The sequence below is a fragment of the Lissotriton helveticus genome, chromosome 7, assembly GCF_964261635.1.
Source record: "Lissotriton helveticus chromosome 7, aLisHel1.1, whole genome shotgun sequence".
Classification (NCBI taxonomy): Eukaryota; Metazoa; Chordata; class Amphibia; order Caudata; family Salamandridae; genus Lissotriton; species Lissotriton helveticus.
Genome location: NC_136068.1, coordinates 1,819,260,375 through 1,819,404,553, shown reverse-complemented (window position 1 = coordinate 1,819,404,553; position 144,179 = coordinate 1,819,260,375). Strand labels below are relative to the sequence as shown.

Genomic DNA, 144,179 nt, shown 5'->3' with positions numbered 1-144,179 from the left:
TCTTCGTTTGTTTCTTCTCTGCCTGTTAATTGTCTTCGTTGCCTCGGTCGTAAGGTTTGTAATCTTTCTTCCACGATAAAATCCATCTCCTGTTGTAGATTGAGTTTTGTCAATCCTTGTACACTGGAGGATGCGGAGTCCAAACTGGAATCACTTGTTAGAGAAACAGAATCTGAGCTGGGCTGATCTTCATCATCGTACTCTTCATTGGCTGGTTTATTTCTGTTTGTATCCCCCAATGTGTTGGATGCAGATACAGAGGCAATATTTGCGCTTTTTTTTACTGTATTCTTGTCTTTTAGCCGTGTTGTACTTTCGAGCAAAGGTGAAGATTTGTCCATTGTTATAGTCATCTACATCACGTACAAACTTATGGGCTTTGCGCAATTTAATTTTTTCCTCATGTTTTTGTAGATGATCATTCATTGTATCAGTTAGCTTTTTTATTTCTTCATTTTTAGTTCGTGTTTGTATTTCTGTTACAATTTCTTGGATTATCTCCAGAGTGTTTTTACGATCAATGGCCGCATACTTAATTAAAATGTGCACTAAGTTCATCGAAGCGGCCAAGTTGCTTTCTCCCCATTCCTTCAGCATGGCCGGGTTTGGCTTATCAAAGCTAGGCGCCAGGAGAATACGCAACCCTCGTGGTACTCTGCCTACTTCCGCGTATTTACTCAATGACCTGTGTTCCCACCATTTAGTAACTTCAAATTGTTTATTCTTCTCCAAATCTTTGAATATATTTTTCAAGCTTTTCAATTGCCCTGTACTTTCATTTTCATTTCATGCTTTCTTCGCATTTCTCATAGATGTCGATGATTTGCTAAATAACTCTTTGGCTGCTTCTTCGCGCATTTTTACTGTTTCGTCTGACATTGTAAACTTCTGTGCTTAACTTGATTCTTACTCAGAGGTGATGGTGAGGCCTCTGTTTATTACGCTGCCCGATTACTTCCCCACCAGGATGTGTGCTTTCATTTTTTCACTCACCGCACGTTGCAAAGCTGCTCCGTATGTAGGTCCTCCGACCCGATCATTCATCACAATTGCGCCTCGGTTTTAGTAAATCTCAGCAATCCTGGGGGCAGCCGCCGTAACTTCCACCACGAACAGAACAGGAAACGTCGGTTTGAAAGCGGCCGCCTACTTCAAAGGGAAGCGGTCCGTTACGGAAGCAAACCAACTTCCGTTACGATATATCCAAATCAGCTCCTCTCAGCTTTTCAGCAGCAGGCAGGCATATGTGCCGGCCCAACAACGAAGGAGACGGACCACCAGGTACAGCAAGATGTTATTTATTGCGTTAACACAGCAAAACAGCTACGCGTTTCGGGCAAAGTCGCGCTTGTTCACACTGCAACGTCAATAAAGTTAATTGCATTTTTTATATGCTTGAAGTGAACCACACCTTCAACCGTGACATCAGTGATCACATGATCATAAAGATAGAAGACATACATAAACATTTTTGTAACGGTGAGTTGATATGTATTACAGGATGAATCCTGATATTGATTCTTTTTTTATAGTTTATATTTCGCCACTTCAAGAGAAGATATATGTTTTATAACATCCTCTGTAATGTGTAAAAAATATTAAGACAGCAGATTTGGATAAATTATATATATATGTATGTATATATATGCACTGGAAAACTAATCACCCACTTCCCTTACAAAGAAATGGAAAGTTCGCATCTCTGCAGCCTCTCTTATTTTTCACCTTATTCATCTTCCGCTCATTCGACACAACATCCACAAATACACACACCTACTTGCTGCCTTTCTTGCCTGAGCTTATAAATTATTCTTCTTTAATTCAAATTCAAAGTGCAGGCCCTTTATTCAGCCTTCTTGGTAACTACTACCCGTGAAAAGCAGGGGGTAATTTGCACACTTCTGTCCTTTCTTGCGTCTTTTCTACCACACGCTGGGGCAGATTTACAAGCCTCTTGCGCCACATTTTTCCCATGGGCTTGTAAATCTGCCCAACTGTGTGTACTTTATTCACTAGCTTTCTTCCTTAGATGTGGTACTCATTTCTCTTGCTCCCACTGCGGAATCCAACACCCTATCTGTGTAATGAGCTGGAAATCCAAAGATCCACTTCACTGACAATGCAGTGGGGAGTTTGCGTCTCTCCTGCCTTTCTTATTTTTCACGTTTTTCATCTTCCACTCAATCAACACATCATCCACACATACACAAATCTACCTGCTGCATTCCTTAGGTGTGATTATCAACTATTCTTCTATTTTATATTCATATTCAAAGGGCACGCCCTTTATCGAACCTTTTTGTTGTAATTACTGTTCCAGGAATTCTGCTCCTACACAGAACTGTGCATAAAGACTTAGGACCTCAGTGAATTATGGTGTACCAAAACCCACCTTAGTACACAAACTCCCTACCGGACTAGCAATCAGTGACTCATTGGTTCTTCGTCCTATAGCAAAAACACCAATGACTAGTCAACCCAGACCATGCGACTTAGATTACCTCAAGTAAGGTGGATAACAAGAGCACTCTTTCGTTATAGTCTTACACCAGTCCAAAACAAGAAGTAAATAAAGACATGTAATCTCATGCACAGTACCTTAGATAATACAGCCAAACATATTATCAGAAACCAGGTTGTCAGTATTTTTACTATTACATAAAATACAAAGGGAAAAAGCATCCTATAATGCTAAAGGTAAACAAATTTAAAATATACCTATATTTTACTCTCCCTACCTAGCAGGTTAGTTTATAACTACAGAAGGTCTCATAGGATTACATGGGCAGACCCATACCTCTGGTACTCAGCAGTAGTGGATCACATTGAGTTCTGCCCAAACTGTCAGGATACAAATGTTCTTCAACTGTGTATAATTATGCCTCCACAATGCATTATTAAACGCGTCAGTATCAGAGGTGGCCACAACTGCATATGTGTTATGGGTCGAACATGCGAGGATCATTCGGAATAACAGACACAGTATTCAAGATAACCTTGATGTTCCATGCTCTCACTATACACACTAAACTAGCGAGGCAGTCTTGAAATGTAGCATAACAAATTATTCTCATATGAAGCAAAATACTCAACCTTCTCTAAACAATATCACAAGTGCATGTCGTGTGCAAAGCAGAGCAGGAAAGAAAAAATGGCATTTAAGCTTCTAATAAACGCATGCTAACTTAACACGGTGTGGGTGCAAGGCTCAGCCCACCACACCCTCCCTCGATAGAAGCACGTGATATAAACGTGGGCGAATTAGGAACGCAGAGTCCAAGCCTGAAAAGCAGAGTCAAGTTCAAATTTGCCCAAAAAATTATTCGCTGTTTGATAGAAAACAGTAGCTAAATAATAAAGAATAGGTAGAAAAATCAAAAAGTCTTAATCCAACAGCGTATAAGCACAGTATGTAGCAACAGCCTCCAGGAGGAAGTCATTGTTCTCATCTGAAAACATTTCAGCCATCCAATTTAATATTGAGAACGAACATACATGTTCTTCAACGACCGGAACCTCTATCACCATCAGAGGAAAACTCGGGTCATCTTCAAGGTAACTGCGTGCCAAGAAGTCATGCGCCGGTGCAAAAACATTCCAATGTCCCAATATTCCATGCATCGCTGCTAAGGCCATAATCCCGCCACCAGAACAGAGCAAGTCATGAACCACTAAGGGGCTCATCAGCTGGTCATAATCCGCGTTGGGAGACACCGTACAGCAGAGACACAAATCCAGGGCCCAGTCGAAATCGCAACTCAGGCAATGGAAGACAGGTTGAACGTATGTGAAAAAGGAGAATCGAAACGTTAATCCATAAACTGCACTCAATGTAGCCAAAGGCAGCGCTCCGTAATAACTAAACATTCGGTTGCGGACCAGCAACAGCCGGGACATATTGTCGTCTGCTGCAGGATGTGCATCCATATTTAAGTAAACAAATTAATAGCACACCGGCAACTAATGCGAGTATTAAGCGGAATCCACCAAAGATGCTTGAAAAAATCAAATGAAAAAATCCCAAAAAGACACCAAATATAGTTTTTAAAAGAAGTCACAAGGCCACTGCTTCTAACTTTAAAAGAGTAAGGTAACCCCGTAGTCAAGGACGCATTGAAGATGCTATAAATTAACTCCCCAAAATTCAGGAGCACGTCTGTATTTAATAAAGCATGCACTTCTGTGCGGGTGTTTTGCTACATGAAGGACAAATGTTTCTCTAGCAGATGTAAGAGCGACCTCTTTTTGAGACAATAGTGCTCTTCTAGGACTCATTTGGTTGACTCTGCTTTCAAGGTCGGAATCGACGGCCAGATTAAAACATCCAGCTTCCCATGCAGAGGAGTAAACAACTTTTTTATAGCAAACCACACGCTCAGTTACCATAATCATGTAAGCGATGCCTGCTAACATTGCACAACAATCTGCATTATTTCAAATTAAATAATTCACGTTTCCAGTAAACTGAATGTTGGTATGATAGCAGGTGTCGGAGTGCCTTTCAAAACTCAGGCCAAATCAGGCGCATCTTAATTACAAGAGCCATGCAATTGTATGTGTGTACAAATTAAGGAGTGATCTGGTGCTATTGTGCAATCCTTGCCATTCAGATAGACTTATTTTCCCTCCCTCAGGCACCTATATGTAAATGATAATAACCAAGCTTCATGGAAATAAGCGCTGCCTAGAGATCCATATCTGCCTATAGCATAGTATTTCATGCAAACCTCAAACTTAAACAGGCTAAAAAGTAACGTTATGATCCTGTAGATAAGCCACACAGCTGAATCGGATCTCCAATGAGTGACCACTTGTAACCATTCACATAGCGTGCCCTGTGCTCTGATTTCACAGTGAGAGTGATCGCACCATAGTTTGTACTGCTAATCATTCTCAGCATACGCTACGAATACGCTTTTACGTTACGCATCGCATCAAAGCTTCCGTGTGACATCATGTACGGCGCCTCGTACGCAAAAGACGCAAATGTTTTTAATTGTTTAAAAACATATATTTATGTATTTATTGAACATACTAACAGAAGACATTATCTACGATAATTATGAAATCATTTTTTTTAAAGTTTCAATAATCCTATATTACTTTTAAAAGTAATTACACAAATCGCGGTGGAACGTCATGCGTACTCGCATCGTAAGAGCATGGTAAACGCAGCGTAAGCGTACGGAAAGCCATGTGACTTTAAAAGAAGACATTTGATTGGTTCATAACACTTCCAATTACAACTGTTGAAACTTCCGTCCCATTTTAATAATGCTACTTTGACTTTCTAAGAAGAAGCATCTCTTCTGACAATCTTGTCAAATAGAACAAAAAGTTTACCATAATAACAACATTGGACTCATCTTCCAAGCAATCTTCAGGGAAATATTTCATTCCTGAAGAACCTCCAAAGAAGAGGAAAGAAGCTCTAATTTAGCAGTTTTTTACTTTTCCAGAACGGCAAAAAAAAGGTTAATGCTCCAAAAGTAACCTGCAAAGTTTGCCAAACAACTCTTTCAAGGGGTGATCCATCTAAAAAATACTCCTTTGACACAGCAAATATGGAGCGACACGTGAAGAAATTACACCCCAAAAACTTTGCTCGAGCTCCAACACGGAGGTTCAAGGACAACCCACCTGCTGCTGCTGGACCAAGCACATCAACTGCGGCACCAGCATTTTCAGCAAGCAGTCCACACCCACAAATTGATCCTGATTTTGCTAAAATTAAAATTCTATGCATTTATTGCAATAAACTTTTGTGTTATGGGGAACAGTCTATTGACCTGAGAAAACGCAGGAAGCAGGAGCATCGCTATCCTCAACATTAGTTTTTTTTTCATTCTTTTGTTCCTGATGGACACTTCCAAGCCCCCTATTAAAGAAAAAAATTACCCCCGGGATTTGGCCCCCCTGGAAGCTAATTAAGAATAAAACGGACTTCTAGTTTGCATACGAGTACCATACACGTACTCCGCGATGTTTTAATAAAAAAGAATTGCACCTATGTATCCATGTGGGACCCCCTGAGCAGGCGTAGAGGGTCAACATGTTACTACCCTGCCCTCTTTCCTTATTTTTCAACTTTGTTTTACTGATTTCTTCTGACTCGGTGCTACCGAGGCACAAGATGGCTGCCAACACTTCCTGGCTTGGAGTGTTGACAGACAGTTGACATCCAATCAGCATGCAGCTCGTGCTCGTAATTGTAAAATGTAAATTGATACTTGTATAGCGCACTACTCACCCGCAAGGGTCTCAAGGAGCTTGTACGAATACCGCTGTGGAACCCATCCTGGCTTTCCCTGTGAGGCATCCTTAGCGTTGTGGGGGCCGTTGTGGAGATTAAGCAAGCTATTGCCCAGAGTTGCAGAGTGGGACTCCATGAATGGAATAGGCACCGAGGCGAGAATTATCAGGTCCGTGGAATTTTGAGCCCAAGACCCGCCGAGGCGGGGAATTGAACCCTGGTCCCGGGCTAGACCTCTGCATCAGGGTCTGCCGCTCTAACCATTTCAGTACGCGTCCAGTACTTCGTCTCCAGATATCGCTATGATTTTATTTTTGATTTTCTCAGGAACTACTAAACGGAATTACACCATTTAACAAAAAGCACAATCTGCGAACCGAACTCTACCCCTCTGCCAAATTTGGTGTAATTCCGTTCAGCTCTTCGGGCTGTAGCCCTGGCTAAAGGTCCCTATGGAAAATTGCATGGTGAAAACTTGTTTTGGGAGCCCCTTTTTTCTCTGCCCCCACTTGACGAATCACCCCCAAACTTTCAGGGAAGGAGCAGAGCAGGCCATTTTCTTGGAGAAATTCGTGAAGAGTCGTCCAGCAGCTCCAAAGTTAGTCCAAATAGAATGTTGTGGATTTCCTATGGAAAGTGGGTCCTAACTATAACTACCTACTGGCGACCGCCAGTAGGTAATATATTTATATATATATATATATATATAACCCAAATTGCCTCTGATTGCAGGACGCCACTCCATTGCGAGGTGAGTTCAACAAACCCTTTATTTTGGAAGCGGCACATTATGGCTGTTTAAAAGTTCCCCGACGCGTTTCGGAGCCACACGCTCCTTCATCATGGGGCAGCAGTTACAAAACACGGCGTAACCACACCTATTTTAATCCAAATTGCATGCATACCCCAGTGAAGCATGCTGGTAGTTGTGGTTTAATCTTCCCCACAATTGAGGTCCGTTCCGTTTTGCAACCAAAGTTTATTATGCCATCAAGTTCAATGTATCAGCCCTCCGGTGGGCCCCAGACATGATGCGCAGCGTCTACTTTATGGCCTCTCAATGCTGTTTCCACTGTCGAAAGTTCCCGACAGTGCAGGTCCGCCTCCTTTCTGCGGATGGTGCATCCTTCGCGGCTGAGGCCGCCGCGCTTCATATTAACCCAAATTGCCTCTGATTGCAGGACGCCACTCCATTGCGAGGTGAGTTCAACAAACCCTTTATTTTGGAAGCGGCACATTATGGCTGTTTAAAAGTTCCCCGACGCGTTTCGGAGCCACACGCTCCTTCATCATGGGGCAGCAGTTACAAAACACGGCGTAACCACACCTATTTTAATCCAAATTGCATGCATACCCCAGTGAAGCATGCTGGTAGTTGTGGTATAATCTTCCCCACAATTGAGGTCCGTTCCGTTTTGCAACCAAAGTTTATTATGCCATCAAGTTCAATGTATCAGCCCTCCGGTGGGCCCCAGACATGATGCGCAGCTTCTACTTTATGGCCTCTCAATGCTGTTTCCACTGTCGAAAGTTCCCGACAGTGCAGGTCCGCCTCCTTTCTGCGGATGGTGCATCCTTCGCGGATATATAAATATAAAACACTCCACTTGCCACTGCCACTGGCGCTTCTGTCATGGAGCACAGACCACAGATAAGGTGCTGTATGCTTAGTTTATTATCCCATCAGCATGACGGCCATACTAAAATATATAAAAGATATTGGCATGAGAAAAAATGCTTTTTGAAAAGAAACGAGGTCCTAACTATAACTACCTACTGGCAACCGCCAGTAGGTAATATATACCGGAGCACTCATACATAAGGAGAGAGGAATTTTTTGCTTTCTTTTTCCTGGGAGAACAGTCAGTGCAAACTGTGCTGTGAACATCTCTAGGGGCGGACATCGGCTCCTCTTAGGCACCATAACCATGTCAGCCCATTCAGGAATAACACAACTAAGGCACAGAGACAGAGACTGAACTTCTTCAATAGCATAACAACTGGTGTCAGGATTCAGCTAAGGTTGTTATCTCAAGAAACTCAGACAGGCACTTTTGGTGCTAAGTGAGCTTCACTGGGGTTAGGGAAGTAGGAGGTGCTCGTTGACACAGACTGGTAAAATCAGGCAGTGCAATGAATTTCACAAACAGCACCACAATATTGCACTTCCTTTAAATATGTTGTTTATTCTTTTAATTTACAACAATTGTTTTTGATATACAATGTGTGTTTGTGTCTGTGTGTCACTGAGGGAATGCAATGCCCTTGTGGGATGGCCAGGTGGGGAGGGGAGGAGTGGAGAATGGAGTATGTGTGTGTGTGTCTGTGTGCCACTGAGGGAATGCAATGCCCTTGTGGGATGGCCAGGTGGGGATGGGGAGAGGGTGTGTGTGTGTCTGTGTGTCACTGAGGGAATGCAATGCCCTTGTGGGATGGCCAGGTGGGGGGGGGGAGGGGTGGAGAAGGGAGTATGTGTGTGTCTGTGTGTCACTGAGGGAATGCAATGCCCTTGTGGGATGGCCAGGTGGGGAGGGAGAGAGGGTGTGTGTGTGTGTGTCTGTGTGTCACTGAGGGAATGCAATGCCCTTGTGGGATGGCCAGGTGGGGAGGGAGAGAGGGTGTGTGTGTGTCTGTGTGTCACTGAGGGAATGCAATGCAGTTGTGGGATGGCCAGGTGGGGAGGGGGGTGGAGAAGGGAGTATGTGTGTGTGTCTGTGTGTCTGTGTGTCACTGAGGGAATGCAGCACCCTTGTGGGAGGGCCAGGTGGGGAGGGGGAGAGGGTGTGTGTGTGTCTGTGTGTCACTGAGGGAATGCAATGCCCTTGTGGGATGGCCAGGTGGGAAGGGGAGGGGTGGAGAAGGGAGTATATGTGTGTGTGTGTGTGTGTGTCTGTCTGTCACTGAGGGAATGCAATGCCCTTGTGGGATGGCCAGGTGGGGAGGGGGAGAGGGTGTGTGTGTGTCTGTGTGTCACTGAGGGAACGCAATGCCCTTGTGGGATGGCCAGGTGGGGAGGGGAGGGGTGGAGAAGGGAGTATGTGTGTGTGTGTGTCTGTGTGTCACTGAGGAAATGCAATGCCCTTGTGGGATGACCAGGTGGGGAGGGGAGGGGTGGAGAAGGGAGTATGTGTGTGTGTGTGTGTCTGTGTGCCACTGAGGAAATGCAATGCCCTTGTGGGATGGCCACGTGGGGAGGGGGAGAGGGTGTGTGTGTTTCTGTGTGTCAATGAGGGAATGCAATGCCCTTGTGGGATGGCCAGGTGGGGAGGGGGAGAGGGTGTGTGTGTGTCTGTGTGTCACTGAGGGAATGCAATGCCCTTGTGGGATGGCCAGGTGGGGGGGGGGGGGTGGAGAAGGGAGTATGTGTGTATGTGTGTGTGTCTGTGTGTCACTGAGGGAATGCAGCACCCTTGTGGGATGGCCAGATGGGGAGGGGGAGAGTGTGTGTGTGTCTGTGTGTTACTGAGGGAATGCAGCACCCTTGTGGGATGGCCAGGTGGGGGGGGGGGTGGAGAAGGGAGTATGTGTGTATGTGTGTGTGTCTGTGTGTCACTGAGGGAATGCAGCACCCTTGTGGAATGACCAGGTGGGGAGGGGAGGGGTGGAGAAGGGAGTATGTGTGTGTGTGTGGTTGTGTGTCCCTGAGGGAATGCAATGCCCTTGTGGGATGGCCAGGTGGGTAGGGGAGGGGTGGAGAAGGGAGTATGTGTGTGTGTGTGTCTGTGTGTCACTGGGAGAATGCAGCACCCTTGTGGGATAGCCAGGTGGGGAGGGGGAGGGGAGAGGGGAGTGTGTGTGTGTGTGTGTGTGTGTGTGTGTGTGTCTGTGTGTCACTGGGAGAATGCAGCGCCCTTGTGGGATGGCCAGGTGGGGAGGGGGTGGGAGGGTGTGTGTGTGTCTGTGTGTCACTGGGAGAATGCAGCACCCTTGTATGGTGGCCAAGTGGGGACGGGGAGAGGGTGTGTGTGTGTCTGTGTGTCACTGGGGGAATGCAGCCCCCTTGTGGGATGGCCAGGTGGGGAGCGGGAGGGGAGAGGGAAGTGTGTGTGTGTGTCTGTGTGTCACTGGGAGAATGCAATGCCCTTGTGGGATGGCCAGGTGGGGAGGGGGGAGGGGAGTATGTTTGTGTGTGTGTATGTCTGTGTGTCACTGAGGTAATGCAATGCCCTTGTGGGATGGCCAGGTGGGGAGGGGGGAGTGGAGAGGGGAGTATGTGTGTGTGTGTCTGTGTGTCACTGGGGGAATGCAGAACCCTTGTGGGATGACCAGGTGGGGAGGGGGAGGGGAGAGGGGAGTGTGTGTGTGTGTGTGTGTCTGTGTGTCACTGGGAGAATGCAGCGCCCTTGTGGGATGGCCAGGTGGGGAGCGGGAGGGGGTGAGAGGGTGTGTGTGTGTCTGTGTGTCACTGGGAGAATGCAGCACCCTTGTGGGGTGGCCAAGTGGGGACGGGGAGAGGGTGTGTGTGTGTCTGTGTGTCACTGGGGGAATGCAGCCCCCTTGTGGGATGGCCAGGTGGGGAGCGGGAGGGGAGAGGGGAGTGTGTGTGTGTGTGTGTGTGTGTCTGTGTGTCACTGGGAGAATGCAATGCCCTTGTGGGATGGCCAGGTGGGGAGGGGGAAGGGGAGTATGTGTGTGTGTGTGTGTGTCTGTGTGTCACTGAGGTAATGCAATGCCCTTGTGGGATGGCCAGGTGGGGAGGGGGAAGGGGAGTATGTGTGTGTGTGTGTGTGTCTGTGTGTCACTGAGGTAATGCAATGCCCTTGTGGGATGGCCAGGTGGGGAGAGGGGAGTGGAGAGGGGAGTATGTGTGTGTGTGTCTGTGTGTCACTGGGGGAATGCAGAACCCTTGTGGGATGACCAGGTGGGGAGGGGGGGGGGAGAGGGGAGTGTGTGTGTGTCTGTGTGTGTCTGTGTGTCACTGGGAGAATGCAGCGCACTTGTGGGATGGCCAGGTGGGGAGGGGGAAGGGTTGAGAGGGTGTGGGTGTGTCTGCGTGTCACTGGGGGAATGCAGCACCCTTGTGGGATGGCCAGGTGGGGAGGGGGAGGGGAGAGGGGAGTATGTGTGTGTGTGTGTCTGTGTGTCACTAGGGGAATGCAGCACCCTTGTGGGATGGGCAGGTGGGGAGGGGGATGGGAGAGCGGAGTATGTGTGTGTGTGTCTGTGTGTCACTGGGGGAGTTCCACATACCAGACTGAGTCTCACTTCAAGGTGTATGAGGGCTGAGTTAATGGAAATGAAATGAAATTAACTGAATGAAATGAAATGAAAGGGGACTTGTATAGCGCGATTGCTGCCCAGGGGCATCCAAGCGCTGCAAGACCAAGGTGCCATTTATCAAGGGTGGTCAGCTAGAGGGACTAGTTATAGGCTTTAAAAAGGAAGGTCTTTAATTCCTTGCGAAAGGAAAGCAGATTGGGATTAGCCCTAAGCTGAAGAGGGAGCATATTCCACAGCGAGAGACACCCCAAAAGGCAACACAGCACTGCTGGCAGAGTGTGCGAGAGCGAGACAGAGAGATGTAGCAGGTGCTGTTTCCACTCTCGGTTACTAAGGTGACTGCAGGCAAGGAGACAAGAATCTGTGGCATTAAAAGACGAGTCCTGCTATGGCCTGTTATAGCAGTGTGTACATTTATGCAAGCCTCTGTTTTTCAGCAGACACACACCAGAAAAATACACTCCTGCAAGTCACCAGAAAGCTGCAGCTCAGAAGCAAGTGCTGCTCATGACGAGTGCCGTGCTGATTATGTATAATTAACAGCGTGGCTCTCGTGATGAGCTCCGTGATGATTATGTATGTGCAAGTGGGGCCTTAAAAAGAATGTTCCCCTCGGACAGACATGAACAACAAAGAGCGGATGAAAACTGTAGTAAGGCGGTGCTGCTTCCGGAAGAAACGGAAGTGACGCATCGAATCTACAGCCAATAATAAGCTCGCTAAGAAAAGCAGTGCCAGAGTTTACTAATGGCAAGTGGCACGATAAATGATCCTGAAATAGGCGGAGTTTCATCCCTGATACAGATTACTTGATGTCTCGGAGAGATAGTGCATGCGTGCTGCCTAGGCAAGATCTAAAAAAGCAAAGCAGAAGACAGGCCCTTTCCAGCTTTGTTCCCACGACCAGAAAAAAGCATTGATGTCAGCATCTTAACATCTCCAACCCTCCTGCAATTTAATAGGAACCTAAAGGCCTGACTCTTCACAGAACACTGAACCACAACCTATAGGACACCTCCCTTGAGAACCCTACCTGCTGTCAAGGATGTCAACGCTGCACTGGGTGTAGACTTTGTGTAAGGTAAGGTAAAGGTAAATTGATACTTGTATAGCGCACTACTCACCCGCAAGGGTCTCAAGGCGCTTGTACGAATACCGCTGTGGAACCCATCCTGGCTTTCCCTGTGAGGTATCCACTCCTGGGCACCCCCAAGGTGGAGGCCAGGCATCCTTAGCGTTGTGGGGGCCGTTGTGGAGATTAAGCAAGCTATTGCCCAGAGTTGCAGAGTGGGACTCCATGATTGGAATAGGCACCGAGGCGAGAATTATCAGGTCCGTGGAATTTTTGAGCCCAAGACCCGCCGAGGCGGGGAATTGAACCCTGGTCCCGGGCTAGACCTCTGCATCAGGGTCTGCTGCTCTAACCATTGAGCCACCTTCTCCACCTCCTCCTAGTGTACAGCACTAGTTGCTTGTGCGTCATACAAGTACCCACACATACACACATATATACACATACATTTGTCAGAAGTGACTTTGGATGTTTCCTTTAGTGAATCAGGCCCTTTATAATGTACCCGCCTGCCAGGGCAGTCACCTATGTTGGTTGGTGCCTGGGTTATTATCGGTTTATTAATGCCCTGGTGCCTTGGCGTTGGCCTGAGTCCAGTCCTCGCTGTGCCAAGACCCATGTTCTTGTTCAACAAGAAGGGCCCTTCCCACAGGCCCATGAGGCAGAAACAGGTCTGGGGGGCTGGTTCTGTCGAGTGAGGACATGGAAGGGCACTTTCCGGCTGCTCGGTTCGAGGCCAAGCCCTGACGTATTAGTATGTGCCCCTCAACATCCCCCCCCCCCCCCTTCCCAAATCCCGCCCCACCCCCACCCCCCATGGGATTGCACAAACGAGCTAAACACGATGGACCGAGAGCCCAGAGGTGTTACTGTGCTAAGTTAAGAAGCATTGGCTTTAGCAATGTCTGCCCAAGGAAGGACATTGGTCCCTAGGGACTGGTGGGCGCCTGGTATGCACTGCAGGGGCAGAAACGTCTATTTTTATAATACTCTTTATATTTATACAGTTGATATAAACAAAAAATACAAAAATAAAGAAAGCAAGAGAGAGGAATCCAGCAAGTTTCATTTCTTAAAGGCACAGCATGTCACTGGAAACCTACCCTGACTAGCGCTGAACAGGGCAGAGGCAGAGAGGCATACTGTGCAGCCCAACCATGAGTGCTTAATTCGAATCCCGGGTTCCCCACTAGATAAACTCTGTGATTCTAGGCATATGCATTATTCCTCCTATATTTTAATGTATTTCTCAGCAGAAAGGGAGGGCCTCAGAAACGATTGCAACACCAGTCAGAATTAAATACTATAAAAAAAACTACATTTATATTTTGCAACAACGTGGACCCATTGTCAGTAACCCACCCCCCATGATGCTCTTTGCAAAGTATGTCGTGCCCAGGGGCAGAAGAAGTTTTCTTGGAGTGCCCGGGCACAATGCCCCTGCACATTTGGTAAATGATGTGACCTATGCAGAAGTGCCTGTGGGGGGTAGGGGCACTTAGAGGGGAGACCAGGAGGTAGGGTCTGAAACACAGGATGGGTTCTGCACACCTCACCCATAGAACCAGGTCACTTTCAGAGATGCCGAGAAGGAGAAATGTGAATACTGCTGTGAAGCGACCCTAAACCATCCAATCCAGCTCCTAGGCATTGTATGAAGCCATGTTGAGTTAATGGCGCATCCTTCCTTACTTGTGAAGCCACAAACAATTGGGAAATTTGTGCCACAATGGAGTTTCTGTTGCGATGAGGAACACTAAAGACCTCATTTATGAGGTTTTGGGTCAGGGCAGCACCACAAATAATCTTGCTGTGCTGCTTTGCATCAAAAGAAAAGGGCAGGAATGCACTGTATCTATGAGATACAGCGCAGGCCTGCCCTTTTACCCTGTTCTGGTGCACAATGGGCTGTCATGCGCCAACGCTGGCACCCTTGCACCATGATCCAAGGGTGCCTGCGTTGCGGGGCTGATTGATTTTGTGCAGTAAGGGACGCCTTCCTGCTGAAAATCAATTCAGGCAATTTCCTCTTTCTATTTGTGCTGCTGAATTGCGTTAAATGGGGTGTGGTTAGAACCTGACGCATTCCCAGGCTTACAATTTCTCGTCAATCTGGGACTGAGTCAGATTCCATGGGTGTTGCGTGGAAATCCCCACAGGGCCGGACTGTGAACCAAAACCGGCCCTGGGAAACTGCTCGGCCAGCACCCACCTGGGGTGAGGGGGGTGTGCAGCCGAGCAGTTTACGAGAGCCGGTTTCGGACATTTTGTTACAGGGGGCCGATATTGCCGACCCCGGTAACAAAAATGGCCCCGAGGGGCCCAAATCAAGCCCACCCTAGCTGCCCACCGGGGAAATGCCCGGTGCCCGCTACGGTCAAACCTGCCCTGAACCCCCACAGCAACACCCATGGAACACCCCTTTCACACAGTGTTCTGCATGAAAGGGGCACTTATTTACAAGGCTGGCCTTGTAAATATGCGGTGGCAAATTGCGCCACTAGAACGTTAAAAAAGTGACATTCCGGCAGTGTAAAAGTGCTGCAATGGGCCTCATAAATTAGCCCCTAAATACTTAGAGAAGCCCAAGGACCAAGAATCTGTGAGGAACCAATAGAGTGCTGCCGCACCCTTACTCATGGTCAAGTTCACACTGTCCGGTGCCCAGAGAGGTACAGACAGCAATCTGTAAGGTTGCATGTGGGAACCACAAATGCATTTACTATGCTGTGCCTTTATAACGCACTCCAAACCACAAATGAATCTTTTTAATGCATTGCTTTACCACGCAACTCATTACAACAGCTAGCCTTAGAGAAAACGCTGAACTTTAGAATAGTGTAATTTACTATTCCAAATCCACTTTGCACAACAGTAGGGAATATGTTGAACTGAAATCTAACATCAGTCCAACTACGCTTTACCTAAGGCAAGACGTTTTAACGACTTGCGTGGTATAGGAATGCATTGTAAAGATGCATAACATGGTTAGGCCCACATTGTAAAGGCACAGCATGGTTTGAGCCGTGTTGTAAAGGCGGTTTCCCGTCTGAGAGACAAAGTCCACCCGATTGGTAAGTAGTTTAGCCTACACAGATGACTGTGTATCAAACATGCATTTTATTTTCCGTATTACCAGGTACATTCAGATCCTAAGGTCTAGGATCTCATTATGTTTATGATGTAGCTTTAATTCTTGAGGAATGCTCATGTGTGCACATTCCAATCGCTATCGAGTTCCAGACTTGTTCATATTGGAACGCCGTTACGGGTTCCACCTGTGGTGCCTGTTCCTGAGGGTGCTACTGAGTTGTTGTCCATAAAACTGCTGCAATCCATGGACTATTGAAGCACAACAATTTGGCCAATTCTCATAACTGTAAATTCTTTGACAGCAAAGTCACCTCTTGAGATCATGAGGGGGAGGTCTCCAGGGATGAAGCTAGTTCCAACATGGATGTGAAAGTATACCCCAAAAGGAAGAGTAAAATTGCCAATGAGGTGGGCACTGCACATAGAAGTCTGCTGGGGGCTTGGGTGTAGTGGATGTTTATTCATGGAGAAAGTTGACTTTGTTAATTATGTCGGAGGATTATGTCCACCCTTTTAATTAATACATTACAAAGGATGAGAGGCTAGATGGGCGCTAAGTCACTGGATAAAACTCAAAATCAAAACCATAAAGGTTTGTACAAAAATTAAGAAACATTACAGAGGGTGAAAAAAGTTAGTCAAGCTCACATCAGCTACAATAATGCATAAAGTAATACAAATTGTATGACGTGTTAACATAAGGACGACCTTCAAAGCAAGTTAATAGCCAGAATTAAATTATATTTTAGCCAGAGGACTAGCATAAATCTAGGCAGTTCAAAAGTCAAGGAAAGTCTAATTATAAATAAACAAGCAGAATGACATTGTGACCGCTCACTTTGAAAGGCAAGAAAAGGGCAACACTGCAAGCATCAATCATTGGCAGACTAATGTGGAGTCTGCACGCTTCAAAAAGCAAGGAAGATCTACAGTCTACAGAAGTACAGTCAGACAGACATGACGTCTGCCTTCATGTGAGTGAGCAAAAAGTCTGGTGTATCCTCCAAAAAGAGCACATTTTATAGGTGCAAGACTGACAGGCACACTTTTGGCATGGTGAGATCTGTCATAGTAGGGCTGTACTAATAAAGTAAAATAAGAAAATAAGATACATCAAATAAAAACATTTAGGAATACCCACTTTCATGCATAATTATAATAGGGTGTACATATGAAATGAAGGCAATAAGACAACATGTGTGCATACATGAATACAATAGAGAGCACAATTGCTTGAGTAGACCCGAGCAAAGAGCTTTGAATCTGTTACAAACACAGAAACATTCTGCACATGGCTTCCTTTTCGTAAAGCACAAATTAATACATTTCAATTGGACAAATAAAAATCACTATGAAACCAGTCCTCTTTGGGGTATTTTCTGTAATGGAAAAGCACAGAAGAGAAAGGTGCACACAGAAAGCTCATTCATGTAATTCTGGAAACACATGTTTCTGTAGCTGTAAAATGAATGTCAGTGCAGGCTGACTTTGGGCTACTCATGTGAACTGAAGTCTGATTATGCCATGCTAATGAAAACACATTTTAGTCAAACATTATTTTTTATTAATTAAAAATGCGCTGAGAATCAGAAATGACCAGGGGAGCAGGTCCTGGGGAAGAGGCGGTGATTGTATAGCCAAAAATGCGCTAGCAAATTGAATTAACTCACTTGCTGAAAACAAAACATACCAGATCTCGTAGCCCTCCAGGTGACTGAAAGATGTTGTATGTAATTATTTATGTGTACTTCCATGTTTGTTAGTACTCGTTAGCGGGTATTCAGCACATTCTTCATTTTGATTGTGGTGTTTCTTTGTTTCCTGAGGGCGCTCCAGACGTACTTGCCACAGCAGGTGAGGGGTTCAAAGCAGCTTGCCTCATTTCCTCCCGAGCAAGTGTGAGAGGATGTGTGGTCCGGAGATGCTTGCACATAGAAGCAGGGCCACAAGAGTATTTTTTTTCACTGCCTCTTGACAGGACTCGGTCACAAAGTTTGCATGTCACATTTATCGCATTTACTTTCTTCTCTCCAGGTGGAAAAGTGAAGAATTTCCACACAACATATTCCGGCCTCTGTGGACATGGTGCCTCCTGCAATAATTCTTCTTCAGAAGATACTTTCTCCTGCTGCTGCTGCTGTCCAGATGCCATTTTGTTTCATACTTTTTGAAAAACAACAAAAAAAACAACCAAAAAGGGATTTGTGTAGGCGGCTGAGTTTGGAGTCTGTTGTTAATGGAAAGGTGTAGCACAGAGGACAGAGGGGCTGACTCCGGAGTGTGCGGCTCACGGTTCGATCGGTGGCAGCGGCAGATCAGCTCAGCATCATATGACTCAGGACAATAGCTCACTTAATCTCCTCGACGCCCCCAGTGTCTCGAAACCCTTGAGGGGTGATACGTTCGCGATTTACATATAGGAATTCTTGTTGTGTGTATTTTAGATTTATGTGCTAATTCATTCTAAGTATAAAGACAGTAGACATGTTGTAGCTTTAATTCTTGAGGGATGCTCATGTGTGTACATTCCTAGTGACCTTGAGTACCAGACTTGTGAATATTGGGACTCGGTCGCGAGTTCGAGCTGGTGTGTCTGGATCCAAGGGCGCTACAGAGATACTGTCAAAAAAGCTGCTATAATTCAGGAGGTCTCCCAGGAGTATTTCAACACACAACAGTTCCTTTTTTTATGTTGATGAATTATATCATGTTAGTCTTTTTAAGCTCCATTTTTGTTCTATTGGAAAAGATGTTCCCAAGCTTTTTTTATTTTGTTAGTTAACTGGATTATTATTTGGGGCAGGTGAGTGCCCACCTCACAGAATAGTCACAACTCCTGTCAGCATGAACCCCCGAAGTTATTAACTTAACACAAGCTCAAGCCCTGTTAGCCATGACACAGAATAGACAGGCTTAACTTAGGACAATGTATAAACTATTTTTGTAGCAGAAAAGAAGTAGAAAAGTCAAAATCAATCAATCAATCAATCATTTGTAAAGCGCACTACATACCCGCGAGGGTCTCAAGGCGCTGGGGGGGGGGGGAACGCTACTGATCGAACATCCAGTTTTTGAGTATCCTCCTGAAGGTCAGCAGGTCTTGGGTCTGTCGTAGGCTCAGTGGGAGGGTGTTCCATGTCTTCGCGGCGAGGTGGGAGAAGGATCTCCCGCCGGTGGTTGTTCTTCTGATGTGCGGGACGGTGGCGAGTGAGAGGTCGGCAGAGCATAGCTGGCGGTTGGGGATGTAGAAGGAGAGCCGTCTGTTGAGGTAGGCTGGGCCGATCTTGTGGAGTGCATTGTGTGCGTGGGTGAGGAGCTTGAAGGATATCCTCTTGTTGACGGGGAGCCAGTGCAAGTTTCTCAGGTGGGGGGTGATGTGGCTTAGCGTGGGACATCGAGGATCAGTTGTGCCGAGGCGTTTTGGATGCGTTGTAGTTGTTTGATGAGCTTGGTCGGGCCTCCCGCGTAGAGGGCATTTCCGTAGTCGAGTCTGCTGCTGACGAGGGCCTGGGTGACAGTTTTTCTTGTATCTGTCGGGATCCATCTGTAGATTTTGCAGAGCATGTGGAGGGTGTTGAAGCAAGAGGAGGAGACGCGTTGACTTGCTTGGTCATTGAGAGCGTTGAGTCGAGGATGATTCCCAGGTTGCGTGCGTGTTTGGTGGGTGTCGGGGCTGCCCCCAGTGCCGTCGGCCACCAGGAGTCATCCCAGGCTGAAGGGTTGGAGCCGAAGATGAGGACCTCTGTCTTGTCCGAGTTCAGCTTTAGACGGCTGGTCTTCATCCAGTCGGTGACGGCCTTCATTCCTTCGTGGAGGTTGGCTTTGGTGGTGATGGGGTCCTTGTTGAGGGAGAGGATCAGCTGAGTGTCGTCGGCGTAGCAGATTATGTTGAGGTCGTGCTGTCGGGCTACGTGTGAGAGCGGGGCCATGTAAATGTTGAACAGCGTCGGGCTGAGGGAGGTTCCCTGGGGTATGCCGCAGATGATCTCGGAGGCTTTGGAACAGAATGGCGGAGGCGGACGCTCTTGGTTCTGCCGGTGAGGAAGGAGGTGGTCCAATCCAGAGCCTTGTCTTGGATCCCTGCAGCGTGGAGGCATGCGCGTAGTGTGCGGTGGCAGACGGTGTCAAAGGTGGCAGAGAGGTCTAGGAGGATGAGTGCTGCGGTCTCGCCGTTGTCCAGCAGGGTCCTGATGTCGTCGGTGGCGGCGATGAGGGCAGTCTCGGTGCTGTGGTTGCTGCGGAACCCTGATTGGAAAGGGTCCAGGATTCTGTTTTCTTTGAGGTATCGGGTTAGCTGTCTGTTGACGTTTTTTTCGATGACCTTGGCCGGGAAGGGGAGCAGAGAGATAGGCCGGAAGTTCTTGAGGTCTTTTGGTTCTGCCTTAGGCTTTTTGAGTAGTGCGTTGATCTCGGCGTGTTTCCAGATCTCTGGGAAGGTCGCGGTCTCAACGGAGAGATTGATGACGTTGCGTAGGTGGGTTGCGATCGAGCTCCTTGCTCTGTTGAAGACGTGGTGCGGGAATGGGTCTGACGGAGAGCAGGAGTGGATTGTGCGCATGGTCTTGATGGTGTCATCGATGCTCATGCTGGCCCAGGCTAGCAGGGGTGGTGGTCGATGGTGTGCGGAGGGTCTGTTGTGTTGCTGTCTATTGGGGCTATCTGGGTATTGAAGTTGTCGTGGATGTCTGCTATCTTGCGGTGGAACACGGTGGCAAGGGAGTCGCACAGGGCTTGCGACGGCGGGATGTCGTTGGTGTTGGAGCTCGGGTTGGAGAGTTCCTTCATGATGTTAAAGAGATTCTTGCTATTTTGTGCATTGTTGTCGAGGTGGTCTTTGAAGGAGGTCCTCTTGGCCGACCTGATGAGGGGGTGGTGGTTGCGGATGGCGTTCTTGTGTGCTGCGTGGCTGTCCAGAGTTTGTTCACTGTGCCATTCTTCTCTAGTTTCCGGCAGGCTTGCTTGGAGGCTAGGAGTTCTGGGGTGAACTAGCTGGCCCTCCTGCTGGTGTCTTTGTGGGGGGTTTCTTCCGTGGGGTGAGGGTGTTGGCGCAGTCCTCAATCCAGCGTCTGAGGTTGTGGGCAGCACCGTCGGTGTTGGAGGGTTCGGTGGGTGGGCTGAGAGCAAGGTTTGAAGTGTAGTTGGTGGTCGGTGATTTTGCTCCAGCAGCGGCGGGAGAGCTGTTGGGTGCGGTGGTGTGTGGTGGGTTTCTGGAAGGCTAAGTGGATGCAGCGGTGGTCGGTCCAGAGGAGTTCGGTGGTGTGGCTGATGGAGATGTACAGGCTTGAGGAGAAGACGGGGTCAAACGTGTGGCCGGCCGAGTGGGTGGGCATTGTGACAAGTTGCGTAAGTTTGGGGTTGGTGAGGTTATCGATCAGGGTTGTGGAGTTGTTGTCGTTGTTGTTCTCAAGGTGAAAGTTCAGGTCTCCGAGGAGGATGTAGTCAGTGGAGGTCAGGGCGTGCGTGCTGATCAAGTTGGCGATGGAGTCGTTGAACTGGGGGCGAGGTCCAGGGGGTCGGTAAACGAGGGTGCCTCTGAGGGTGGAGTTGGAGTCTGTGTGGATCTGGAAATGCATGTGTTCGGCGGTGCTGAGTGCGTCGTTGGTACTAGCTGGGATCCTGATGCTGTTCTTGTGGACGATGGCGATTCCTCCTCCGACTCCATTGGTGCGGTCTCTGCGGGTGATTATGTAGCTGTCTGGGATGACTATGGCGATGTCAGGTGCGGAGGAGTCGTTAAACCAGGTCTCTGTCAGGAAGGCGACGTCAGGGGATGTTGTGTCGAGGAGGTCCCAGAGCTCGACGGCATGTTTGCCTGCGGAGCGGCTGCTCAGTAGTATGCATCGGAGGTGGTTGGGATCTTTCTTGGTGGGTGGTTTGTCGGCTCTGAGGCTGGTGTAGCTGCAGTTCCAGCAGGTGAAGGGGCCGTGTGTGCGTTTCGGGGCGGCCTTGAAGCAGGTGTGGCTTTGTCCGGAGTTGAGAGCGTACAGAGTGCTGGCGTCATAGTGGCGGTGGTCGTCATGGTGGGTGCAGGGTCCAGGGGTTCTAGCGCTGGGCGCGGTCCAGGCGCGGACAGGCGCCGACAGGCTTGCCTTAGGCGCGCCTTCGGCGCTCCAGCGGCCGGCATATATTGGGAGATGGGAGGGAGGAGCAGCTGGGAAGCGGGAGCAGCGAATGGGCAGTGGGAAGTCAGTGGGACGGGGCCTCAGGGGATGCAGCGGCGAGGGCGGTGAGGGACAACAAAGGTAACAGATGGAAAAAGGGGCACGGAAACGAGTGAAAAACGAGTGGCACAGAGGGCAGAAGGGCACAAAAAAATGATTGGAACAGAGGGCAGAAGGACACAAAAAACGAGTGGAACAGAAGGCAGAAGGGCACAAAAAATGAGGGAAAAACGAGTGGCACAGAGGGCAGAAGGGCACAAAAAACGAGTGGAACAGAGGGCAGAAGGGCACAAAAAACAAGTGAAACAGAAGGCAGAAGGGCACAAAAACGAGTGACACAGAGGGCAGAAGGTCACAAAAATCGTGTGGAACAGAGAGCAGAAGGGCACAAAAAAATGAGTGGAACAGAAGCCAAAAGGGGCACAAAAACAAGGGAAAAACGAGTGGCACAGAGGGCAGAAGGGCACAGAAATAACGAGTGGAACAGAAGGCAGAAGGGCACAAAAAAGGGAAAAATGAGTGGCACAGAGGGCACAGAGGGCAGAAGGGCACAAAAAACGAGTGGAACAGAGGGCAGAAGGGCACAAAAAACGAGTGGAACAGAAGGCAAAAGAGGCACAAATGAGGGAAAAACGAGTGGCACAGAGGCAGACGGCCACAAAAAACGAGTGAACAGAAGGCGAAAGGGGCACAAAAATGAGGGAAAAACGAGTGGCACAGAAGGCAAAAAGGGCACAGAAATACCAGAAAAACGAGTGGCACAGAGGCAAAATACAGAATACAGAAATACATGGGCAGCTGAGAACAGAAGGAAGAACGGGCAGAGAGGCACGGGGGCAGCGAGGGGAACAGAGGGGAAAACCGGGCAGGGACACGGAGGCAGCGAGGGGTACAGAAGGAAAGACCGGGCAGAGAGAGCACGGGTACAGCGAGGGGAACAGAGGGAAGAAAAAGGGGCATGGACCACGTACAGGCAGCAGGGGAAGACAGAACAACAGCAGTCACAGACACAACAATGAAAAACAGGCAATTAAATAAAAGCAATAAAGCGGAGGATGAACAAACCTACCTACGGCCTACCACTGGCCACCAGGGATGAGGCACAGCGGTGGTAGCCTGCGGGTGGTGGAGGGCCTCGAACTTCCTCAGCAGCGGGGCAGGGACACACAGGCGGTGCTGTGCGGAGGGGGAGCAACCTACCTTCACAAACTAGAAAATGTGCATAGAAATGTAGGAATGCATCGATGCATCAATGATTTACTAGTGGTTGTTATACTTCAGCCACTGTGCTCCATAGTCAGTGCCAAGCTGTGCTCAGCTCCTCATTCTATAGAATCTGTTGTTTTGAAAATCTGGCCATCAGAAGGCAGCCATCTCTCAGCCCCTTGAATCACACCCATCCTTCTGCTCCCATGACCCCGGTGCGTCACTGAGCAGAGGTTACAGTGACTGTAAAAGCTAGAGCTTAGTGGGTTTCAAGGAAAAGCTTGTGGAGTTTGTATATTGGATTTAAAGGAAGAGGAGATTAGAGGGAAATAAACAAAGGAAGTCGGGATGGGAAGAAGGGGACAGAGAAGAACATGTTTATACTTTTTAAATTTCAGAAATTGGAGTGTTTCTTCTCTCTTTGGCCAAAGCTGCCACAGAAGGCATATGTGTGACATTTCATTATTTCAGTATGTGTATGAGTGGCATTCTATTGCTTAATGAATGATACCTTGAGTGACACTTTAGTGATAAAAACCAAGCAAAAAACATAAATTTACAGAGAAATATATCACAATTTACACACTAGCCTTAAAACTGCTATAAACCCCTGAAATAGAAAGTTAGAAACCACAGTGACTGAACAGAAGCAGCAGAAGCCTCTCAGATGGGGAGAGGATGTGGTGTAACAGCCAGAGGTGCCTATTTTGGAACTGGGGAACCAGGTTTGAGTCTCAGCGTAGGCTCACCATCCTGTGATTCTGGACAAATCACTTAAACCTGTGCCTAAAAAACACAAAAATGAATGTGTCCCCTTAGGTCATGTAAATGGTGCTCATGTAAAGTGCTCCAATACCTTTGGGTGGAATTTGCGCTATAAAAAACGGTTAGTTAATTGAGTTTCTTCTTTGCATGATACACAGAGGCATGGAAGTGACACTCCCTGCAACCAGTTTTTTTTTTACGAAGTTTTATATAGCGCAAACTTGACCCGGTTTCGGGTATCAGATCGCTTTACATAGCACCACTTGCGATACGTGAGGATACATTCAGTTGATGAACAGACCCCACTTGCTGCCTTCACTCAGGTGAAGGGTGCATTGCACTAAAAACCACAGATGTAGGCAAGTGTTTTTGTCATGCTACAGCCACTTCGACTCTAGTAGTGAGAGGCAGGCCATGTATGTAGCTGTCTCAGTTGAGCTGGGCCTTCTTCACCTTTGCTTAATTTGAGCCAGTGGTTTCCGGTGCTCGGCACCAGCACTTAATTGTCCACACCACCGTTTATGATGGTGTGCCACATGGTGCCACTGTTTATTTAATTTAGAGACAAGCACACCAACAGTTGTTTGTCAATTCAATATACATTAGAAATGACTAATACCTTCCCCAAGCCATTCTTATAACTTTGAGGGCTGGAATGGTCTGTAATACCACATTTGAAGGAGTTTAATAGTGAGTAGCTGTGTTGGTACTGTCATTGGCAGCGTTGACAGGGGCAATGAGTGGTGTAAGCTGCAGTGGCGTCCTGATGAGGGCCCTGGCACTTATATTAGATGCCACAAGGAGGAGATGTGAAGCCAGTGATGAAAGCAAGCCGGGCCGGGCCTAAGCTGATGACTGTGGCATCCATAGCAACCATGGTCACCTCTCCTTGATCTCAGGTCCCTTCTCTTTGACAGACCACCTAAGGGACCTGGAACCTGCTTCAGACCTCGTACTGCATATACTCACCTGTTGGGTGAGCCGTGCACACTGCACCTTGAGCAACACGCATGCAACGCATGAGGTACATTTTTAATGTGGGCATGTGGGGATAGGCAATAAAATAAATTACTCTAACCTGTGATGTATCGTACTAGGCAGGGCTGCTTGCATCTCTTTCCTTCGTTCTCCCCTCCAGAATGTCTGCGGATGGTGCTGGCTGCAGTACAGTGAACTGGGGAACCTCTGGCTACGTCCAGACAAGAACACTGGAAGTCTGGCCTCCCCCTAAAAATTCTATAAATGCAATAGTTTGTCAAAGGTATTTAAGTGAGCACAAATGCTTTAATTTAAGGTATCTCTTGCAGTATCAGGCACATTAGCTGTGCTAGCACTGAGAGAAATTAGGAATACAGACCAGTTCTCTGTCAGTCCACTGAGTTGCCACCTTTCCCAGAGATCATTACCAGCCATTTGTTCACATTTTAAGATTCTGCAACTGCCTGGACAGGGTACTTAAATAGAATTTATAGAAAATCATCTGTATTCATTTTTAACATGGCTTATGAGAACTATAATTATCAATCAGGCGTCATTAAGGCAGCTCTAGAACACGTTTTGAAGCACATTCTTTTTGTATTTAACTGTATAAATTACTATTGAAAAAATTCCACCTTTAATTGATTTTCCTAATTTTTGTGAGGTCTAGAAATTTAAAATATTGGCCAGCCTGGTAAAAAAAACGAAAAAGGCCAGGTTGCAACTCTAACCTCAAAACAAAAGACTAGAGCTGGACCGCAGCACATGCTTCCTCAGAATATAGTGCTTGTTTAGAAACAGTAGAGACATGAAATTTATTGCAGCGCTTCTATATTTAAATTACGGACAAGCCTATTAAAAAACGTAATGCAGGCAGACCTGCCATCTCATGCAAAAAGAACAATTGATGGACCGAATTCAGAACAATGCCAAACATTCACCCCAGTCAAGAGATCTTGGTTTGCTCACCACGACATTCCAGTTTAGACCCAGACATATGGAGATCAGTCTTTTTTTTTTTTTTTTTTTTATATGGAGATCAGTCTTGACCCTGCTCCTCTTGGGAACAGTTCAGCCGGGATTGCCAAGCCAAGCCCATCATGGACCGAAAACAAGCTTCCAGGAACCCGTTTTGGCAGGGCCGGACTGGCTGTAGCAGGCCCTGCCTTTCCCCGGTGGGCCTCCAGGGTGGGGGCTGGTTTTAGGCCCCTGGGGATCCGTTTTTGTTATCGGGGGCCTGCAATATCGACCCCCCGGTAACAAAATTGGCCAAAACCGGCCCTTGCAAACAGCTCGCCACACCTCCTCAGCCCCCCGGGAGGGCTGGCAGAGCAGTTTGCCAGGGCAGGTTTCAGATCCCAGTCCGGCCCTGGGCTGCTTCGGGGTACTGTACTGGCTCTATTGGGTGACCACCCAACTTTCAAACTTACATATAGTGGACGTAGAGAACATGCACGCTGGAAAGTGTTCATGTTTATATGTAAGGCCATGTGCGCATGAGCGACAGCACAGCCTCTCGCCCTTACTTAACTAGCAACCCTCAACATTCGGTGCATGGCTTTGATAAATCTCTCAAAAGGTCTACTGTGCAACATTGGCACAAGGAAGTGGTTCTGGACCAGAGAGGGGAGGTCTGACCAGAAATACGGACGAGAGATTTACAAGGAAGTGCTGCAGCGTGGCAACACAAGCCCTTTGGATGCGCCACGCTGTGGCCTTTCCAAAGCACAGGAATGCGACATATGTACAATAATATGTTCATTCCTGTGCTCTCCCCTGCGCTGGTGCACAAACTGCTGCCATGCGCCGGCGTAGGCACCCTTGCACCATGGTGCAAGGATGCCTGCGTCATGGGGAGATTGTTTTTGTGCAGGAAGGCACACCTTCCTGCACAAAAACAATCACTACAGGCATTTTCGTCTTTCCATGCGTGCTGTAGAATGCAGCACGCATTTGAAAGAGGAAAAAACAAGGAGAAATTAAAACATTTCTCCTCGCTACGCCACCCCTAGGGAGGCGTAGCATTCAGATGCATTTCCAGATTTACGATTTCTCGTAAATCTGGAAATGTGTCTTGTTCCATGGGTGTTCCGTGGGAACAACCACAGCAACACCCATGGAATACCCCTTTCACGCAAAGTGCTGCTTGTAAAGGGGCCATATTTACAAGGACAGGAAAAGACATGCAGGGTGGGGGTTTCCTGTCCTTGTAAATATGGAGCAGTGAAATACACCACTAGTACGTCACATAAAGTGATGTGCTGGTGGCACAGGGGGCTTGTAAATCTGCCCCTGAGTATTTATTTATTTTGCAGAAGGAGGAGTTTCAGATCATCCTGTGTCCAGATCTCCAGACAGTAATCTTCGATCACTTGATCACAGTGATCCGCTACCACTGAAGGTCAAAAGGTGAGTCGCCCCGTGCCCTGTTGGCATAGAGAGGATGGTTTGTGCTTCTCGTCTTCTCTCATTGTATTATCTTTTTGTTCAGATCCCGCTGACGCTCTGCCTCCTCACCCTGAGGTGTCACAGATGTTGCCTGATGTATTCAAGTTCACATGTTCGTTCCAAATCACATAAAAGTTCTAACGAGCTCTTTAAAGCGCCTACTTCTTTCTATGTTGGAGCAGGAGGTCTATATAAAAAAAAGTTACATTAATGAATAATAAAGCGTTTCTCTGAGTTTGATCTCACTCCTTCATTGGGAAAGTGTCTCCAAGAAATCCCACAGTCGGCTAGCAGAAGCACAGGCTTGTATTTATGATGGGTGAGGCTAGGAAGTGGGGGCCGGGGTACCACAAACATCCATCAGTGCTCCCTGTGCGCCGCAGGGTTCTGCCAACAAGCAGCGTGCGGTCGGTTGCGGCCCCTTGAATCATTGTATTTATTCCTCCTGAAATGCTTCAGCTGGCGACGAGCCCCAAAGATGAATGGCTTTCATGGAACAGACCCGCGAGGTTGCAGTCTCTGCAATATACCATGCTGGGGCTTAAAGTTCTCACCGGTGGGGGCTCGTGCTACGGTCAAGCGAGGAGATGAACTTTGCCCGGGTGAGATTCTGGAACCATGATGTCCTGACCTTTTTCCAGAGTCCCCTCTCACCCCACTGGCATTATATCCTCCTGTAAGGGCAGGTTTGTGAGCAGCAGCGCGTGGGAGTCTGTAGCCACCCGGGCACAATCCTTTGACAAACCCTGACCCACCGGGGGGAGCTCTAACCTGGCAGCTCTCCCCACGGCAGCCTCTGATTGGCCGCAGGGATCCAGTGGGTCGCTTGAAGGTCAGCTGCGTGAGCTGTTGTGACCACAATTGACTTTCCTCTTTCTCATCATCTGCAGTCATTTCTTTCAGAGCGCTCATGATTCATGTCCACGAGGATTTATGGTCGGGGCGCTTCCTCGCAGAGTTATTTGTGGAAGCCACAGGGTAGGGTGACCAGATTTTGATGAGAGAAGAGCGAGACAGGCCAGACATAAAAGTAGGACTAAAGCCTTTAGCTTACTTTTATGTCTGGCATGTTCTGATTGTGCGACACACACACACACACGCGCACGCACGCACCCATGCACCCACGCATGCACGCACGCACAACACACACACACACACACACACACACACACACTCCAGTCGTCAGTCCAGAAGTGTTCCGAGTATATGGTGTCAGAGGTCCAGTACTCATACCCATTTTTGCTTTTGACGTAGGGAGACTTCAAAGAAAGGTCTTTGTAGTGTACAAGACCCTGCCCTTCCTTTCCCTGGCTAAAGACACACTACAGGGTGTTATGTCTCTCTTTGTGAGGGGACAGACACAGCCCTATTCAGGTGCAAGTGTCAATTCTTATCACCACTCTAACTCAGGAAGACCCATCAGCCTGGTGATGGGCCATCAGGATATGCCACAGTTTTACAAGCTACATATACATAACCTCTACCTTGAGCCCCCTTGCCCTCCATCCCCACTCTGTCTCCCCATCTCCTTCAGTGTGCATGCAGCCGCTGGCTGAAAGAAACTATTTACTAAAGGAGAGGCATACCTTTCAATTCTCCTTTCAGAATGACTTGACCTTTGTCCCAAAACCGGGACATAAGTGACCCGGGGTCTCTCAAACGGGTGTGGTCAATGTAATTAAAGGCGTGGCTTAAAAACACATAACCTTAAAATATGAGCTTAGAATATTGTGCCACCCGACTTGTACTTTTCTGTTTCTGTCGTTGAATCCAGATATATGATACAACAAGTAACATCATACCTGTCTTCAGTGACCAGCCCCCGAGGTCTGCTTGAGCCCTGACTTCAGAGAACAGCCCCGAGGTCTGCTGGAACATCTCCTTATTTAATGATGTGCCAGTGAAGCAGGAGTGCAGGGAGCAAATCCAGTCATCAGTCCAGAAGAGTTTTGAGTATATGGTGTCAGAGGTCCAGTACTCATACCCATTTTTGCTTTTGAAGTAGGGAGACTTCAAAGAAAGGTCTTTGTAGTGTACAACACCCTTCCCTTCCTTTCCCTGGCTCCAGACACACTACAGGGTGTTATGTCTCTCGTTGTGAGGGGACAGACACAGCCCTATTCAGGTGCAAGTGTCAATTCTTATCACCACTCTAACTCAGGAAGACCCATCAGCCTGGTGATGGGCCATTGAGATATGCAGGACACACTACACCTCCCTTTGTGTGTAACTATCTAGAGTGAATTCACAAAGCCCAACTGTCATCCAACGCAGATGTGTATTCTAGGGAGAGGGAGAGGCACAGAATGGTTAAAGCAAGAATATTTTCAAAAAGAGGGAAGAAGAGGATACAAAAGGACCAGGCTCGTCCTCCTCAAAATGTAATTAAACAAAAAACCCTTGAGAACAAGGATTCAAGAGCCTGGTTTGTCAGTGACTAATACTCACAACACTCAATGGGGTTAGAGTAGCTTTTAATAAGCTGGAGAAAGAAAATTATTTTTCTTTCTAGTGTCCCCTCACTCACCAGGGTTTCCCCACGGTGACATGCTCCATCATTGGGGCCATCCCAGCCCTCTACGGACTGGGGCGTGCTGCGACTTGCGAAAGACGTAGGAGCACTTTCATTTTTGGACTATGTGTGGTGCTTGGTGTATTTGTGAAAGCGGAGTGGTATGTGTACAGTGGATATTAAAACTACCTGCCTAGTGAACTATAAATGATTTATTCTTGCTCCTAGGTGGCACATTAAAACTGGGGTTCTAGGGATCCTACTACCAATGAGTCAGGTGAACATAGCAGTTTCTGTCAACATGTTTCGAGCTTCCCCAAGCTCTTCTTCAGGACTACGCAGGGACCAGCCCTTTTTTCGCTACTCCTAACGTGCTAAAGTGAAGTACTAAAAAAACTAAGAAAAACAAATATTTCATTAGAATGCTGCAAAATGAAAGCATGCATTTAGTACATACGCTAATACTGATCACGTCATACATGTAAAGAGACCTAACTTGTCCCCCTTGGTCGTGGAGTGTTGTTCGTATCCCCTCCAATTTCGATTACGGGATAGCTCGGCATTTTAACCTACACTGCAACCTCCGGACCGCATGTGGCATTTTCTGACCGGCCATTTAAAAAACCACCTCACTAAAGATGTGTTTTTAAATTGTGAGTCTAGCGGCACCAAACTCCAATTTTCTTTCCATTCCCAACTGGAAGATACACTTGTAAAAGGTTACAAGGCAGCTCCAGTGCAAACCTATGGGAGAGATAGGCCTTGCTGTAGTGAAAAACAAATTTAGCAGTTTTCACTACCAGGACATATAAAACTCAAAAGCACACGGCCTACCTTCTAAGTACACAACACCCTGCCCATGGGACTACCTAGGGCCTACGTTAGCGGTGCCTTACATGTAACAAGTTATGCATATTGGCAGATGTGCCTGAGAGTAGATGGGCAACGTTCAGGATGGATGGTCTGTGTGGTGCGCAGTCCTCATCCAGTGGCCTCTTCCTCTGCGCGCTGCTAGGGACTATTTGGGATCTAAAGTTATGAAAATATTGTCGTCAAGAAAGAAAAGCTTTTTGTGAGAGAATGAAGATGAAGCAAGAGGTGGCATGGCAACAGGAGAACTGCAGAGAGAGAGATTTGAGATGTGTGGGTCAATGTTGGAGATTGGGTGAAGATAAAACCTCCCAGAAGTGTGCTGAAGAGAGAGAGTACATTTTCGTCACTCATCCAGTTTCAGAATATTGGGCCATATTATCAAGAAAGGGTGATACATTATCGCCGTTTATATATGCAGAAAACTGCAGCTAAAGCGGCGCTAATGGGTTTGATAATATGCCCGTGTGAATTCCCATAGAAGTAGAAGCCCAGGTTCCATGGGAATTCACAAGGGCATATTATCAAGCCCATTATCGCCGCTTTAGCGGCAGTTTCCTGCCGATAAAAGCGGCGTAATGTATCGCCCTTTCTTGATAATATGGCCCATTATTTCTATAGCAGCTGAGAGGACAAATGTTAGGGTGTGGACGTGAGCTCACTGGCTTCATCATGTTTAAAGTTGTCAGAAGGAGTTTCCGTTGTGGATGAAGGGGGACGTATTTGGCATGTCTGCGCTCACCCAGGTGGAATGGTGCAGCTAAAACCGACTCGTATGTTTTTTCTGTAAATAGGATTCTAGGAGATAGTTGAATCAGGAGTGACCTGAGGGCGAGAGGAAGGCTTGCATTACTGGTACATTAAACCTTATATTTACCTTTCTAGAGCCGCATTTTCTTTACATCAGAGCTCTGATGAAACAGGCAAGCCTTGGCAGACAGTCAAAAACAGTGACAGACCAGGCAGAGCAACTGAAAGGCCAGGCATGGCTGTAGGATGAAAATAGACCAGTCTGATGAACAATGAACACAAGGCTTGATTCACGGGAGAAAAGAACAAGCTCACAGCCAGAACATACAGAGCAGAAGGTTCCTTTCCTGTTACAGCGCATTGGCAAGTACAAAGGTGTGCAGGAGGTGGCAAAGACAGCCATGTACAGGAGGCACCTTCCGTCTGCCAAAGGCACCATCTTGCAGTGATGAATTGAGATGTAGTAATGTGTAGCATGTCCAACCAATATAGGAGCAACTGTAGGTCCTCCCGTGGCAGGAGGGACGACTGCTTCCCAGGTGCAGATGGGTGAGGCCCGTCGGAATCCATGCCCACCATGGACAGATGGGTGAGGCCCGTAGCGGTCCATGGACGCCATGTACAGATGGGTGAGGCCCGACGGCGTCCATGGCCGCCAGGTGGGTGAGGCCCGTCGAAACCCATGCCCGCCATCTACTGATGGGTGAGGCCTGTCGGGGTCCATGGCCGCCATATATAGATGGGTGAGGCCCGTCGTCCTCTATGGCCGCCATGTACAGGTGGGTGAGGCCCATCGGAATCCATGCCCACCATGTACAGATGGGTGAGGCCCATCAGGATCAATGCCCGCCATCTACAGATGGGTGAGGCCCTTCGGCATCCATGCCAGCCATGTACAGATGGGTTAGGCCCTTCGGCATCCATGCCTGCCATGTACAGATGGGTGAGGCCCTTTGGAATCCCTGCCCACCATCTACAGATGGGTGAGGCCCATTGGCATCCATGTCCTCCATGCACAGATGGGTAAGGCCCTTTGGTATTCATGCCCGCCATGTACAGATGGGTGAGGCCCATTGGAATCCATGCCCGCCATGTACAGATGGGTGAGGCCTGTCTGCATCGATGCCCGCCATCTACAGATGGGTGAGGGCCTTCGGCATCCATGCCCGCCATGTACAAATGGGAGAGACCCTTTGGCATCAATGCCCGCCATGTACAGATGGTTAACACCCATTGGAATCCATGCCTACAATGTACAGATGGGTAAGGCCCGTTGGAATCCATGCCCACCATGTACAGATGGGTAAGGCCCGTCGGAATCCATGCCCGCCATGTCCAGATGGGTGAGGTCTGTCGGCGTCCATGGCTGCCATGTGCAGATGGGTGAGGCCCATTGGCATCCATGGCCGCCATGTACAGATGGGGTGAGGCCCGTCGGAGTACATGCCCACCATGTACCTATGGGTGAGTGAGGGGTGAGGCCCCTCAGCATTCATCCCTCGATGTACAGACGCTTCCTGGCCGTGGATTGGTCCTCAAATTTGATCTATCCTCAGCCGTTTGCGAATTGGAAGAAGAAAAGGAAGAATCCTAGTGATGTCAGTATCACAAACACCAGTGGTGCAAGTGTTAGCAGTAGGAATGCAAGATGTGACATGCATGTGCCCCCGACCTACTCCAGACAAATGGGGGGGCTATAAAGTTTACAGGAGATGGTTATTCAGCAGCGCCCCACTGGGAGTTTAGTAGAAAAGTCCTGTACCCCTAAATGAAAACCTGCCACTTGCAGCCGCCAACCTCCCCCAGCTCTATTAGGGAGCAGTAGACACCTTTGATTCTTGGTGAGGGTGCACCCTGGTTTTGGCACCTTCCAGTACACCCTAAGCTCTTGAGCCAAATTCCTCAGTTACACATGGAGCAGTTCCAATAAACTCTCTGAGGTTTATTTACAAGCCCCTTGCACCACCAATGCGTCACTTTTTGTGGCACAGCAGTAGCGCAACCTGCTACTCCATATTTACAAGGACACATAAAGACCCCCTGCGTGGCTTTTCCTGTCCTTGCAAATATGGCCCCTTTTCACGCAACACTTTACGTGAAAGGGGAATGGCATGGGTGTTGCTGTGGGTGTACCCCCTCAACTCCCATGCATTCTGCTGCAATTCCAAATTTACGAGACTTCATAAACCTGGAAATGCGTCAAAAAGCTACACAACCCCAGGAGAGGTGTAGCGACGTGCAATGAGGACAGATGTTTACATTTCTCCTAGTTTTTCCTCTTTCTATGCATGCTTCATTCTGCAGCACAAACAGAACAAGGACAGCACCTCCTGTGATTGTTTATGTGCAGGATGTGTCCCTCTAAAATTGGTGGGTAGAGGTCCCTCAGAATAGTAGAGGTATTGTCCTCTGCCTGCCTAATGGAGTAAACTCCAACTGGCAAACTATAAATCAGGCCCTTTGACTCTGGAATTAAGTGATAGAACCAGAGAACAAGAGAAAGGAAAGAGCAAATAGAGAAAGGGAGGGACTCGGTGCCACAAGACAATAAGCGTTCTAATGACATTAGTCGGAAGGGTTAGAGTTGTATGCTGGGAAGAAGTTTCTAGGCTTCATGATAGTCCTGGTTGTAGCTAATTGTCTTCTGGCCCAATGTCCCCACAGGTCTGGTGAGAACCAACCCATAGGAAGGGGTGTGTTGGTATAGTTGTTTAGCACTGAGCTAGCATGTGAGTTGAAGAAGATGAAGAGTGAAGAAAATCTATCAGACCTACTGACTTGTCTTTCGCTCGGTAGTTAGATATTCAACCTGGAGCTGAGTGAGTGCAACCAGTGACAGGATGACTCCACAAATGATGTTGTGATCAGAAAGATTGTGTATACGTCTGCCCAATAACACAAGAAGTTTAAGAATGCATGTAAGAATCAACGGTTCTCATATGAGCCTTCAATTAATGATGTACATCAGACAATTAATGGCTGGGTGTCACAGAGAAAGTGTAATTTCTTGAATGGTTTCACTCTGACTCTGCAATGGCACTTTGGTAACAAGCAAATTCCAAATACCACACTGCCAATTGTTGTTCCACATATGTAGTTGGCAATCAATGTAGAGCTGAAGGGACTGAATCGACAGTAGACCAAATAAAGTCAGGAAAGCAATAACACTATAGCTAGAATTTGTCCTAGAGGTGCCATTCCCAGGCTTGGGACATAGGGGGAAACCCAAGGGGAATGTATTTTTTCCACGTGTGTCAGGATATCAATTGTGACAAGGAGCCAGACAGAAGTGTGGCCTTATTAGGAGGTCCCAGAAACAGAGACTGACTGTTAGAAATGAGGTCTGTAGTTGGCAGTGGTTTGTACCCTGTCCAAGTAGTGATCCTCACTCTAGTCAGAGTAAGGGAGCCACACAGCTAAAATACCCCCTGCTCACCCCTTGGTAGCTTGGAACGAGCAGTCAGGCTTATCTCAGAGGCAATGTGTAAAGCATTTGTACATACACACACAGTAAACACTACAAAAGGGGCCCACACCGTTTTAGAAAAATAACTAACATCTATCTGAATAAAAGAAGACAAAAACAATAAAAATCCAACATACACAAGTAAAGATATCACATTTTTAAAAGGTTACTTCAGTTCAGTCCATATAAATCTATGGGTGTGTTACTTTTATCTCAAAGTACCTTGGATGCCAAAAAATCTAAAGATGTTGCAAAGCGCAGGGGAGGTGAAACCCATGCGGGTGGAGATCCCTAACTGTGCCCCGGCCACGAAGAGCACCATCACTGTCCTCAGAGGGACAGCCTCTGGGTACCGGGTGGCATGTCCACCGAGACCAGGATGAACCTTTTGCCCATTGCTGTCTTGGGATCCAGAGGCTCCACAACGTCAATTCCAACATGTTCAAAAGGGGTGCTCACGACAGGTAATGGTTGCAGGGGAGCCTTACATCTCCCCCCCACTCTTGCCACTCGCTTGGCAAGTCTGGCAGAACCTACACATGGCATCTAAGTGTTTTCTCATCTGGAACCAGTAAAAGTAGGTGTAAAGCCTGTCAAATGTCTTGCCCTGCCCCAAATGTCCTGCCAGAGGCCCATCATGAGCCAAACGCAGTAGGAAGGCTCTGAAGCTCAGGGCTGCTACCATCCGCACACGGGCTGACCCAGGCTCAGTAACCTTGAGCTCGCTATATAGGAGACTGTTCTCCTAATAGATCAGGTGAGATCTAGACTCTTTGCTAGATGCCTGGTCCTCAACCTGCTGCTGAAGACCCACAAACGTAGGGCACTCTTTCTGCACTGTGCAAAATTCCTCCCTGGTGTGACCCCCTTTCCTGCTGCCAATTGGTCTGCTCAAGCAGGTTCCCCAGTTCCATCACTTTTTCCTCTGTAGCTTCCGTGGCATCCCTCTCAGGTTCAGTCGCCTCCCAGACCATATGCATCTCTGGAGCTGGTTTCCCGCAGTCCTTACCCCTCTACTTCTTGGCAGACACCTGGCCCATCCTTTCAGGCTCCAGCTCCTTCTGATCACCCTGGGCTGCCATTGACCATGTGGTCTTGCACACCCAGTCAGGCAGTCCTAACATCTCCAAGTGGGACCTGCATTCCACCTCCCTCCAGGTAGTTTCCCAGCAGACAATGCACAGGCATGGATGGACTCACAGCTACCTTAAAAGGGCCTGAGACCACCACCCACTCAAAGGGAACCTGAGCCACTTTACTAAAACTCTCGCTGTTGTCCACTACAACTACATGGTGAAGCACCCCAGGGACCACTTGCTCTCAGACACCAGGTGACAACTAACAGTAGTCACACTGGCTCCTGTGTCTCTCTGTACCTCAACAATCGGTCCATTGATGGTCACCCACTGCCTGCAATTCTTTGTGTTATCAGGCATGAGGGTTCTCTGGACCACCTCACTGTCCCCTAGTGAGACAAGGGTCATCTCAGCTGGTTCCCCACACTGACCTGTGACCAACTCCTCACCAAGCACTACACTGGCCATCACCAATGTTTGCCCACTGGTGGGGGCCTGTGCTCCCTTGGAACACTTGGGAATCCCTGTAAAGTGTCCTTCCTGGCCACAGTGAAAGCATGTCAGGGGTCCCCTCCCTCCAGGCGTTTGTGGCAGGAAACACATCCTTTTCTTCTTCTTCTTTATGAGGGACTGGGAATCCTTACACTGGGAATTATTTTGGGTCTCTTTAGGGAACTCACCACTGTTACCCTTGTCCCCACAACCACTTTCTGCTGCTGGGGACCCTGACCACTCATGGCTGAATCTCCCCAAACAACCTCTTGTGAACCCAGGTAGTCACCCAGTGATCCACCTTCACGGCAAGCTTCCTAGGGGGTCAGTCAGTTTACTATCTGTCAAGTGCCGGCGCAGCTCTGAAAAACATAAATTAGACAAGTGTTCCCACACAACCAAATTATACAGCCCCTTATAATCTTTTACCTCACTGCCATTCACCCAACCACCCAGTGCTCTGAAAAACGGATCTACACATGCCAGACTTGTTTGGGAATTCAGGGCCAGGTGTATGTAAATCTGAAATACCGATTTTTAATAGCAAATTTTACTGATTCGCTATTGAGAAATCGGTATTTCTTATGTAGGTAATGATTCGGTAAAAAATACTGAATCCTTATTATTCCTTATTACCGAATCGGTAATTGAGATTCGGTAATAAGGAATACTACCCATTCATTTCTATGGGCTTGGAGGCCCGTAGGAATGAATGTGAAGACATTTAATATTAGCGATTTGGTATTACCGAATCGTTCATAGCGGGAGCACTTTCAAGTGTGCCAGGGTGTCAAAAGGACACCCTGTTGCACCCCTGAAAAACCCCCCAAAAAGTGATTTTTTAAAGGAAATCGGTAATTACCACCAACTTGAAGTTGGTGGTAATTACCGATATATTAAGGCTCAAAAGCACTCTTTAATGTGCTTCCTATATTGCATTTAAAAAATCGGTATTACTGATTCCTTAAATGCAAGAGCAATAAGGAATCTGTGTTTACCAATTTCTTATTTACCATTCCTTACCTACATAGGAATGGCTAAATACCTGTCGGTAATGCTGAAATTTACAGAATTTCGGCGTTACCGACCGGTATTTAGCCACCTACATCTGGCCCCAAGTTTCCTGCTCTGCATAAACTGATCCCTGTACTTATTTGGGTGAGAAGGGCGTCCTTTATTTCAGTGTAGGTGAGATCATGTGCCTTTCCTAAGGCCAGCAATGTGTCCCTCCTCTCCACTGTGAAGTGATTCCACAATCATGCCTCCCCTTTTCTCTCAGGGACCTCATTCATGTAAACAGCTGCCTCATCAATTTGAAACCATCTCTGGATATCATTCCCCTTTTATTTTGTTTCCGTATTTTCTCAGACTGTCACTGCACTGAGACAGTGCCGCCACCAAAAATGTGCTGGACTTGGCCTTCGAAAACAGCTCTTTTAAGTTCAGCTCCTGAGCTAATTTCATTTGTCTCACCTCCATTGCCCAGGCTTCCTTCTCTGCCTCCCTTTTTAGCTAACTCCCACTGGGGCTCTCTTTCATGCTCCAGTTTCAGCTTTTCCGGTCGTCCTTCCTAGTTTCCCACCTGTCACTCGCCGCTGTTGTGCGCCCACTGTCTGCACCTTCTGCACTTGTGCAAAAGGGAGAGATCTTTACTAAGAGAAAGCCTGTATTGTTGCCTTTGTGGATGGGGCTGTCAAAGGGTCAAGTTGGACAACCAGCATTCGTCAGATCAGCAAGAGGTGTCATGGCAGGTGCCTAGAAGCTCCCTTTTTATCTCCATTGAGTTCAAGATAATTATCCACCGTCGATGTCTGGATTAAACTTCTGCAGGTGGACTCAGCACTTTGTTTATCATCATGTTAGGTGGACAGTTTATTTTTTCTTCTTGCTCTTCTACTTGTACCATATTGCAATCTAAGTCACGGATGGCAGAACTTTTGGGCTCAAGCTAGTGTGCATCTTTTCTGAGCATGCTAGCCCTGCACACTTTACACACTCTGATCCACACTGAGCCTTTGTGCACTTATCATACCAGAGCTTGGCAGCCTTCCATGTCTGAGCCTGTGAGCTGCCCCTTCTGAGCCTTAGATCTACCCACTGTACCCACCCTGAGCATGTGGAGTGGAGTGGTGTGGCTCACTGGTTAGAGGCGGCAGACCCGTAAGCAGAGAACGGCCCGGGCCAGGGTTCAATTCCCGACGCGGCAGGGTCGTGGACCAGGGTCAAAACGGACTCGATAATTCTCGCCTCGGTGCCTACTCTAACCAGGGAACACACTCGGCAACTCTGGGCATTAAGCTTGCCTCATCTCTACAACGGCCCCCCACAGACGCCGGGGATGCCTGGTTTCACCTTGGAGATACCCAGAAAGGGACCATCTCACAGGGAAAACCAGGACGGGTTCTCCAGCGGTCTTCAGCGCCAGGATACTCCATGGAGTCGCAGTGCGCTTTACAAGTACACCCACATTTACATTTACATGTGGGCACTCCTCATGCACTAACCTCCCACTGCTGAGTTTGTGAGCTGCCCCTTCTGAGCCTTAGATCTACCCACTGTACCCACCCTGAGCATGTGGGCACTCCTCATGCACTAACCTCCCACTGCTGAGTTTGTGAGCTGCCCCTTCTTAGGCTTAGAGTTCTGCCCACTGTACCCACCCTGAGCCTGTGGGCAATTATCATGCACCTACCTCCCACTGCTGAGCTTGTGAGCTGCCCCTTCTTAGGCTTAGAGTTCTGCCCACTGTACCCACCCTGAGCCCGTGGGCAATTATCATGCACCTACCTCCCACTGCTGAGCTTGTGAACTGCCCCTTCTTAGCCTCAGAGCTCTGCCCACTGTACCCACCCTCGGTCTGTGGGCAATTGTCATGCACTAACCTCCCACTGCTGAGCTTGTGAGCTGCCCCTTCTGAACCTTGGAGCTCTGCCCACTGTACCCACCCTGAGCCTCTGGGTACTTAGCATGCCCGAGCCTCCCACTTCTGAGCTTGTGAGCTTTCCGTATTGAGCCTTAGAGCTCTGCTCACTGTACTCACCTGAGCCTGTGGGCATTTATCATGCTCTAACCTCCCACTGCTGAGTTTGTGAGCTGCCCCTTCTGTGCCCTAGAGCTCTGCCCACTGTACCCACCCTGAGCCGTGGGCATTTATCATGCACTAACCTCCCACTGCTGAGTTTGTGAGCTGCCCCTTCTGTGCCCTAGAGCTCTTCCCACTGTCCCGCCCAGACCCTGTGGGCACTTATCATGCCTAGGCCTCCCACTGCTGAGGTTGTTAGCTGCCCCGTCTTAGCCTCAGAGCTCTGCCCACTGTACCCACCCTCGGTCTGTGGGCAATTGTCATGCACTAACCTCCCACTGCTGAGCTTGTGAGCTGCCCCTTCTGAACCTTGGAGCTCTGCCCACTGTACCCACCCTGAGCCTGTGGGTACTTAGCATGCCCGAGCCTCCCACTTCTGAGCATGCCCAGGCCTCCCACTGCTGAGGTTGAGCTGCCCCTTCTGAGCCCTAGAGCTCTGCCCACTGTACCCACCCTGAGTCTGTGGCATTTTTCATTCCTGAGCGTAAGAGCTTTCGACTTCTGAGCTAATGAGCTGCCACTGCTGAACCTCAGAGCTCTGCCTACTTTACCCCCACTTTACACACCATTCCATACTTGTACGTCCCTCATTTCTGACCTACTATTTCTTGAGCCTGAAAACATAGGGGCATATTTACAAGTAAGTGGTGGAGCTTGGCGCTAGCCCCCTTGGCTTAAAGCAGCGATCCGCCACTTCTGAAACGCAGGGCTGCACCGTATTTACAAGAATTTGATGCAGCCTTGCGTTTCCACCTGTGCTGGTGCTAATTTAGCTGCCTAGTGCTAACACAAGCACCCTTGCACTATAGTGCATTGGTGTCTTCGTTGAGGAGAATGATTATATATGTGCAGGAAGGTGTCTCTTCCTGCACGTAAACAATCACAAATTCTGATTTGTAACTTCTATGTGTGCTGCTTAATGCAGCACACATAAAAGTTGCAAAACACAATCTTTTAATGTTTTTATTGTTTATGAACAGGAAGGAACACCTTCCAGCAAATAAACAATCCAGGGTGTGGAATTTATTAAAATATCTACTTGTCCATGGGGCAGGTAGCTTCATAAATCTACTTGTCCTGTAACAAAATCCACTTGTCCATTTGGTGCCATGTAGTGTTGCCACAAATTATGGCAGCAATCTCAATATATAAGAGCTCTTATATAGCCTCTCTGATTATGCCAGGGCATATACCATAGTAGTGTTTGAATACTAGTAATCATTTTATTTTGCCACGTTGGAATGCCCCTTTGAGTCTGTTCAAACCAACTAATTTGCATGTTTTAAGGCGTTTCAACAAATCTTCTCTAATCTTTCCCATACTGAGAAATGTTGGAAATTTACTCCTGAGAGTGGCAGACGTAAACCTTCATTCAGAGTTGGGAAAAAAGTAGTTGGAGGGAAAATGAACTTTCAAACAACCAGGTTTAGACATGAGCAAATCTACACATGCATATTTGCTCATACTAATATGCAGTTCACAAATATTTGGTAGAAGTACAATTTTTTGCCCTACTAATGTAAATTATTGTGCATTCTCGAAAGCCATATACTTTCTTTAATAATTGGGCCCCTAATTTGGTCTGGCGTTAACCATGACCTTTTGTGTTTATTCAAATTCTCTCTCACTCTGAATCAATCGGCTGGCTTCACTGGGAGTGACAGCATTCTGCTGTTTTACAAGGAGCATATCGGTACACAAAGTAGTTTTGTTCAGTGCAAGTAACTAATGTGGCAGTGTGTGCTTTTTTTAGACCAAAAACAATTTTTGCGTTTGCCAATGTTTGTTATAATGGTGAGGACCCGGCAGCTCTCACATCAATAAGTTGTTTACAAAAGCCATGCCAAAACAAGTCACGCTTTGCCACAACTAAAAAGCTGACCATCAATGTCAGACCTACTGGCATTGCCAAGGCTTGTTTATTTTTGTTTCCCATAATCGTATTGAAACTGGTTAAACACATTTTCCAATATGAATATTTTTGGGAAATACTAGCATGCATCAACACATTTTACTAAATGATGCTGCAAAGAATTGGTACCTGAAATTTTACAGTAGTTTAGCAAAATGTTTTTTCCCTACTTTCATTTTTTAGGAACATTTTATATTGAAAGCAAAGAAACATTAATCTTGCTTTCAAGCTTCTGCAAATATTTGCATCAAATCAGAGAGCATTCTGTGAGCATTATGCATAGCCTCATGTTGCTAAACTTTGAAACCGTGTGTACACATTTTCATATTGGAACCACTGTCAGTAGTGCAGTCAGAACGTACATTTACTTAGAGCGCTCACCCTAATAAAGGCTTTCAATTAATGAACCATCAATACAAGTTTGAACAGCATTAACACATGCACACAAATATTAACTTAACTACAGGCAGTACCCATCCCTGATCCTTAATGTGGTACTGCAAACTGGCAGCCAAAGGGTTTGTGCTGCAGACGGTTGGGCCTACTTGTCCCAAGGACAAAATACACAAACAATATGTCCTGGGCGTCAGGCTATAGGAATTCCACATCCCTGACAATCAATGGTGTTTTGCTGTTTTTATGACTACTGCACAACGCGGTGCACATGGAAAAAGCAAAAATGAGGAGAAATAAAGCACTTCTCCTCGTTTCGCCTGTTTAAGACCATCTTTTCCCTTCTCTAAATTTTGGAGCTGCCTTCTATTCATGCCACTCAATAAATAGGGGCCAGAATCACAATCACTGGGTGTTGCGGTGGAACGCCCACAGCCACATGCATTGCCCACCCCTTTCACGATAACTACAGCGTGACAGGGTGCCCTATTTACATTAACTGGCCTAACGCTGCCTATCGCCATCACAACGCCACTAAAAGTGACTTTGTGGTGATGATAGGGGTTTTTAAATCTGACCCTGTGCCGCCTATGATGTCAAAGGCAAAATGTGCCTTCCTGACCCTATGCGGCTCTTTCATCATTGCCCAATTCTACACTTGAGGACCATTTAATTTGCTCTCTACCCCTTCGAAGCGTAAGTGTGTCTGTTATATTCCCTTCAGAGTCCTTATTTTCATTGTCCCTTCGTAGAGAGCTACATTGATGTACAATAAAAATGTGTAATTACATTGTGTGAGATATCTTCTCCCTTGTGTTCCCATGCACTGTAAAGTGCTTTTTTTATTGCTTTAATATGCCCACAGATTCTGATATTCTTCCTGGCCTGTGTCCTTGCCTCTTGAAGCCAGCCTCTAGTCCCTTGAGTCATAGTGGTTGCCTGACTGCCAAAGAAAGGATAGAGGAACTTTGTGTGTACTTTTGTCAACTCGTGAAGAATTTCCAAGGGCTTGAGATGGAGCATGCCTCCTGCTGAAGTCTCAGAGACAACAGACTTCACCCACTAGCTCACCAATAGTTCTTTGGAAGTGCCTGCTGTTGTGTTGGGCTGTCTGAGGGACTTTGTGTCGCAAGGAGCTGGAAGCGCGACGCACGAAGAAGAAACGTGTCACCACACTGCCGCTGTCGCTTCACAGCGCAAATGCGCCTTGCATCGCCGGAGAAGAGGATCAATGTCATACCAGACGCCGCCGCATCATTGAAGAAGCGTGTCGCAACCGCAGCCACTGTCGTTGCATCGCTGGTAAACCGTGTCGCCGCTGCAGTTGTCGCATCACATCGCCGAAGTGCCTCGTATCGCCGGAGAAGCGGATCGACGTCGCATCAGACGCCGCCGCATCACCTAGAAGCGTGCCGCAGGGCGTGTCGTGGCTCAGAAGAATCGTTAAGTCGCCGCGCGGCCGTCGGGTGTGCACGCATCGTTTCCCATCCAGAAGAAGATGACATCTTTGTTTCATTGCACCGAATCTTCATCGCATCACGGCGCTGCTGGTCACATCGCCATGGAAGCACAGTAAGAAACCGGCGCATCACTTCCAAACGCCGAGAAGAACCGACGCATCCCATGCGCATCAGTAGGGACCCAACGCATTACCATTCTTGCGTGTAAGGAACCGACGCATCACCTTCCCTGCAACACTTTCGTTGTATAGCGTTACGCATCCAAAGGTACTTTGAACTCAAAGTGTCGCATTTCTTACCTTATCTTATCGCAGCTTGACTACGCCAATGCTGTGTATCTGGACGCGCCACAAGGAACTATTAAGATTCTACAGACTGTTCTTCTAATGAATGTTCCAAAGCGGAATTCTGCTAAATCAGCCCTTCGTCAGTTAAACTGGCTTCCAGTGCAGCAAAAAAATTTGTTTAAGGCCATGTGCACTTTTCATAAATTCACCACTGGCAATGGACCCCCTCTGATTCAGTCTATGCTGCAATTATATCATGTCCCTCGGACACTTAGATCTAAAAATAAAAAACTGTTGGCAGTCCCAAGGATTAAACTATATAAAGAATAATTATTAATTATATACAACCGGTGTGGAGTCCATCTGTAGTGTTGTCACTGGGTTACTGTATGTGTTCACAAATGCTTTACACACTGCCTCTGAGATAAGCCTGCCTGCTCGTGCCAAGGTACCAAGGGGGTGAGCAGTTAGGGGTGTACCCCATACCCTGACTAGACGCAAGGGTCCCTATTGGTCAAAGGTACCTACCTCTGCCAATTAGAGACCCCTAAATCTAACAGACATTTTTAAGAGAGGGCGCTTGTTGTTACTCTTTTAGGAAACACTCAGTCATGAATGCTGGAGGTAACAAGCATTTGCAGTGCAATAGGTCTCGCATTTGCGAGAGTTTAAGCTTTTGGTATTGTAAATGACAATGCTTTTTATTTATCTGTTTTCAAAACCAACACATAGATGAAACTCTAGCAAATGCGAAACCAATAAACATCTGTTATTCAGGGCCTTGAGACCCACGGGTGATAAGTGCACTTTCCAAATACACGTGTTATGTTATGTTGTTATATTGCAAATGCTTGTTAAACTGGCTTCTTGGACATACCAAATGAAGAGTCCAGTGAGTGAGAGCCATACTTTAAGTGTTGCACAGTCTAGTGCCAGAGACTGCCTTCTCAGTGCTCTGATGAGACAAATCCTGTGCCCTCTGCCACACGTCTTGTGGCATTTACTATTTCCTGTAAGAGCTCACAGCTTGCCTTCGGAGATTCCCAGCATGATCTTCTCCATTTAACAAGCGATTTCGTAAACCATACGTCTCTTTGCATAGTTCTTGATATTAACCATGCTCGCCATGTTTCGGCTGAGCACTTGTCAAGGTGAGGAAACAATCTGTCTCCATCCTGCTTTCCTCACGGCTGACCTCTCCTATCGAGTCCGTGGACACTTGGGCTCAGACCCTGCCACGTCGGGAATTGAACCCTGGTCCCAGGTCTGACCTCTGCTTCAGGGTCTGCCTCCTCTAACCAGTGAGCCACACTTCTCCACATAGATTTCAAACAAGCTACACGAAGGGCATGGATGTGGTAGGAAGGTGGAACAATGGAGGAAGCATCCAGCGATTTCTCTAATTAACACAACGCGTACTTTCCGCGGCTTCTGTGCAGGGGATGGGGCATATTTAAAAGTTATAGCTGACACCTGCAAAAGTGAAAGCGCACATAACGCGCTGCAAATATCAATTAAAAAAAGGCCATCATTGCTAAAGCTGGCATCCCACCAGTGCTCTGTAGATTTATTAGGCAAAGAGTCCTCCAGATGGGCTAATACAAGCAATACCGTCAAGACACACGTAAAAGGTCCAGTCCTGATGGGAGGTTACAAAAGAAGACAGGGAGGTACTAAGGAGGGACTAATAAACCTATTAACAAATCAAAAGCCAATATTTATGAAGGACAATCACCGTAGCCAATCGAAAAGATGGTCGGAGAGTGGGCAGAGCTTCAAGTCCTTACCTTAATACAGCATGCCTCGCAGTGCAGCACATGCGCTGCCCAGGCTCGACATTAAAAAAAGTACTAGATAATGTCACACTGTTCCATCCCTGAAATAGGCGAACAAGAGGCTTCTTTGCCAAAAACAGAAAGACGTTCGCATGGGTGGAATAAAAAACGCTCAAATCTCCAACCACGCCAGTTCATTCTGGAAAACACTAGAAACAGATGGTTGGTGACAAGAGAGATTCAGAAAGTTTGCAAGGCGCCCCTTTACTCTGCACTTTATGTGATGCAGCAGACACTATCACCCTTCTATGTGTGAGCTGTGCGCCGGGAGGAATGTATAGCTGAAAGTTGGCAACGTCGCTGGGTGAGTTATTCAGAGCATCAGATGGGATTCTAGGCATTCAAAATATGCATAATGTATGCAGTTTTATATAGTCTCAACATGGACGTAGAGTAGATTGGAGTTGTGCGGTGTAGACCGGGGAAGAGGGAGTGGATTGGGGTAGATTGGCATGGGGGTAGACTGGAATGGGGTAGGGTAGATTGGAGTGAAGTGGGGTAGAATGAATTGGGGTAGATTGGGTGGATTATAGTAGGGTAGAATGGAATAGAGTGGGTGTAGAGAGGGGTGGAGTGTGGCAGATTGGGGGAGTGGGGTAGATTGGAGTGGTGTTGGGTAGATTAGAATTGGGAGAGGTAGATTGGAGTGAGGTAGAGTAAATTGGAGTGGAGAAGATAGGTTAGATTTGAGTGGGGTAGACTGGAGTGTGGTAGATTAAATTGGGGTAAATCAGAGTAGAGTGGAGTGGGAGATATATTGGGGTAGATGGAAGTGGGGTGGAGTAGACTGAAGCAGACTGGAGTGCAGTGGATTGGGGTAGATTGGTTAGAGTGGGGTGGATAGGAGTAGACTGGAGTGGAGTGGGGTAGATTGGGGAAGAGTGGAGTGCAATGGATTGGGTTAAACTGTAATGGAGAGGGGTAGATATGAGTTTAGAGGAGGATATTGTAGTAGGGTAGATTAGGGTAGACAGTCGTCGGGTGGAGTGAAGTAGATTGGAGTGGGACATATTGGGTATATTTTGGTAGGGTAGATTGGAGTGAAATGGGGTAGACTGAAGCAGACTGGGGTGCAGTGGATTGGGGTAGATTGGTTGGAGTGGGGTAGATAGGAGTAGACTGGAGTGGAGTGGGGTAGATTGGGGAAGAGTGGAGTGCAATGGTTAGGGTTAAACTATAATGGAGAGGGGTAGTATATTGTAGTAGGGTAGATTAGGGTAGACATGGGTGGGGTGGAGTGAAGTAGATTGGAGTGGGACATATTGGGTATATTATGGTAGGGTAGATTGGAGTGTAGTGGGGTAGATTGGAGAGAGATAGATAGGAGTGGGGTAGATTGGAGTGGAGCAGGGGGGGCTCACCACCTTGGCATAGTAGCGCCGCCCCCCTGCTAGCTTCATATTTCGAAAAATAAAGCAATAATAAAATGTGTTTATTATTGTTTCATTTTTCTTCCATTAAGTGAGGCTTAGGGGCAGGGTCATTGCGGGTCAAGGCAGGAGAGAGACTGGTTAGCACTGTGAGTCAGTGCACATGACGGTTTGGCCAGCCGTCACAGGCCGGCCAAAGTGTCATCCACAGTGAAGCTCTCATCAACCCCAGCTGCATTGCTAGGTTTGAGACAGCAGTCACAGGCTCTCAGTCTCCCTGAGAGCGCAAATTGAGGATGCTCATGCCGATCCTGATGCTGCTCTCATGCATTAGAGCAGCGCCAGGATTTGCCACAGGAGAGGCTGGGACCCTGTGCTGCAGAGGACGGAACAGAAGATCGGCATTGCGGCGTGGCATGATCTGGCAGGTAAGTTCTTTCTTTTTACTTTTTATTTTATCGTTTACTTCGTCCGCCGTTCCCCCATGCCCCCACCACTCCACTCTGATGGCACACCAGCCGCGAGTGCAGTGGGGTAGATTAGATTGGAGTAGTGTGGAATGGGGGAAGATTTTAGTGGAGTGGGGAGGACTGGAGTGGGGTAGATTGAAGTAGAGTGGAGTACGGTAGATTACAGTGGAGTGGATTGCAGTGGAGTTGGATAGAGTGGTGTGCGGTAGATTGGGATGGGGTGGGATACATTGGATTGGGGAAGACTGGAGGGGAGTAGATTAGGTTAGGGTGAAGTAGACTGGAGTAGAGTAGATTGGGGTAGACTGGAGTGGGGTAGATTGGAGTGAGTAGATTGGAGTAGGGTAGTTTGGGGTGTAGTGGGGGTAAGGTAGACTGAAGTGGGATGGAGTGGTGTGGGGTAGGTTTAGGTGGCATGTGGTAGATTGGTGTGAAGTAGAGAGGGGTAGATTGGGTAGAGTGAAATAGACTGTGGTAGATTGGAGTATAGTGGAGTATAGTGGAGTGGGATAGATTGGATGGTTTGGAGTGGATAGATTGGAGTGGGGTAGATTGGAGAGGAGTGGAGTGAGACAGATTGGGGAAGAGTGGAGTGCAGTAGATTGGAGTGGGGTAGATTAAGGTGTAATGGAGTGGGGGTTGATTTGAGTGCGAGAGATTGAAGTGGGCGAGATTGAAGTGGAATGGGGTAGAGTGGAGTGGAGTGGGGTAGATTAGAGTGTAGTGGGGTAGATTGGAGTGAGGTGGCTTTGGATAGATTTGGTTAGAGTGGAGTGGGGTAGATTGGGTGGACTGAAGTGTGGTAGATTGGAGTGGGGTAGATTGGAGTTGGGTAGATTGTGGTAGAGTGGGGTAGATTGTAGTGAGTTAGATTAGAGTCTAGAGGAGTTGAATAGATTGCAGTGGATGTTGGAGTGGAGCAGGGTGAATTGGAGTGGAGTAGAGTGGAGTGGGGTAAACTAGGGTTGAGCCAGGTAGATTGGAGTGGATTGGATTGTGGTACTTTGGAGTGGGGTGGATTGGGGTAGATTGGAGTGGGATAGATTGGAGTGGGGTAGACTGGGGTAGATTGGAGCAGAGTGGAGTAAATTTGAGTGGAGTGCTGTAGATGTCTGTGGCTTGTGGGTAGATTTGAGTGTGGTTGGGTTGATTGGCTTAGATTGAATTGAGTGGGGTAGATTGCACTGGAGTAGGGGGGGATAGATTGGAGTGCAGTGTGGTATATTGGAGTGAAATGGGGTATACTGGTTTGTAGTGGAGTGGAGTGGGGTAGGGTAGAATGTATTAGATGTGGGGTACATTGAAGTGGGGTAGATTGAGTGGGGTGGGTAAATTGGTGTGAGGTTGATTAAAGTTGAGCGGTGTAGATTGGGTGGAGTGGGGTAGATTGGAGTGGAATAGATTGAAGCAGATTCTAGCAAAATGGAGTGGGGTGTAGTAGACTGGGAGTGAATTGGTGTGGGATACGTTGGAGTGGAGTGGGATAGAGTGGGGTATGGGGTGCGGAGTGTAGGGGCGTAGAGTGGAGTGGTGTGTTGTGTCACAGAATGAGTGCAGTAGACTGCAGTGGCATGGAGTCAAGTGTAATGGTGTGTCGTAGAGTGACTTAGAGTGGAGGGGAGTATATAGGAGTGACATGTAGTAGAGTGGAGTGGCATAGAGTGGAGTGGTGCAGTATGGAGTATGCATGGTGTGATGGCGCACTGCCAATACAGACAACACATTTTCAATTGAACTGATCATTACATTTGAAATAAAATTCTGTTTTACTGCACATAAATGATAATGTATGCTAATCTCATCACCTAGTGCCGTGGTTCCCAAACTATGCGCCTCGGCACCCCGGTGCTCCGCCATGAGGTGCCAGGGGCACCGCTCGCACGTTGTGGGAAAGTGAAGTTTTGAATGTCAGCTGTAAATTACGTGGCCCCTGCATATTCTGTGAACATGGTTTGGCCCGAGAGTACTGTCGTGATACGTGCGCACGTATACGTGTTGGACATACGTGCTTTCATAGGCGTAGTACTAGTCTCCATTTTACACGCAGCTCTGACCATTTCAGGTGCATTGTTGCTGTCCGCCGTGCCTCGCAGGAGCCTCTCCCTCACATCTAAGGTTTGTTACTGTTACAGTACTAGGGCCGTTGTGGTGTTGAAATTGCCATGGCCCCCCCATGTGTGGTCCATTTTCTTTTGTGTTTGACTTTGACTGCTTGCCTTTAACTTTAAGTCGCTCCGTGGAACCCGCCTTTATACTGTAAAATTACTAATCAAACGCCATGCCGATCTTCGGCACAACCTCTGTTTAACACCCGTACCACCGGCATTATTTTTACGGTAAATTTCACAGTAAAAATAATGCTGGCCATACGGGTGTAAAACGGAGGTTGGGGCGAAGATCAGCATAGTATTTGTTTAATAATTTTACTGTAAAAAGGCGGGCTCCACGGAGCTCATTACATCGTTAGACTGCATTTTATGGAGCCTTGGCTGTTAAGTGATGTGCTGTTTTTACTTATTCAATTAGCAAAGCTCTCTCACAATCTCCCGAGATCAGGCTACCGCTTTGATGAGAAAAGATTTTTGCCCATCTTGACTTCCTGTAACCAACTTCATTGAAAAGGTTTGCAGATTGACACAGCATCACACAATTTCAAAGTGTAATCAACAGTTATGCATGACATAGCAACAACCCACGTTCCAAACCCAATGCATACCTCTTTAGGTCATGATCTTTTGAGAGGAATTTGACTGAAAATGCTCCATGCCAGTGCCCTTTGTAAATGTAGTGGTACTTGTATAGAGCACGAATCACCCATGAGGCATCTCAGCGCTTGTACGAATACCGCTGAGGAACCCTTCCTGGCCTTTCCCTGTGAAATGTCCACTCCTGGGCACCCCCAAGGTGAAGCCAGGAATCCTAGCGTTGTTGGGGCCGTTGTGGAGATTAAGCAAGCTATTGCCCAGAGTTGCAGAGTGGGACCCATGATTAGAATAGGCACCGAGGCAAGAATTCTCATCTCCGAGGAATTTGAGCCCAAGACCCGCCGAGGCGGGAATTGAACCCTGGTCCCAGGCCAGTCCTCTGCATCAGGGTCTGCCGCTCTAACCATTGAGCCACACTTCTCCACAGTATCCCTGTAGTTATTAAAGACCTCTCTCTTTGTTCTCAAGGCTATGGTTTTGCACTTACGACATGATTTCCCTGTAGTATAGTGCTGCTTAGCAGCATTAGGAATCTTGGCTTTTGGACTGGGGAAACTCTTGCACACAAGCTGGAAAATTAAAATACTATATATGTGGCATGGCGTGCTGTTGCCAACATTTATAAAATGCAGTCCAACGAAGTACTGAGCTCCGTGGAGCCTGCCTTTTTACTCATCCTTCACATGAGAACCAGACATTTTATAAGAGTGCCAGATTACAGGCTGCTCTTTTAGGCATGGGGGGGGGGTGTAAGTGATTTGCCCAGCTCAGAATCACAGGATGTTGAGAGTTGCCATCTTTAGCTATTAGGCCACATCTCCTCCTCCTCAATCATGAGGTTAGAAATGAAGGGTGAGGAAAGTCTGTGAGAATTGGGGAGTCGGACAGTTTTTACTTGAAATAGTATCACAGAGCTTGCGATTGTTCTAGAATGTATAATTAGTATTATCCAAAATATTTACTATGGGTCTTTAAAATCCTATTTATTCACTTTTTGAAACAGGTTTTCCAGTTGTGAGTTCAGTCTTCTCCCTTTTCCAGTAAAATTATTATTCAAATACCATGCTGATCTTTGCCCCAACCTCCGTTTTACACCCGTACCACCAGCATTATTTTTACTGTAAATTTCACAGTACAAATATTGCTGGCGATAGAGGTGTAAAACGGAGGTTGGGGCGAAGATCAGCTTGGTATTTGAATAATAATTTTACTGGAAAAAGGCAGGCTCCACGGAGCTCCTTACATCGATGGAATGCATTTTATAAATGTTGGCAACAGCGTGCCATGCCACATATATAGTATTTTAATTTTCCAGCTTTTTTGGACTGGGGAAACTCTTGCACACATTAGGGTGGAACAGTCAAAGAAAGAGGAATGTAGAAGTGAAGCAGGATGCTATATTGATTTTTTTAAATAGATAGGCCGTTTTAAAGTGCATGGTCAAGATTTTCTGAAGTGACTGAAGTTCCTTTGGACATTCTATTGATTTCTTTCTTTCTGCAAACTGTACTGTGAATTGTACCATGATTTGTGTTTGTGGCGAGAGTGAATCCTCAACATTAGATCATAAGATCCATCTTGCTTGGCACACTGATGTGAAAGTATTGAAAAGAGATATTTTTATTAAACTGAAGTTTAATTTAACAATTGTTGTGTGGTTAAAAAAAGGTGCCTGGAAACATATGGCTATTAATCTTGTTGTATCGTTTCTCACTTAACAAGTTCTTATTAAACAACTGTTATCTTTTTATTTTGTTACAAATATGTTTATAATACCTTCATTGCATCCCAATTACTTTAGGAAGCCGACAGGAAATACTCCAGAGGCCATGCTTTCAAGCCCCCCCCCCTCTCCCGCCCACCGGTAAAAAAATGGTGGGGAGCCACGGCCAACTGCCAATTAGGTCAAGCGAGCCACGGGTCAAAAACGTTTGGGAACCACTGACCTAGTGTATTTATGTATTTTGATTGTATCCAAATATTTGTTCCCACCACTCTTCACAATTACAACAAAAATGGCCTTCATTTGTACTAATTCTGATATATTCTGAAACATCAGCACAGTTTTTTTTGTGTGTGATAGATAAAAATATATACACATCCTGCACCCTCTCCATTCACATGGATACTCAGAAGCATTCTCTCTGAAGTCTGAGAAAGAAATGTAAACACCAACCTCCCTCAGAAGAGAGAGCTTGACATTTGGCCTCTATAGTTTGAAGGCACATCAAATGTGATAAAATAAGAACAAGATGTAAAGGCCTGTTTACAGAAAGCGAGTTCATGGAACAATACAGTAAACAAGGTTTGGGCAACTGGAGGGAGGAAAGCTGGACAGGCTAAAGCAAATAAAGCCAGCACATAGAAAGCCAGAAAATGTGAGTTACAATCCACAGAGCCAATGGTAAGCAACTGATGGAATGCATCACTAGGGTTTATGAATGTCCCCAAGATGTCTTTAACAAACCATAAGCTGCAACCTAATGAGACTTGACAAGTATTATGGTGTATTTACATTCTTTCCTTGATGACAGTTAAACATGTGTTTCTTATTTTAGTGGTGCCACTTTTAATGTTGTAAGTCGCTTCTGTGAGAAGTCTCCTGTCACCACAGCATGCTTGCTCTTGAAAGATGTAAGTGTATAAAGAAAAGTCCCCGCCGCCCCACTTCATCCCGATCTGTTGCTGCAGAGATAAGAAAAGGAAACGCGTCAGCCATCTTGCAATGGTGCTGCTGCCCGAAGTCGAAAGCATGTTGCTGCATGAAACAGAGTCACCACTATGATCAATATACTTTATTTATTTCCTTGTGTGGGAAACTACACTCATCATAAATGTATACTTTTTACGTGCCTATACTGGATATAGAGAACCGGTTTGGTCTAAAACCCAGAATCCTTTGTAAAATAGCTGCCTTCCCACAATTCTTTACAATTATATGCATAGCCACAGTGCTCACCATATGGCCATATTCTGAGTGTAGTCTGCAATGAATTTAATCTTTGAAGTACACGTTAGTTTGCAAACATGTACATTCCTTGTTTGTATTGCATTTTGGTTGTATTCTGTAGAGTGACTTTTCATTGCCTGGAAGTGGTCTTGTACAGCTAGGCAGGGCTGATTTAACACTTGTGTTTGATACTACTGAAAGTGGTTGGAAAGGGTCACTCGGTGTCTTGGACTCAGCAACAAAACAACACTATACAATACATTATTATACAACCATATTGTACAATATAACAGGATAGAACAACACAAAATAGTATACAATTCAATTCTATACAGCGCTATGCAACTATGCAATGCAATACTATACATTACAAATCATTATGGTATGCACCCTATTATGCAATGCATTACTATGTAACACAGAAAATCATACAATGCAACAATACTAGACAATGCAACACACCTATGCAATACTGAGAAATGTATTTGAGTGCAAATCGGTGCAGTACAATGAAATGCAGTAAGATACACTATATGTACCTGCCTAGGTGTAAGGCATGCATTGGCACACGATTGTTAATGATTGTCATTTTTGTAATATAGTACTGCTGAACTGTAAGATTGGTGTTAGCAGTTTCCATTCACTTTTTCATACACTCATCTAGCCATCCGCCAATACACTCATTTATCTGTTTCCTTCCACGCTGATTCATTATATCCTTGACCTCACTCATTCATCCAGCCCTCATTAAACAGTTGACACAGTTTCACATTTACCCACTCACCTACCCAGGCCACAACCACACACAAAGTTGCCAATCAGCTAAGAACGGTTTCACTTATGAAATAGTCAGACCTTTGGCTTTGCCATGGTATCTTCCCATTAATGGCTTAGGGCAATATCTTAATTCACTGTCAACTGAGGGGTGTAACCCTGTTTGGAATTAACTTCACCCTGCCCACAAATTCCTCCAATATTCCTCTGTGGATTTACTCTCTAAAAAATCTAGATCACACTATAAAAACAGAGTTTTGTCTTCCAGGACTTCAACCTCTGAGTGGGGACTTCATCATTGAAGGATACCCAACAGTTTAAGATGCATGTGGACTGACACCTCTCCCAGCTGAGCACATATTTTGTTGCAGGCACCTCGAGAGTACCTGGCCCATAGCAGGCTGGGTTAAGAGTGCCAACCTGCTACTGGGTGGTGATGAGTTTCCCCATCTTAGTTTACAGAGTATCTGTGTATTTGTGTTGTTTCTTGGATGTGTGGATGCACCCTGGAGATGGGCCAGAGGAAACTTTATTTCTTAAATGCCACAGATCCCCGCTATACCTGTGTGCTCAGGAGCTTACGCCGGTGTAGGACTTTAAAATCCACATCTGAGGTTCCATGAATGCTGGTCTAGTTGGAAGACGCTGGTGCTCCATGACACGTATGGTAATCAGGGTTCTTCTACAGAAGACCTGAGGGGCAGTTTTTACATGATTTTGATTTGAAGATACTGTTTTTTTTATTTACTTCTTGATGGCAAATCTTGATGCTCCCAATTACACTCTTTACCTCTATGTATGTGTTCCCTTCCTTCTGGGGTGTGATGTGTTTCAGACACATTCTGAGGACAAGAAGAAGATCTGGAGAACCATACCTTGACACCGCAGAATGTCCCCTCCGCAGAGCATCAGAGAGGCTCCTGAGAGGGTGAGAAGGGCGTTCTGACGGATAGGGTAAACGGTAGGGAGTGTCGGCTTCAGAACCTTTCCGTACTGCCCAGAAACCCCACAGACCTGTGCAGCACTGGAGGTGGTCCTCATAGCACAGACGCGGATATGGCTTCCAAACAAGATGGACTCACACTTCTAAAGATATAATGAGTCTATTGTCTCAATTGCACCATCAATATGTTAGTAGGGAAGACACCAGCCTCTGAAGCCTAGACAACTAACTAGAGGGCATTCCCCCACTATGCCGCGTGGTTCGGCGCCAACTTCTCAAGCCTGCCTTATTTCCAAGAAAGCAGACCCTGTTCACGTCACATGGATGGAAGCACTCGCTTACTGCTCAAAAGGCGAGTATTTTTGTGCCAGATTTACTAATGGTTTGTACTTTGGAACACAAAGGGCGCTAGGGATTTACTTTCCAGGACAAATGGTGTTTTGCACTGGAAAGGCAGCCTTTTCATAGTGCCAAGTGCCAAAAAGCCCATAGATGTTGATGCAAACCCCAATTTTCCATGGTAGTCTGGCCAAACTTTGTGTCAAAAATGAACACCTAGTGAAGCAGACACAAACACCGGCGAAGGCATTGACTTTCCTCAGAAACCGATGGACAGCACGCGTGCAGTGTGTGTGACCCTTCGGCAGGAGCTGATGCATAGAAGATTTTAATGGAAGGACATGCTTGTAGTACAAACCCTATGCTAGACAGTGTGCATCCACTTCTGCACCATCGTGCGACTCTGTTGGTGGGGTGAAGCAGCTCGATTGTGCCCTTGCACAGGGGTTAGCTCTAGCAACATCCTCCTCCTACACGCATTGCGTGAAATCTAAGTAAGTCTAGGCTTTGCTGTAAGATGGATGGAAGCCGCCTCAATTCAAACCACCAGCACAAGCATGAGGCCCTTCTTATGTGACAGCATAAGGGACCCTCCTACAGTGATTACTATGAAGTCTGTGAACTGGAGCCCCTCTCTGAAGACCAGCAGAGGTCCTCTCCTCCACCGGATCCACCTGTGATGTCCACACTGCATGCTCATGGAGTATGGGGATTGATGGGATGCACAAGTAAGTTCTCTCTTCCTATTTAATGACTATGGTTGATATTGTATTAGTGTGTTTGGTGTGCACCATGGGGTAATGGCTTTCATGTTTTTGAAAAACCTCGGGGGCATATTATCAAGAACAGGCGATAAAATTATCGCCGCTTTATCGGTAGAAAACTGCCGCTAAAGCAGCGATAATGGGCTTGATAATATGCCCTTGTGAATTGCCATAGCAACCCAGGTTAACACCAGAACCTGGGCTGCTATGGGAATTCGGTCTGTACATTTGCTGACTCATTCTTTCACTTAGGCTGTTTCATGTTCAGACTCTTCAGAGAACCCTACAAACTACGAGTTACACTGTGCATGGATTGAATCCAGGGGTGTCGCGTTGATAAAAATAATGAGTGCCACAGTTTGATCTGAGGCAAAGAGCGGGAATCGACTTCAGTGGTAGACTTTGCTTGTCTGCGGTCAATACATAACCTCAGATTACCATGCATTTCTGTCTCTAAAATAACTGTTGACAAGTACTCTGATAAGTAACTCTCCTCGATAGAATATCCCTGAACCATTTTTCTAAAATGCATCATAACTAGCTCCTGAAATTAAATCGGAAGTCCCACAACCTTTGTTTAACTTCTTGGCCATCATTCTTCAGAGGCGTTTTAGGCTGGTCTCCATCCAATCTTTCCAACAGATGTCTCTGGACCACACACACACAGCCCTGTGTGCCACAAACACGTTTCCCTCTGCAAACGTATCTTTAAACTAGGTTTGTTCTGCAACCATGTGTTTTAGAATATTATCAAAAACATATTTTGTAAGGACAGTATGGAGGAAACTCGAATCCACTGTGACCTCTAAATGTTGCACTAACATCCTCAGAGCACACACTGAGTCAGTCAGTACTCTGCTGCGATTCACCACCGACGCCAGGCTGTTATTCCTCCAGTCCATCTGCAAGACACCTGAGCAGCTTAGCCCTGATGCTCTAAGTTACCACAACACACCTCAGCAGCATCTGACCACACATCTTGCAATCTTCCCCAGAGCAGCACATCTCTTGAAGGAAGCAAGATGCAGCCGGCTGCCACTGCAACAACACATTGGCCTGACCGCGCTCACTACTAAGGTGTTCGGGGTCGGTCCACCTATCAACCACAGTGCACACCTGACCCTGCTTCCTCTCACTCTGAGCTTCACTCACAGCCTGTTCCAGACTTCTGGCAGTGGGGAAAGTCCCACCCAACACCAGGGCCCTCAGACCCCACAACTTCTCTTGAACTGTTGGTGTGCACTGGAAACTGGTTCTGTGGCAATTCATCCACAGTTACAAACAGGCATTAAACGTTTCAGACTTTGCCTGTGCTCTCGTAAACATCCTGCAGCTTTCTTACAACACACCCATGTGGGGTTTAAAGTCCTTCTACAAACTGACTGTCACCTCATCCAACTCACTACAGACCACACATTACCTTCTGTTGAGCAATTTAAGGTCCATTTCCTAGTACAGACAATACTTCCAGATACCCTTCCTGTTTTCCACCATCATTGTGTCAGCATGTATGGCCTCCAGGCATGTTAGAAGTTCTTCCTTCCTCATTCCTGTGGTACAAAAGGTTCTCCTTTTGCCCTGCACGAAGGTTGGAGTTGGGTCTCATCTTTGGATGTTAAATACGGATACCCCAACGACCAAAAAGAACCGGTCAAAAAATAAACTTCACATCAACAGCAGGCGTAACAGATGTATGGGTAGATCTGATCAAAGATAGACATTCCTGCCAAAAATAAAGGCATAAATTACTGCTTTGTGTACATACATTCATTGGTCCAACAAAGAGACAATGCCACTAATGTATAGGTTCTCAAGCAAGTCCTGATGCAGAGGGCACGGTCAACTGAAGGTACCACTGTTCTGACACTGCCAGTACCTTTCCACACCCTGTATGGCACGGAGCAGGGTCGGACAGGTCTATAGGGCAATCAGGCAGTGCCAAAAGGGCTGGTATGACAGGTTAGTGAGTGGGATTTTTTTGGCTGTTTGTGACCCTGTTCTATGGGCTTGGGAGTCGTTTTTACTGTTGATTTACCTGAAACTACCACAACCATTGCCTGCAGCAAGCACATATGTATTCCCTTTCTCATATATTGCAACACATATATGCAGCATTTCTTTACAAGTGCAAAACTGCCCTACTTTCCAAACTTTTTATTTTTACCTATTTGTTTTACTAATAATTTCTAATGAGTGGCACTTTTATTTTGGTGCCCGGGCCTATTTCTTGTCCCAATCCGACCCTGTCAAAGAGATGTAAGTTATATTAGTGCAAGCTACGGTTCTAATACACAGCATTCATGAACAAGAAGCGCCACGAATAGTGTATACAGGAGTCGAGGCACTCTGTACAAATTAGCCACTCAGCTGGAGGATTGATGCCTAGTTCTTAAGAACAGTTCTTCTGGTGTATTAAACCTCAATTGCATATCTGAACTAAAGCACAATCTCTACATGCAATCTGGTTTTCACACAGCACTTTGTATGTCACTGGGCGTCACGTGCAACCCTGCCAGGATCAACACGTGTCCTGATCATTGGGACTCGGACTTCCACACTTGGGACACTTTGCCAAGGTCCACCCGTTGCCATCTGGACATGGACTCTCATTACCTTGGCCTCCCCACCAGAGACGAAACTAAATGAGAGACACATCCAGGTCAGATGCGGGCAGACATTGATGGGGTGCAGCTCAGTGGGCTAAAAACAGAGCTGCCCAGGTTGAGGTCAGTAGGAGACGAAAGAACATGTGATCCTGACATCCAATGGACTCCTGATCCCTGTCTCCTGTTCTACATTCAGCTCCATGGGAATACTTATATGGCAGTAAACATTTGCCACATAGGTTAAGACTAAAAGGACATGAGCCACAAGTGCATGCGCACACACACACACACACACACACACACATATGTGCACATATATACACACACACACACACCAAACGGCGTGATCACACACAGTGTTGTTTTCATTGTTGATGGGTCTCTTGGTGCCTTGAGACACGTTCTTTGGATCAGGTGCTGTATCTGAACAGACGTTTTCCCAGGATTTAAGCACTATACAAATACTGGTGATGCTGCTGCTATCTAGCGCTTCGAAGGTGTGCAAGCGTTGTATGTATGTACCATAGGGAAGAGAAATCCCAGCAACAAAGGGAGGTCATTTGTCTTTGCTCCACCATGTTTTATTCACATTGGATTTGTTGTCTCCTCACTGTTTTGTTCTGCTTATGTCTGCTGACAGTGTGCGGCCAAAGACTGGTACCTTCTGTTTACGGAGCAGGAACATGAGACCTTACACCGGTATATCCTCCCTAAGTGTCACTGTCCATGCTGCTGGCCCCATCTCGCTTCTTATCAGCTTCCAGTCACTGTCCAGTCTTCCAGGTGATTGTTGGTGGAGGTTTCAGCCTTGCGGCGGCCGCTCAAGCCCGACATGGCCAGATCATCCCACATGGAGCGCTTGAATATGGCCAGGAGAGACTGGTTCAGCTTCTTCTTGAAGTTCAGACCCATGAAGAAGTAGAGGACCGGGTTGAGACAGCTGTTGAGGTAGGCAAAGGAGGAGGCGAGCGGGACCCCAATGGTCATCCCCAAACCTTTGAATCCTGTGAGCTTGAGAAGAAGGAATATGTGGTAGGGCATCCAGCAGAGGAAGAAGGTGATGACGATAGCCAAGATGACCCGGAAGGGCTTCCGAGATCTGGCACGGCTTCTCAGGTTCAGCTTCAACTTCAGCGCTATGATGAGGTAGCAGGTGAGTATAACGAGGAAAGGGATCAGGAAGCCCAAAATAAAGCGGTGAAGGTAGATCGCCTGCTTGTTGGTCTCCTTGTCTTTGTAAAGGTCAATGGATAGAGTGACAGAACACTTTGTTCTGTTTTTTGAGTCAAGTACGAGCCCACGGAAAATGAAGAACGGTAAGCTGGCCACCACGGCACTAATCCAGGAGATCCCGCTCACAATCCATGCCAACCGGGGCTGGCGGTTGTTCTTGGACCACACCGGTTGGACCACAAAAGCACAGCGGTCTAGGCTGATGAAGGCCAGGAGGAACACACTGCTGAACATGTTGAGGTACTTCATGAAACTGTTGGACCGGCACAGGAACTCACCAAAGGGCCAGTAGTCAAAAAATGCATTCTTCACCAGGGGCACACAGCGAGTGATCGCAAACAAGAAGTCGGCCACTGCCAGATTCAGGAACCAGATGGAGTTGACAGTTTTGGACATCTTAAAGCCGGTGATCCAGATAACCAGGCCATTGCCCAAGACACCAAGAACGAACACCACACTGTAGAAGAAAACCTGGATAGAGTCCATGATGTTCTCGACATTGACCATGGCTCGGTCTTTTGACAATACAGTATCATTTTTTATTCCAGCCAGCTGCATGTTGACATCCATTGGATCTAATGGGAGGGATAGAAAGTGGACAAAATTAGGATGACATTGACCATGAAATTACAAATAAGTCTGTAAGATTGTGACGCATTTTGCTTCTCAAAAAAGAACAATACTTTGGGATGCTGGGTTTAGTCCTGAGATGCTTATCTAGCCAGCATGTTAGAGCAGGGATGACAAATTCAGGGTGTCCTTTCAGAGTTCCATCAGTTTTTACGGGTCTAGACCTCAAGGTTCAGCTATATCAAAGGATAGGGTTGCCTTTGCACCACTCAAGGTGACGCAAAGGCAATACAATCCTTAAGTCAGGTTTACAAAACCAGGTAAAGCCACCTTGCTTGGCCCTGCATGGCTTGGCAATTCTGGAGTAACACAGGGCAGCACAAGTCTGCCATGGGCAGTTGTTACATGGGTGTTCCCAAACATCCACCCATGCTTTTTGGCACATTTCCAAATTTACCAAGACTACTAAACCTGAGAATGCGTCTAAATTTCAAGTCTTCCTGATAGAGGCGCAACAAGGAGAAATATCTTTATTTCACCTTGTTGTTTCTTCTTTCTACAAGTGCTGCATTCTGCAGCACACTTAGAACGATGGAAAACACCTCTAGGGATTGTTTTGTGCAGGAAAGACCCTTTACAAAAACAATCTTGTCTGCAACACAGCTACTCTTGCACAATGATGCACGGGTGCCTGCAAAGGTGCTAGGATGCACGATGTGCGCCAGTGCAGGGAAAGGGCAGTAATGCCTCGTATCTTGGTAAATATGGCACATTCCTGCCCTATCCATTTGACACAGTGCAGCAAGTTGTCTTGCTGTATTGCGCTGCATCAAATAATCGGAAATCTGCCCCAAATTCTAATAGGATAACAAAAACCTGCAAGAACTTTCTATATCCTGACTCTCTTTAGCGTTTGGGGATTTGAGTCTACATAATGCACTGTTTTTATCTCGCACGTCCATGGAAACATAGGTCATTTTCTCACTCATTCCATGTTTCTTTAACAAAACATCTGACGACCAGCTACCCGAGCCGCACAGTTTTAAACGTACGGCCTCCTTTCGAGTTTGATGAATACGGGAGGGTCTGCAGTTTCCAGCGGAAAGTAAATAGAGTAGAAGGTCCCTCACCATTATATCCCAATGGCATAGGGATGCAGCTGGGGAATTCTACTCCTTATCTAGTTTCCTCTAGAAATTTGAGGATTCCCAGTTTCCTCCAAACTCCTGGTGCCAATTTTGATCAACGTGAAGGGCTATTAATGATCTCCATTCCTCCTTTGACAGTTTAGTATCCAAAGTGAAGTGTTATTTCTGAACATATTTTAAAGATTCTAATTAAGTTTTTAATAGGGAGTTGCTGTTCTGTCGGTAATTTAGAAGGGATTGCCTAGCAACCATTAGAAATAGTTGCAAATGTGTCGGACTTGGATTCGTGGAGTTAAAAGCAAAGCACTGGTGTTTAGATTTCTGTGTGCAGACAGATACTCAGGCTGGTGAACATCACTAAAACAGAGAAACAGAAAATTAATGGAGGGTCCGAGGGGAGAAATTATTATAGACCCACTAGTACCTAGTCCCCCAACTAGTCACTAAAACACATGGAAGGTACTATAGGTCTGAAGAAAACAGAGGGAGAGAAGAAAGACAAGAAAGAAGAGAAGATACAGAAAAAAGGATACCCATCAGCCCACTCATAAGTGGAATCTCGTCATACAAACCAACACATACCCAGATGACGAGATTCCACTTATGAGTGGGCTGATGGGTATCCTTTTTTCTGTATCTTCTCTTCTTTCTTGTCTTTCTTCAGATCAACTGTGTGATCTGGGTATGAAAAGAGGACACTATCAGGTCCCATAGAGAGATTTGCTATTTACTTTTCTCTCCCTCTGTTTTCTTCAGACCTATAGTACCTTCCATGTGTTTTAGGAACATCACTAAAAGCCTGTTGGAAAAGAAGATAACAGAACATTTTTCTGATTTGAATAGTATGTGCCTTACTTCTCATGCGTATGACTGTATGATAATGATAAACTAATGGTCATAAAGAAACATAATTGACAAAAAGAAATACAAAAAAACTAAAAACAGTCACCAAGTAAGCAGTTCTTTCATGTTGAAGAGCCGTCATAACCTGGTAATACTGCTTCTGCATAGGATAAAGGAGTCAGGAAGATCCTGGGCGACTAGCATTGCACTGTGTGATGATGAGGTCAGATGTGCAAGTCATTTGAACATTGACAGAGTAGTAGAGCTTTCGATTCCTGAACATCTGTTCTCGAGCACGAGGTGAAACAAGGCGAATGTTTGCACAATCAATGGCTCCAACAACTTCTGGGAACCCAGCAATACCACAGACTGCACTCTTCACTTTAGTTAGCGTGCAGTCAGTTTTAGAGAAGATAATGAAACATTGCATATGTTTCAACATAGCACTGAGTTCTTGCTGCAATATTTTACTGAAGGAAGACTGAGACAATCCAGTAGCCATGGCAACAATTCCTTGAAAAGAAACAGTTGCACAGAAGTGCAACACTGATATCAATTTAACCAGTGGTGGGCCAGCAGTTGTAATATTACTATTGGGCTCTAAATCACACTTTATTAGGTCAAGCATGAATAATATTGTGTGAGGATCAAGTCTGTAATTCTTTCAAATGTGTTCTTCTGACATTGCAAAAATATCAACTCTGCAACTGTAGATGCACTGCTTGTATCCTCTTCTAGTTTGTAGTGCATCCTGGTATGCCACACCCTGCCGACCAGCCAATGCTCATCAGGAGATTGAACAGGCACTTTTCTCTGCAGAAGATGTAAGGCATTGTTCCACAAAGCTGCTCCTAATGTTGCTATTTTGATAAACATATATTCTATGATAAAATACAAAAATTACAAATATATAACTAGTTTCCCCAGATGAAATGACCACAATCCTTTTTAGTGAAGTAAAATTAAGGGGTCATATTATCAAGACAGTCAGAAAACTGCCAATAAAGCGGCGATAATGGGAATGATAATATGCTCTATGGAATTCCAATCGAAGCCCATGTTAGATGTGAAGACTCCAGCTTCTCCCTGGAGGAAAATACCTCCAAAAATAACACTAGCAAACTGTGCTTCATAACAACTCATTTGGGGGAAAAACCAACCACAGTGGTAACCATGGAATGATCTCCAGATTTGTGTAGTTAACTATCAGTGGAGGAAATGTAATTACCTCCAATATTTTTGGAGTAATGGGCAGGTTACAGACATTTTTTTTAAGGAACAAAATTGCATGTACATTCTGATTCTGGAGTAAATACTTCAGCCTCCAAAATGGATTTTACTCCACATTAACACACATCAAAATCAGCATGGTGAGACCCATAGTTTCCACTGCGCAAAGTACAGCATCAAGAGAGAGGATAGTGTTGTGTTGTGTGAGCTTCAGATAAAAATGTGGCAGCCCAGAGGGTTTTTCGAAAAGGTCTGTAAAAAGGAGAAAAATTCTGAGTATTTTCGGTGCGGCAGACCCTCATGCATTATCAAGGCAGCTCTCAAGATGCCTGCATCCATGCAGAAGCCTTCTTCAGCATTTGGGCATGTGTAGTCCTATTTTTCAAATTATGACTTCAGAGCTGTAGGTTCCAGAACGCAAAGAAAAACCTTGATTTGAAAAGACACTCACCAGTGGAATTGGCAAGGATGTGAGTTTGAGTGTGCATAAGGTATTGGGTAAGTAAATGTACTAGATGAGTGCATGTCTTTTAGGGACACTAAGTTTCTCTTTTGGGTTTTCATTGATTTCCATAATGCATTCTGGGAGCTGTAGTTCTGTTTCATTCAATTGAACGGAAGTTCTAGGTCGCAGCGACTTCTAAAATGAATCCCTGCGCTGGAATATGAAGTCCCTGATTAGATGGATTCCTCTGGCAACCTTTCATGACCTTCTGAAAGTAGAAGGTAATGTCAGATACTCCTGGGCAAAGATCCTAAGCATATAAGGGGACGAAGTCAACACAGCCAAGAAAATAAGCATGTATGGAGAAGACAACAAACACCTCCCCACATCTGACTCCAATCATGTATGGCAGGGACCAACACCAGATATCGCACAGCCAATACTGCAAACGGGGACACAAAGCCAGTACCAGGAATAGGGTTTTGAGCTCGCCGACACCTTGGCATCGTTTCCGACATACAAGGGAGGACGAATGTAGACGGGCAGGTTGGCTAATAAACGCAGCTTGGGGGTCATACATGCCCGGTTAACTATTGAGCTGGACGACCTTCATTCCAGGTTGTGACTCATCTGTTATTTTGGGCTATGTATGCCCCATTATTTGTGAACAAATAGAATATTGGACCTAATACTTTTTCTGAGGGGAGAACTGTCTGAATTCTAAGGTGAACTTCTTGATACTTCCAAGTGCCTACCAAAACACAGAGGTTAATACATTTAGTCCATGCTCTATTGGAATTCTCTCTGAATCTTTAGAAAGAAGGTTGCTTATACATACAGTACAGTTGTACATATTGATTCTCGATGAAGAACATGGCACATATATAAAAATGTGTGTTTTCCTCGAGAAAAGCACTTGGATTATTCTATCCCTCTGATTGCTGTGTTGGAACCTTAATAGATCATTGAGCCCTGAGGAAGTCCTGAAAGGAACGAAATGCGTTGTCTGAGGCTTTTTAGAAATTGAAAAATAAAGGACTTAATTTTGACAAAATTGGAAGCTCTTTGGACTTTTATCTTTGGTGCACCATCCTTGTTCCTAAAAGTTGGTATCTGTCTTTACATTGGAGCATTTGTGTGGTGAGCTCCGGATGCATTGTGCACAAATCACATATTAACGGATGTACTTTGAAACAGAGGTGCCTAACCGTGGTCAGCCACACAGTCTGTTTTTTAGAACCAGTACTAGGAGTAAACCAGCACCAAATTCTCCCAAGCCAAGAACCGAGGCATGTAGAGGTGGTAGCCAGCATCAGGTACCCCACAACTAAAACCTTAGAGATGTACTGGTAAAAGACAAGGCCAGGTGCACCACCACCAAGACTCTAACATGTCAGGTGCCCCTCAGCTTAGATTCCAAACGGGCACGGGAAGCCATTGTAACGCTATTTACCCTACTAGGGATTTAGTCATGCAAAAGGTACCTATTTAAAACTTTATTAAATGTTCAACTTTATCGTTGAATGTGATTTTAATACACAACAAAATAGCCTTTGAATGACTTTTGTAGTGGTTTACTGTTAACGTTGCAGATTAAAGTTTATAATCTATACTGCCATTTTGTAAGAGCCCGTTATAGCCCTGCCAGTGAAAACAGCTTTTGGGGGCTAATCACCGTAAGCTTTCTCACATAGCCCACTTTTAAATTCCACTTTTAAATATCAGGCACCCTACCTTGTAGACAACAAGTTGATGTACTAATATTTAAAAGTAGGGTTTCCCAACCCATCAAAAAAGGATATTTTAATAGACTTAACAGGAGGTATTTAGGGTTCATCAATCAGGCTACACATGGTACACCTGAAGGCATGTTTCCAGACCCACTCAGTGGATGGCACAGTAGGTGCTGCAGTCTACAGGTGATATTTAACTGCCCAGCCATGGGTGCATTTTGTACACTATATATTAAGGACCATGCAGAAAATTGCTACATTGGCCATTGGGGAATTTACACTGATTAAGTAATGGTTGGTAGTACTGCAAAGTATTAGGGTTTTCTGAAGCTGAAGGTTTCTGTCCCAAATATGTACAGCTTTTTAAAACTTTGTATCCTTTGGGAACTTCATGAAGTTTGTGAGGTTGGAAAAAACAAACTTTAGGTGCAAAGGTGAGTCTGAGGGAGCAAAATTAGATAAATCACTTAGTGAAAGCATTCTCCTACATAAATGTCATGTAGAAAACCATTCCCATAAAGGGAGTTGGGTGAAGTTGGGAAGCAGAATGAAGGGTAAGGTTTGCCATCTTTACAAAACGTTAAGCGTGAAGTTTAAAACGTAGTTCACCTCTAGAACAAACGTACCACTGGCAGCTGCCTTTGGAAGTGAAGCACAATGCTGTCTTTGTTGAAACTACTTGGTAGCCAAAACAGGAAAGTGGATGATCAGTTTTGGGCATGGTTATACCTGTCATCATTAAGGTGGTCTTTCCCACAAATTCTTGCCTTTTACCTCTCATTTGCGCTAATTCTTTTTGTTGGCCTTAGGACTCTGAGCACTTTACCACTGCTAAACAGTGCAAAAGGTCATGTGCTTCTCCCCTAAATATGATGACATTGGTGTATACCTGGTTGACATATTTGTTGTACCAGTACGTTCCTTATAAAGTGGTATACCACATACCCAGGACCTGTACTTCAAATGCTACTAGTGGAGTGCAGCACTGAATGTGCCACCCACAGAAGTAGCATTTCACACCTGTCTCAGGCCTGCTACTGCAGTGCCTATGTGTGCAGCTTACTGCCACCTAGAATTGGTATTTCAAATCACTTGCCAAGCCTTAAACTCCCCTTTTATGACATATAAGTCTCCACATAAGTGTGCTCTAAGTAACTCTCTGGGTAGGGAGCTATGTAAATAAAAGGTAGGTTGTGTTCCTTTATGTTTTGCATGTCCTGGTAGGGACAAACAGCCTATTTCACTTTTCAGTACTGTGAGGCCAATCCCTCTCATAGGCCAACATTGGGATTTCCTTAATTTACTTTTATGCTGTAAATCCTGATCACAGAAGAGTAGCTTCCTTACTAGTAAAGTTGGATTTAGCTTTACTGTTTTAGAAATTCCACATTTAGAAAGTAGACATTCCTCTGTACTTACTCCTTTTTGTGCCAGATAGCCTGTCTCCAATACACATCTGGGTTGGGTGACAGCTGCACTTTGTGTATTCCCTCTAGACAGCCACAAACACAGTAAGGTTGGGCTCACCTGCATTCTGAGCACTCATCTGCATTCTGACAGCCTTACTGGGCAGGAAGGGGGAGAGGTGGCTCACACTTACATCTGAATAGGCTGTGCCCTGTCCTCACTCTAAGCACTGATGTACCCCCCATTGTTAGCATGGCAGACAGGACTGGCTTGAAAGGGATCCTTGTGTACTTCAGAGAGATCTTTTGAAGTCACCCCCTACATCAAAGACACTTTTGGATCTTGAGCTAAAGCTCTGGAAGAAGGACCACTGTGCTGCTTAAAGGACTCAACTGGACTCCACTGTAGCATCATCTCCTCAAACAGCAAGCATCAACGCCAGCAGCCGCAAGCCTCCGTCTGCTATTCGTGATGCGCGGCCGTAATGCCCGGCCGACTCTCAGCGCCCACAGGATCCTCACTAGTAATGCTCTACTAACTCCCGGCGATCTCCCTCGTGATCGGGCGCTCTTGGATCTGCTTCGGAAGGAAAAACTTCTGCGGACCTGTTTGGAACTAGCTGTCTGCCTGAATTTTAGATTTACCCTAGTCTAGCTTGAACTAAAGTAACCTTTTAGCACTACTGACTTCTAAGGACTGTTTTGGTTTATTCTTTAAAAATTCGTAACTCCGGTTCTACTTATTGGATATTAGTCATTTTGGTCTTTTTGTAAAAATATAACCTAGATTTTTAACCTCTGTGTGGTGTATTTTTGTGTATTCATTGTGTTACTGTGTGCGTGTTTTTTGTACAAATACTTTACACATTGCCTTTGTAGATAAGTCTGACTTCTCTGTGCCAAGCTACTAGAGGGTGAGCACAGGTTATCTTATTGTGTATTTAGCTTGCCCTAACTCGAGTGGTGGTTCCTGCGGATCACTGAAAGAATATCGACTACCACAATATCGAGTACCCAAAATATCGAGGTGAAAATATCTACTACAAAAATATCGAGTTTGTATGTACAAAGAGGTAAGTACAAAAATATCGACTACAAAATATCGTTTACAAAAATATCGTTGTAAAAAATATCGACTTTACTAAAAACAATGTTTAATTACATTAATATAAAAAATTAATTACTAAAATATAATTAACAATACTTAAAATAACTTTTAATAATTAAATATTTAATGAAAGTAAAAAAAAAAAAATATTTTTAATCATATTTCTTAAAACATATATATATAGTAACAACATTTAATTAAATAATAGGCAATATTGTATATGTACCCCAAAAACCCAAAACTGACCCTGAACCCTAAAAATACCCCTTTACCCAAAAACTAAAAACTGACCCTGAACCCTAAAAATAACCCTTTACCCAAAAACTGAAAACTGACCCTGAACCCTAAAAATACCCCTTTACCCAAAAACTGAAAACTGACCCTGAACCCTAAAAATACCCCTTGACCCAAAAACTGAAAACTGACCCTGAACCCTAAAAATACCCCTTTACCCAAAAACTGAAAACCGACCCTGAACCCTAAAAATACCCCTTTACCCAAAAACTGAAAACTGACCCTGAACCCTAAAAATACCCCTTTACCCAAAAACTAAAAACTGACCCTGAACCCTAAAAATACCCCTTTACCCAAAAACTGAAAACTGACCCTGAACCCTAAAAATACCCCTTTACCCAAAAACTGAAAACTGACACTGAACCCTAAAAATACCCCTTTACCCAAAAACTAAAAACTGACCCTGAACCCTAAAAATACCCCTTTACCCAAAAACTGAAAACTGACCCTGAACCCTAAAAATACCCCTTTACCCAAAAACTGAAAACTGACCCTGAACCCTAAAAATACCCCTTTACCCAAAAACTAAAAACTGACCCTGAACCCTAAAAATACCCCTTTCATTTAACATAATTAGCAATTAATCAATTAAATAAAATTAATTACCAATTACATTTTAATTAATTAACAAACATTTTTTAATTAACAATTAATTAAATATTACTACCAATTATTAAATTAACATATTTAATTAATTATAATTAAATTACTTCCCACCCTATTCTCCTATAAACCCACAAGCCGCTAGAGAAAATAAATTATTTTAATTGACATAATTAGCAATTAATCAATTAAATAAAATTAATTACCAATTAAATTTTAAATAATTAACATATATTATTTAATTACCAATTAATTAATTATTACTACCAATTAATAAATTTACATATTTAATTAATTATAATTAAATTACTTCCCACCCTATTCCCCTATAAACCCACAACCCGCTACAGAATTAAATTACACAATAATTAAAAAAATAATTAATTAAAAAAAATAATAAAATAAATTGACACTTTTCACACATATTATAACATAAACACACTATAAATAATTAAATATTATTTAAAAAACTATATTTTTTACTATCTAGATTATATACTTGGATATTTTCACTGTCTATATTATTTACAGTCGATATTACTTCACTTACCTTAACCACATCCTCGCGGCACATTTTCCCTTCCTGCGCTGGGATTTTCAAAAACCCATTATTCATGACGAGCTGGGCTCGTCATGAGCGTGCGAGGAGGCTACCTCATGACGAGCCCAGCTCGTCATGAGCGTCGAAGGGGTTAAAAACGATATTTTGGCTGTCGATATTCTGTCTAGTCGATATTTTCTCCAAACGATATTTAAAACTCGATATTCTGTCCAGACGATATTTTGGAGTCGATATTATGTCTGTGCACCGGTTCCTGCCTATCCTGGATGCATACCTCAGCCAACCCAGAACCCAATTTCTAACATTGGTGATCAACGATGAGGATAGGACTTGTATCTGTGCAATAACATATAGTAACTCATTGTTCTCTACCTCTATTCAAATCTCCCTTTTCTGACATCTTGATTTTACAAAGTCCTTTTGCCCAAGTTCCATTTTTCTCTGCCATGTCTGTGGTCCTACCTGACAAGATAGAATTCGAACTGGACAACCGGGAAGCATATACACTGGCTCTGCTCAAGGGGTTCTGCCAGGAGAAGGGGGCATTCCACAAGGGAAGTGCCAAGAAGGCAGAGCATCAGAAAGCCTTGAGAGCATGGTCAGCCGCCCACCCAGAAGGAGAAGTGGATGATGAGGGGTCTGTGCCTGAGGAAGGATTAGAGCGAGACCTAACAGAGGGTCTTGACATGCAGCCTACAGAGGGTGGAGGTGCTGGGGGGGGCAGATTTCCTACCAGGACCATAGTCCTCTCTAGAGCAGGCAGCAGTGTGGCTTCTAGGAGCCTGTCTTCAGAGGAACTGGTGAACAGAAAGGAGGAGAGGAAACTAAGGATATAGCTTGCCAAGATGAAGATGGACTAGGAGCAGACCCTTGCCAGCTCTTGAGAAGAATAAGCTAGCCATGGAAAAAGGGAAGAAGGCCCACAAGCTAAGCCTCAAAGAGCTAGATATTAGAGACCTCCACCAATATTGATGGCAGCACACCTGCAGTGTCTTCATATGAGGCCAGAACCCATATACCAAAAGATATGGTGCAAAACGATATAGTGGGGGATGATTTAGATAAATGGTTGGCAGCCTATGAAGTGGCTTTGAAAGTGTAAAGGGTCCCAGAGGAGTTCTGGGGGTAGTCTTTGGAGGTATATGCCTACGGTTGGAGGACCACATTACTTATAGTAGAAGTGGGGTACCAGACCAATTACACTGCCATGAAGACCATTTTAGTCAGCAAGTTTGGATTGGCACCTGAGAGGTACCAACAAAGATTCAGGGATAGTCACAAACTCTCTACACAAAAATGGGTGGATTTTCTAGATTATGCTGGTATGGCACTGAAGGGCTGGGTGCGGGGCAGCAGAGTTATGATTATGAAGGGTTATACAACTCAATTTTGAAGGAGCACATTATTGATACTTTCCAGAGCTGTGCAAACACCTGGTTGATAGCAAGCTTCCTGACAACAGGCCATAACCAGAGTGCCCAGAAAGGTATCTGGAGGACTCCCAAAAGAGTGGCCAGGGTCCCAATCAGAAGATGGAGGGGGGAGATAAAAAGACTGAGTTCTCTAAAGGCCCACACAACAATTCACTGGGGAAAGCTTCACAAAACCAATCAGGCCACCAGAAGAAAACGTACCCTGACAAGAGTGAGCAGCCCAGAACTCCCAAGTGCTATGAATGCAATGCGTATGGACACTACAAGGGAGATCCCAAATGTCCAAAAAGAGCACCACCTCCAACTGGAGGAGAGATTCCAGGGGTAGCTAGTATAGAGCTTGGGGATGAGTGTATCCTAGTTAATGGGGGGTGGAGGGGTACAGGGGTTATGTGGGTGACAATGAGATAGTTCCTAAGATCCATGTACAAGTATAGTCAATAGGTCACCATCAATGGGAAAGGTGTGGAGGTTCTGAGGGATACAGGAGCCAGTATGACTATGGTAAGGAGTCAGCTGGTTTCCCTAGACCAGGTAATCCCTAATGTATTCCACTAATTTGTGTTGTCCCACAACAGAGAGGGTTACTATCTTGTGGCCCTGGTTCCATTTGAGTGAGGGGGGTTAGGCCTTCTGAAAGTTGCAGTGAGCCCTGCCATGCCTGTGGACTGTTTGTTAGGTAATGACCTGGAGCACACTATCTGGAAAGAAGTGGCGCTCAAGGCTCATTTGGAGATGTGAGGGTTACCTAGGTGGATCTGTGCCAAGACATGGCCCATGGCTGCCTGGGAAGGGAGTCAAGAAGTGCTGGAGCCTGGAACAATGGCCCAGTCAACTGCTAAGGAGGGGGGAGATAGAGGATGTGGGAAAGCAGCCCCTGAGTATCTTCCAAGCTAGCTGGATGGGGCACTTTGGGTGGCCGCCATGGAGCCCACTGAGGAGGGCATTGCTCTCCTTGGTGACCTGCCGAAGCTTGCTGGATGGGTAGTGGAAGGAGGACCCACAAAGCAGGAGTTCTGTATGACACAGAGGGAGTACCCAGCCCTTGTTGGCATGTGACAACAGGCTGAGGCCCAAGCCGCAGGTGATTCCTCTGGTAGTCACCACATTTACTGGGAGGACAAAATCCTGAACAGTGAACTTAAGGCTCCTCGTCATGTGACATCAAGGACCCTGGTGGTCTCCCAATGCTACAGGGCCTTGCTACTGGAGCTGGCTAATGAGATTCCCCTGGCCGGATACCTAGGCTAAGACAAGACCCATGTCCCCCACTCCTATTGTCCTAGGATCAAAAATTCCTCAGATGTGTTCTGATGACTTGTGTGAACTGCCAGCCCAGCAGAATAACAGGGCAGAGGCTTAAAGCCCCCTCTTAATCCCTTGCCTGTCATTAGCACCCAATTTGAGAGGGTGGGCATTAAAATTGTAGGGCCTATGGAAGCCCAGACAGCATCAGGCAACTGGTTTATCCTGGTTCTGGTGGATCATGCCACTAGGTACCAATCTCTCTGAGGGCTACAAGTGCACCTGCAGTGGCAAAAGCCCTGATTGGGATTTTCACCCGAGTGGGTTTTCCCAAGGAAGTTGTATCTGACAGGGGAACAAACTTCAATACTGCTTATATGCAGTCAATGTGGAAGGAGTGTGGGGTAGCATACATTTTATTCAACCCTTACCATTCACAAACCAATAGGCTAGTTGAAACATTCAACAAGACACTGAAAGGCATGATCAAAGGCCTGCCTGAGACCTTGAGGAACAAGTGGGATATCCTCTTACCATGCCTGTTTGCTTATTGTGAGGTGCCGCAGAGAGGCGTGGGTTTCATCCCATTTGAGCTGTTGTGTGGGCACCCAGTAAAAGGACCTCTGAGTCTGGTGAAAGAAGGGTGGGAACAAGCTGCCACTAACGTAAACCAGGATGTAGTAAGCTACATGCTGGCCTTCAGAAGCTAAATGATTAGGTTATGGAAACAAGCTTTCAGTAACCTTGAAGCCAGCCAGGAAGTCATGAATGGGTGGTACAACAAAAAGTCTACCACTGTGGAATTTCAACCTGGTCAGAAAGTGTGGGTGATGGAACTTCAGAGCTGCTGGAAGAGCCATATGAGGTGATTGACAGAAAGGGTGAGGCCGCAGACTTAATGGACCTCAACACCCCATGGCAACCTCACAGTGTGCTGTAAATCGCCTCAAACCCCACTTTGAAGAGAAGAGGAAGAGGAGAGTGAATCTCTTCTCGCCTCTTAGACTCCAAAGAGAAGGAAAAGTATGTGGGGGTAGTAATCCTTTCTCCCAATATAACTCCTGAACAACAGAGAGACTAGGCCTACCTCTGTATGCCTCCACTCTACCCCTTTTACTCATCTCTGTACCTCACTTACGTCTAACTCCCCTCCATCTCAATCTTCCTCGCTCCCTCCCGATATACCTCTCTCTTGTCCACATCTCTCTGCCTCTCAACCATCACCTTACCGCTCTCTACCTCTCTCAGGACCCACCTCTATGTCTCCCACTCTACCCCCTCTTCCTCATCTCGGTACCTCACCTATGTCTAACTCACCCTCACCCCTCAATAAACCTCTCTCTAGCCCACATCTCCTTATCTCTCTCCCATCACATTGCCTTCTCTACTTCTCTCTTTGCCCACCGCTGTGTGTATCTCACTCTACCCCTCTTCCTCATCTCTGTACCTCACCTATGTCTAACCCGGCCCCCTCTCAATATACCTCTCTCTGGGGCACATCTACCTGCCTCGCTTCCATCACCTTCCCTCTCTCTACCTTTCTCTGGGCCCACACCTCCCTGTCTCTCTCTACCTCTCTCTGGGCCCAAACCTCCCTGTCTCTCCCTGCCTCTCTCTGGGTACACCTCTGTCAGTCTCCCACTCTCACCACCTCCACTCTGCCTCTACCAAACCCCTTTGTCTGCACTTCACTTATTCTATCTCGCCTTCACGTTTTTATCCTCCATCTACTTCACTTCTGTCAATCTCTTCTCTCTTACCCCCACTCCCTATCTCTCTTCTTTAATGCCGCAGCTCCCTACTCCTCATCTCTCTACCTCATTATTATCATTTCCTTCTTTGCGTTACATCTCTTATTACCTCATCTTTCTTTGTCTCTTTACCCTTGCACTCTATTACTGCCGGATCTCTCTATTTACCTACCCACTTCCTTATCCTCTTCTCGCTTCTTCTATTTCTCTTCCACTACCTCTTTTGCTTTATCTATCATTACCTCATCTCTCTCACATCACTCTCTGCGCTTCCTTCTCCATTTCAATGGATTCCTCTTCCACAACAACCTATCTAATTACATAATTTCCCCCTCACATTGTGCTCTGCACCTTCTTCATTTAATGTGAACCGTTTCTAGAATTAGTGCTCCTCCATTAGAATTGAGAAAAACAAAGAGAGGAAAACTCGAGGCATTTTTTGTGAAACAATTTGTTATGTTTATTTTCAATAAGTATTCTTTAAGAATGTCGAACACAGAGGTCACACCCTCATTTGGATAAAGATGTTGATTCAGAATCACATTGATCAAAGGATGTCAGCCGACACATGTTTTGCCCGTAAGGTCAAGTAGATCAAGGCTTTTTCAAGGCTTATGTTTTAGTGTAGTTATGCAACACAGGAATATTTTGTAGTCTCAAACAAATATTGTCTAGTCAGTTTTCAACATGTGCTGAAGGTATTGGTATTTGTGGTTTAAGTCAGGAGGGCATGGTCCAGGGTCAATCCCGCGTCAGTGTTTCTCACTGGGCTTTACATCCTTTTATCAATGTGACTACTATTTTTTTTATATATGTATATCTAAAGGTCGATAGAAGAATAAATGGGTAAATAAGTGTCTAAATGGACGTTTTTTTGCAAAATTAATTGTATAACTGACTTATTAAGTATATCTTAGTGAATAGGTGTACTAGCGAGTATTCTTTAAATATTTAAATATCTGTATCAGTGTCTCACTTTGTATATAAGTGGCTGCATGGGTTGGTGAGTAGCTACATGAGTGTGTACATGGGTTATTAGTTGGTTTTTTGAGTACCAAAATGAGTTTTGTACGGTTCGGTGGGGAGTATTACTTAGAGCACAGATGCATGAATGACTGACTCACTGTTTGTATGTGTTTTGAAGACAGTATGTGTGCAGGACTGTATGGGTGGATGAGTGTGTGTATGGGTGTGTTAGTGAATGAATGACTGTCTCAATAGTATATTTATGAGTAAGTACATATGTTTTAAACTAGTATATGTGAGTATTGAAGTATATAAGTGAGTATATCTGAGAGCGAGAGATTCTAAGACTTCCTGTATAAATAAGTATGTGTTTCTATAAGTGATTGTTTAAGAGAGTAAGTATGTCTACGATTCTGTAGAAGTTAGTGTAGTAGTGGGTGTATAGCTGTATATGCAAGTAAATGGATATTTGATAGTTTATTTGCATGTGTCAGTATGTGTGTGAGTAACTCTATAGATGAGTGTCGGTGTATAACAGGATATATAGGTGTATGAGTACATATGATGAGTGAGTACATGTATGAGTGACTATATAGAACTGTTGGTGAATGAGTGGATGTGTATGTAGATTTTGGGATTACTCAATAGGTTGTTCTAACTGGAATTCGTATTTCCATTTTTTTGAAAATTTTAGTTTCTATTTTTAATTGTGTGTATCAAAGGTTATATTACAGTAAGAGGAGGTCTGCCACAAGGATGATGTCATCTGTGATGTCATCAGGGATGTCATTTGAGATGTCATCAGTGATGTCATGAGTGATGTCACTGACCATGTCATGAGTGATGTAATATGTGACGTCATCAACAGTGCATTGCGGGCGCGCAAGTTATAGTTAGCTGAGCTAACTATAAAGGAGGAATTTCAAAGGTTTTGTATGAGAGAAATGTTCAGCTAACTATAACGTGTGAAACCTATGGTTTTTTCAATGAATTTGCATAGTTTTTTAAATGCTAATTCCTAACTATAACGTGTGTGAAACCTATGGTTTTTTCAGTGAATTTCAAAGGTTTTGTAAATGATAATTTATAAATGTATTAATTATTTTGTCTTTCTTTTTATACTAATTTCTTATATTTTTAATATAAATATTTATATTTATTTTATTTTTTAGATTATATTTCATATTCTTATTATTAAATAATAACAAAACTAATTTGCAAAGTAATTTTTGGATGAATTATTGCTTGACGTCGGTTGCAAGTATAACACAGCTCCAGCAATTCTCTTGGGGCCCTATCCTCACAATGCTGTATCAATCCTTACACCTGCTTCAAGCACGTGCAAGGTTTTGACGCAGCATAAGCTCAAAACTAACTGAATAAAATGTTATACATTTCACTCAGTCACTTTTACAAGGCCTTGCTGCACCCCCTTCTGCACAAGAAAGCCTCTTCTGGCGCAGCGCTTTACAATGCAATACACCCTCCAGATGCATCACATTGTTAATAGCACACATCATGGCACATCTTTTGCACCACCGCTGTGTCACAAAAGTGACGCAACGGCTGTGTAAAAGAGGCACAAGGGGATTGTAAATCCGCCCCTAACACATACAAATTCACCCAGGCACTTTCACCAGGAGCGCAAATTGAAGCATACACTTATAACATATTTATGTACATATGATACATTCAAGTGCTTCGGACATACTACAGTATACTATAGATAAACACCTTATAGATTTATGCTGTAGCAGTTCCTTATAGTTCTGCACTTTCACATTCTCCATACACTAGTAACATATTCATTCATTCATTTATGAACTACACATTCATTCTAACAAACTTTTACACACCACTGTAGAAATATAGTTCTTTCTTTGACCAGTGAAGGTAGTTCTAAAAGGAACTGTTTTTTTCTTTTGTATTTTTTTTGTGTTTTCTCAACAAATTCCAAGCGGGAACAAAAGAAGGAAAAAAAGAACAACTAATGTCGAGGACAGCAATGATCCTGCATCCTGCGTTTCATCAAGTCTATAGACTGTTCCCCATAACACAAAAGTTTATCACAATAAATGCATAGAATTTTAACTTTAGCAAAGTCAGAAACAATTTGTGGGTGTGGACTGCTTGCTGAAAATGCTGCTGCCGCAGTTGATGTGCTTGGTGCAGCAGCAGGTGGATTCTCGTGCAACCTCCGTCTTGCAGCTCGAGCAAAGTTCTTGGGGTGCAAGTTCTTCACATGTCGCACCATATTTGCTGTGCCAAAGGAGTATTTTTTACATGGATCACCCCTTGAAAGAGTTGTTTGGCAAATTTTACAGGTTAGTTTTGGAGCATTAACCTTTTTTTGACCTTCTGGAAAAGTGAAAAACTTCCAAATTAGAGCTTCTTTCCTCTTCTTTGGATGTTCTTCAGGAATGAAATCTCCCTCTGAAGAACTGCTGGAAGATTACTCCATTGCTCTTATTATGCTGATCTTCCTTCTATTTGAGAAGATTCTCAGAACAAATGCTTCTTCTTTGAAAGTCAAAGTCAAATAATTATAATGGGACGGAACTTTCAACAGTCGCAATAGGAAAAGTTATGAACCAATCAAATCTCTACTTTTAAAGTCACATGGCTTTTTTGTACGCTTATGATGCAGCTCTTTCAATACGAGTACGTATGATGTTCTACCGCGATTTGTTAATTCTTTTTAAAAGTAATATATGATTATTACAAGTATTTAAAAAAATTCATAGTTATCCCAAATGTCTGCCCTTAGTATGTACATTAAATACATACATGTTTTAAACCTGGTAGAAACATTGCCCCCTTTCGCGTACAGAACGCCGTACATGACGTCACACCGAAGCTTTAATGCGACGCGTAACGTGAAAGCATATTTGTACCGTATGCGCTGGTACACTCTGAGTATGATAAGCAGTACAAACTATGGTGCGATCACCCACTCAGTGACAAATCAGAGCTCAGGGCGCGCTAAGGAGAATGATTAGAAGTGCTGACTCATTGCAGATCTGATTCTGGACCTGCCTCTGCGCACATGATAACACCGCCCCCATCTCTCTCTGTTGTTAATTGTTAGTGAGCCTTCTGTCAAACTTTTAACACATTGACAGGTACTGCCATGACAGCAGGGCCGGTGGAAATCTCTAAATGTGGAGGATGGGTACTCCGTCAGGGCACCAGAGTATTTTACTCCGTCGACCTGGTGGAGTAAAGCCCGTCCTCTGGACTATAAATCAGGCTCTTCATCTTTCTAAGACTTTGGTTCTATGCGGCTACGTTCGTCTACGTATACCAGTACTTAATTTGTGCCGATGCTTTCCGGTGCTTAGCGCCGGCACTTATTTTTCAGGGCCGGGTCTACACCTGAGTGTCAACACAGATCAATGACTGCACGTCATGCGTCACAAAAATAGAATTGTCTGCATTTTGTGTTCGCAATCCATCGAGTCCCCCGGTGAAGAGTGCTGACGAGCTGATAATAAATCCATGCCAATTTGACTTCAGTGAAGTCCGAGTTACCGGTGGGTGGGCCACTGATTGGGTTTTGATTTGGTTCTGATAGGCTGTGGCAGCAGTGGCAGTATGCGTAACCTTTTTTTTTTTATTCTACGCTCCAGCGCACACGCATGAGTCACGACACACCAGCACTTCAGCACAACGTTAACAGCACTATTATTCGAAGTAGCCAGCGTGTGATGCAGTCAGTGTACAGCAGCAGGCCTCTTCGTATTAAACGCAGTAATCTGTAAGTAACCCAAACCAGTGCTGCTTTTTCTTTAATTTAGTGTGGTCACCGTGGTGCTTGGTAAACTTGATATGAACCCCTCTCTGTCTGTATTCTTGTTGATCTATTCTGTGACTTGCATTTGGAGTGCTGTTTTGTGCCATGTTTAATCTCTTTCGGACATATTTCGGTATTTTAATACCTGTTCTCCCCAGTGGCCCTCAGGAGCTGGCATGTCACTGGTCGTCTGTGTCTGCCTGCTTGGCTGCACTGGCAGTCTCCTCTCCTCCTTGGGGTGGTCCCAGAAAGTAAGCATCGAGCCCACCCCCCGCCCCGCCCTCCGCATGGCTGGTGGGATGGTCAGTGGCGTAACGAACCTTGAGGGGGCCCCCCTGCAGGGTACGTGAAAGGGCCTCTCTGGACTCAATCTAGAGCTCCCCAGCAGAAGTGCGGTGCTGACGGGGCCCCCTGGAGGGTGAGGCCCCGCCCCCGCGCCGCGGGGGCTGCAGGGGCCTGTGTTACGCCCATGGGGATGGTGAGACCATAGCACAGACTGGCCGCTCTGGCCTAGTGGAGCGCTTGGGCCTGGGAAGGGTGGAGTGTGTGCCAAAGCTACTAGCAGGATTCATAGTGACCCTGGGCAAGTGGGCAGCATGGAAGTGGAAAAGAGGAACATTTGCTTTAGTTGCTTGATAAAACTGCAGGGCGTGGTAGGAAATCAGTAATATTGCCCTCTCTTCAACGTCCCCAGTGAAGCAGTTCTATTGTTTAACCACACTCTGCAGTGGGGCCCCCAGAATTTGCAGGATACATCTTCCTTTATCAACGATTTTTCTGTCGCCCACGGAGGAAAAAAACTTAATACCAATAGACCTGTTTGAAGTACTTTACATAACTGATAAAGTGTTGGTGTTACATGTGTTTTTTGTTTCTAACGTTTTAGTTCAATTTTGTTTTTTCATGCAGGCAGTGTGTGAGAAGTTGGCCTGATAGGTGATGTTTCCAATTCTGGAACCACCTATTATCAGACCAAACAATCCCTTATGGTGTCTGGTTGTAAGTCAACCTTATTAGACAAGCTATCCTAGGGGTAGCATGGACTAAGCAGCCTAAAGGCTTAACTTAAGAGGTCGTGTTAAGCGAGCTGTTTTACCACATACAATCCTGTAATATCAAATGAAAGGACACCACACAAGTATATATTATAAAAATATATGTGTTTATTACTAAAAACAATCCCCAGTATTCTTTATGAATAAAGGGGCACAAGCGTTAAATCAAAAGCACTGTTTAAACATACAAGTTGCACAATTATGGATGAGGGCGGGTGGCCACTCAAACCATATACTAAACAAGTGGTATAAGAGATACCAATCGAACAGTGGTTAGGCCTAGGGCCTAGGGAGTCGCTGGGAGCAGTCAGGACAAGCAATGCTGAAGTCGGGAATGGCCCTCGGGATTCGGGAGATGTGCGGAAAGCGCACGCATGCACCAATGTTAACCAATGGTGCGTAAAAGTCATAAAGTTAAAGTTTAAGGACACTTCCGCTGGACCTAGAGGAACAAAACTTAACACACAGACCCTAGAGATGTGCACCAGTGTGGGAACACCGGCGGAGCAAAGTTACCTCACCCACAGGAAGTGGGTGCACAGGGTCGAAGTGGCGTCGGGTTTTGACACGCAGGCTCTTGGTGCTTGAAGCTGAAAGGGCTGCAGGCAGGTTGAAGATGAAGTGTCCGGTGGAGTCCAAGGGTGGACTCAAGTCGAAGGGTACCTGAAAGCAGAGGGGACAGAGTCTGGGTCACTCAGCAGTGACCAGGGTGGAACCAGGACGGAACCAGGCAATGTCGGGCGCAATCAGGTGGTCGTCGAGGAGCTTTTCTCCGCTGTCACGTGGGCTCTGGGGCATCTGCGACGTCCAGGAGCAGGTCACGATCTGTCCCACGCAGGCCCTCACCGTCGGCGCTGTCAGCTTCAAGTTTGGAGCAAACAACACTTGGCAAGAGCAATCCACGCGGGATCGGAAGATTGCTTCTCACTCGGACCAGGAAGGTCAGAGTCGGGGCTCCTTTTCAGGGGAGCTGGTGTGGATCTGGAGCAACCAGATTCACGAGTCTTATTTGTAGTTTCGTCGGCACAGGGACCACTAGCCGGCTGGCAAGTGACCGGGCCAACGCATTGAGCCAAATGGAGCAGAAGGGCCCCACACAGCACTCGTCAAGTGTGGAGGGCTGAACTTCGGCTCAGGAGTAGCTCAGGGTGGGGGCTTCTCAAACCCCGGTGCACAGCTTTGAGGGTCACTCGTGGGCTGCACGGTCAGCGTCTCGTGGTCAATTCAAGATGGGTCTTTGCAGGGACTGTGGATCGGGCTGTTGGAAGGCAGGAAAGCTTGATCTCGTCGATCTCAGTTGCTCGAGTTCCGGCGGGAACTGCAACTAAGTAGACGTCGAGGGCTGGATGGTGCCTGCTGCTGCAGGGTGGTCACCCCTTGACCACAAGGGAGATTCTTCGGGCTTCCACGTTGAGATGGAGGTCCAAGGGTCCAGAGTTTCGTTTCTAATGTTTCTTCCAGGAAATCTGATGTGCATTGGCACTGCTCCCACTCTTATTCCAATCTGGGGGGCGTGATTACCTGCTAGGTCCCCCCCTATGGGTGGGACCCAGGAAGGGGGTGGATACACCCCTTTCCTTTGATCCAGGCCGCCCTGGCACGAGGGCTGGAGTGCCCCAGAACCGGTTTGGCAGGATTATGCAAGGGGCAGCCTTGTGCGCCCCAGGCAGTGTCTGGTTTCTTTCAGACCTCCCTGCTACAATCCACTATCTCCTGTCTGGAGGGTGGTGACACCCTCCTGTGACAGGAAACCCTTTGTCCTGGACCCATTTGGCCGAGTTTCGGTCAGCTGCAGGGGTCCAGACATTTGTCTGTGGCAGAGGCATCCATTTTGTGGATCTAAGGTCTTTGGAGAAATTAACCGCATTAAAGCAAAGGAACATGTATTACCCCTCTAGAGGGGTGGAATGCTATCCCCGTCGCCAGAACTGGCGAGGGGATAGTATTCCAAATCGTATGACACCTTACACGACATGTTTTGATAAAGCCAAACCAGAGTTGCTATATAACCGCGAGGATTATAAGGCACTTAAGAGTATATGGTATGGCATTATCCTGAAACAGCTTAGGGAGTTGTTCCCGACAGCTGCAGACAGGCTCAGCTCATGCCAGAGCTCCATCTCACATTAAACCACGCACTCTGCCTCCAGGATTGATGAGGCCTTCCATAGGAGTGGCTCACAGGTTTATATGTGTCCAGATATAGGGTTAGATATAGGTATACTATACCTAAGTAAGGGGTGTTTACACCACCTTACCCCAGCTGAGTGATCAGCCAGTTGTGTCAATTTAAGAACCAGCCAGGGGTGGCAAAAGATATGCTGCAGCCCCTGGTAGGCCTTGGTGGCCCCTATGCCCTGGGCACCTATAGTGCATTATACAGGGGCTGACAAGGAGTCCATTTCCAATTGTGGTATGTACCTAGGGTACATGGAATCCATTTTACAGAGAGAGCAGATGGCCTGGGGCCCTGATTAGCAGGGAACCAGGTCAACTAAGTCAAAAAACCAGCTAAACACAGGCAAAAAATCTGGGGTAACCATAGTCAGGTAGCCACCTTCCTACACAGTGCTAACAGTGCCCTTGGTTTATCTAGAGCACATTCTCGAGTTTGTTACTTTCTTGGGGCATATTCTGTCGCCTCGAAGAGCTTGATCAAGAATATAGAATATTCAAACCTTCAATTTTTTATGTGACCTGGAAGCTTGTGTCCCCTTATGACTGAATGGCTCAGTGAAATCTCAGTTCCTGTTCCAGTTATCTCTCTTGTTTAGCAAATTAATGTATTTTGGGAGTTGTAGGCAGGGCACTTGAACTAGATTTCCAACATACCCTGATAAACATGATCTGTTGTAGGGAGGGGGAAGTTATATTCCTGTGAAATAATGCTTAATTTGAACCTGGCACCTGCTTTTCCTCTTTAGATATTGACAGAGCAGCTCCTGGTGAGAGCAAGCAAGGTGAAAAACACACAAACCGGAAAGTAGAAGTAAAATAAATATGTAAAAAGTAACCACGGGGGAATGCGGGTACCAACAACTGTGAGCTAAAGAGGCAAGTAGTGTCTGGGAGTAGATTAAAGAGGCCTGGGATGAATTCCGGACTATGCAGCCTTGGCATTAAGTGCGTAGACAATTAATAGCAACACCGGAGGCCTTTCTAGCAGAGCTGGGAGCACTCTCACTCATTCCTTTTACAAATTAAGCACTGGATATAGTCAACTGATCGCCTTTGCCTTCAAGTCCTTCTGATGCTGTAGTCATATGGCTCAGATTGTCCTGGTGATCTGACACAGTTTATCTTCATTTAAGTTGTATATTGTTATTGTTTCCAGCCCAGGATGCACTACTTAAGAGTCCTTTTTGAACAGTGGGCCTGAGCCCTTGTAATGCCTCGACACAACTCAGAGGGACAGACAACTCTATTACTAAGCAGTTTATGCTACGCAGATGACTGTGTGTAAAATATGCATGAACTTTCCCTGTGTTATTACCAGAAAAATGCAGATCTTAGGTTTGCAAGCCTCATTAAATGCTCTTTTCTATGTTGATGAATGTAGCTTTGACTATCTGGTCACCTTACCTGTGTCAAAAATGGGGCGGGACAGAAAGTTGGCCCTCCGCCCCTCCTGTGACAATTAACTACTTATGCAAATCCAGAAATTGCTTTCTGTGCTTGATGGAACATGAGGAAAATATAGCTCTATGAAGTCCTGTAGCTTCCTTACAGTCTATACTTTTCCTGCAAGTAGAAGTCATGGAACAGTGTATTTATTATTGAAAAAAGGTAGAGGAACGGTTCTGATGTGGAAATAGAAGTGCTCCTTTTTTATTTTTTTATATTTAATATTTTATTCACGCTCAGTTAAACATACTTAAGGGAAAGGACTGAGTAAAGGTGTCATCACTTTTTTCTCATTTCTTAGCTTGCAATCGCCTTGTCATTTTCCTCAAAATGTTTGATCTTTCGGCATTCCCTCTACTACTATCTCAATTACATATTTCCTTTTTTGTGCATCAATTTATTGTTAAAAACTCCTCTTGTCTACACAGTTGTCTCTGAGACTGCTTCCTTTTTTTCCTAAACACACCCCTCCTTCACCTCCTCTCTTTCCTACAGCATCACGTTCACGGAATGTATGTCACAGTGTGACACAGTGTTTAACTAGTGAAACATGAGTTACATGTGTGTTTTTTTTACTGTAAGGGACACTCTCCGGTCCACCGCAATCATATTAGGTGATTGTTTGAGTGGAGAGAGTAGTCTTTTCTCCCTGGTAACTGAGCGGGCAGCCTGCGGTCTAGTTGCCAACACGCCAACATGCCACTGCCATAAATTTCAGCTCCTGGGCGGGTGCGCAGCGGACGCGCGCAGCGGGCGGCGCGCCGTCGGTGCACCAAATGCATGTTAAAGGCAAGCCCATCCGCGCAAGAACGCCGCCAGCCGCCAAGGAATGTTGCCAGTCGCATAGCGGGATCTCTTGGAGAGACGAATGACTTACACACGAGAGACTCTTTTGGTGTATAATCTCCCACTTTCATGTACCGGGGACAAAGAGCTTCGGACAGACGGAAGAGGTCTATAAAGGTTGATAGGTATACTAACTGTGGGTGGGTCCCGGTTAAACAACCATTTCCTTCTTCCAGCCCTCAGTCTGGGATACAGGAGTGTCACTGTGATAGCCAGGGGGAGGGTAGTGGGATGGGGCAGAACAGACAGAGACCTGGCATTCGGGGATTATATCTGAATGCCACCGGTAAACGAGAAGGAGGATTAGCCATCGCTACGCGGCTCCCTTACTACATTAGGACGGTTGATAGAATCTCTTCGGCTATTATGGAGCTCCTAATGCTTAGAGTTGAGTGTAACCTGGTCCTAGAATGGTCAGGAGCATTGGTATACCACCCGCCAGGGGGCAGTAATAAGGAGTTCAGTAACGCACTACCGGACAGACTGGCACCCCATGTTTTGAATGCAAAGAACTTTTTATAGTTAGGAGATTTCAACCATCATCTAGAGGTGCCTTCTAATTCAGACTCTGCTAGTTTAATTGCAATCAATCAATCAATCAATCAATCACAAGAATTTGTATAGCGCGCTACTCACCCGTAAGGGTCTCAAGGTGCTGAGGAGGGAGGAGGGGACGGGGGGGCAATAATGGAATCTCTCGGGCTATCTTTGAGAGTCACCAGCCCTACCCACAGTGCAGGCCACACCCTAGATGCCATATTCTCCAACATATTGGATTTGGTTGTTGAACCTCCACCGGTACTTGGTTGGACGGACCATATGGCACTAAGTTTCTCAGTACTGTCTGCCCATCCAGTACATTGGGGGCAAGGTCAGAAGAGTTTTCGAAGACCCTGGTCGAGAGTAACCGCCTCCGCTTTCAGCCAAGTTTATAGGGATCCCTTGTTTAATCTGGATGTGGACCCTAAAGGGTCACTACTCAGAAGAGGGCGGCTCCGGCCCCGTGGTATTCAGTCACTCTTAGGAAAGAGAAGTCCAAGTGCAGAGTTTTGGAGAGGAGATGAGGAAGTCAAAGGGGAAGCAAGATGAACTGCTATATCAGAAATCACATCGACTCTACTTGAATAGCTGTAACATAGCAAGAAGGGCACACCTGGGTGTCCGCATTATAGAAGCCAAAAATTCCTCCAGGGAACTAAATAGTATACTGAAGGAATTTACTAACCCAAAGGCTGATAACGCGGCACCCACGCCTACACAGGAACTATGCGAGGACTTAGCCAGGTATTTTTCCAATAAGATTGACCTAATTTATCAGTCCTTTGATACGGCTATAACGGAACATGGGGAGGGAGACGCTCCTAGAGAACCCCCGCTGGAAGAGGGTTCTTCCTGTAGGCTGGATTCCTTCGCCGTTATAACTAGAGAGCAAGTAGGCTTCCTACTAAGCCGTGTAAAGTTGGGCTCGCCATTTGATCCTGTACCACCGGCGGTGATATCAATACTCAGCCCGGTGCTGGCAGATGTGCTTTCTAAAATATACAACATCTCGTTGGAGACAGCTATATTTCCGAATGAGTGGAAAAGACGCGGGTTAAGCCACTCCTAAAGAAGGCGATGGCGGATCTGTCTGAGCTGCAGAACTACAGGCCTATTTCACTCCTCCCCTGGTGTGCGAAGGTTCTGGAAACTCTGGTAAACCAACAGCTGTCCCACTATCTGGAACAGAATCATCTCCTGGATTCCTCTCAGTCTGGATTCCGTGCATCACATAGCACGCAGGCTGCACTGTTAGAAGTGACGGGCGCCTTCAAGATGACATTAGACGGGGGGGACTCCAGTGATCCTAGTCCTCCTCGATCTGTCAGCAGCATTTGATACCATCTCACACCAGTTCCTGCTGGAGAGACTGAGGGGGACTGGGGTGAGGGGTAAGGCTCTAGAGTGGACCCAGAAGTTTCTAGTGGGGCGGACACAGAGTATCCAGTTGGGTTCATTTGTATCACAGACGATAGGGGTGGACAGGGGTGTCCCGCAGGGTTCTGTACGTAGTCCGACCCTGTTCAATGCATATGTGACACCCCTAGCAGACATCACCAGAGGCCACAGGTTTGAGACTATTTCCTATGTGGATGACACGCAGCTAATTGTTCCCAATGAGGAAGATGTTTATGTCAACTCAACGGAAATTTAGAAGCTGCATGTCTAGTATTGCTGTCTGGATGAGGAGGAATTTCTTACAACTCAATTCCTCAAAACGGAAATTCTGCTATTCGGGAAGGCTGAGACAATTTGGTCCCCTGAATGGTGGCCGCCCGAGTTGGGCGAAGCTCCGCCACCCAGGAGATGGGCCAAGAATTTGGGAATCAGGTTAGATGATGAATTATCTATGGAGGAGCAGGTCAAGACAGTATCTGACACATGTTTTGGCACAATGAGGATGCTCAGGAAAATGTTTCCCTGGATCCCTTTGTCAGCGAGGAAAACCCTTGTCCAGACACTCCTGGTGAGTCGGCTAGACTATGGTAACTCGCTGTTGGTGGGTGCCAGGGAGGCACTACTAACACGTCTGCAGGTAGTGCAGAACACTGCAGCCCGCCTCGCCCTAAACAAGCCGGCACAGACCTGATCGGTCCCTCTGTTGAACCAGTTACACTGGCTCCCGGTGAGGAAACAAGCTATTTTTAAGATGCTCTGTGTTGTTTTCAAATCATTACAGGGGAAATGCCCTGTTTATCTCAACAACAAACTCAATCGGCCCGACAATTAAGATCTAGTAATGCCAACCTTCTGTGTATTCAGAAGATACAGAGGGTAAGGAAGGGCGGTAGAGCCTTCTGTTATTTGGCCGTGAGCCACTGGAATAAATTGCCATCAAACATCAGGGCTTCCAGCGAGCTACCCAGTTTTAAGAAACTTCTAAAGACTTGGTTGTTTTAGATGGGTGTGCCCTCCCTACTTCCACCTATAGCGCCGAGAGATCCCCTTGGGGATGATACGTCTGCGCTTTATAAGTCCACAAAGTGAGTAAGTATGCCTGAACTGTAACTGACAGCCCTTTTGTGTGACGATAGCTCAGTGAGATATGCTTTACCTGTCAAGATGGGTGCATATATGTGTGTGTATAATCTGCAGGCGTCACACTTAGTCATTCATCCTTCTAAAGTAGATCCACTGAATAGTAACACTTACTATTTACAGTGCTTCAAAGTGATAAAGTCCGCAGCAAGCACTATAAAACAAGTTATCATATTTTATGGTTCTAATATTTGAACCTGACATAACACTATATGAAGTGAATTGTCTAGGCGCAGTTGTTATATTCACTTATTTGCATCAGTCGGAAAGCTCCCTTGCTAAAATTCAGCAGTGCCAGTTGAGGATGTGGGTGGGGCCAATAAAGTAAGTGGGCAGAGCTGACAGAAGTGGGTATGGCCAACAACAAACATTTGAGCACCTGGACTTCATATTTTACAAATTAAGCACTGACCAGGTATGTCTGTCTGTCAGTGTGTTCATTCTTATTTCATAAATATTTGCATACTATCCATATCCATCGGAACAGAACCCATTTAATCTACAATACCATAATGAAAACTGAGTTAAAATAAAGTTTCAAACAGAGAAGTGTGGCTCACTGGTTAGAGCGGCAGACCCTGATGCAGAGGTATGGCCCGGGACCAGGGTTCAATTCCCGTCGCGGCTGGGTCTTGGGCTCAATATCCTCGGACCCGATAATTCTCTCCCCTCGGTGCCTACTCTAATCATGGGTCCCACGCTGCAACTCTGGGCAATAGCTTGCTTTATCTCCACACCGGCCCTAACGCTAGGATGTCTGGCTTCACCTTGGGGTGCCCAGGAATGGGCACCTCACAGGAACAGGCCAGGACGGGTTACTTAGCGGCACAGCGCGGGGACACACTGGCTAGTGTAACCAGGCGCTTTATAAGCTCAGGATTATTATTATTATTATTATATGCCCTAAAGGTTACATGAAGAGGTTTGATTGGATGTATGACGTTACATCGCGCACATTGAGATCGCACGCTTTTCCCCCGCATCTTTTACATCGCACAGACCATGACATCGTCTGTTTTTACCTCGCTGTCTGTTGCAACGCGACTCCGTTGCTTTCTATTGGCCCGTACATTACCCCGCAGTACACCAAGTCGCATGGCAAAACAACGAGGTGTTTGATATCGCCTGCGTGTACCCGCCTGTAAGCCCTGGCCCCCACATCCCCCCGTCCCCCCAATGCCAAATCTTCCCTTTTTATTGCATGTTTTTTGTTTTTGGGGGGGTGTGTAAATTAATTTTATAAATATATCCTAACCTTTGTCCTGAATTTTTACACTCATTGTCCTGCATTTGCATCTATGCCAGTTGACCCCCCTACCCAGGATCTTTGTATCGCGCCCTTGAATTGACTTTTACTATTTATTATTCACGCAATTGCACCAGATATTGTGTGGTTAGACACGAACCTGGGTCCTGGTTTCATTTCGTGTGAGTTATGAAAGACTTCAGGAGGGTTTTTTACGATGCACTCGAATGTGTTTTTTATTAATATTCCTCTCACATCAAGTAACTGCTGCAGAGGCCGTATAATCTTGCGCTTTCTGCACTTCGCCAGGGCAGAAGGGATGTGTGATTTTTTTCGGCATCTCGAATGAGTTCATTAATTCGAAATCTCTCTGATTAATGCATGTTGTTCTGACACCAGAGCACGGAATCACAGAGAAGCAGTTACTGCATTATGTTTCTGAGCTTCGCTGTCAGCAAAAGATGAATTAACTCAGTATTAAATCGAGTTAATCTACTCGTTCGAGACGACAAAAAGAAGAGCACAGATCCCTTGTACACTGGCAGAGTGCAGAAAACGGTATCTTGATACAGTCACTGTTGATTTTGGAGAGATTGCTTAGTATCTCTATAAAGCCTAATGGCAGGTCTTTAAGTGGGGCGGGTCCTGCCAGATCTGAGCACGGGCAGAATTTTCAGAGGGTGATCAAACGAATCGTTTCTGGGCTCTGTAGATATTCCCCTAACGGAGCTCAGAGCAAGAATTGTTTCCTGAATGTAAATCTGAAACTTTCTCTAAAAGTTGAAGGCCGCTGTTCCCCTCAGACCCGTGGCCCGAATTTTGTTCTGCCTTGCGTTTATTTGCTGGCTGTGTTCTTGCGCCTTCCAGCGTATCAGGCAGCATGCTGTATTCAATTTGTGAGGAGCAGCTTTTCCAGAGACACTTGGTTGAGGGATGGCTCCTACTTACAAAGATCACACCTTTTGAAAGAACCTTTGGACACACCTTTGGCCATTCCAACGCCCCCTCCCCCCCCAAGATTGTTTTATTCCACTCAAAAGCACCGCCTAATAAAGGTATCTGAGGCAACAGCTGTATTTGACCTATTCACCACTGCACCAAGCAGAATTAAAAGATACGTCTTCTGCGCTAGAATCTTGAATTGACCAATTTGTCAAAAGAGTTTGGGAAGTTGCAAAACACTTTAAAATAAATTATCCACCCAACCACCCATCCACCCACCCATCCACCCACGCATCCACCCATCCATCCATCCACCCACCCACGCATCCACCCATCCATCGACCCACCCATCCACCCACCCACCGGCCCATCCATCCACGCATCCATCCACCCACGCATCCACCCATCCACCCACCCATCCACCCACGCATCCGCCCACCCATGCATCCACCTACCCACCCATCCACCCACGCATCCACCCATCCATCCACCCATCTATCCACTCACCCATCCATCCACACATCCACCCATCCATCCATCCACCCATCCATCCACCCACCCATCCACCCACGCATCCACCCATCCACCCATCCATCCATCCACCCATCCAACCACCCACCCATCCATCCACATAAAAAGTATTAAGTGTGACAAAAACACTTAAAATGTAGTAAGTGTATATTTGGGGTTCTCGCACGCAGTTTAGCTAAATGTATATATTTTATGATCGTTTCCCATAATATTAATATATTAGGTGAGCGTTTGTTTTGGGAGACGTGACAGGAGGCTCGAACCTTAGCTCCCAGCACTAAAGTCGGCAGCGCTTGGCCTCAGACCACATCGTTTCCCGTTATATGTTGGTGAATCTTTTGTAGTATTTGGGGGCCTCGCACGCAGTTTAGAGTTTGTGATCATTACCCTTAACATTAATATATTAGGTGAGCGTAGTGTCAACAAAACACATTAAAATTTGTAAGTGTATATATATTTGCGGGCCTCGCACGCAGCTCAATTAAGATATTTTGTGAGCAGCTCAATTAAGATATTTTGTGAGCGTTTCCCATTACATGGTGAATATTACATCGTTTCTGGTCCTTGCAGGTCATGCTGAATATTATATCGTTTCACACTGTGACTCGCACGTCCCAGTTAATCATCTTAATTTCCGTGTGGAAATGTGTAAGTGTATATATATTTGGGGGCCTCGCAGGTCATGGTGAATATTATATCGGTTTACACTGTGACTCGCATGCTCGCACGTCACAGTTTAGAGCAATTTTTGTTTATTTTTCATTATGGTGATTATGATATTGTGCAGTTTAGCATTTTTGGTATTTTCCATTTTCTTCATTTCCGTGTGGTGAATATTATTTCACATTTTCCCCATTACGTCATCATTTTAGTGAATATTATATCGTGCAGTTTAGCATTTTTATCTTAGCATATTTCCAATAACATCAGTTTTGCAGTTTTTTCAGTTTCTTAATTTGCCCATCACGATGCGATGTCATCGCTGGCGATGTAATGGCTAGCGATGTACAAGTCATTGCGACGTCTTAGCATGCGGCGTGCTAGCATGCGGTGTGCAGCCACCCGCGATGTAATAGCCGCGTTGCGATAGCAGCGCGATGCAGTACTTGCGATGTAACGGGTGTTCCCCGTTTGATTTGGCTGCATAACTCACTGAGCTGGCACTAACTTGCCACCTTCAAGTTAGACTCAGTACCTTAGCCTGCTGAGCTATCTTACATCAAATACAGTTCTGTGAACTGCATGGTTGATTTTAAATGATTCGAATTTAAAGGCAGCTATTACACACAGGTCTTTCCAGCAAATTCAGGAAGATCTTGAAGGGAACTTGTCCAATTTCACTTATTGGATCTCTGCCTCTGCGTCGGCTCTTTCTGCACCTTGCTGGCCCAAGTTGGCTAGAGATTCCCTTTCTAAGCCTTGGTTTTCTTCAGAATTGAAAGCCCTGAAACATGAGTGCAAAGTTCTGGAACGGGCATGGCGCTCTAGTGATTATGGTCTTCCAGCTAAAATCTTACTGAGAGCAAAACAAAAAAGCTACTATAGCGCTATAGCAGCCGCTAAAAGTTGCTATTTCTCTCTACGCATTGATCAGGCCAATAATAATTCCAAAGAAATATTCTCCATCGTGCAAAGTTTTATGGCTCCCAGTGCCTAAGCTCGAACTGCGCCAGTCTCAGTGACTTAGTGCAACACTCTTGCAAATTTCTTCCTGGACAAGATCTGTTCCATTCAAGCCAGTTTTACTTCCTGTATTTCAGATTCTACGGCTTTTCTGACGGGTTGGTCGGCTAACACCCCTACTAATACTCTGTCAACTTTTGAGCCTATTGAGCTAGCTGGCTCGCTCAAAATTCTCAAATCTCTGAAGTCGGGCTCTCCGACTGATCCCTGGGCCGCTAGACTTCTGGCCGCGGTTTCGGATACTATCAACCCCAGAGCCAATAAAATTGTTAATATGTCTCTGCGGGAGGGTCGTGTCACAGATTCTTGGAAGCAGGCACAAATTCTCCCGCTCCTGAAGAAGCCATCCCTTGACACTATGATACCAGGAAATTATCGTCCTATATCATTGCTTCCAAGCTTGGCCAAGGTTTGTGAAAAGGTGACCAAGCAACTGACCAACTTTGTAGAGGTATCAGGTCTATTACATCCGGCCCAATCGGGATTTCATGCCTCGTTCAGTACAGAGTCCGCCTTGTTGGAGGTGACAGAGGCAATTCGTGGGTGTTTGGATGCCGGTGGAAGAGCGGCATTGGTTATGCTCGACTTGTCTGCGGCATTCGACACTGTACCACACGCCTTGCTTCTGGATCACCTTTCGGCAATTGGGATCTCAGGCTCCGTCTGGAGTTGGGTTAAATCTTTCCTGGAAGATCGCTCCCGGCAGATTTGGCTTCCCCCTTGTGTCTCGGCTCCTCAGCAGGTAGCTACTGGGGTGCCGCAGGGGTCATCCCTTAGCCCCCTTCTTTTTAATATCTATGTTACTCCGCTGATTTATTTAGCGGAGTCACTTGGGGCTAAGGTGATGGCCTATGCTGATGATACCCAGCTCTTGTTCTCCTGGGGAAGGGCTGGGGATTCAGCTCTTGCTGCACAACACTGTCTTTCCTCGGTCTTTGGCTGGCTTTCTCAGGCACAGTTAAAATGCAATGAAGAGAAATCAGAGGTTCTTTTGTATGGCGCTTTTCCAGCTAACTTCCGAGAGAGGCTATGGCCTCCTGGTTTCCCTATGCCTAATACCATGGGCACTGCGGCAAAAAATCTGGGGGTCTGGTTTAATGAGAATCTGACCTTTTCTACCCAGGTTAAAAAGCTGGCAGGGACCTGCTTTGGCACATTAAAAGCATTGAAGAAGTTCTTGCCTCTACTTCCTAGACCTGCCAAAGAAACGGTTGTCCGTGCTTTGAATTTGGCTCGGTTTGATTATGCCAATGCGCTCTATGCGGGCATCTCTGGCTACCTTCTGAACAAATTGCAGGTCATACAGAACTCGGCTGCTAGACACCCGCTGGGTATATCTCGCCGATGTAGTGTGCGTGGCCACTTGGGTTCTTTGCACTGGCTACCAGTGGATGTGCGCATAAAATTCAAAACCCTGGTCATCGCCCAGAGGGCCTAGTACGGCCAGGGTCCTTCTTATCTTCAGAACAGGTTTGTTTTTTACAATCCTGTGAGAAAGCTGCGGTCATCCTCCCAGCTCCTGAAGCAGACCCCGAGTTTTAAACGCCAGAGGCTCGGTGGGAGTTCTCTTGTGCGCAAAGCTGCTTTGGCTTGGAACGCTCTTCCCATGTCCTTACGCAGTATTCAAGACTCAGTGATCTTCAAAAAAAAGTTAAAAACCTTCCTCTTTGAATAGCGCCTTGGTTAGTGGTTCCTTTTCCTGAGCGCGCGCCGGGACACTCTTCGGAGTATATGTGCACGATATATAAATGGATTTAACATAACATAACATCATTACCACCGACCCTCTCACCAGTAATAAATACTGATATGTGCTGGATAAACGCAGATATCTGCAGCAGGTGCTTTACCTTCTAAGCTAGCGTTAAATGCAGTGCGTGAGTAATTCATAAGTGAAGTACACAATTCCTGACACTTCTTTCAAAGTTGCCAATTTCTTTGTGTAAAAAATAATGCAAAGGTTCACTGGTTGATGCCCCTCGTGACGGGCCCCACGTCACTCCCATGATCGCGTCTGCACCCACTTTCTGCACTCCCCCCTCCCCCCGTTTATGGGTTCCTAGGATACATGTTTCTACTGCCAGCACTGAGTTAAGCCTTTAACTAGTGATTTGAGTGGGAATACGGCAGGGCAGGAGCTGACTAGTACCCGTCTGCACCTGTGAAGCGCCGCGACTCCCACTGAATTTAGTGCAACAGCCCTGAGAAGTCTCCCTTTCAAATAAAAGAAGTGCAGGTGCTCACAGTACCGGAGAGTACCCGCCCACTTAAAGCACTGTCTGTATCCTGGTCCCTGACCTAAGTGTAACCCTAACCATACCTTCCCCAGCCCAAAACATAACCTTTAATATTGTGTTAATCAAATCCCTATATTTGGATTTACCTTATTCACTGCAGTGCTCATGTCGATGTAGCGCCTTCGAAGTAACTTCTGTAGTGATGTAATCTCGAATTGATGCAGTGAGGTCCCAGTGACAGGGGTGCAGCCTGACCCCCGCCGGGGGGCACTGAAAGGTCGCGTGCATCTTAATGTCACTTCTTCCGAGCCCCCATCACCTTGAGGATTGGTATAGCGCACAACTAGCTAAGAGAGCGCTTTACAGAAGGCGCTACGGTAGAAGCGCCTAACACGAGGTGTTCTAGGTAGACTGGATGGGGTTTCGCTGAGAGGAACCTGTAAGCGTAGTGTTCAGGGGGGCGGGGCAGGGCATTTCGGCAGTGTACACCTCACCGTGCGGTTGGCATTTACTTGGTTTTTCCACTAAACGTATTTTCAGTTTGAGTCACAAGGACAGAATGTGATTTGCCGAGAACCACATGTTTTTTCCAGTCAAGGGATGAAGCCGGGATTAGGGCCCCATCCAGGAGTGTTCCCCGCTCAGCCCAGGCCGCAGACCGCAGGGCTCAGCTGGAGGGCAGACGTCTCATCGCTCCCGTTCAAGAGCTCCACCGGAAGCACTCCCTGAAGAGAGGCCAGGAGCAGGAGGCGCTGTCTGGGAGAGGGCGGGTGGAGGCGCTGTCTGGGAGAGGGCGGGTGGGGGCGCTGCTGGGAACCGCTCACACCCCCGCCATGACTCGCCCTGAGATGTGTAACAAGGCCGAGCCCAGAACCGTCCTCTGCCTGACCCGAAACCTGCACTCGGGAGAACAGGAGCAGGAGCCTCGCTCACTGAGCTGCCCCCCTTAAACACTGACCCACCCTTCCGCGTTGAGACACATCTCACACAGCTCCTCTCCCAAACCTCCTCTGTTCGGATTTTTCTCCAGATCTTGGGGTAGCTGTGAGGGCTGGACGCAGCTCCAGTGCAAAGGATATCGGAACAGGGGGCAAAATGACATTTTGCCGTCTTGGTGCCCCCACTGCCCGCGTCACATTGTCATTTTTTTTTTATTATTCTTTTTTTTAGTTGATGTTCACTTTATTGCAAAGAAGAGTGAAGAGATTAAACTCAAAACAAGTTCTCATGCCTCATTTTAATAGTGCTGCGGGCGGGGACAGGCGCTACATATATCAAAGATGAACACAGAAGGAGAAAAGGCATTTTGTAAATAAGGTTTTGGTCCAGTAAAGATCGTGTTCTGTATTTTCAGTTTCCTGTTTAGGTTAAACAAAATAAAAAGTACAGCTTTACACTTAAAGGAAATGGTGTGGTCAGTTGTTATTGCTGTGCGCCTTATCTTTGGAAAGAGTGTCTGTTCCTGTCTCGCATAAGATGAACATATAGACTGGCCATAAATAGGTCACCTCTGCCACAAAGTGTTATTTCCGGTATATCACCTGCATACTCTTCAGGTGGTCTCTAAAGATTCATCTCGACTTGCACTCAGTCAGTTCAGTTCAGTAAATCTTTATTTCGATGATTAAAAACCATCATAAAAATACATATATACAGTTAAAAAATAGCATGTCTGAACTTTATCTAAAAACAAAAATGCACAATTATAAAACTCAATATAATATACATTCATTCCTTAACATTCGCCTCTTGTGGTTCTTAATCTTACTGCCACTTTAAAAAAATTCATAATAGAACATAATGTTCGCAAATCGCTTGCTCTTTGTAAGAAGAGTAAGGCAGTTTTGGCATGACAAAACTTTGCCTCTTTCAAAATAGCCACCAGAAATTTATGTCGAGGCATCTGATAAAAAGGACACAAAAGTACAAAATGAAGGGTGTCCTGCGGAGACCAATTGTCGCAGCCGCAGGCACCCTTCTGCTCAATTGTTAAAGTAAAACCAGATGGATAAGACAATATATTTGGTAACATATTGAGCCTAAAACGACACATTAAAAACCTGTCCTGCGAGGTATACATCAAAAATAGATAAAATAGATAGGGTTCCATACCCTCACTATTACTCACAAGACAATGAGCAGTTACTGATCTCTTCGACAATTCAGAACCTGTTCTGCGAAACGCAAACTTTTCTAGCAACAGTTTTTTAATCTGTGGTTTACAAGAGGTAGAAATTATGTTCGGGTTAGTAAAAAGATCCTTCCGGTCTATATCCTCTAGCGTAACCTTGACATAATTTAGCCACGGGATTTGCAACCCCTTGTCCCTTTGTAAGCAATCTGCTACAATTACTCTACTTAGTTCTGCCTCAGGGTTTCCCCAAATTCTAAGCCATGCTGTAATAGGGCTCAGCTTTACCTGATCTACGATGTGAGGGCTTCCTAGTTCGCAGTGCGCAATTGCCGCTGGGGTACTCTGCGGAATTTTTTAAATCCTGCGCAGATATTTGTTTTCCTCCAGTCCTATTGCTGAGAGAGTGAGACACCTTCTCTTTTAAAAATGTGTAAACTGTAATATGAATCATTCTGATTTATTGATGTTACTATGTTCTTTTTTAAACTAAGGTCTGTATACTTTTGTGATTCTATCATTTTGAATCGAATAAAGTTTATGAATCGAATCGAGACACCTTCTCCTGTCATTCACAATGCAGCACACATATGAAATACAGAGGGAAGGGTTATGTTCAGAGGCTCTGCCTGCAAAGTGATAAAAGAGATGAAGGAATGTGTTGCAAAAAGCAGAGGTCTACTAAAGCACCTTCCGGGTCTGGAACTGTCGTATGTCCCCGTGACATGGAGTTACACAGAGTGATTTTCTCACAGTCTGGCGCCCCCTGGCGGCAGTGCCCGAATGTGACAGCCGAGTGTACCCCCTCTGCGTGGCTGCCCAGTACCAGAGGTGGCACTGCTCTCCCACTGCCCCAGGCCGCCCCTGGGACGGTCTCAGGGGTGGGAGGAGCAGCCAAGGCTCACTCCGAGGAGGATGGGTTCAGAAGTAACATCCACTGGAATGACGTCACAACAGAACCACATTACGCAGCAGAGTGGAGTGAATTTATATTAACTATGAGTGCTGCTAGCGGACGGGATTCACTTACCCAAAGCAACTAAGAATAGGTCATGCTTTCTTCTTTGCACTCTTCTTTTTACTTCCTTTTTTTTCTCCTTCTATCGTTCTTTCTGTTTTTTTTTCTATTATACTATCGCTCCATGCACTGCCTTTTGGTCATTTATTCATTTTGAAATGTTTTAATTCTTTTTATTTTGATATAGTGTTAACATCTTACTATGTTGTTGACTATACAATTTACTGGCTTACGCTATGATTTACTGTTTTCATTCTCCAATAAAAAACACACACACAAAAATAAAGAAACATAATTAGTTGTGCCGCTCACTGACCTGCTCTTTGTGCCAGAAAGAGGAACTGCTTGTCTGCCCAAATCTTGACCCGCACTCCCTGGAGCTGAGGTCGGCTGGTGGGAGCGTTACTGCAATCGGCAGTTCACCATCTCGCTCTCAGCGCGACCCGCCCAGGTAGCAGTGCATTGGCTGTGTCCACGAACAGCCCACCGGGGGACTGCGAGGCCCAGAAACCACCGCTCCTTGAAGCCGGCGCCTCTTCCCCCGGCGGCCACGCCCACTGATTGGATCCCTGCTTTATAACCTTTTGCGACACCCGCTGCGCGGGTGCCGCTCACTGACCTGCTCTTTGTGCCAGAAAGAGGAACTGCTTGTCTGCCCAAATCTTGACCCGCACTCCCTGGAGCTGAGGTCGGCTGGTGGGAGCGTTACTGCAATCGGCAGTTCACCATCTCGCTCTCAGCGCGACCCGCCCAGGTAGCAGTGCATTGGCTGTGTCCACGAACAGCCCACCGGGGGACTGCGAGGCCCAGAAACCACCGCTCCTTGAAGCCGGCGCCTCTTCCCCCGGCGGCCACGCCCTCCTTCCGTCCTCCATATCTAGCCAGTCTCTAACGCGCCGCGGGTCGCGCCGCGGGTCGCAGCCCGGGGCGAAGACCCGGGCAAAGACTGGGCCGTTTTAGGCCGTTAGAGGCTGGTAGAGACTGGACTGGGCCACCTCCCTTGATTTTAAAATATTTATTTGATCTTACGTTTTAGTAATCCTTTCAGGGCTTACCTAGTCCCCATTACCTAACGAGAATAGCAATGGTCCTCACGAGAGGGAATAAATCTACAACTAAAGCCCCTAGCGCAGCAGGTAAATTGCTTGGTCCCATGGATGACTTTCTAGCGAAGGCTAACACACTCATAGATGAAAGCATAACACTCATTGAGGAAAGGGTCTCATTAGATCTAGCATTTGCTAAAAGATCCTCACTAGGTATCTTGGCAGAAGCCAGATCTCCAGTATCAGGTGTCCCAAATGCAGAGCTGATTCCAACTAGAGAGAGACGCAGCCTACCAAATACGGTAGATCTGTCGGTATCCCAGATAGCGGACTCTCAACTCAGCTTTGACCTAGAACAAACCCCTGAACTGCTCCCAATAACGCCCGCTGAACTCTCCTCGTCAGAGAAAAGAGCAGAAAGGGGTAAGAGGGAGGGAGCAATTAGTAAGAAAAGGGCACCAGGTAATCCACCCTCCCCAGTAAACCTGGCAATAACCTCAACTATCCCTCAAATTCAAGATGATAGGGCGATACATGTTGAGACTCTAGCGTTAGTCCACCAGGTAGAGAAGGAGCCACCCCCCTTGATAGTTTTGGACCCTTACTCTACAAAACAAACCCCGGTGGAATCTAACGCAGTCGAGGCGCGGGAATTGACACTTTCTAGCATAGCCAGGGTAGTCAAACATGCCCTACAACCCTTAGAACATCGGCTAGGAACCCTGGAATTGCAAATTTCCGAGCTTCTAAAAAATCTAAAAAATCAGCAACCATTGCTACCACCATGTCCACAAAAATCATTACAAAACAATAGCAAAAATTCAGGAAGCACTAATCCATTAATCCCTAAACCATCTTTACCTAATCCACAGCAAAAGACTCTTCAGATAAGTACGTCAAATCCTCCGAATAATAAAAACACCTTAATTCAAACTAAAATAACAAAAACTGTAGTAGCCCAAAGTTCTACTAGCAACCTACAACAGTCCACCGTTCCGACTTCCCCAGCTGTGCCTGTTACAGCTGTATCTGCTGCCACTGCCGCAACTCCGACGGCACCGAGCAGCATAGCCAATAAAACCACAGGGAATACCACGCACAACGCTACAATAACAACTTTACCCCCCCCACCTGTACCACCAAAAACACCTGCGGGCAGGCCCAGGAGAAATGCTGCGGGGAACCCTGGCCCGCCAAGATTCCCAGCAGATTTCCCTCCAGAGGCCTCACCCTATGTGGCAGTCATGGCTGGAGTGCCAGAACTAATAGACTCTATCCCAGAACCGATCTGGTCCCTAAAAAATAAAGTTCCGCAGTGGCTCCAGACCAACCGCCCAATTCCATCTTCCTGGCGTGGAAGAATTAGATCTGTAGCCAGGGTTCCATGGGTGGGCAATACTCGAAAAACCATTTCCGGGGACTGTATCGCAATCACATTTGAGGATCCTCGAATAGTGGATTATGTCTGTGCCTGGGAAGACATCACCTCGAATGGAGGAATTAAGGTCAAGTCCCTCCCCTTCTTTTATCCTTTCAGGCAGGTAGACAGCTATATACAGGATCAAGAGCCCCCTTGGTCTGTCCCATTCTCCAGGCAGGATGATTTTTCAAACATCAGTTACAACGCCCCCCATAATCAATACGAACCAGACTATTCCTGGCACCCAGTGAGACAACGTCGCCAGGGAGGAAGGTGGGACGATAGAAGATCTCATACACATTGGCCTCCACATAGAGAGCAACCACGCTGGGACCCATGGCAAAACATCCCACTAAGCAATAGGTTCAGCGGCCTAGAAATGGTCGACTGACCATCAATAGTTGCTCCTCCCATCGACACTCAACTATCCCCCTCTCTGCAGTCTAATACCATCGCCCTACTCACCAGTAACAAGGACACGATAACCCCAGAAGTAGAATCGGCCGATGATGCTTCACCACTTAGACTCTCTTATTGGAACATCGCGGGCCTCCGAAATAAAATCGAGGATGGCTCTGCGCAGAAATTTCTAGCCCCATACCAAATAATTTGTCTCCAGGAGACATGGTCCGTAGAAGAACATCATCTACAAGGCTATAAAACCTACAATGTTCCAGCCCTAACCAGTACAATGGGCAGACCAAAAGGTGGGCTAGCAATATATATTTCAAATTCCCTTCCTCTTAATAAAGTGGTCACACTCTCTCAGGATGACAATCATCAAATCCTATCACTTACCCTTCCAAACAAAGACATCATTATTCTGACTAACACGTACAATAATTTATCGGAAGATAACTTTATAATCCTCCTCACCACTATAACTGATAAATTAAAACAAGTACTCCATCAGAGCCCTGCAGACAAAGCAACCCAATTAATTTGGGGAGGCGATTTTAATCTCCATCCCTGCACAGCCCCCAACTTAATGTGTTGTGGGATTGTTGATGACTTCAACGTTCCACTAGCACACCTTGCACACTCCAAATTAGGAAATCTAATAAACATCGCTCTATCAGATCTGGATCTTCAGATTGCCAATCATATAAAAGCAGACCCAAATGAATTTATACCGACCTACGTGGGTAGGGGACATAAGACAACAGTGGATTTTATATTTCTCTCCCAAACCCTAACCCCGAAATTCAAAAACTTTGAAGTCATTGTCACTCCTTTTAGTGATCATGCAGCTCTAATATTAACAATGTCTATGCCTGTAAACCTCTCCCATAAATCAGAGATGGCGACCACTCTCAGGCAGAACAAGATTGACATTAGCAAACGGAATGGACTAACAATCAGATGGGCTAAAATTAACCCATCTGACATAATGAAAAAATTAATAACGCGGTCCTACCCTAATATAATGAAATGCCTGGATCTGACAACTAGCCATAAAGAAGTCCTGAGAAATTTTAATCTAATACTAGATGCTATAAAAGAATTACTCACCACAAAATCGAAATCAAACCGCCCTACAAAACCAAAGTGGTTTAATCATAACTGCACAGCGGCCCTATCAAAGTTGAAATCCGCACTCAAAAATAACCCACGTGATGCGGCTCAGATTCAGTTGCTCAGGCGACAATATACAGGGGAAAGAAAGCTGAGAACTGCCCAACTAAAGCAAAAGCTGTGGGATGATCTCCACCACGGTGCAGTCTCACAAAATAGCGAGCTTTTCTGGCGTACGGTCAGAACCCCATATCTCACAGAAAGAGATACCCCAAAAATAGAAGTCGCTATCGACGAAAATACTTGGGTTTCACACTTTGAGGAAATTTTTAAGAATACCCTCCCAACAGAATCCCCCATTCCCAAGGTAAACTACCCTATTCTGGTCCCTTTTGATATTTCAGACCTTGTAGATGCCCTACAGAGTAGTAAATCAGGTAAGGCACCAGGACCCGACGGGGTCCCAGTGGACCTTTTTAAAAGTAACCAAGACCTCTGGGCCCCCATCCTAACCAGAGTATGTACAGCAGCAGCAAGCGAGGGAATCCTAACATCTTGGACAAAATCAATAATGGTTCCCATTTTTAAAAAGGGAGACCGACAAGATGTAAAATGCTACCGGCCCATATCACTGCTGGATTCGCTCGGGAAAGTAGTGGGGAGAGTGATTCTAGAGCGTCTCCAGCAGTGGTCAGAGGACCGGGGCATAATTTCTGATATCCAATTTGGATTCCGAGAAGGATTTGGTACCCTCGAGCAGGTCCTCAATCTTACTCTAATAATGGGGAAATACACACAGGCCATTCACACCAAGATATATATGGCCTTTGTTGACCTCTCCGCAGCTTTCGACTGCGTGTCGCACAGAAAGCTGTGGAGGGTCTTAGCTCAATTGGGAATAGATCCACCCCTTTTAGATTTTCTCAAAGAGCTCTACACTGGGGCCACAGCCAGAGTACGCTTTGGCGTCAATGGTGAGCTGACGTCTCCGTTTGGTGTAGGGCGTGGGGTCAGGCAGGGATGTGTCCTGGCCCCCTTCCTCTTCTCACTCTATACCAATGGCTTGGAGGGGGAGATGCTGGGGGGGGCCCAGGACCTCCCACGCATAAATCGTCGCCTGATCCCAGCCCTGCTCTACGCGGATGACGCCGTTATTTTAGCACGTACACCCAAAGAGCTTCAAAAAGCAGTAAACAGATACACGTCCTTTATGGGCAACCTAGATTTAAAGGTGAACGTGAAAAAAACGTTCGTAATGACAGTTGGCAGACACCGGAAAAAAACCTACCCTATAGTCCTTAACAATCAAAAGCTCGAATCTACCCCACATTATCCCTACTTGGGGGTTATGATAGATGACCAACTCTCTTGGAAGCAAGCAGTGAGCACTAGGGCACTTTTATTCAGGAGATCAATTGCAGCACTAATAACTTTTTCCCAGAAATTAGGCAAGAGACCGCCAATAGAGCTCCTTAAGATTTATAACGCCAAATGCCTGGCAATAGCCACATATGGTGCAGGAGTCTGGGGGTACACAGATGTCAGCCCTATTCAAAGGGTGGAAAACACATTTTTAAGATTCTTATTAGCTACCCCCAAAGGCACCTCAATCTACGCAATGCACCTAGAACTAGCCATACCCTACTTAGAGGATTTAATTAAAATTGAACCTCTGATGTTGTGGCGCCGCATTTGGAAATCAAACAAAAACGCTCTGACTCAAGCCATTATCACAGATGCAATGAATATGGACAATTCTGCAAAAATAAAGTGGCTTTTATATGTCAGGAACTTTTTTACAGATTTAGGCTTCGAGAACTACTATACAGACCCGACAACTATAACGGTCATTCCAAAAAAAGATCTTAAACGCCGAGCCTTATGTCATTTGGAATCGTTAAGACTCGCATCCAACTCCACAAAAACGGCAGTGATTCATTCAAACATGATACAAATAGCCTTTGTCATTCACCCGTACTTAGAACTTCAAATATCAACTTACGAGAGAATGCTTATCACAAGATTCAGGCTAAATATTTTCTTTAGAATGGTCACCTTTCCCTCACAAAATTGTTGGGAAGCCACACTCCCGCCGTGTCCCTGTGACGGTACATCGACGCAGTCGAATCTGCACGTGATCCTACTTTGTAAATATCACCAACCGCACAGAAAGATCTGGCTTTTACCAATATTAAAATCTTGGGGGCTAAGACAGTGCAGACCCGCCCTTTTAAGACTGCAAATGTTGGAAACACCGAATGTCTGTTACTTTATTAGTAGTTTCTTAAAGTGTATTATGAAACATAGAAAGAATCTCTAACAATCCTGTCAGTTTGAGCATAAGCGGTATTTTGCACATTTCTTGATTAATTTTTCTCTTTTTAATTGTGAAATGAATTTTATTAGAAGCATATGTAACATGTTTACTTTTACTGTGTTTTGATATTTTTGTGTACTTTTATGGTTTTTCCACCGTGAATAAGCCGAATAAAGATTTATATATATATAATTAGTTGTGACAGAAGAGCTATTTGTCCAACACGTACGGACTATCTCCAGCTCATACCCCCTTTTAATATATATATATATATATATATATAGTGCAACCTCGGAGAACCTTACAGGAGCGCCGGCCACATTACACAAGGTCAGAGTTCTTCTTTTTTTCATTTTTCAGGCATGGGGAGATTGAGATTTGCCTAGAATCACAGCATGCTGAGTTTATGTCGAGACTCAAACCTAATTCCAGTGTCAGCAGCGTTGGCGGTAACGCCATATACCCCTCCCCCCTTATTATTTCACACAGAGGGAAGACCGGCTTGCTTTTAACATTAGGCCAACCCATTGGCTAAAAACGTATTTCGGATGGGGAAAAGACTTGCAAGCTGAAACTTTACCTGCGATAAGGATTGCACGAGTTGGCAGTCGCCCAAATGAGTCCATAGGGTAACCATGAGAGACTACTTCTCACTACAAATTACCAACGCCAAAAACTCCTCAAAAACCCTTTTCAATATTGTCAGAGATTTCATTAACCCCCCCGCTACGGCCACGCAGAACTCTCCTAGCCAGACACTATGCGATGGACTCTCAGACTTTTTCTTTGAAAAAATAAATAAATTACGGGCCGCATTCCCTTCTGGGGTAGCCCCTCCGCCCCCACACATTAGGGCTCCGGAAGCCGTCTCCCTACGGTCATATAACGAACTGACTCTTGAGACCGCACTCAGGCTATTCATCCAATGCAGATCTGGTGCTCCCTCCGATCCTATCCCTGCCAAACTCATGGGTGATCTGGCCCCCTCACTGGCAAGCTCCTTTCTCTCCATCTGGAATGCCTCCCTCCATCATGGCATCTTTCCAACTATGTGGAAGGAGGCACTGGTAGTCCCCATCTTGAAAAAGCCCGATGCCGACCCTACCCAATTCTCTAACTACCGCCCCATTTCCCTCCTCCCCAAACCCGCTAAAATCCTGGAAAAGGCAGTGCAACTGCAACTTACAGAGTATTTGGAGGACAACTCCCTACTGCACGATTCTCAGTCTGGATTCAGAGCGGGGTCAGCACTGAGACGGCTCTATTGGAAGTGTCTGAAACTATCCGTGAGTGTGTAGATAGAGGCGAGGAGGCCATGTTGGTCTCCTCGACCTATCTGCCGCTTTTGATACGGTCTCCCACAAAATACTCCTAAACCGCCTCAAGCAAGTCGGAATCAGCAGCATCGCTCTTACCTGGATTGAATCCTTCCTCACAGGCAGAAGTCAGAGGTTATTACTGAGACCATTTAAATCAGAGGGTAAACCCCTGCTGTGTGGTGTTCCGCAGGGCTCTGCCCTCAGCCCTCTGTTTTTCAACGTCTATCTCGCTCCCCTGGCCGCAGTGTTGGAGTCCTGTGGAGTCAGAGTGGTCTCGTACGCTGATGACACTCAGCTGATATTCTCCTTCACAGACTACTCTGACTCCACGTTTGCCAACTTCCGCCAATGTCTAGACAACATCAATGTTTGGATGACCAATAATCATTTAAGACTTAACTCTGATAAAACAGAAGTTCTGTTTTTTAACCAGAAAAATCCTATCTCCCCCTCCCTTTGGTGGCCTACAGTACTTGACCCCGCACCCATCCCAGTGCACTCTGTACGCAACCTGGGATACCAGTTCGACGATTCACTGTCATGCAAAGCACAAGTCAATAAGGTCACCTCTGCCTGCTTCATGAAGCTGCGCATGATCAAGAAGATCCTTCCCTACCTCCCCTTGGTCGCCCGCCGAACGGTCACTCAGGCCCTTATCACCTCTCACTTGGACTACGCTAACAGCCTGTACGCCGGCGCTCCTCAATACCTGATCGAACGGCTCCAGATCGTTCAGAACGCGGCGGCTAGACTGATTGGAAACATCCCATACCGTCAGTCAGTCGCCGCCTATCGCAAGGAGCTACATTGGCTCCCTATTGCTAGCCGCATCCAGTTCAAGATTCTCATCCTCGCCTTTCGAGCAATCAACGGCCTTGGTCCCATTTACCTTCAAAAGCGTGTATTAATATCTCACTCCGTTAGATCATTGCGATCTAACCATCTACGCCTCTTGACCTCTCCTCGCTTTCGACGTGCCAGAATGGGCGGCAGAGGGTTCAGTGTAATCTCTGCTAAATTGTGGAACTGCCTCCCAATCGACCTCAGGTTCTGCCCGTCCGAATCCATCTTCCGTGCCAGATTAAAAACCTGGCTGTTCTCCGGACTATGATCCCTCCTTCTGTCCTCCTTTTTTTTCCCCTTCTCCCCTCGAGGCTCTGGTTCTAGCGCCGGGACACCCCTTCGGGGGTAGCTGTGCGCTCTATAAACTACATAAATAAATAACCCTTTAGTTGGAATATACCTCTCTAATCGCTGGCACGGGCAGGGCTTTAAGTGGGCTGGGTCCTGCCGGTGCTGAAGCAGGCGTTGAGACGGGTTCCTACCGGGCTCGCCATTTTTGCCCTCACCCTTAGGGTGTAGAAATATAAATCCCAACTCTGCAGCAGTACCACCCTTCACTGCCTTTGGGATATTTTTAGAGACTAGTTAAAGTTCTTTCATAGTCTCATCATTTTCAGAACTGAAGCATTTTTAATATTGTATAAAACGAAGCCATAGTTGCTGCTTATTTACCTTATGTAACTAACAACCATTGGCACAGCCAATAGTCCTGAAATGTTGTAGGTATAATGTCAATTGCTGTATCATATATCTGAGTATCAATTACAGAAACAGCAAAACACCAGTCAGCGGCACACTATGCTAAGCACAGATTTTTAGTTTATGTGTTTTTAAGCCACTCCCTTCATTAAGTCTGTCACTCCCCTTTGAGAGACCCCCCAGTTTTTTTTATCCCACTTAAAGGTCTGCCGACACCCATGAGCCTGTAACCCCGGCACAATCAAGGCCCAAGCACTTGGGTATTTTTATAGACCAGCGGATCTGGCCACTGAATCGCACCCTATATTAAACACCAGTATGGAAGATAACCTTCTAATTTAATATAACATTGAGACAAAGCACTCTTATGAAGTCCTGGATTTACTGGAACAGGTGGATTGTCTGCTGCAGAATGTCACTTTGGTTTCTAATGGAACCTCAAGTTGCAGCACCCATGGTGATGGAGCCGCCAGCATCCCCCGGCTGTTTGGCTGCATCACCATCTGACGCGGGTGCTTCGGCATAACAGGGCCTTGGGACCACTCCTGGAACATTGCAGGGATACGCTTGAATTGATCCACCCCAGACTGGCTGTCTGTCCTTATAAATGATTATGACATCATCTGTTCCCAAGAGAGCTGGGATATAGACGTGTTCTCCCTAGATGGATCCCACACGTTCTGCAACCCCGCAACGCCATCAATTCCAGGCGGAGCCAAAGGCGGGCTAGCGCTAGCCACCATGATTTCAGATAGACTCTATGATCTCATTACCGATCAGACCACATGCGCTCCCTTTTATCAATTCTTGTTCAAGTCTCCTGAAGTTCACGACATATGCCGACTAATTTTTGCTATAATATTTTTGTCAAAAGATGTACACAGGCGATTGCTGAATATGATGCCTTTTTGGTTCATTTCCAAGAAAAGCATACAAAAGAGGTTCTGTGTTTATGGTAGGAGATGTTATTTCCTGTTTTTGTAATTTAGGCAATATTCCAACCTGTGGCATATTAGATACAAGGAGGGGGTTGAAATGACTCACTTTAGACATGTGCCGCGGGATGATGCACTTAACCGGATCCGAATGTCCAAGAATCTGGGTTTCGTTCTGAACCATCAGATGAGAAGTTAGCTCCTCATAGTAGAGGAACAGAAACTGCAGCATGGTTGATTTTATTCTCTTGCCTCAGATTTGTTTATTCTGTTGTTCTCACCACTACGGTCCAAGTTTAATGTGATAGTGAACTTCAATAGTGATTGATTATAATCTGCGCACCGGTCAATCAACTTAAATTTGAGCGGTGATATTAGCAGACTGAGTGCCAAGTCCTGAATACTCTCCTAACAAAGGGACCAGAGTGAAGTAGGATAAGGTTAACAAAGAGCTATTCAGGGGTGATTTTATAAGAGCCGACAAGCACGCAACAACAGTAAGCACAAGCCACGAGGAGGACCTGTGGACTATCTTAGAAGCCTTCAACTCATTGAGGCCGATTCACAGAACTAACTTAAGACAAAATCCTAAACTTACTACTTTTGGTATTCACAGAATTTAGGATTTTGTCTTAAGTTTGTCTTAAGACAAATTTAAGACAAACTTAAGACAGACTTAAGACAGACCTAAGACAGACTTAAGACAGAGTTAAGACAAACTTAAGTCAAAATCCTAACTTAAGTCTGTCTTAAGTCTGTCTTAAGACAAACTTAAGACAAAATCCTAACTTCTGTGAATACCAAAAGTAGTAAGTTTAGGATTTCGTCTTAAATTAGTTCTGTGAATCGGGCCCATTGAGTTCCTCAGAGATGGATCAGCCTTGCCAATGGATGGATCACACATGTAGAGTGGCGCATAAAAACCTTAACCTGCCCCTTAGTAAACGTCTGCGTGCCAAGGATGATGTAACTGATGCTAGACGGTCCTATCAGGAGGCACTAAACAGGAGGAAGGTAGATCCCAAATGCAAGGCATGGGAGCACTTGGAAGAAGCAGGCAAGGTAAAGGAAAGCACATCATTTTGGAAAATGGTAAATCACCCTTATGTCTCTGACTATGAAAGGCTGGAGTTTGAGTCCTCAATTCCAGAAAATATCTGGGTCAAACATTTTACTAAAATCTTTCACCCGGCTCACACCGTGGTAGATTCAGAGCCAGGTGATGCCACATACGACCAGGGCGCTCTGCTGGCCCTGAGCGTTTGACTGATATATCGGATGTTATCCTAGTAATTAATAAGAGCCCTCATGGTAAAGACTCAGGCCCGGATGTAGTACCTATGGACTTATTTATAAAAAAAATATCACCTTCTGGGCACCTAGTTAACAAAGTTTTAAGAGCTGCTATGGTCGATGGAATGGTAGCATCTATAGTACCAACTTTTAAGAAAGGGGACGGGAACTTCCAAGCTGCTATCACCTGCTAGGTTGTACCTTCAAGATCTTAAGTAGAGTACGTCTTTCAAGATTAGAGGCGTGGGTGGTAAAACACAATATTCTGTCGGAACTGCAGTTTGGCTTCCGCACAGGAGTAGGAACAGGCAAGCGATGCCTTAACCTTTACCACAGAATAGGGAAGCACTTCAAAGCCTTGCATATGATGAATACACTGGGGCACTTCGGCTAGGGTACGCTACAGGCCAAAGGGTGAACTCGCCCCTAAAATTAAACCTACATACAGAGTCCACCAGGATGTGTTATAGCTTCCTTTTGGTTCTTGATCAACATGAATGGACTGGAGAATCCTCTTCACACTGCTAGAAAGTCCTAGCCTCGGCTAGGGAATCGCCCCGTTCCAGGTGGTCTATATGTGGACGACGCAATCCTCTTTGCAAGGACTGTGAACCGGCGACAAACTGGTTCCGAAGCTTTTATTACCTTCATGAACGAATTAGGTCTTCAAACAAATGTATCAAAAGCATTTATCATGAGACATAGACCTAAATATATTAAATGAAAGACCCATCTCTTAGGGGGAGTTACAATAGACAAAGTTGAAAATGTCACACATTTGGACATACCATTTGATTCCACTTCAACTGGGCCTTTTTGACTCAATCTAAGAGCTCATGAACTACAAAGCCCTACTGAGTCTGCCTTTCACTTTGCCTCTAAGGTGGGCCACAAGCCGGTGAAGGAAACTCTATACAAAATCCTAAACTTACTACCATTTTGGTATTCACAGAAGGCACCTACTCATTTCGGTAGTCATAGAAGTTAGGAGTCCGGAGTCCTAACTTTAGGACTCCTAAATGCCTTCTGTGAATACCAAAAGTCTTAAAGTTAGAATTTTTCTTAGTTTAGGAGTAGTAAAGTTAGGACTCCTAACTTTAGGACAACTAAATGCCTTCTGTGAATACAAAAAGTCTTAAAGTTAGGATTTTTCTCAGTTTAGGAGTCCTAACTTCGGTGAATACCGAAATGAGTAAGTGCCTTCTGTGAATACCAAAATGGTACTAAGTTTAGGATTTTGTCTTAAGTTAGTTCTGCGGGTCGATGCGGTGCTAGGGTATGGGGGTGCACCAATGCAGAGATGTGGCCAAAGGTGGAGAATGTTCTTGTACGCAGATTGCTAGCCTTGACACAATCCCCGCCATGTTCATCTGTCACTCTGAGGCGGGAGTAGGCTACCTGTAAGATGTCAATAAAGAAAGCTCATGGTGTTAAGGTGGGCATTTGGGGGAAGCCAGAAGCTAGCTTTAGGGGGGTGATTATTAATAGCTGCTTCTTATCAGACATGTTAGCCATTCTCTGGCTTCTGTACGACCATGGTGGTCTCTGAGGTTTTTGCTAGTCCAGAGAATGTTGTAACACAATAAAAAGACCGGGTTCCAGGTATCTCTGCATAATTTTGACAAGGCTCGTGCTGTGAAGACCCCAGCTGTTGCCGTCTATTGTTCTTCATTCACTTCTAAATTTTTCATTAGGACCAGAGCCCTATCGATTGCAATTCTTAACTCCCAATATTGATTTTATCTCACTGACTATGCATAATACTATCCATTTTCTCACCGCGTTTTCAATGCATGGAATCTGGTTTTCAGTCCTTCCTAAACGGCCCTGTGATCATGTATTGCAAAAAAACACCTGAATTATAGAGTATCTATTTATTTGTACATTTCGGAAATCTTAAGTTTTTTTTGTAATACATGGATTATTTTGTACAGAATGTATTATTTTTATTTTTGAACAATGGAGAAAAGCCGCTGCACTCCTCACTGTATATAAAGAGTAATCCAATAGTTCTAGATAAAACTCTTATAGGTGCTCAGAGAAAACACCTTCCGGTTCAATAAAGGTGTGTAATGAAGTATAAACAAAAGGAAAGTCTTACAGCAAGTAAGAACTGCTCTGAGCACGTATTGGAGCACATTTTGTTTCACATTCACACAATCCCAGTCAAATTCGTTATTTAATTTTGGAAAATGTACAGAAAGTTGCTTACAGAGATAACAGTAAATATTTACTACAGCGCGAGCTGCACTGGATTTATTACTTACAAGCCCTTCAGCCTAAGGGGCTTAATGACAGAATTGAACTTAGTTGTCATCTTTGAACCTTATATGACTGTGAACGGTGCTTCCTCACACCCATTTGATATTTGATACTGTATCTCTCTTTGCACTGTGTTTTTGATTACAACTGTGATTGAACTTGTGTTTTTCGTATTTGATTGTTTACTATGTCTTCTTTTAATATTTTTTCTTTATTGCTGTCTGTTTCCTTGTTTCCTATAGTTTCTATTTTCCATGCCTCTGATATTTTCCTTGGAATCTGGTGGTTTCTTTCTACTTGCAGACACTATTTGGGTGTCCTATGTTTGTTTCTATGTATCTCTGTTTACTTCCACAGCCTGTTCTTCCACGAGTTCTGAAGTCCTATCTCTATTTCCGCGTCTCTTACCCTTTCTTATGGGGCTCTGTGCGCATACTCCGCGTCTTCCGGGTTATGGCCCGGAGTTATAATCGGTGTTCTTTATACACGCATGTTTTCCTTTGGTGATGGGTAAGTTGTGATATTTCATTCATTTTTGTGTCACTGGTTTTAGAAATAACGGGTACGAAGGTTACTTTCTGTTTATCGCATCTGCGAACACTATCGCACTCTGTGGCTCGTCACTCCTTTTCTCGCACGATTTTTTCCGCTTTCCCACTCGCACTGGGTGTGCTCTGTCTGACTCACTTCGAGTAGTTTATATTTCGAGGTTAAGATTGGTTATTGCATGTTGTCTTCCTTTGAATTATTGATTGTTACACTTGGGTTTTATTTGGTGGCTTCTCCATATTCACCTTGAGTCAATTTGTATATATATTCTCGTGCATTCCTGTCCAGCGGCTATCTACAAGGTTTCCTTTTCTTTTCTTCCTTTAGAAATATATCCCCCTGAAGAAGTGCTGCCTTAGCACGAAATGCATTGGGGTTTCCACTATACCTATGGATTATTTGACACTTATTGATATGGATGTACCATTGAATTGATATTGCATCTACATATGAAGAAATATGTGTCCATTGTTTACAATTTTGGATTTCAATTTGAACTATTTGGATGAATAAATCCTTGACAAAAAGTCTAAAACTTTAAGTTTTTTGCTGTTTACCTGCAATTACGCACGATTCTGTGCCCCCAGAGTGCTCAGAGCAGTTATTACTTGCTGTAAGACTTTCCTTTTGTTTATTTTTATTTTTGGAAGTCGGTTTTAAGCAATTATCTAATATAGTATTATGTGTATTTATTAATTTGTGCTTTAATGGCTTTTCAGCCGAATAAAGTTTATTAAACATTAGTATATTATGCTTAAGGTAATGCAAATTATGTAAGATATTGCACAATTAATGGAAACATTTGTGTCATAGTTTTGGTATCGTTAGCTATCCATTTAGAAAATTAAACATACATTCTTGTTGATATAAGAACGAATCCTACCCCTATTTAAAAACAGAGGGCCCTATTCACAGAACTAACTTAAGACAAAATCCTAAACTTACTACCATTTTGGTATTCACAAAAGGCACTTACTCATTTTGGTATTCACAGATGGCACTTACTAATTTCGGTATTCACAGAAGTTAGGAGTCCTAAATGCCTTCTGTGAATACCGAAAGTCTTAAAATTAGGATTGATCTCAGTTTAGGATTAGTAAAATTAGGACTCCTAACTTTAGGCCTCCTAAATGCCTTCTGTGAAAACCAAAAGTCTTAAAATTAGGATTTTTCTCAGTTTAGGAGTAGTAAAGTTAGGCCTCCTAAAATTAGGAGTCCTAACTTTACTACTCCTAAACTGAGAAAAATCGTAACTTTAAGACTTTTTCACAGAAGGCATTTAGGAGTCCTAAAGTTAGGACTCCAGACTCCTAACTTCTGTGAATACCGAAATGAGTAAGTGCCTTCTGTGAATACCAAAATGAGTAAGTGCCTTGTGTGAATATCAAAATGGCAGCAAGTTTAGGATTTTGTCTTAAGTTAGTTCTTTGAATCGGGCCAAGAGATTTCTTAAGAAAAAATACAATGAAAAGATTATGTTTAAAATGTTATTCGCTAACAATGAATGAACAGGTGTTAACAGGTAGCACCGGACCCGAGTATATATAATATTCTTTCCACCCACAACCAGTGGTCAAAATGGGCGGGATCGGCAGGGCACGGCGTGCCCCTCCTTCTTTAAATCAATAGATTCCATTCCTCTACTTTTTTATTTTCAACATGCGAACCAAGACTGCAGAAGTAGCCAAGGCCTACAGATAAGGCTTGACGTTCGAGGACATAAGGTGACGGGCACGTGGGGAGAGAAGGAAAAGGACTCTGGACCTCAGTTATGAAAAGTGGCGCATCGCTGCGAGAAAACAGCAATGCGTCACTTTCATTGCACCCTCCTTGCGACACCTATGATGCGTCATATTTACAGTATGACACATCATGTCGCAAGGAGTTACAGATACGTCAGTATTTCTGACGTATCTGTAGGCGCAAAAATGAGGCATTGCTGGTGTGTGTCACAAAAGTGACGCAACTCCATCAATAGGTCATTACACATGGGTAAGTCCCATGTGAAATGTGCCTGCATCATGGCAGGCGTAAGATATTGACGCTATTTCATCCTAGAAGTGGCGCAGTGAAATCTCATAGATTTCACTGCATCACTTCTATGAGCCTTTCTTGCGGCGGAACGCCCCCCCTGCATACATTATACCTGGCGCAGGTATAATGTGGCGTAGGGGTTTACAAAGTGAAGCATCTACCTAGATGCTTCACTTTGTAAATATGGCGCAACTAAGCGCATTTTTACACTGCTGGTGCGTCACAAAAAGTGACGCACAGGCGGTGCAAAAGTGACGCAAGGGCTCATAAATTTATTTATTCATGTATTTATTTATTTAGTTATTTATGCGTTTTTATATAGCGCGGACTTTACCCGAAGGTGTCAGAGCGCTTCACAATAGGAACAGAACTGAAACATGAGAACATTACAAGTGAACAAATTACAAAAGCAAAAGTTACATTACATGAGGCAAAAGTGACAATCGTGAGCAAACAAAATTCAAGAGGTAGCAAACGGTGCATTACAGGAGGAAAAAGTGACGTGTGCAGGTTACAAAAGCGTACAAAGTACAAGTAGAGGTATAATACTGCAATAAATGGCAGACACTCAAACACGAGAACAAACGTTACGTAGGCAATGGTGGCACTTGTGCAAGTATCGAAAGCAAATAAAATATAAGAGGAAGCAAACAGTGTGTTACAAGAGAACAGTGGCATGTGCATGTTACAAAAGAGTACCAAACACAGGTAAAAGGGTATTACTGCAATAAATGGCAGTCTCTCAAACCACACGAACACACTGGGAAGGCACTTTCATAGTCATGGAGAATAGAAATTTTCTATACTAAAGGGTCTTCCTTCAGATAATAGTGAGGGCATGAATTAACTTTGGAACAGTCTTTGAAGAAGGAGAACTTTGAGGTCAGTTTTGAAGGCCTGGGAGGAGGTGGTAGTCCGGAGCTGAGGCGGAAGTGAGTTCCAGACTCTCACTGCGTTGCCTGAAAAGGATTGGGCCATCGATCTTTCCTTCTTGAAAGTGGGAGGTTCAAGCAGTAGATTTTCCGCATTTCGTGATGGTCTAGAGCCTCCAGAGAGTTTCAGTTTATTCACCAGATAGCGAGGAGAGGAGGAGTCCAAGGCTTTGTGGATGATGCAGGCAGTCTTGTAGATAGATCTTGCCTCAATGGGAAGCCAGCGGAGGGTGGATAACATGGGTGTGATGTGGCCGCTTTTTTTGGCCCCATAAACGAAACGAGCTGCTGAATGGAGAACAGACTTAAGGGGGGACAGGTGGGATTTGAGGAGGCCAGTAAGAAGAGAATTGCAGTAGTCCAGTCTGGAGAGGACCGGCGATTGGACTAGGGTTTTAAGGTCATGCTCCGGGAAGAAGCGACGAATCCCCCAGAGAAGGCGCAGTTGGTATCGTAAATAAGCCCCCCTGTCTTTTCCTTCTTGCCCAGAGAAGACATTGACAGTGTCCACTTCCGCTCTGCCACTGGCAGCTGCCCCCTCTCTCTTTCTTCCTCTTCCTTAAACCTTCTCTTTCTCTCTAGCTCCTCCTCACTCACTGAAAATCTTGACTTCCACAAACAGGGTTCTCACCCTCTCTTTTCTCCTATCATGTATTTGTTACCTTGTCAAATGGATCAAAAAAACACTTTTGCTCGAAATATCATCTTTGACATTTTTCTATGGCACAGAGCAGCCTCAGGAATAAGTTCCAAGATATGAAAAATAAATAAACAGCTAAATAAAGCAAGACAGAGTGGTTGCAAAATGGTCAGATTTGTTTTATTTACTCCTAAACACATTAGGGTCTCTTTACAGAGTTTGCCAGTGAAGCGCCTGATTGATGGGTGAATTCGAAAACAATATGTGTACCACGGTCCCATGTTCAGAGATGTGGTCTTTTTAAACCATATTGCTTACGTTTTGTAAGGATATAAGCAATGGACATTGAAATGGGTCCCTTCCAGGTCCTGTAGTCATGTCCTTAACTTTTTAGGCTAAAGCACTCACTGATTTCTGAATAGTGAGTGTAAAAGCGTTAAGGTAACCATGTTGTTCCTGCTTACATTTCACATGCTTTACTTAATCTTGCATTCCCTAGGAGTGTTAACTTTTTCCAGAATGCTGTTACTGTTTTTTTAGGCAGCATATTGCTTTTGTCTAGTGCGCAAGTTGGATTGAGTCACATCCAGGTGTTTATAGCGGGGTGCAATTGGGTTGTAGTTGAAGGCAGTGCGAGTTTCTCTCAGTGGGGCACCATGGTGTTCAGTGGGGGAGAGGATGTGGTACTATGGCCAGAGCTGCTGAATTTAGAACTGGGGAATCAGGTTCAGCCTCATTGACCAGTCCACCAGACCACTCCCCCTGAGGGAGCACATTCCCATGCTGGACCTTAGAAGTCCCCGCAAGACTGTAGAAGCCCTGGGGGAAGATTTACAATAACTGGCGCATCACTGCAGATCAGCAGGGATGCGCCAGTTATCGTGCGTGACGTTAGGAGCCACTTGCACCACCATGGATGTGCCGCATTTACAATGAGGCGCACCGTGGCACAGGGAGAGGCAGATGCGTGATGCATCTGTCAGCGTATAGGTGACGCAGTGCTGGAGTTGTGTCGCAAGCGCGACGCAACTCCAGCACTGCTCGGGGGCATCCTATACTTGCAATGCTGCATCACTCCTTACGCCTGCTACAAGCAGGTGTAAGGTTTTGATGCAGCATAGACGTAAAAGTGACTCAGTGAAATGTTGCAGATTTCACTGGGTCACTTTTACGGGGCTTCCTTGCGACGGAACGCCCACCCTGCATACATTATACCTGACGCAGGTATAATGTAGAGCAGGGCTTTACAACGTGGCGCATCTCGCTAGATGCGTCACGTTGTAAATCTGTTGCATAGTAGCACATGGTTTACGACGCCGCTGCGTCACAGAAGTGAAAAAACAGTGTCATAAAGATGACGCAAGGGGCTTGTAAATCTGCCCCTGGTGTCTTAGCACCAGCAGGTGGACCCTAGCAGTGGCAAGTGTGGGTTAACCTTGAAGGCCTGTCTGCCACAATCATTCTGAAGTTCACCTCCAGTCTTGTGGGCAGATCTATGAAGCAGCACACCCTAGCATGACAGTGACTCTGTCACTGAGGTCACAGGACCCTTGAGCAAGTTGACTCTAGGGCGGTGCAACCAGACTGACAGCACCAGGCAGCGATTTTGGAAGGGGGAATCAGCAACAATAAAAATGTCATGATAACTTCAGTTATTAATGTTCTTCCTGGAGTGGGATTAGAGTTTTGTCTAGTGAAAGTTTTGACTCATAGAAAGTAAGCACAGAGGGCTAATGTGCCTGCTGCAAAGAAAATTTACCATGCAGATCACAAAGTGCAGATAATGTAACTAGGTCAGTGGGTTACTGCTTTTGTCAGAGAAACTCTTTTGTTACTTGCAGTTTATAAGTTAAAATCCTAACTTAGAACAGTGAGCTATTAACTGCCATCTAAGAGCTGCATGCAAACTGCAAGGTATACATTAGAGCCATATGTTTATTTTCCCCAGTCTTTGATTATCTTAATGTTGCAAAAAGGGTTCATTTGGATAAAAATCAATTGTAATTATTAAAGACAAATCCCAACAACGGTATTACGTTTTAAATTGTGAGTTTGTGTTTCCCCAGATCAATCATTATTAAACTGTGCTGCCTACTAGTATGGTTGTCATGTGACTCCTACACCTTGTAGCCATTAGTCTTATGTAACATTTCTTATACAGTGATTTACACACGTATAATTGTTTGACTATGTGTGATATGTGTGATGCACAGGCAGAGGAGCTTTGCCCCACTGCCTTTCAGCCCAGCAAAAAAGGAAAAATTAAATGATACTAACACGAAGTTACTATCATTTTATTGTTCTGTGTTGGGCCAGTTTTGTGGGGCGGGGCTAGGCTGCACAGGGGAGAGAAGTGGTGGCAACCTCCTAAGTGTGCATGAAAGTTTGGCCGGGCCTCTGGGGCCGGCGAATCATTCATGTGCACTTTGTATGTTCCCCACGCAGGCTGCATTACAGCCTGGGTAGAGAACATGCCAGGCTTCCATTCACCAACCTGAGTGCCGAACCACAGCACTCAGAACAATCACAACAGTGCATTGCAGCCTTGTGATTGGCTTAGGGGAGACTATCCTGCTTCCTGTTCGAACAGAAGCCAGGAAGAGGACAGAGAGGAGAGAAGAGAGGCAGTAGCCGACCAGCCTTCTGCCTGTTAGTAAGTAATGTTTTTTTAAAACAAATCGCAACTCCTTCCCCTCCCTCCCCACCCCACTACTGCTTCATGGGAGCCGCTACGACTGGTGTGATGTAGTGCTCTGCCACCCTACACTGGTATGAGTGGTGCTGTAAATCAAATGAAATGCATTGGAGAGCTAGTGTGGTTATGGAGACTTGAGGGGCACTGTTAAAGTGTGGTAGTGAGGAAATTTGTGGCGGAAGTGGTCATTGGGGGCACCAACAAGCAGTGTTGCACAGAGTGCCACCAGAGCTAAAGCCAGCCCTGCCCTTGAGGCCAGTCTGCCTCACCTATTGGTAAATCCATTGGCCTTGTTTCAATAGTAGTACTGCAGCTCACCAGGGATCGGCAATGCAGGATTTGCACACACACCAAACTAAGTTTGCAAACTCCACAATCTCTCTGCTTCATGCGCAAGCACTTTTAACATGTGCTACCTTTTGGGGCCACTAGAATTATGCACCAAAATAACACACAATTATGCAGCTGTGTTGACTAAACTATGCAGCAAAAAAAGGCTGCAGCTTAATGCAATATATTTTCTGATACTTTATTATTTTTACACATGCTAACAGTCTCTGGACACAAGTCACATTTTGTAGTAACTTTTGATCCGTTTGAGCTTCAAAAAATGTATTAGTTAAATTGTCAGATTATGCAGCAGTTGTTGTATTATGTTGCAAATATGGCAGAGCTATAATTATATAGAAAACATTTGGAAACTAGGATATTTTGCCATTCTTGTTTGAACTGCTCTTGTGGAAAAAAGGGAGGAGAAGTGCTGATGACAGAAACTCCATGGCTAAGAGACAAATGGTTTGTGCTTCCACTTTTAAGAGCATTTGGAACATTCTCTGAATGGAAACATATCCCGCTTTGTGAATGTATTTTTTAAAGTCAATAACTCATATTAAACCTTAAATAATCATTTGTATTCATTGGTTGAATTAAATAACATAATAAGCTGTAACTGGTCAGTGAAATGCCAAACAAATACTAAAAATTGGAATGTTGTGCGCATTCTGCCCATGCTTCTGACTCCACCCACTGATCCCATCCTCTGGTTATTCCTGCCCTCCGAGTCTCCGTCCACAGTTCCCCTACTTTTTTCCCCCCACTTCGACCACTGCTTACAACAGTAAAATTGTTACGCCCCTTATTTACTAAAGGTTGCACGTTTGCTCTCGCGACACAGTGTGATAAAGCGATGCAATGCAGTCCTTCAAAATGAAGGGTGAAATATTCAAAAATGAGAGCCCATGTTTAAAACATATTAAATATAATAATCTCTCTCTCTCTCTCTCATTGTGCTAAAAGCAAACAATCTTCTGGTGATAAATGCTGTGCCTCGAAGCTTTTTCTCGTTCATGGTTGTTCTTTGTTCACCCTAAATGGTCACGCCAGACATCCAGAAGAACCTTATTAAGAAAGGATCTCACAGTAGGGAATTGTGAAGTCTGTGGGAGATAGGCCGCGGTCTTGGTGTAAGCCAGAGGCGCAACTAGAGCCAAATTTCGGAGGTAGGGGCTGATACAAATTTCGGGGGTGGCTAATTCTTCCAGCAATAGGCAGAGTGGAGATGCAGGGGCTCTAAGAAGGAGTGAAAAAAACAACAAAGCCTCGTTAACAATTAAAAGGTATTTTAAAGACCTGTGAAGTACATAGCCAGTCTGTGTGTGTGCCCAGGAAGCTGTTTCAGCCCAGGCTGACACACACAACTGGGGAGGGGGCTGAAGCCCTTTGAGCCCTATGGGCTTTGCACGCCTGATGCAAGCTGTGAGCTCCCACCAACCCTGAGACATTGTTTGGAACTGTTGATTCTGGTGTAATAAGCTTGGCTTAGTTCAAATGCAAAGTCCTAGCTGCCAAGGGAAACATCCATTACAATGCAGTTATTACATCACACTGCTTTTACAACGCAACTGCCTTTACACCGCATGCCATTACATCGCATGCCATTACTCCGCATACCATTACACCGCATGCCATTACAAGGCATGCCATTACTACGCATGCCATTACAACGCATGTCACTACAATGCATGCCATTAAAACTCATGCCATTACAACACATTATAAGGTAAGTAATGGAGAATTTGTAGTTTGGGGGTATGGGTTTTCGGATAGATGGGAATAGTAATTTTTATCCCAACACTTTCCAACACTTTCTCTACTGTGGCACTCACTGGCTTGGGGATAGTAATTTGTAATCCCTACACTATCCAACACTCACCCTACTGTTGCACTCACTGGAGTGGGAATAGTCATTTTTATCCCTACACTATCCAACACTTACGCTACTGTTGCCCTAAACGTATTATGCGTTGTAACAGTAGTTTTAAAAAATGTGTTGTAATGACTTGCGTTGTAAAATCATGCAATATAATGGTAATTGCGATGTAAAAACCATGTTGTAAAAGCATGCTTTGTAATTGTTTGCGTTGTAATATCATATATTCAGCTGCCAAGGTTTCAGATTGACATGTGTATCATTTTCATAGTTTCAGTGTAATTACGAGTGACATTTCAACGACTGTGAGAGACACTTTCCCTCAAGCAAAATTAAGCAATGTAAATGTAAATTGATACTTGTGTAGCGCACTACTCACCCGCAAGGGTCTCAAGGCGCTTGTAAGAATACCGCTGTGGAACCCATCCTGGCTTTTCCTGTGAGGTGTCCACTCCTGGGCACCCCCAAGGTGGAGGCCAGGCATCCTTAGCGTTGTGGGGGCTGTTGTGGAGATTAAGCAAGCTATTGCCCAGAGTTGCAGAGTGGGACTCCATGATTGGAATAGGCACCGAGGTGAGAATTATCAGGTCCGTGGAATTTTGAGCCCAAGACCCGCCGAGGCGGGGAAATGAACCCTGGTCCCGGGCTAGACCTCTGCATCAGGGTCTGCCGCTCTAACCATTGAGCCACACTTCTCCAATGAAGAAGAGGGAAACATATAAATATCATAAATAACACCTATTAGAGCTTCTGGGTCTGGGCGTGGGCTTAGGTTTTTTTCAAGTATCCTACATGCTTTATGTCTGCTGAACTCTGTTCAAATACTAGTCTTAACATTACTCTGTTTGATTAATATGTACGTTTTCAGTTTGGCTTTAAGCTAGTCTCCATGCCATTCAGGCCAAGCCAATTGGTATTGTAACCTCTTCACAGCGGCGGACATTCCGCCGTGGTGCTGAAAATAATGATGTGTGAGCGGTTCGGACTACCCCCGGCCGTCCTCCGCACACGCCCACTGTGACGTCGTCCGATGCATCGAAGAGGTTAAATATATGCCATGCTTAATTTGAAAACAAATAAAAAACATAAAGTAACACAGAGGTTTCCTGAGCTCCAGGAATCGACTTCGGTATCAGTCGCATGTTTCCTCGTGCCCAGGTCCACGAGTGATATGTCCCTTGTCAGTTTCTCTGATCAGCTCACTCTAATCTCAGCTTCCGTCAACAGACCACAAAATTCAAGCTTCTCACGGCAACTTCCTGTCACCAGGACAGCTCTTCCGGCCAGCAGGCTCCACCCAGCTCAGGCAGCTGCTCTCAGGAGAAAAGTACAAATGCTCCTGTCGCCCCAAGTCTGAACACACGCGTGGAAGCACAATTTCAAGAAGCCCCTGGACAACTCTTCCCACTGTCCTTATGCCTCTCGTTAAGAGTTCTTGTGAACAGAGAGGTCTTTTTCTGCTCCTTGCAGTCTCTGCAACATCTTTTAAGAGGAACGAGTTTACTATTGGTGATGTTGCCCAAACGAGACCTAATAAAGTACTCCAACATGAATACATCGGTGACAGTGGGACACACCTCCTGTTATGGGAACATACATTGTGATAGCAAATCTGCCGCAAAGCTCCACGCACCAAGGGTCCTAGTTATGAGCTGGTTTGCGTCACTCTTGTATCACACAACATGGTGCAAGAATGATGAAAAGCTTAAGTCAGATTTATAAAGCCACACAAGGCCACTTTGCGTGGCCCTGAGTGGCTCCATAAATCTGGCATAAGCAACGCAGAGCAAATCCCTGCGTTGCCTTACTGTGCCCTGGGAAGGCATTGCATGGGTGTTCCCACTTGTTTCTGATGCAGTCACGGATTTACCAGAGATGGTAAGCCTGGGAATGCGCCAAAAATATTATGCCTTTCCAAGAGAGGTGTAACAAGGAGAAATAACTTCATTCTGCTCTTTACGTCCTCTTCTGTGTGATGCATTCTGCAGCACACTTAGAAAGAGCAATATACCTCCCAGGAGAGCTTTTGTGAGGAAGATGTCCCTCCCTTCACAAAAACAATCCTGCATGCAACGCAGGCACCCTGGCCCTGCGTTAGCGCTAGGCTGCCAAAATGGTGGCAGAGCAGAGCAAAAGGCAGAAATGCGCCGTATTGTCTTAACTATGATGCATTCCTGCCCTTTCCCTGTCACGCAGCGCAGCAAGGTGACTTGCATGACAAGTTCGTAAATCGTCGCCCAAGTTTCTAGCACCTGGCCTCAGCTGTGCAGGGCTCTTCATTGGCCTGGGCCGACCACAGAAAATGACACTAGCAAGGATCCAGGTCCCCAGCAACTCCTCACTGCAACCCCGAGAGACCCCTTTCTAACGAGCTGGTGCAGAGCAGGTCAGTGTGCACAGGTGAAGATACACATGTGTCCATCATTGGCATGCACAGAAGGTGTGCACAGGAAGTATTTTTGTTTTATCTCATTTCTGCTATACTTGCAGAATATCTGAAATCTGACGTCACTACTGCCTTTGAGTCCACGCACACTGTGAAATTGATTAACATGATCTGGGCAAATGTAACACCTTTACGGTGCTAATTACAGTCATTCAATTTAACACAGGTTCATGTCAGTCAGAGGTGATTCTCTCATCGAACAATATTTGCAGCTAGTGCCCAGCCATGGGTAACAGCATGCCCCGACACCCGTCTTTTAACCCCTTCCGTGCAGGGCACGTTCAGCGGACGTCGCGTTCACTACCTCGGTAGTGCTGCGCACGTCCGCTGAATGTTCCGGCCCCGCCCGCGCAATAGAACGTTCCGCACCAGCGTGGAACGTTCAGCGCAGCAGAGGGGTTAATTTACCCTTATTTTTGATGGCGTAGCGGTTCCTAATTCAAGCGTCTACTTGGGTCCCGACTCCAGAACTCCACCAGCTGCGACTCGATGGATTTGGCTTGGAGAAGAGTATATCACAAAAGGCATTCCATAAAAAGGTTCTTTTAGAGGCTAGCCCACATGTAACTAATGCAAAGGCTGCTGATTGGTGGAAGTGGTTTATTGATTTCTGAGGGTATAATGTACCTATACAGGGGCCCAATATCTCACACACTGAGTGTGTGAGGGATGTCCTCTTTAGAAGAGGGCTGTGCATGGACGTCCATTCACCAAAATGCCAGGTATAGTGGAAGTGACATCACGCAGCTTTTGACCATAATGGCATGACAGGAAAAGGAAAAGACATAATTTGACCTTTGACCTAAGTATCCCCAGGAAGTGATGTCACATGACCTTAACCTTGAAGACATCACAACAATTGACATAATTACCATAACTACATGCTTGCTATAACACAATACAGACACATGTCTGTTTTAGAAACCACCTACATTAGTGCACTGACATGAAATTTGAAAGTGGTGGGATATAATACTTGCCCTGAATTGTGGCAAGCCAGCCCTCTTCTAAGAGGCCTTGAGGGGTTCTTCAACTGAGAAAATTTTACATCAAATGGGATCAAATAATGTATTTAAATACACACTTTTCACATAAATGTGCAAAATAGCATAGGCTCTGAAAGAAAACTCATTCCTACTCATGTCCTTTCATGGCGTGCCGAGCCAATGAAACCTGAGGCTCCCCATGAGTTGACCCTATTGTTTTCAGAATGTGCTAATCATGCCCCCATATGTCAAAAACGACCTCCATTGTGCCATGGCCAACATTTTATCAACCCCTCACATGACATGTCTGCACCAAGCCCGCACCAGCCGCGGCCGGCAGTGGGAGTACCTGCAGGGCGCTGACATGGGGGAGGGGGGGGGGCAGGGTGGCGCGTAGTAATGTATGGATTACGGAGTTTTACAGGTAAGTAAACATTTAAATAATTAAAACGAATTTGGGGATGCAGTGCACTCAACGAAATTCGTTTTATTTATTTATTTGAATGTTTACTTAACTGGGAATCTCCGTAATCCATACATTACTACCCCCGACCCTGCCCCTCCCCCTCCCCACGTCACCGCCCTGCAGGTACTCCCATTACCAGCCGCGGCTGGCCCGCACACAAGATACATTTAAAAACATTTTATTTTTACTTGCATCAACCGCAACCAGAGAATTTGATGCAGCTCCTGATCCTCCATTTTTTAATTCGAACTACTAGTGAGTAATAAACTATCAGCGTAATAAAAGATAGGTAGAAAATAAGGGTAGAGCCCATAAAAGCAAACCTTCTCCGTCTTTTTGGTACTGACTCTTCTGTCTTTGAGACCAGGAGTCATAAAGACAGTGCCAGGGGTTGCACGGGACATCCACGGGAGGATGAGGAAGGAGAGTGGCCATGGCGAGGAAGAGGCAGCTGCAGCAGGTAGGTGCCTTTTTTAAAATTATAATTAATTAGGGAGGGGGGAGGGAGAGGAGCAGAGTTCAACTGAGTTGTTTTCCAACTCCGTGGAACTCCGCATAGAGGCACTACGCCAGCCCCGTCCGGGCTGACTCAAAGGCTTAGTAAATCTAGGCCAGTTTTTAGCCCGACCTTTTCCATTATTATCGTGTTGTTGTGTCATTCACATATTTCTTCCGCCCACTACAGCCTACAGTAGGGGTACTAGGCCAGCGCACTTCAGCCAGTGCCCTGTGGCAGTGTCAGTCAATTTGTCGATCAGTCCACCTCATGCCCCCTGGGTGCTCAACATGTCAGTGAGGACTTCTACCCTGTTGGGTTCTTTGTCAATACTCAGAAGAGATGTGCCGCCGCAAGGTAAAGTAGTCCGCTTTTACTCCGCATCCTCCCTGACCACATATTGCCGGCCTGTAAAGTTGTGCGTGCAGCACGGACAGCCAGGCTGCAGACATTGTCCCCTACATGGGGAGATCAGATGTCATTAATTTATTTATTTTTCTTCGAACACAGAATCCACAATTAACCCCTTCTCTGCGGCGGCTATTCCGTCGCAGCGCTAAGGGGCGGGGGGGTGCGCGCGGCGCTCCGATGCTTATGACGGAACCGCTCCGTCATGCCCCTCGGGCGGGCTGTGCTTGTGACGGAGCGGTTCCGTCATGGCCCCGCCCGCTCAATAGAACGCGCCGCGCAGGTGCGAAATCAGCGCCGCGCAGGCGTGGCAATCGGGCCATGACGGAACAGCTCCGTCACCAGCACAGCCCACCCGAGGGGCGTGACGGAGCGGTTCCGTCATAAGCGTGGGAGGGGTTAATTAAAACAAATGTATCACTCTGAAAGGTATGGCATTCATGATGGCAACCCACAAGTCCTTCTTTACTTTCTACAGCGAGGCCCCGCCCCTTCCACGGAGCGTGCAGCAAACACTGTCAGTGCTGTAGCCTCAGTCGGATGGAAGCAGGGCTCGAGTCGGGGGTCATGGGGTCATTTGCATATTCTCAGTCCCCCCTACTTCTTTTTATACGACTTGTGCCCTGGATGGAAGGATTAATACAAGATCTCGCCTGCTCCCTCTTTCCAACTGAACCAACAGATGCTAAAAACAAGCTGTAAATCTAACCCTGGCGTGCGTGGTGCTGCGTCTGCGCCCCCCGTCTTTATTGGCTGCGACTGACTACAGCTGATGATGGAGTGTTTGTTTCTTCGGCAACGCACGCGCCCCTCTCTTTTAACATCAAACATTTACAGAAATAAACTTCATGAGTTTGTGCTCCGGACAGAACTTGTACACGAGTTTTTGAAACGTTAATAATTGTGGAGAAAGCCTTCGTATCCCACGCGCTATAAATAACATGTTCACTTTCCATGCGGCCATTAAACATTATATTATGAACATTCCTATTTTTGAAATGCCACCTCAATATTATGGGGCAGATTTATGTCGGACTTGCGCCATGTTTACGCCGCCGTTGCGTCACGCAACAGAGGCGTAAACGTGGCGCATCCCTGCAACCCATTTACAACGTGATGCATCTAGGCAGATGCGTCACGTTGTAAAGCCCTGCGTCACCTGTGGGCGTTCCGGCGCAGGGTGGGCAATCCGGGGCAGGTGCGCCTCGCAAAAGTGCCTGCGTGAAATCTACAAGATTTCACGCAGGCACTTTGAGGCCAATGCTGCGTCGAAACCCTGCGCCTGCTTGACGCAGCATTGGACAGATAGGATCCCCTAGAGCATTGCCGGAGCTGCGCCGCGCTTGCGACGCAACTTCGGCAATGCGCCGCCTTTACGGCACAGATGCGTCACGCATCTGTCCGTTTTTGCCCCGTAGTGCGCCGCATTGTCAATGCGGCGCACCATGGGTGGCGGAGCTGCGGCGCACAATAACTGGCACATCCCTGGGGATGCGCCAGTTATTGTAAATCTGCCCCTCTATGTTTTGTGTCACGTTAATGTAAGGGTCTATCCTTATATTTTGAAAGTGAATATTTAATTTACCCTTCACAGTTTGTGTAATATTTGCTAGGCGCACTGTTTGAAATGTCGACATCCGGAACCCCGTTGAGAGTGGAGTTAAAACGTCCATAATCTTGTTGGAGGATATATGACAAGAATTGCCACAAGAGACACACAACGCGTCAGCCAAGCTGTGGCTGTCTCCAAGATCTTACCCTTGACCCTCGGGGGCTCCTGTATGTAATATATGGGCCACACACTACTAAAGTGTTCTTACAGTATTAATACTGTGCACCCCGAAACTCCATGAATGCAGTCGTCTTATGTAGACATTTTCAGAGCACACACGCGATGATCGCCGCTCCCAACGACATTTGAGAACATTATATTTTCTTAAATAATTTATTTATCAACTATCCTTGTGCTAATTTGTTCAAAATGTAAGATGTGACGTGTGATAATAATATTAAAACACACACTAATGTTTTACATAGCACATCATATCAGATGCACTGCTTGTAAGCGCCCTCGATGAAAGGTGTTAGCTTTGCACATATTAAAGGTACTTTGGGGCATATTATCAACAACTAGCGATATTTACCGCTAAATAAGCTTAGCGACAATTTTTCTATTGCCGTGCATCGCCAGATTTTATCGCAGAGATAACACGCTATTAGCAACGTTTATCTCCAATGCGATAAACTATCCGGCGATAGCGGCTTAATGCGCGAATATTGCTGGAAATCCAGTGATATTTAGGCATTAACGCCAATAGGGTCTTAACCTGAATATCCAACTCCCATTGGATATACAGGTTAAGAAGTGGTCTGAGCAAACTTTAGTTTTCAGCGATATTCGCGCTTAGGGCGAATTTTTTCATCGCTACGCCTGCGTTGATAATAGGTGATAGCGATGTTAGCGACTGCTTTCAGTTGCTAACAGGTTGGATACTCCCACTTTGCATGTCATTAGCGAGAAATATCGCTGACATGCAAAGCGGGCCCAAACCGTTCGCTATCAGCGACAGCTTGCTAATCCAGGCGATGGTCGGTGAAGTGACACAAAACCTTCTCTTGGGTTGGTGAAGTGACACAAAACCTTCTTCAGTGGTCTCATTCTGGAAGAACTATCGGCGTGGGCGTCCGAAAAAGCCATTATCCCTCCCAATCAAACAGGTTTCCGTAAAGGCCAAGGGACAACAAACAACATCATGGCCCTGTCCTTACTGATGGGCGAAGCAAAAACCACCAAGCTACCGCTATTTCTCTCATTTATTGATTACACTGCGGCCTTCGACCATGTGGACCGGAATAAACTTTGGGAAAAACTATTTAATTGGGGCATTCCGAAACATCTCCTAGACGCCCTAATACTTCTCCACTCTAACACCTGGGTTAAAATTAAACTTGGAACTGGCCAGCAACTCTCGAAGCAGATAAGGACAACTAAAGGACTAAAGCAGGGGTGCTTATTAGCGCCAATTCTCTTCAATCTGTTTATTTCTGACTTACCGGAAGAACTTGACAAATGCCGAAATCATGCGCCCAAGCTAGGAAAAGTCACCCTCCCTAGTCTGTTATATGCGGACGATTTAGTGCTGATAAGCCGGTCGCCAATAGGCCTTCAGCATCTTTTGAATTGTACCCATGCCTTCTCTGTAAAGAATGCCCTAGAAATAAACCTCAACAAATCTAAGGTCATGACAGTTAACTACAGGAAGAAAAGGATCCCTTGTTGGTACCTGAACGGAGTAAAACTTGAACGGGTAGCCACATACAAGTACCTTGGCGTCATGTTGGATTCTAAGAATACGTCTAGGCCTCAGCTCCAGTCTATTCGAGGGAAGGCAACAATGACCCACCTCGCATTGAAATCTCTAAAGACTAAACTCCCTGACCTCACCCTTAAACCCTTTCTTGAAATCCTCCGAGCGAAACTTCAACCAACGCTCACCTATGGGAGTGAATCGTTGCATGGGAAGGACGCTGCATTGCTAGACGCAGTCATAGCCAATTGTTACAGGGCCATCTTCAATCTTCCCAAATACGCGTCTCCGGCCCAAATTAGTTTAGAATTTGGGGTGGTCAAACAAACACTAGAAAGACGGAGTGCATATGTAATTAACTGGCGCAAGATTCGCGATACAGATCCTGACTCCTTAAATGCCAGCGTTTGTGAAGAGCTACTTAGATGTCGCACTTCACTGCCGAGGGACTACCTATTTGGATCTCTTGACGTGTTAGGCTTATCCGATATTTGGGAATCCGCCATAGATCACCAGTCCTTCAAAAAGTTGGCAAAAAAATCTGCCAGAATAATTTCTGCAATAGAAGATAAGAAAGATCTAGCCAACAGGGCGCATGGATGGATAACGGTGGGAGACTACGGCAAAATACAGCCACAGGCATATCTTAATATCGGGATGAAAATAAAAATCAAAGAAAAGTTCCTGAAACTGCGCCTTGGAGCTATCCCGATATTGCCGCACCTGCCGCCATTGCAGAGAACTCATGCCTCGGCTCTATGTCGCCTGTGTAAATCTGGCAAGGAGGACATCATCCACGTGATATGCATCTTCCCGAGACTAATGGACTCGAGGCACAAGCTGTTGCTACCTTTTTTTAGATCATATGCCGTTCAGACTTGCAGGCAGGCAGTTAAACTGTGTTTTTCCTCCAGTGACATTAAACTGAACTGTCAGGTTGTGAAGTTCTTTGATTTAATGAAGGAAATACTCAAGCACACCTGAAAGACTCTTCGGAACTTAATAGCAACCTTGAACTGACAATAGCAACTGCTGTATTTTAAATTATTTGTACTGCCATGGCGTTTTATATTTTTGTAAAGATTTTAATTAATCATATACAAATAAAATATTACTTACTTACTTACTTCTCCTGGGTCGGTGAAGTGACATAAAACCTTCTCCTGTGTCGGTGAACTGACACAAAACCTTCTCCCTTGTTGGTGAAGTGACAAAAAGGGCCTTTGTGGTGTCCTCTCACACACTTTAGTTGGGCTGTTTCTATTGTAACAGAACCAACTCTGATTTCATGATGGTAGTTTGTGTCTGGAGTAGAGCAGTGGGCAGAAAAACGATGGACTGGAATTGAACTCGGAGTAATTCCTAATGGTTGAGATTAATTCTAGCAATCCACGCACCATCTGGTGTTTTGCTTTACTCGTGACAGTGTGTCCTGAAACAGATACTGCATCAATATATATCACGAGTTGCATATAACTTAACATATAAAATCAGGAAAGTCAAGTGACCACCCCACCAAGAATGAACACTACCCAATTCAATGTATTTATTTATTTTGTTTTGGAACTCCTACGGAGGTCCACAAAAACACACTGACAGATTAAAATAAAATAAAAAAATAAATTTAAAAAAAAAGACATTGCATACAGTACAAAATTCCTTCATTATACATTACTATAACATGATATCAAACGTAATGTGAAATGTGCAAATAGTGCTATAATATGTAAAACAATCACATAACCGGCCAATAAAATTTCTTATATGCATACTAAGTAATGTGCAAACGATGCAATGAATACATGGAACAATTAAATGAACACTACCCGAACGGGGGTGCCCCACCCCTGCAGCTGGCCTGGTGTGACCCCAGCACCCCTCTAGTCACTTCTCTGTACCACAACGTGCCTGGCATCCAATGCCTTCCAGTTCAACTCACCCACGTGCCCCGGGGCAGCTCACAGTGCCTGGAAGGCCTTGCAGCATCTCTGGTCACTTCCAAGCACTCACTGAGAGATCCCCTCCTAACCACGCACCCCGGATGAAAATATCCTGCTCCCCTGCTTCCTACCTGCTGTGATCCGCACCCCCTTAGTCCTTCGCCCACCCTCACCCCCCTCCCCAATCTAAGCTCCATGCTTCAGTAAATCGGTATATATTTTTTTATTCAGACCTCACCTGAGATCAACAAATACAGATATAAAATTATTATTATTGAGTTTAAAATGATTAAGATGGTAAAACTTCTACTTTTAAAACATACTATTAAATGACAAAGTAACAGTGTTCTATCGCCTACCCATACTACATTCAATAGAATAAGATAAAATCTTATAATTGTGCATTTTAACTTTAGAACAGCTTCAGAAAGCTTTTTAAAAACGTCTACATGTTATGGCATACAAATTCATTTGCTGGAGAGTTACACAACATAATTACATCTTGGGCCAAAAGTGCATTATACTTTAATTGAATTGGGATTATATAACGCTGTCGTGCAGCCACTATACTCGCATTAGGAGAGATTAGTAAAACGTGAAGCAAATCTTGTCGGTCACCTTTGTATAATTCACATATACCTTTGGGGTTATTTGTACCAACCCAGCTAGCCAAACATGTTTCTAAAGGGAGTATACCCAAACGTGAGAGTAGTATACAGCGCCTTACCCCGTGCTCTAGTTGAAAACGTACTTCACTACTGGCTGCAATAAAGGACTTGACTCACACTTTGCTCCTGAGGTGGTTGTACTGTTGTGATGTTTATGTCTATTGTGTCTTTTGTGGGCAAGTTGTACTTTGAGGCTTTGTGTGTACCAAGCAGACCGCGCTGCTGCCCTTTCAATGGGCCAGTCTGCGCTTTATACAACTTCAGAAATAAAGTATGTACAGCATAAGACATACACACACAACGGAACGCGAATTAAAATGACGTAATATACAGCCCGAGGGTCCAGCTCGGCTCTTAGAGCCCGCGCGGCAGCCGAGACCTGCAGAGGTTTGGTATGTGAAGCGAACAAACGTAAAAAAACATAAAATATGACAAAGTCTCTTCAAAATGTATTTTAAAATGTATTTCTAATGACAATAATACGTCACAATATAAAACTCCTCTGAGAAGTATCTGATAAAAAGTGCTCGTTTTTAAGCATGAATTTAGTACCATTCCTGCCCCCCCTCTCCCCCAGACAGACAGACACTGGTGACAGGCCCACTGTCACCAGGACAGTTGTCACCTGCACTCTGCATGTGGCCAGGTCATTATCCAGCGCATCCCTGTCAATTAAACCAGGCTCGGTGGGTTTGGTACGGCTGGCGTCTGGACTCGTGTTTGAAAGGGCTTTCAGGCGGGATTATGAAGAAACAGGCGTTCCGGTGAAATAAAATACTTGCCTAAAATAACACCATTTTAGTAAGCGGAAAATCCACGATTATCCAGGTTTTCAGGTTTCATTTTGTAAAAAACTAGCCACTAAATGGGTAACCCTGTCTCTCTCCTCTTTATGTTAAGGCTTTGTTTTTATTCCTTTGTGCGTTTTCTACTGTTTTTACATAGCGCGAAATCGACCCGTAGGTATTGGAGCGCTTTACATACGCACAAGTTAGATTACGCAGGGGCACATTCATCTTTTAAAGGCACTGGCAGGTGAAGTGATTTGCCCAGAAACACAGGGTGTTAAGCCCACAACGTCTCGAACCTGGTTCCCAGTGCCGAACATTGCAGCTCTGGACTCAACGCCACATCCTGGGTAGAGCAGAGGGTGGCAGGCAGCAGCCACATGAAAGCTGGGCTCGCTATGAGAGAATAAGTGATTTGCATAGAATCACAGGATGTTGCGCACAGAGACTCGAACCGGATCCCCAGCTCGCAATCAACAGCTCTGGCCACTCCGCCACATCCTCTTCATGGAGCTCCTTCTTTCGTCCCGGAGGATGATTGATAAAAACTGGTCTTTATTGATCACATAGGGGAAACTGATGCATTGCCAATGCTTGTGTCACGTGCTGTCACGGCCGTCTGAGCTCTGTCTTCCATCCGCAGTGGATACATTAAACAGACAGTAAATGCGTCGCGCGCGCTTTATGAAATGACCAGGTATTTTACTATCCTCACGCAGGCTGATTCAGGTCATCGTTTCCAATTTTTGAAACTTTGTCAAAAATATTTCTCTCAAGAACAGCTGGACTGTTTGAGGGCACTCTAGAGTGGGCGGGATACGTTTTCTTTTATCCAAAAATGGTGATGTGTTTACGAGTTTATCTAATATCCAGAAGGTGGGAGTTGTAGGAGCTTGCACCTTGCGTGGATGCTCCGCAGGGGGGATGCGAGCTGGAAGGCCCCCTTAGTGCTGGAGGATTGGAATCTTGCTGAAGAAGATATGAAAGTCAATAATAAAATTGTGTTGATATAACTGTGAATAATGAATTTGAAATGCCTTGTCATGTTTATGAAATGTCAAATATTAAACATGGCCGTTTTACACCCCACGCAAATCTCTGTCGATGATTTAATGTGGGTATCAGGTTATCAGGAGGGAGCGGGGAGCATGCTGGGGGATCCGGGTCCTATGGAATCAGCGGCTTCAGGAGGAACGTACACCTATCTGGGTGGGGCTGAGGGAAGAGCGCAGGGAAAATCCAACTATTCAGATGGGTGAAAATGCACACTTCTGAAACACAGCGAGATTAATCCGCCCAGCTGGTATCACTACATAGCGCGAGCAGCAGTGGTATGATCATAACCAACCACAGAAGACTTATAACTAGGGAGATATGGGCATCTGCTCAGGATCAGGCAATGCGTCAGAGTAGAGATGGGATTCCAAACACCGACCCTTAACAGTTTCAACAAGCATCTATCGGCAAAGAGCATCCATACCGTATGCTTTGTTATAGAACATCCATACCTTATGCTTTGTCTTATGACATCCATACCGTACGCTTTGTTAAAGAACACCCATACCTTATGCTTTGTTATATGACATCCATACCGTACGCTTTGTTATAGAACAGCTTTGTTATAGAACAGCTTTGTTATAGAACAGCCATACCGTATGCTTTGTTATAGAACACCCATACCTTATGCTTTGTTATATGACACCCATACCGTATGCTTTGTTATAGAACACCCATGCCGTACGCTTTGTTATAGAACATCCATGCAGTACGCTTTGTTATAGAACACCCATACCTTATGCTTTGTTATATGACATCCATACCGTATGCTTTGTTATAGAACATCCATGCAGTACGCTTTGTTATAGAACACCCATACCTTATGCTTTGTTATATGACATCCATACCGTATGCTTTGTTATAGAACATCCATGCAGTACGCTTTGTTATAGAACACCCATACCTTATGCTTTGTTATAGCTACTGTTTTATTTGAACAGGGACCTGTTTCTTTGTGGTTTTCTCACGCATGGACCGGGCCACTTTACAGTTGCACACTAAAAACGCATGGGCTCAATGTTTGTACTACTTGGAAAGGGTCATTTTAATATGGTCGTGTCTTTAAGTCTGCCCTCTACAGATACCGACCTGTTAACAACGGTCATCTGCGTCTGAGCAGGGTTGACTCAGCCTTTCATCCATGGGTTGTCAACGCACAAAAATGGAAGGAGCAGCTCTTTTCTTCGTTCCTTCGGCCCGGACTCCGACCCAGCTCCTTTTTCATCACATACGCGAAACCGATGCATTACCAATGCCTGTTACTGTTGTGAACTAAACGTGCGTGTTTTGTGCTGAGAGGCGGGCGCTTTGCTTCGTGGCGCTCCTGCGTCGGTGAGTGTGGGCTCCCACAGCTGAGGCTGTGTGCGGGATTAGAAACGGGCTTCACAAGGACACCCTTCAGGTCTCTGCTTCAACCCGCCCGCCTTGTCGAGCCTCTGCGGACGGCCATTCCCCTGAAACGTGCCTGGCTCGAATCCACCCCTGTCGGCCTTGTAAAGGTTCCAGCCAGCTCCTCCGAAGCCCTTCCGAGGGGACCCTGCAACTTGACTGACTTTATCCCAACCCACTTGTCCTTCAATACGATCCCGACGTGACTGGCTGACAGGACACACGTGTCCATCCACAGGTAAAGCCTGACATGTGGCTACCTGTCCCCCAGCCTTTCCCGGGATCTAGCCTGACATGTCATGGCTCACCCTGACCCATCCCGGCCAACCTGCCGAGGTGCTGGCCACTGTCCCAGCCCCGCTGTCCTTTAAAGAGCTTGCCACATGGCTTCCTCTGGCCCATCACTGGCCATCCTGCCGAGGCACTGGCCACTGTCCCAGCCCCGCTGTCCTTTAGAGAGCTTGCCGCATCACTTGCTCTTCCCCAGCCCAATGGTCCTTTAAGGAGGCAGGCTGCCATGATACCAGCCCGGCTCCCTGCTGGTCGTCCAGATGTATTAGCCTGCAACCTGTCAGAGGCATCCGCCTTCCATGGAACTCAGTCTGTGCCCCAGCCCTGCCAGCCTTTCCGAACCACTCTCCACCCACTAGTGCCCAGTGAGCTTTCACCGGAAAATCGAAAAGTTTATAATCTGTGCAATCATAAGGGAACCTAATCCCACCCTGTTGACCGTCATTTGCATAATGCGTTCATCCCAGGATGCACCTGTGCGGACCTCGCGTTCGGCTGCATTATTGATGAAAGAGTAGGAACGCGCGTGAGACTTTGACAACAGAGCGAATCCAGAGGGCAAATAGATAATTTAAGTGCAGCCCAAGAACAATATATGTCGTGCGTCCCAGAACCCATCATGTGTTAGAAGAGAGGACTTGGCAGATAGAGAGAGCAGCAGCTGAGCTGCCACCGCTCTAGGGCAATGAAACTTGTGTTACTTTGAGGGGTTCTTTGCCTAAGGGTGTCAGAGGCAGCCTAACGCCAAATGTAACGGAGAATTCAGAAGTCAGAGTAAGTTAAGCAAACTATTCTGACAGATAGCGAAATAAAGTATTTTCTCACATTACACACAGTAAAAGTGTCACACCTGTACAAGGTCACACAATACACCTGCTCCGGTCCTGCCAGAGTATGTCCCGTGGGTTGCAAATTAAGCCCCTGCCCTGCTAACCCCGCCCCTCTCCCCCCAGCACAGGGGAGCGATGTGGTCATTTACCTGGCGCAGGTAGCCCCGGTCCTGGCGGAGGTAGCCCCGGTCCGGGCTGAGCAGACCTGGTCCAGTGGTCCTGGCAGTCACAGCGCCTCTCCCTCCCCGGACTGGGCTCCGCGCCGCGGTGACTGCGCTTCAGCCTTCAGAGGCCCTGGGTGCGAGCCAGGGAGAAACTCGAATGAAGAAGAGGAGGAGGGAAAGGGGAAGCAATAAAAAAAAACACAACCGCGCCGGGTTCTCTCTTCCGGCGGCGAGGCCGAGGCAGTCTGATGGTGGTAGTCTCAGAGAGACAGACCGACAACGATAGACAATCACACCACACGGCCACCGACAGCCGCATGAACACACCCACATATTGGCAAACGGACAGACAGACATATCAGTGGATAGAAAACACTCACCCACGCACATTCACAAATTCATAAAAACCGACACACATACACTACACCAAGATTTTGACAATTTGACAGACACGCACACTATGATGACAGACAAGACATGGACAATACCAACAAGACAGATTAGACATCAACAGCGTACAGACAAGCACACCACACAGACACAAGGCAGACACCACATATTGACAAACACGCACACCACTCTGACAGACAAACTTATTAGGTGACAGAAACTACCCACCCACATACAGACGCAAACAAATCAACAAACTAATACACAGACACTACAACACATTCACAGACACGCACACCACACTGACAGTCAGACATATCAGTTTACAGAAATCACTCACCCACGTATATTCACGAATAAATCAAAAACCGACACCAACATATTGACAGCCACGCAGACCACGCTGACATACAAAACACAATCAATACCAATACGACCGACTAGATAACAGCGTACAGACAAGTACATCACACAGCCATTGACAGACACACCGATACCCAAGGAAGACACCACATATGGACAAACACGCACAAAACACTGACTGACAAACCTATTAGGTAACAGAAACCACCCACCCACATACAAACACAAACAAATCACCAAACCAATACATAGACACTACATCAACACATTCACAGACACGCACACCACACTGACAGTCAGACATATCAGTTGACAGAAATCACACACCCATTTACATTCACGGATAAATCAAAACCCAACACACAGGCACGACCCAACATATTGACAGCCACGCACGCCACGCTGACATGCAAAACACAATCAATACCAATACGACCGACTAGATAACAGCGTACAGACAAGTACATCATACAGCCCTCGACAGACACACCGATACCCAAGGAAGACACCACATATGGACAAACACGCACAAAACACTGACTGACAAACCTATTAGGTAACAGAAACCACCCACCCACATACAAACACAAACAAATCACCAAACCAATACACAGACACTACATCAACACATTCACAGACACCCACACCACACTGACAGTCAGACATATCAGTTGACAGAAATGACACACCCATGTACATTCACGAATAAATCAAAAAACCGACACACAGGCACGACACCAACATATTGACAGCCACGCACACCACACTGACATGCAAAACAGAAACAATACCAATACGACCGACTAGACATCAACAGCGTACAGACAAGCACACCACACAGCCCTCGACAGACATGCCAACACCCAAGGAAGACACCACATATTGACAAACACGCACACCACACTGACTGACAAACTTATTGGCAAACTGACAGACAGACATATCAGTGGACAGAAACCACGCACATTCACAAATACACACAAACCGACACACATACACTACACCAACATATTGACAATTTGACAGACACGTACACTACGATGACTGACAAGACACAAATAATACCAACATGACAGATTAGACATCAACAGCGTACATACAAGCACACCACACCACACAGACACACCGATACCCAAGGAAGACACCACATATTGATAAACACGCACACCACTCTGACAGACAAACGTATTAGGTGACAGAAACTAACCACCCACATACAAACACAAACAAATCACCAAACCAATACACAGACACTACATCAACACATTCAGACACGCACACCACACTGACAGTCAGACATATCAGTTGACAGAAATCACACACTCATTTACATTCACGAATAAATCAAAACCCGACACACAGGCACGACCCAACATATTGACAGCCACGCATGCCACGCTGACATGCAAAACACAAACAATACCAATACGACCGCCTAGACATCAACAGCGTACAGACAAGCAAACCATACAGCCCTCGACAGACACCCGACACCCAAGGAAGACACCACATATTGACAAACACGCACACCACACTGACTGACAAACTTATTAAGGGACAGAAACCATCCACCCACATACAGACACAAACAAATCAACAAACCAATAGACAGACACTACATCAACACATTCACAGACACCCACACCACACTGACTGACAAACTTATCAGTTGACAGAAATCACACACCCATGTACATTCACGAATAAATAAAAAACCGACACACAGGCACAACACCAACATATTGACAGCCACGCACACCACACTGACATGCAAAACACAAACAATACGAATACGAGATTCACTGAGTGGGCTCGCTTCCATTTTACCTGAGTGTACTCATGGACGTCATTTAGGGGTCACCAGGGCTTGCAGATGCTACCCCTGGCTTGCCCTTTGTGACCCCGGACCTCAGAGGTGGCAAAGTCAATGCCAGGAAAACAGGGGCAGCTGGTCCTTATGGATGTTGATTTAGGCACCACTTTCCTTGTATTCAGTGAGTTTTTTTATCACACTAATAGGGAATATTAATATTCACTCATAGTGAATAATATATTATTCACTATTAGTGTAGTATAAAAATGGAGTACACTTAGCTGGAATATGAACCTAACTGGCAGCTGAGGTAAGTAAAAATGCTTTAAAATTGATGCTTTGTGTATGCTTGCAGGTGAGAGTGTGCATATGTGAAAGAGAGTGTGTGTATAATTAATGTGTGTGTATGAGTAAGCATGAGTGTTTGAGTGAAAGTAAAGGTCACACGGGGTGTGATGTCACTTCCGCTACCCCAGACATTTTGGTGAATTGCTACTGCATTTAATTTGACTGATTTTTTTATTTTTTTATTGACTCTGATTTCTTGACTTTTCCCCTCTTGTTACTAGTGTGAAGCCAGCTCTCTGGGGCCTGATGGGGAAAGGGGACTTCTTGTCACCCTCACTGCCTGCTGTCCTTGCAGTCCTAAAGTTCTGGTAGCTTCTCTTCTGACTTCAATGGGTGGAGGGGGCAAGCTTCGAAGGTGTGCCACTTAGCACATGACCAGCCCATGTCACAGATGGAAGGGTGGGACCCGGTGGGGGCATCTGGGGGGGAAGAGGGGGAAGAGAGGGGCTCTCTCTTTCAGCACTCCTGGGGCAGATTCTACCACCCTTCTGTCCCTCCGGGGAGCCAGCCATCCAGTGATGCCTCCAGGGGCCTCTGCCAGCGCCTCGTGACTGTCCGTTGGGTGCTTTCTGGCGCCGGAAACACGCACCTGTGCGCTTCCGCATCACTGTTTCCAGAACCAGCCCCTGCAGCACTTCCTGATTGGAATAATCCACTTTCCGTCGCTCTGGAGCCACTTCAGGGATAGTTTGTGCAGGGCCTGGCTGCCGTGGGAGGGGCGGCTCTCCCTGGCACGGATACCCTCGTCGCTCCCGGGCTGGGTACAGAGCCAAACTTTAGGCACAGCTTACTTTAAGACGCTAGAAGACGTGTCTCTGTTTGCACATGTGGGACGGAAGCACTATGTGCCCTTCAGTGCACATCTGTTGTTATAGCGCTTCGAGGCCTTTGCCACAGCGCTTCACACCCGCACGTGCCTCCGGAAAGCAAGTGATCTTATCCACTGAATAGTACTGAGGACATGCGTGTCCTGGAGGGAACATGTATGCCTCGTATCAGAATCTGCGGCGCTGTCACGAGTCACTTCCGGCTTAGGGTATGAGGCCAGATCGTGTAAATTCCGTCGTGACGAGCAGATTTGGACTGTGTCTGGGGAATGTTGCACCATGTCGGTAATGTGAGAGTGGCATTTTCACTGACACGTTGAAACACAACATTTGAGCAGACTGGCCACTCTCAAAACCTCATTTACTACTAATGAATCGGTGTAAATGTTGGGTGAAGACACTGGTGCAACACTGGTGGCACTGGTGAAAATGACCCTAATGTCCCCCTCCAGCACATCTTCAGCTCGAGCAAAAAGAGGAGCTTCATTGTTGTCAAAACAACTTCCTTTGATTTTTCACCAATAATTGCAGCCATGGAAACGCGGACAGAGTTTGGACGATGCACAGAAAGAATTGATGCGCAGAAGAAACGACATGAGGCCCCGACAAAGGAGTCCGGAAGTGGCCAGAGATAGGCTGGTGGGAGAGCATCATTCAGAGAAGGCCGGAAGCGATATGGTTTCCTCTTCTCCTCCCTTCCTATAAACATGCAGCCTGATTCATGAACCAAAATTGCGATCGCAATAGCTGCGAAAAAGCTATTGCGAGCGCAATTGTCAAAATCGGTATTCTTGAAGAAAAAAGCGAATTCGCAAACACAGAATAGCGCAATCGCAAACTTATTCGCAGAATCCCGGCAGGAGCCCATTAGCGAATCGGAAATTGCGAGAAACCACGGATTCTGCGAATAAAATTGCGAACTCGCAATCGCTATTCAAGAAAATTCGCAAATTGCGAAAAACCCGTAAATCGCTTTTTGTGAGGCGCAAATTAAGGACAACCCAAAGCAGGTGGTAACCATCAAAGCCTAGGAATTTCTTTTTTTAAAAACCGTTTACCAATCAGTAACAGGTGCTGGCCTGACCAAACACACTTAAGGAGATGCAGCAGCAGCATTAGGAGTCTCACAATGCCAGGACTCTACCTGGTGGTCAGGCGGCGAAGGCTACAGCGAGCAGCACGGAGGAGACGTAGGATCCAGGAGAGGATATTCCGCCAGCGGGTCACCCTGCTGGGCCAAACCAGAGAGCAAATATACGCAAAGTACCGCCTGAATGGGGCAATGATCATCAAGCTAATTCAGGACCTTGACCCCCTGATGCAGCACCCAACAAGGCGGAGCAATGCCGTGCCCACACATGTCCAGGTATTGTGCAGCCTGCACCTTCTGGCCTCCGGGAGCTTCCAGTGGATAGTTGCCGCTGCTGGGGGGATATCCCAGCCCACCATGTCCCGCTGCCTGAGGAGTTTCCTAGATGCAATGCTGACCCAGCTACACCACCACATCAAATTTCCCACCAGCCAACAGGAGTTGGATGAGACCAAGCATCAATTCTACAATGTTGCGCATTTCCCACATGTGATAGGATGCATTGACTGTACCCACGTCCCCATCTACCCACCAGCTGAAACGGAGTACATGTACCGCAACCGCAAGTCCTACCACTCCCTCAACATCCAGATGGTGTGCAATGCTAAGACATACATCACAGACATAGTGGCACAGTACCCAGGGAGCACACATGACTCCTTCATATTCCGGCACAGCGGCCTCCACACACGACTGGCCAGGGGAGACTTTGGTGAAGGACACCCACTTGGTAAGTACACTTGGCCCAAAATGTTACACTGTGATGAAGTAGCTGCGCTGCACAGGCACTCACCCTCTGCTCCTCTCATTCAGGTGACAGTGGCTACGCCCTCCGTGAATACCTCCTCACCCCATACCTCAACCCTGCTACACCACAGCAACGGCGCTACAATGTAGCACACATACGCACAAGGAATTGCATTGAGAGGACATTTGGGCTACTAAAGAGCAGATTCCGCATACTGCACAAGACTGGTGGGGCCATGTACTACAGTCCTGATGTGTGCTGCCGCATTGTGGCTGTGTGTGCAATACTACACAACATTGCTACCAAGCGCCGGATAACTGTAGAGATCTCTGGCAGTGAGTCGGAAGGGGACGACCGGCCAGCTGCACATGTGCGTCATGCACGCGGGGAGAATCCAGCTGAAGGACACAGACGTCGCAACCACATCACAATGAACAGTTTCTAGTGCACCCACTCAACTCACCTAACAATTCACAAATGCATGCCAATGGAAATAATGACAGGAGGCCGATGTACGATGCTAAAATAAAATTATTGTTGAAGGCACAATGATAATGACTTTTTGCAATTCTTAACATGTGAGCAGTATTGCGCCATACTGCTCTTAATCATACACAGGACATGCTTCTATCATCAGCATGTCCCTGCCAATGGACAGTAAAGTCAAGTGCGCCTCCGGCGCGCGGCACCCAATCGCCTTTCAGGCTCATCCTCTGGGACGGCACGTGAACCCGCAGTGGGCCTGCTGCTGCGGCGTAGCACACCAACCTGTGAGGCAGACAGGCTGCTGACACTGGAGTTCCCCTCACTAGTGTCGTCCCCACCACCATTGGCTGGGCCGGTTGGATTAAGTGCCAGTACGGCACTGGTGACCTGCTCCAAGACTCGCGCCACATCCTCGCAGCATTGCACCATCTGCAGCTGCATAGCTAGGGACCGACGTGAGAGCTGGGAGGTGGCATTACCAATGACATAGTTCGAGCGCGTGTAGGCAGATAGCCGCGTAAGTAGCTGGCGGTGGCGGCGGCGGGCGGTGTTGCGCTGCGAGATGATGGCCGCAGTGTTCGCCTCCATAGCAGTTGTCATCCGCTCTAACCTGTCCGACACATTTGCGACATTGCGGCCAATGTTGTGGAGCTGGAGTTGCATTGCCCCTTGGCGTCGTGCCTGCAGTTGATGGATGCACAGCATCTGGCGCTCTATGCTCAGCCCTGGCACGCGCACAGCCATCCCCCTCCTGCCGCTGCGTGCTGTGCCCTGCTGGCGAACCCTGCCATGCCTGCTGTGCTGCCTGGCAACAGTGGGTGTGCGCACTGTCACCGCACTAGCAGCACCAGATGTTGAGGGTCCCGCTGGTGGTGGTGTTGCGGTTGACAATGGTGCAGCGCCTGATGTTGCTGGCGCAGATGGTGGTGGTCTGGCAGCAGGGATTGGTGCAGCGCCTGATGGTGCTGGCGCAGATGGTGGTGGTCTGGCAGCAGGGATCGGTGCAGCGCCTGATGGTGCTGGCGCAGATGGTGGTGGTCTGGCAGCAGGGATCGGTGCAGCGCCTGATGGTGCTGGCGCAGATGGTGGTGGTCTGGCAGCAGGGATTGGTGCAGCGCCTGATGGTGCTGGCGCAGATGGTGGTGGTCTGGCAGCAGGGATTGGTGCAGCGCCTGATGGTGCAGGATGTGTGGCTGTTGGCACCTCCTCTGCATCCTCTGGTGCCTCGTCTATGAGCAGCCTGTCGCTGTCGCTGCTGTTGTTGTCAGCGCCACCTGTGAGGGGAAGTGGACGTGGATTAATTGCATGTATCTGTCACACGTGCAGTTGCTACATGCATGCTGGCTGACATTCCCTGACTGGCTGTGGCATTGCGTACTTTGGGACATGTCTGGCTGCATTGGGGTTTTTGTACATTGTGGGCAGACTACATGTCCCACAATGCTTTTGGGCATGACCTAATGTGCATGACTTGGGTTCATTATGGGAGGCTATAGGGTCATGGCCATTGTCAGGGGACAGGGTCGCAGTCACATGCCACTCACCTTGGCTGTCTTGGGTGGGTCGGGATGAGTCCAGAGTGATGACCCCTATACACGCCTCTGGCTCAAGTGTGTCCTCCACACGGTCCTCCGAGGGGGTGTTGGGAGGTACTGTAGGATCTCCACCTCCAGTAGCCAGGGTCTCGCCCAGCCTCTCTGCCACCCTCTCCTTGGCACGACCTCGGAGGTCGTACCACCTCTTCTTTACCTCCTCGAGCGACCTGTGTGTCACGCCCACAGCGTTGACTTTTGCGCCGATCCCCAGCCACAGTCGGCGTTTCTCCACTTCAGGCACCCTCCTGGAGTCCTTTCCAAATAGTTTTGGGTGGTTTTCTACCACTCCCTCTATCAGGTGCTCCAACTCCTGCTCACTAAATTTGAGCTTCCGCTTGCGCCCGGTGTCACTGTGCCCTGGTGCTGCATCCTCTGCCATTGCTGCAGTCACAAAAGTGAGGATTTGAAAGTTTGGAGGTGTTCTGGAAGGACCTCCGTGAGATGCAGCCTCGAGATCTGCCTCACTGTTCTGTATGGGGGTGGGAACTGCCTTCTTCCTGGTTGTGATGTCATCACTGTGCTCAAAATGCGACTTCCCGTTTTTCCGATCTCGCTACTTGCGAGATCGCATTTAGCGATCTCGCTAATTGCGATATCGCAATTCCTACAAGGATTTTGACGGAAATAGCGATTTTACTGCGAATTTTGAAAATCGCTAACACTTTTTGCGGCCGCGTGCGAATCGCTTTATATTCTCGCAGATTTTGATGAATGCCGGTATGCGAATTCTAAATTGCGATTTGCTGTCACTCGCAATTTAGAATTCGCAGAAATCGGTTTTCATGAATAAGGCAGTCTGTCTTTTCTGTTCCAGTTTCTGTGCCAACTTCTTACTATTGGCCTAAGGACTCTGAGCAGAGAAGGGCGAATCCCTTTCACTAGTAGGCCTGGCTGGGGCTTGCTACTACAAATTGGCGCCCAATGTGGGGCTCATCCGCGACTCGGATGCCCGAAGGACTGGTCGAGACGAAGGATTGGAATCTCGCTTTGGACGTGATCACTGCCAGAGGAGACCCGAGTCTTGGCATCCACGGTGTTTTCCCTTTCTTTCTGATCTGACCATCCAGGTGGTGCCGGTCCTCGACTGAGATCTCTTCTGTTGATCCACTGTGTAGTGACCGTTTGGTCGATTTGAGAACTTGGCAGGAGGAACCTGGACACTATTTCACTGGTAAGAGGCGTTTTACGGCACTTGCTGTAAGTATGACGCCTTGTAATTAGTAAGGTAGTTTAGATACGCTTACTACGGCATTTTTCTATGTATTGGCCAAAAGTTTGAAATGATTCTATGTAAAGTTGATATATGTCTCGCAACACATATAGGCAGGTAATGAGGAGATTTTTCTCTACTCCTATGAAATTCGAACTGCGCAACGTACAAAGAGTACTTTAAGCGCTACTTTTTTATAATACTGCATATTTTGCACTATTTTCGGCATGGCTGTTTTTAGCACACTCCGTAAGTTGTGTTGCTTTTGTAGTGGTACCAATTTGAAACTTGATGAAGCACAACCGGCCCCCCCGGAGGGAACGCCTAATAGGGATATGCATATTAAATATGGTATTTCG

The 144,179-nt window shown here is 46.0% G+C and overlaps 1 protein-coding gene across 2 annotated transcripts; it reads right to left on the bottom strand.

Annotated features, from left to right (window-relative positions):
- Positions 1-52,656: 52,656 nt before the first annotated feature.
- Positions 52,657-135,090, bottom strand: LOC144770802 (C3a anaphylatoxin chemotactic receptor-like). Of its 2 annotated transcripts, none has more exons than XM_078655561.1 (2): positions 134,936-135,090; positions 52,657-60,060 (listed from the first exon to the last, which is right to left on the bottom strand). In XM_078655561.1, the coding sequence occupies exon 2, from the start codon at positions 60,053-60,055 to the stop codon at positions 59,006-59,008; it is 1,050 nt and encodes a 349-aa protein (XP_078511687.1). In that variant the 5' UTR covers positions 60,056-60,060; positions 134,936-135,090; the 3' UTR covers positions 52,657-59,005. The 2 variants fall into 2 exon arrangements, with proteins under 2 accessions (XP_078511687.1, XP_078511688.1); XM_078655562.1 differs by lacking the exon at positions 134,936-135,090 and adding an exon at positions 94,004-94,124 and having other exon boundaries at positions 59,006-60,060.
- Positions 135,091-144,179: the final 9,089 nt, after the last annotated feature.

What these genes read in the sequence shown, in the direction of transcription:
- LOC144770802 (XM_078655561.1), bottom strand. Translation starts at nt 60,055, where the DNA reads ATGGATGTCAACATGCAGCTGGCTGGAATAAAAAATGATACTGTATTG.